The sequence below is a fragment of the Convolutriloba macropyga genome, chromosome 5, assembly GCF_964194025.1.
Source record: "Convolutriloba macropyga chromosome 5, txConMacr16.3, whole genome shotgun sequence".
Classification (NCBI taxonomy): domain Eukaryota; kingdom Metazoa; phylum Xenacoelomorpha; order Acoela; family Convolutidae; genus Convolutriloba; species Convolutriloba macropyga.
Window position 1 is genome coordinate 45,344,897 of NC_134472.1, and position 144,179 is coordinate 45,489,075.

General features: G+C 35.7%; 3 protein-coding genes across 4 annotated transcripts in view; all 3 read left to right on the forward strand.

The window, feature by feature from the left end:
* The first annotated feature begins 20,298 nt into the window (after window positions 1-20,298).
* LOC142339417 (peptidyl-prolyl cis-trans isomerase NIMA-interacting 4-like) lies at window positions 20,299-20,840 on the forward strand. Its single transcript, XM_075389440.1, has one exon. The coding sequence runs from the start codon at window positions 20,436-20,438 to the stop codon at window positions 20,805-20,807; it is 372 nt and encodes a 123-aa protein (XP_075245555.1). The 5' UTR covers window positions 20,299-20,435; the 3' UTR covers window positions 20,808-20,840.
* Window positions 20,826-110,899, forward strand: LOC142339416 (AP-2 complex subunit alpha-2-like). Of its 2 annotated transcripts, XM_075389437.1 has the most exons (20): window positions 20,826-20,959; window positions 21,063-21,374; window positions 25,333-25,498; window positions 25,739-25,899; window positions 26,141-26,242; window positions 26,752-26,922; window positions 29,011-29,171; window positions 31,588-31,822; window positions 42,866-43,057; window positions 44,992-45,219; window positions 45,298-45,399; window positions 58,520-58,720; window positions 59,099-59,421; window positions 62,414-62,499; window positions 62,874-62,894; window positions 85,627-85,730; window positions 86,317-86,429; window positions 93,535-93,730; window positions 94,255-94,389; window positions 110,375-110,899. In XM_075389437.1, the coding sequence occupies exons 1-20, from the start codon at window positions 20,948-20,950 to the stop codon at window positions 110,450-110,452; spliced, it is 3,099 nt and encodes a 1,032-aa protein (XP_075245552.1). In that variant the 5' UTR covers window positions 20,826-20,947; the 3' UTR covers window positions 110,453-110,899. The 2 variants fall into 2 exon arrangements, with proteins under 2 accessions (XP_075245552.1, XP_075245554.1); XM_075389439.1 differs by lacking the exon at window positions 62,874-62,894 and having other exon boundaries at window positions 110,375-110,898.
* A 22,030-nt stretch (window positions 110,900-132,929) lies between these two features.
* The window catches only part of LOC142339418 (sodium- and chloride-dependent glycine transporter 2-like), a 14,737-nt gene continuing 3,487 nt past the window's right edge, over window positions 132,930-144,179 (forward strand). Inside the window, exons 1-5 of the mRNA XM_075389441.1 lie at window positions 132,930-133,353; window positions 134,560-134,727; window positions 134,887-135,330; window positions 136,357-136,536; window positions 136,789-137,048. Coding sequence (XP_075245556.1) covers window positions 133,323-133,353; window positions 134,560-134,727; window positions 134,887-135,330; window positions 136,357-136,536; window positions 136,789-137,048 — 1,083 coding nt within the window. The 5' untranslated portion in view covers window positions 132,930-133,322. The remainder of the gene's footprint in view (window positions 133,354-134,559; window positions 134,728-134,886; window positions 135,331-136,356; window positions 136,537-136,788; window positions 137,049-144,179) is intronic.

Here is a 144,179-nt window from a genome sequence, read left to right on the forward strand (position 1 = left end):
AGATTACGAAGATGATGAGTTGATTGAGGCTGATTTTCGTTCCTTTATATGGCATGTATGTGACCTTCATTTGCGCAGAAAGCTTCGATGACAATTGATTCAGAGGGTTGGAAGCTGATGGGTCAGCTCCACCAGTGCATGCGAAGACAAGTGGACAAATCGTTGCTTTCTCACTATCAATAATATTTTGCTCGTATTTGTTTTTTTTCATAGATTTGTGATAATTGTAAGATTCGCTTCTTTGTTCGGGACAACTGCTAGATAGTTTTTTTCACAACTTTTTGCTACCTTTTATACTTGGGTTGAAATTTTGTAGTTGTTTGTTTTTATATAGTATGTTTGCTTAACCGGGATTATAAAACTCCGTTTGATTTGATGTTTACTCTTGCATCATCATGCAACTTGTCGTTTATCTAAGAGGGAACACTTTTCCCATGCAACGTTTGATGAAGAATTTTAGTCTCCACATCCATCACGATAAACATCATTTAACTGAATTTAAAAAAATCGCGAAGTTCTTGGTTCCGATGTTGGGATCTGCCACACTGAAAGTTTCATTGCATGCACTTAAGGAGGAATCTTTAGTGGGTCCCAAACATAGCGATGGGCAATGAAATCACAAAACTGCCTCTGTTAAATAACAGAAACGAAAGGTTACTTTATTAATTATATGTGGAATAAAAACGGGAGCCACTTCATTTGTCGATGTATCTTATTGCAAGGTGATAGTTCAGACCAATGAGAGCATTATTTGAACAATCTTCCAAATCTTTGTTTTTGAAACTAGCTCTTATATTTTTCTCTAAAATCCTATAGGTCGTACACCAAAGCATATCATTGGAGCTATCAACCGACATGAACTAAACAACAAATGACAAATAAATGAGAAATTGCTATGCGTATTACCACTTTAGCTATGGTTTTGCATATATCGGTCAATTAAGTCAGAAATCTTGGCCATTCACTAACATCAAAACTGTAGTATTCAGGACTTTCATTCGACTTCAAGACGGTATGCCTTGGGTTTTCAAATACGAACAGATGGTCTGACAAAAATTTGCTATCTAAGTAGCTCAAAATTGCTTTCCGTGTTTGTGGCTGTTTCTCGTGTAAGGTAGGAAAAATGCTTTATATAATATTATCAGCTATAGAAAGAACGCCGTCTAGTACCTCTTCAGTAAAGCTGCAAATTGCAATAAAAATTTCCTCTTTGACAATCATATATATATATATATAAATATATGCATGTATATATATATATATATATATATATATATATATATATATATATCAAGTAATTATTGTCATCGCCAGATCGATGTTGGAAACCTTTATAGTGAGAGTAAGGATCAACATTGCGCAGTACCTTGCATTAGACTCAATTAATGCGACAGTCAGGATTTCCTTAAAGGTATCGGTGAATGTGGAGCCTTTGTTATAACTAGGCTGGTTCAAAATTCTTTCCATTGAACAATCTATTAGAGGATGTTCTTCATGAGATCTCTGCTTTTTGTAAGGTTAACATGTAGCTAATGGATTCATAAGAGGCTTTTCTTGAAGTCTAATATTTCTGGCTGGTATCCGCTGCATGGATGAAAATTGTTGTTTCTGAGGAGTTTAGAGTTGCTTTCATTTCGCACCTCACAATTTTACTGATGACAATGCCTAGCGCGTTGTCCTTCACCCTTACTAAGTGGCGTATGAATAACACCTAACTACTCAACCTCTTAGATGATCGGACAGTTTGATCGGCCTTACTGCTCAAATACTCTAATGTAAAATAATGTTAGGGCACTGTGAGTAGTCTGAAAACAAATGATTAATTAGTGCGTAACGAATACAACGTTGCGGCTAAGCAAAAAGTAACTATATTGTTACCAAATGAGAAGGAATTTCTTACACGTCTCTTAAGAACTGATAAAATGGAAAATTGATGAATGGGAACAGAATGTGAACAGTTGGAAATTAAATTTACTAAATAATTTATATAGAGTTGATTCTGATCATTTTTATGATTAATTGTGAAAAAAAAAATTTCTTGTACCAAAAGTTTTTAGACGAAGATGAAACTGAAGCAAGAATAAAACTTGTTAATGTATGTGTTTATAAATTTCGCCAATTTATTCGAAAAGTACTTTGCATCTGTGTCATGATTTCTTTTTGTTTTAGATTTTTGGCGGTTTCTGATCAAAATTATAGCACATCTTAAAGAGTGTATCGCCGTCTTTGTCTGCCTAGGGCGCAGGTACTTCGTCCACGATGTACCGTAGATCAATCTGCTTTACGATTTGAAATGCGGTGTTATCATTCACCTACGAAAAAGAATGACACGACATAAACTGCAAATGATTTGCTGATTGCTATTTTTTCTATTTGCATACTTGTACAAAAATTGAAAAATCTGATACAGAAAACGACTTCGTATGCTGAGGACTGACGGCTATCTCGAGTTGTGTTTTTTCAGGGTTTCCCTCACTGAATTGCCTAAAGAAGATTCGAGATTATATTTTTTAAATAGCGGACAACATTTGAGTTTATCACAATTGTGATTTCTGATTGCAACAGAAACTTTTGTCAACGTTACGAAAAATTAAGATCCAAGATACCGCGACTGTTCAATAATGACTGTAAATTCAAAAGAGGAACCGAACATACAAGTCAAATGATGGGTCAGTTACATAAAATTTAGTTAATAACTTTATCACAACAAAATTGACTTGGAGACCACTTCTGTTGTACTGCAGCTTTTTTGGACTTGAATGTCAATTGAATGTTTAATTTAGTCATTGAATCGGCATAGAGCACTAAGCACTAAGGAACAGATCATCAAGTCAAATTTTAGTATTAAAAAAATTTTGATGACATTATGTATTTTGTGTTTCGTTAAAACGAAGATTGGAAACCATCTGATTCCACGAACTCTTTTTTAAACGTTCAGCAGTTTCTTCAAATCATTTTAGGCCAGGAATTACATGCGTCTTTTATAAGGACGTGCCATTTTAGACCAACCCTTCTTCGTTATTGTCTCCTTGTTTGGTATACAGTAAGTTGATTGGATTACATGAAACATTTTGGAGATTCAATAGGTAAAGTTACTTTCAACCAATGAATCAGTTATGAGGATTTTCATAGTCAGGTTTTGATGAAAAAGATGACAAAGTTGTCTGCAATATGTTTAAGTCGCTCATTTTAATGATCTGATAGCAATGAACTGCAAAAATTTCAAAGACCTCAATTGAGTTTTTGAATAATTTATTTTCCATTCGTATAGAATTAGGAAACCGGAAAGGAAAATTGGCTAACAGCTACAATCTCAACTATGAGTTTTACGACCCGAATCCTATGACACCTAAGCAGACCAACCAGATTTTCAAACGCATCAAGTTTGCTTGGCCCAAATGATTTAAGCGTAACTTAAAGTTGGTTAACTTCTGATGTTCCGTCGGCACTTCTGCCTCATACTCTGGTGATCGTATAAAAAAGATTGTACAGTACTCGTTGCAATCAAGAACACTTTTGCTCAGGTTTATATCCCTCTAAAAGATGTATATTCCGAATTTGTTAGTATCGGAATCAAATGAGATATAATTTTCTATAGCTCTGTGCTGCCTGATAATTGAATGGAAAAAAAACTATTCAAAATTTCGTTTGAAGTCTTTGACATTTTGGCAGATAATTTCATTGCTATCAGATCATTATAATGAGCGACTTAAACCTATTGCAGGCAACCTTGTAATCTTTTTTAACAAAAGCTCTCTATGAAAATCTCATAACTGATTCATTGACTGAAACTAACTTTACGAATTGAGACTCCAAAATGATCTGAAACAAAATGACTAAAAATTGTCTGGCAAAACAAGCAAGAAAGACCAGTTTCAACTGCAGTATATTTTATAACAAGGACCTCAAATGAAATAGAATACGCTTCCAAAAAGCTGGCCTTGGATAAACTTTGAAATTTTAATTCGCGCACTCTTCCATCCTTATTGTAACAGGACCATCAACAAATTGTTACAACAATGGTATAAAACGTTCCGGAGGAACACAGATGAAAAGACATCACAAACAATTGAGCAAAGAAGCAAATAAGCCGCTCATATGGTCATCCAAATTTTTTATCGAATCTTTTAATTAACCGGAAAACTTTGAAAAAAAAAAACAAAAAACTTATGCAAACAGCCTAAAAGAAAGCGTATGCACACAGCCTAAATCCAATCAAATATGATTTGCAACAAGAATTAGCAGATTACGCACAATTGATCTTTGAGTGAAGAACTTTAAATAAATTGCAAAAAAATTTCTGTAGGTACCCCCAGCCCATTTTTTGAAAAACAGATGCATCAAATAGTTTTGCAAACGGTTTTTCGAAACAGGTTTTTCCCAAAATTGCTTTAGAATACTGTGTAGATCTTTAAAATTGCCATGTCTGACGCTCAAGTAATTGGAAAAAAATGCCCAGTAGCACCAATATTTGAAGCTTATGTAACTTGCTACCTTCACGGTAGCCTCCTCTGTTGCTGCTCAAAAAGTCTTTAAACATTTCCTTTTGGTAACGCAAAAATTAAACTATCTCCTTGACAAAATATAAAAAATATCAGACGAGAACCGCCTGGAATCGATTAGGGAATTAAGCAATTTGTATATCGATTCTCTCATTGCAACGCATAATGTGCTATTAAACAAGTTTCAGTCCCTCAAAATTTGAGCAAGTCTCATAGAAATCATGAAATCATATAGAGCTTGCATGCAAAGTGTACAAAACGATGGTGAGAGTTCATACCTGAGAAATATAAACAGTTGTTTTCCTCAAGGTTCAATCCGAGGTCCCCTCTGGTTTCTATTAACCATCGTGGATCTCCCTGATTTATCTTTTGAAATGGACCGCTCTGGATTTGGCGGTGATTTCAACTGGTTGCTACAAATCACTCTTTAAAGGTTAAAGCAACTGAAAACATAGAAGCATGGCTTAAAACAAGAAGAATGCAACCAAGTAGAAAGAATTCACATACAAATAATAAAAAGCAATTCTACTTTTTTATAGTGGAAGGCATTTGCCACAGTGAAACTTTCATTGCATGCGCTTAATGAGGCATCATTAATGGATCCCAAACAAAGCAATTGGCAATGTGGTCACAAATCTGGCTCTGTTAAAAAAACAGAATAGATATTTTATGATATAAATTGCATCAGGAAAAAAAACGCGAACCGCATAATTTCTTGATGTGTCTAAGGAAAACGTGATAGTTCTGATGGAAGCATTATTTGGGTCAATCAGAAAGATCGCTTCCGAATCTGTATTTTGAAAACTATGTTTCAAAAAGTCAATGGCAAGTTCAATTCCTCCATATTGGCCCACACATGGTCTGTTTCAAAACATGTGACATTGCTTCTTTCAATAACTTACTTTAGAAATTCCTATAGCTTGAACATTTATTCTTCAAGAGAGGATTTTAAAAATTTTTTCTTGAAGTTTTTAAGAATTTTAATGTTTATTTATTAAATCACTTTAAGATCAAAACATAATGTAATTTTAGAAAGATTTGAAGACGCAAATTGATAATCAATACACGTTATTTTACGTATGTATGTTTGAAAAAGTTTCAATTTTACAGGTTTTTAACTCCTGACGATGAAAGTTTAATTAAAAGATTTCAAGTACTTTAATAGTTTTATATCAATTTCCAACTATTTTTTATCAAAAAATTTAAAGGCAATCATTCTGAGCTGAAAGTTTTATATTCGTCACTAATAGTTTGATTCTTTTGTATTTACATTTTACTGTATTTTGGACTTGGATATGCTATTTAAAATTATCTTCAAAGAATTGCTAAAACAATAACGTCAGTGGTAGGTGAAAAAAGTGCGTCATAACCGATTTTGTTGCTTCTCTCCGCAACTACAGACTACCATTATCTCCAATTTCATCCCTCTGTGTACATTTGCAAAAAACAATATTGTCTTCATTGAATAACCATTATGATAACTCTCAAATCCGAAAAACCAAAAGAACGCGCCACTAGATATGGACAACATGGAACTAGTTAGAAAAATGATTGAATGAAACCCCGATTTCTTATTTCTACATGATATTTTACACACAGATATTTCTACAGGATATTTTACAAGCTTGTTTTAACAGCTATTTATTCGCCAGGTTTTCATATACCAGATATTCATTAACTAGATATACATTTACTGGATCATTTTGAACAGCAGTATAGGTGAGCCAAGGTCATGCACCCAAGAGCTACATTTCTTGCATCCTATGTACAAAGAATTAAAAACTTTGAATAGCAGAAGCAGCAAAAAAGTTTTGCATATGAAGGACGTACCTTGCTTCGGTCTTAAAAAAATCAAATACACATCAAAACCATACCAATAAAGTAAAAAAGTTATTTGCACAGAAGAACGTAATGGAAAAATATTACATATGTTAAATGTCAACAAAACAGCCGGTTTCGAAACTGGTTTTTCCCAAAACTGCTTTGAATACTCTGTAGGTCATTGGTCATTAATACTGCCATGTCTGACGTTCTTTAACAAAAAATTTTTCCCAAGTATTTGGCAAAAAAAGGAAAGTTTACTTTGGACTCGGACATGCTATTTAAGGTTATCTTCAACGCTTTGCTAAAACAATAACCTCAGTTTAAGGTGAACAAATTGCATTCTAACCGATTTTATATTTCGCCGCAACTACAAGCAATCATTATCTACAATTGCATCTTTTTGTGTCCATTTGCTAAAAACAATATTGTTTTAATTGAACAACAATGATTACAACTCTCAATTCTGACAAACCAAAACAGTGCGCAAGTAGATATGGACAACTTGGAATTAGTTAGTAAAACGATTGAAAGAAACCCAAATCCTCATTAAAATAAACATTTGATACATTGAAAATGATAAGGTTTTCATGAACCAAATTTGTGCGCATACAGCAACATCAAAAGACGTTTTTAAAGTGGCTTCCAAGTCATTCATGTATCAAAGCTTTATGAATAAAAAAAAAGTTGCGCAAGCATTGAAACTAAACGAACCCAAAGTTATTTTTCAATCATGATTGGATCTAAAGTTAAGCGATTGCCAAATTGAACAAATTATTATCGGTGGACAAATGTGCGATATATTACTGAAAGTAACAGTTGTAGATAGCTTACCATTAGAAAAACTATTTTTGCTGAATGGAAATAATAGAAAAGCTTAAATTGTTCACTGGAAGATTTGGAAGAAATGAAGAAGAGAATTAATTGCGAGCATTTGTACTATATTGCGAAAAACTGCTAGTCCCACATCCGAAGAACAAAGTTAACTTAGCAGAAAATTTCTTATACCAAATATTTTACCAGATATTTCTGTCCGATATTTTTAGAAGATTTTTTTACCAGCTATTTTTTAACCAGATTTTTGTATACCATATATTCGTTAACCAGATATTTATTTATCGGACATTTTTGAACAACAGTATGAGTGAGCCAAGGTCATGCAGCCAAGAGCTACAATTCTGGCATCCTATGTATAAATAAGATTTGAAAAGGAATCGTCAATTAAAAATTTTCTCTTGAACGTTTTTGAATTTTGAGTTCATCGTCAGGTCGTCAGGTTATAAATGAAAGAAAATGCTAAAATAAAATGCAAATCACTAAAATCCATTCATTTGAAATCATAACGAAATTTTACATAACTACAGTCTTATTTACAAATTTTTCATTTAATAGATGTTTGTGAGTGTTTCGATTTGATGCAGCAGAAGCATATCGACATGTTTTTTATTTAAAAAGAACCATATATAATTTACCTTAAAGTTAATTTGTTTTGTTCAATTGTAAAATTAAAATATTTGTTTTGCAATGTGTCGTTCTTTCAAATTGAAATTTTTGTCTCCGAAAAAAGCTTTCAGTATCAATTGTCGGGTTCGGTATTCGTCGCGTGTGTTGATGGCTGGTATCAATGTTCTTATATAAAGCGCCTCTATTGTCATTAACAAAAGTTGGTTGCCGCACTGGTCTAATATCTTCCATTGGAAAGCCGTTTTATCGATGTTGCACTCAATTGCATGTGTTACCATCGGTGAGTCCGCCTTGGCATGCTCTGTAACTCTTGTGGTCATACGTCGGCATGTCTGCCCTCCATTTATATCCATTACAAGTGAGTTCATAAACCAAGTGGAGCTTGAAGTCTTTAGCAAATCTAGACTGAAGGCTAAGTAAACAGCTTTCAGGTTTATAAGTGGTGAAAAGTATCTGTTTGTACAGGATGAATTTTGTTCAGTTTCAGTTTTTTTGTGTTGTTCTACGGCTACGCCAGCATAATATCTTTTTTTTGTTCTTGCATTCCTAGCTTGTTAATTGTATCCTTGGCAATTAATTGTTTCTACCCGATGCCTAGGAAATTGATTAAGTTTCTAAATTTTTTCATTTTTTGTCAATGTTTCATGGAAATTTTCCCAATTGCTACTGCCTCGGAACAGGCGGTGTATTGTTCCCTGAATCATGATTTTGTTATTTGATGGGGTGCACAGCTACGACAGTTGAGAATTCTTCCACTATCTGATGGTTTTTGATGCCATGTGCAAGAAAATTGTACCCTCCAGTTATAAGTTATCTGACATGTCCAGAAAAGGCAAACTGTTTTTTGTCATCATTGTTTTTCAATGTAAATTTAAGATTTGGATGGAGGTTATTGACCGCAACTAACAACTCATTGGTGTCACCTCTACCTGTTCTCATAATATCGTCGACAAAATATCCAAAAAGATTTTGTTAGGGACGAATGATTAATGTCAGTCATATCATTTTCACGGCAGAATGAGCACAACCGAATATCCATGCTATCATATTCAGTGTTACTGAATGGCCGACATTTTGCGTGGAACCTTCTATTGCAAGTTGCACTTTCAACAACTTTGGAACGTGCTGTTACACGGTGTTCGCAATTGTGAGAAGTAGTCAATTGTGCGTTGTTTTTTCCTTTAGGTGTCTCTATTTTAAAAAGTGCCTCCAACGATTTCATCCAAAGGTGAGGCAAAATCACTGCCAAGGACGCATCTATTGTCTGCCTGTCTTTCTGACAATACCAATTTTCATTGCATTTGAGATGTACCTTTGTGACGGCTAATTCAAGCAGACTTTTTATTGTTGTATTAGGTTTTTTGTCCCTATAATAAAGCGATCGCAGGGCAAAATTAATGGCTGCCTTCACGAGAACATTGGTGTATAATCTTTTTACATCTATGGAAAGAATTTGTTAATCCTTTTCAAGTTTTATTTGCTCCAGAGTTTTTCGTGCATCATTGGTTTTAGTTTTTATATTTGCTCCTTCATTTTTGTTGGAAAATGGGTGTTAGAAACTTGTTAAGGTTATGATACTAACTTAACGGGACAGAGAAAAGGTCTCAGAGTGGTTTTTTGTGTAAATTAGCTAATCCATGCAACCTTTCACAACTCTTTTCATCACAACTCTTTTCAAGTTATCTGAACTATTCGCAATCTAGAATTTTTTCCAGTTTTTCTGCGTACATGCTCTTTTTCATAACACAAAAATCAACAGCTTCGTCAAAGGGGACAGCAACCAGGGCGTTGTCGAGCTAAGGGTCTTTTTGATGTTTTGGAGTATAATTTTGCTACCGCTTCAATTTCAAGCAATTTTTCTCCTGGTAAATTGTTTTTATGCGGATTCCTTATCAAATTGGTTTTTCAAGAAATGCAACTCTTTGTACTTGTCATTTGTTGAATGCTTTGGACCAAAAATCGAGCAATTCCCGGACTAATCCCGGCAAAAAGATTTTATCTAGAACCACCGTCTTTTTCTTAGATCATCGTAGCGGCTTGTCTTGACTTTCCGAAAGTTTGGTGAGTTTTTCCTACAGTCTATGTACAGAACTAATTACATGGTTGCAGGCTCGGTTGCGCAAAACAAAAATTATGGAAGGCAGCAGATGGTTATCTAAATTTTTAGGGAGATTTTTTCGACTAACAGCTCGCTTTTGATCACATTTATTATGAGTGTCAACTGCTGTGGAAAATTCCGGTGCAATTTTAATGAAAATTATGCACCGTTTGATCCAGAAAACCTGTATTTTGGAAAATGACATTTTAAAATTTCCGGTATTATATGTGTGCTAAGGCAAAATTTTAGAAAATTTTTTCTGCATCTACTACTTTTATACTTACAAACAATGTTTTCATAGTCCATGTATGGTTGCCAACAGTCTTTTTCTGCACACATTTGCTCAACCAACATCTTGGCAGTTTAAGCATAGCTAAATGTTTGTGAAAGATTTCCGGTGAACAAACACCATGAGATGCTATCACTTACTACTGAGCTTTTTGCTTTTGCCTTGCCTCCCGTTGATTTTTGCACAGTTTTCCCCAATTCTTTTGCAGCAGTTTCCGTAGACTAGCTTGATGCTTCAACAATATCTCCAGTGATTTAAGCTCAATTTTGGGGTCCTGATGTACCTGGAAATATCTGCTGATGATGTTGGTGTTCTTCTGTTTCCGTCCTGAAACCAAATGCTTCGTTGATTGGATCACTAAATTTCCCAATTTCAACAGCTGTACTAAAATGTTTACAGCGCCATACCATTGGCAGTAAACTATAGCCTTGATTTTATCACAATGACGTTGTAAAAAGGCAACCAACTCATCTACATTGCAACGCTTGTTGTCGTTTCTTCGTTTGTGAGGGTTGAGGAAGTTGTTCAAAGTGTCGTGCCAAATAACGAAATCACAGTGATCGTTCAAGTGACCATTTTCCCAGGCGTTTTTTATGTTCTTTTAGGCGATTCTGGAGTTTGAGTGGTGCGAAAAACCCGGAATGGCTGTCACGGACGGGAGTAACAGTTTTCGATGTTTGCAGTTTTAGGCTTTAAAGCATGGAAAAGCGGACTTGCCGCCAGAAAATACACCATTCCTCAATCTGTAAATGTTCCATGTTGATCTAGCTAAAATGAAATAGAAAGGACACCTTGCCCGATCCCGGGTTTTGGCACAGTTGAACTGATAGATTCGATCAAGATTTTAAAAAGGGATTGTCAATTAGAAACTTTCTTACGAACGTTTTCGAGCTCTGAGTTCCTCGTCAGGTTATATATGATACAAAATGCTAAAAAACAAAATAAAATGCATTGTACTAACTTATAAACATAGTTACCAACCTGCAAACATCCATATTCTTGTCAGTTCAAACAGTATGTAAACTATATATGCTGAGAAAAAGGAATTGTCATTTCAACATTTGCGAAGTTCGCATCAATTTCATTCACAATCGAAGAAAATGATTAAAAGTATTCAAAATTGATTGACTAAGTCCGATGATATTCTACAAAACGTTTTCAATATATATTCTTCTGAATCTATGCAGGTTCGATGGTCGAGGATCTAACATTAACAATACACCTTTTTCCTTGATTGGTGATTGGTTTCTCAACTCCTCGATCTGCTTAGATTAGAGGGTTGAAGAATGGACAAAAATTGAAGTGTGAACAAAGAGAAATTGATGTTGAGAAGGCCATATTTTGTCCATCGATCTTCCTCTGTACCGGGAGGAGAACCCGTCAGCGTCCAATGCGATACAGAGGTTGGCAGCAGAATCAGCGAAAAAAAAATTTTTTAAACTGCAATTATTTCAATTAAGAAATACCCCTCCCCAAGACTCGGTGAATTTTGGCTGGTCCGGGACCCTCCCAGTACTACGTCTTCATAAAGCATTTCGTATTGTTTAAGTCTACATTAATAATAATAATAATTTGAATTTACAACAACATGTTAAGGGGACTCTCTCTCGTCCCGAACCAAAGTTTAAGAGTTTTCAAGCCAATACAGTTATGGCATCTGCAAGCAATTCTCCAATAACAAAAGTTGTTTTTTTTTCTAATATTTACAGTGAAGTATTGCCAGAATATTCGATGTAACAATGGTTTCAGACTAATAGGTCTTGTAATGTTAATAGATGGAAGAAATGATAATAGTCGACTTGTGCGAGCAAAAAATTCGTTGTGGGGTGACTCAAATCATGGCTTTCTGAAACCCGGAATTTTTTCTCGTCTAGGTACTTCCTTCAGAGATATAAAGGCCTCCCAAAAGAGATCGTATGCTCCATTGCATATCTCAGTCAATGTAAGAACATCCAGTACTTGAAGGTAAAGTGCAATTGAGAGCACCTCCAGAAAGACTAAGCGCTCTTTGTAATTACTGATGGCTGGCAGAATCCGTTTCGTTCTGCAACGCTGGAGCAGTTCTAACTTCCTCATGTCGGCTCTTGAAACGTACAAACAGGGCGATGCGTAGCTGATGACAGCAACAACTGTGCTTTTATACAGGTTGAGCTTCGCACTAACTCTCAGTTTGGTGGAGACGTTCCTCTTAGGCAGATTGAGGGATCCGTATGCCTTGCCAAGCCTTCTGAATATGTGTTCTGACCATGACAAGTTTGATGAAACTATGGGGCCCAAGTCCCGTTGACTATTCACCGCGCCGATTGACTCGTTGCAGAGCTTGTATTCGGGATGCAGCCCCGAGAATGTCACTATCTTGGATTTACTTGGGTAAAACTCCATTTTGTTGGCTAGTGACCCTTTCTCCAGGCTCGCCAGTGATTGCTGAAGAGTTGCCCCGCTTCGCACGAGCTTGCTGTTATCTGCCATGAGAAACACAATCACAAACAAATCCTTGAAAGTTTCGGGAAGATCGTTTATGCACACCAAGAAGAAGAGCGGTCCTAATCTAGAGCTTTGGGGTACACCTCTGATCACTTTCGTTTCGGAAGAGTTGGCTTCGTCAATTCGAACAAATTGTCTCCGATCGCATAAGTAATTTTCGATCATTTTGAGCAATCGAGCACTGACTCCTAGTGCCTGAAGTTTTGCTACTAGAATGGAATGATCCACTCTGTGGACAGCTTTTTTCAGTTCTAAGTAGACAACATGGGTTGCCTTCGAATTGTCCTTGTTCTCCGCAATTTTGTTCAGAGAGACAAAAATCTGGAGTCGGATTATCTGCCTCCTCGAAATCCGAACTGACACTCAGAGATTTCGGGTTCAGTGATTTCGAGTAGTTTGCCGTAAATGGGTTTCTCGAAGACTTTGCTGATACAAGATAACAAAGCAACTGGGTGGTAGTTAGCGTCATAGCGACATTGTCTTTGGCTCCTTCTTTGCGGAGTGGCTTAATGCAAGAGATTTTTCAGCATGAAGAGGATTTGCCCGTCTCTTTTACTTTTCTGAAGCTGAAGGACAGCGACTTGGCTAATCCGTACTTTCAACCTTGCAGGAAACATGGTAAGATAAAAGTTGATGCACAGTTCGTCCGAGTTGAGTGTTGGTAAGTTAACGTCTCCAGCCTGGATTATGGGAGCCATGGGAAGCATAGAAGAAATTGTGCTAAGAAAAGAACGGAAGATGGCGGAGAGCCAGAGGTAATTTGCGTTGCGTGGAGGATTATAGACAGCTCTCTAAGTATTAAGCCTCTTGGTATTAGGCCTGTTTTCTCAGGACTTGTGTCAAAGTCACTCACTAGTGAATGTTGGAATTTCTCAGTTTTGCAGGTGCCTCATGATTTGTAAATTTAGAGAACGTTTTCATTGAACATGTTGGCCTTTTCTACTGCTGTTCTGGCTTTCTGGTCCGCTAATTTCATTACAGGTGGTAGAATGGTTGCCCATTTAACTCGTTTCAGATTTTTGAACGTTTTCTCTGTTGAGCGTAAAGCAAAAAGACCGTCTTTATATTCAGCTAGATTCTGCTCAGACGTGCACTCAACATCGGCTTTCAGCTGTGCAAGTTTGTATTTCTGCTCTTCAGTTATTACGCATTTTCAGCTCAGGTTTCCGTGGTTTTGAGCCTTTTGATGACGTTGGAAGTGCTTGGAGTAATCCAGCGACAAAGTGTTGATCTATGTGCAGTTTTTCTAGGGACAAAGGTTTCCAGTTTGGGTTCTAACCTTTTGTGCCAATGTTGAACCGTCAACGCAGGGTTTGTCCAGCAGTATGGAATGAATGGATTTTCTGTCTGCGCTTTCAGGATACCCTCTTTGGCCATCTTCTTGAAGTTAAAGAGGAATCTAGGCGTCCTTCTGTGTGAGCCATTGGACATCATGGTGTGGATAATGAGCGTTTCCTTATCTGACATTGGGCAGTCGTACAAGATTGGTGACGGATATGTGCTGACTGATACGATAAATGATGGGCTATTTGATAAGCATACATCAAGAATAAGATCGTTTGTCTTGTTTAATTGGGTGAGATTGAAATCTAGAAAGATAAAAGTTGATGCACACTTCGTCCGAGTTGAGTGTTGGTAAGTTAACGTCTCCAGCAAGGATAACGGGAACCATGGGAATTATAGAAGAAAGTGTGCTAAGAAGAGAACCAAAGAGGGCGGAGGGCCAGAGGTAATTTTATTTGCGTGGAGGATTTTAGACACACAGAATAATAAAAGAGTTTTCACAGGTGATGCGAACCGCAGCGAAACAGCAGCCGCTGACGTTCATGTTATGAGAGAATGTCATTTCTTTGAAGTAAATTGAAAAGCGACATCCAATGAGGACTCCTCCATGATCTCTTTCACTTCTAACGAAGTGATAATCAGGTAAGAAAAGTTCCCCATCTTTACAATTACTGTCAACCCAGGTTTCGCATAAACAAAAAATTTCAAATGTGTTCACTGAAATAAAATTTGCAAGGTACTATCTTCTTCGGGTGCTCATGAGACTTCTCACATTGTAGCTAAGAGAGAGAGAGAGAGAGAGAGAGATAGAGTTTTGGCTTCTGTGGGTCTTTCCACATGGGTTTGCACCCTTCATATAACGACTGAGCTGAGCTTCTGCACCGGGTTACAATGTCCACAGCTGCAGTTGAAAGCCCAGGAACATAAGTTGACTTCCGAATAACTTTTGAAGAAGTAGTTCCAGTATATTTTTGTTAAATATTTCTTATCAATTTGATCGAGATCGACGTTCCCTATTTTTCGTATTATATTTAGTAAATAACTGGTTTTTTTCCAGAAGTTTTCATCAGCCTTCCTTGTTCTTGTTTTATTAATTGTTATTAGCTCGTTTTGACGTGTGCTTAACAACCCTTCATTATTGTTTGTTTTAATGGGTATTTTTATATTGTAAGATCCTTTAAGCAGTGAGATGAGCATTAATAGATCATGCAATTCAAAGTAATATGACAATGGCAGCAACTTCAGTGTGGACAGTCTTTGCTTGTAACTAATTTCCCAGTTACTGATTATCCACGACGTTGCTTTTCTTTGAATGCGCTCGATGCCTTTGCTTTCGGTCTTATTCGCGAACCATGCTTGTGAGGCATAACTTATGACTGGTATAACGTAGCCAACATATGCATTAAGTTTTTTTGTTTGCGATGCAAGGTTTGATATGTTTCGTTTTAGGAAATAAAACGCTTTCCAGGCTTTGCTACAACGTTTCTTTATATTCGCTTTCCATGATAACTTAGTAGCCATAATTATACCTAGATCTTTTTGCTCGCTTTTCTTTGAGAGAGTATTTGCTGGATTTGTTGATACAAGCTTGAAATTTTCGTTTTAAGGTTGATATTCGAATCTTTGCTTACCCAAGGAGCTAAGTTTGATCTGTGGGTTGTTGTTTTTGGGACATTTTCGCTAAGAACTTTGTCTAGCCATTTGTACCATTGAATTACTAATCTGCTGTAGCAGTAATGGCAGATTTATTTTCAATGCTCGTTGAGCAACTTTTGCATCGGTTGTGTTTTGTTTTTTCTTTTTGCTCTTGACTCATTTTGTCGTTTCTGTTGATTTACTTTAGTTTCAAAAATATTTCTATTGTTTTAAAAGATTGTTACGATCTTTATTGGGGATTAAATGGGTTTTTCTCTATGTATGAGTTCAGGTCTTTCCAGTCAACTTTGTTAAATGCGTATTTTATGTTTCGTGTCATCCGTTATCGTTTTCTCAATTTGTAGGGTAGTTATAAAAGCGTCGTGGTCAGATTTAAAACTCTTATTGAATTCATTGTTCCTGGTCTTCGTGATGACAATGTTTGGGTTATTGGTTAGTAACACATCTAGCTGGATATCGAAGGAGTTTTTCTTGATTTGATTGGTTTTAAGGAAAACTTTAGAAAAGAATTCACTGAAAAACGCACACTTTTTCTTATCTTCATTAGTTTGTGCATCCTTGTACTTCATTGTTTCCGGGTATCTACTACACATAATAATTTCGTTTGATAGACCAGTACATATTTCCTATCCTGTCTGGGCCGCAAGCTTTGTTTGTTTGAAGTTTTGACAGGATTTCTTTGATCTTACTCTCGTCTATTTCAATTTTATTGTGCTGATGTTCAACAATTCGACATATTTTGTTCTCTAGTCAGACTTCTGGTGTCTCTTCAGAGCTCAGGTCCTTCACTTCGACTCCCTCAAAAAACAGTTTTAAATTGACTCTTGATTCTCCTCGGATTGTTTGCGTACTCCGGCTTCGTCAAAAACTCTCGTCGTTTTGAGGATGCGTCTCTCGAGATCCTGATCTTTTGCATTCAGGCTCGGGGAAAGAAACACTCCAGGCTTCAAAGCTCCTTACGGTTTTGAACTTCGCGAGGATTTTTCGCACATCCCAGATGCGAGGATTTTTCGCACATCCTATCAATAAAATGATATATACAACCATCAGCTGAGGAGATAAAACAAAAGACAGATAGCATTTGAAAACAAACAAATAATGACGAAAGTAGATGAGTCAAACTAACAGCCTCCCTTCTTCAGCCACAGCTCCCATCGAGGCATCCTCAATTTCGCTCCGCCTAATTGTCCTTGACCCACGAATGCAGAGGATAGAACTCCTCGGGAGAGCAAAGCTGATTTTCGTCCTAAGATATGTCTTTAGTTATGCCTTAGAATTGTCCATGTTCGGACTTGGTTACATAAATCGAAACCTACCTTCGCGTTCTTGCGTAGCTCCTTACTCTGCCTCCGTGGTGCGCAATCGATGCGCCAGGCTCACGTTGTCGAAGCTCCCATTGGATCCATAGTAGAAGAGGGGCGGTCGTTTAATAACCCCGTAAATTATTCAAATCTCGATTTAAAATCATTAAGCTCTCCTCTGTGCTTCATTTGATTAATCAATTGTGCAAGCTTTAAGTTATAAGGAGCTAAAATATTCTTGTCTCAGTGTTATTATAGTTTCTCGCCCAATCGACTTTGTCTTTCAGAGATGCCTAAAAAGAAACCAGCGGGCGATGCAGGAAGAAGTACCGATGGTGGAAGCTCAAAGAAAGAAAAATGAGGTGGATCCACTTCCGTGAAAGTTCGTCACATTTTGTGTGAGAAGCATTCCAAATGTATGGAAGCAATGGAGAAGCTGAAAAATGGTGAAAAATTTAATATAGTTGCCCAGCAGTATAGCGAAGACAAAGCAAGAAATGGAGGTGATTTGGGTTGGATGACTCGGGGATCAATGGTTGGCCCATTTCAAGAGGCTGCTTTTGCGCTTTCGACGAGCACACCTGACAATCCAAATTATACTGATCCACCTGTTAAAACACAATTCGGTTATCACATAATAATGGTTGAAGGAAAAAAGTAGTCGATTGATTTTGAGTTTATTTTTCAGATTTGATTTTGTGATGAAAACTGAAGAATTCAGTTCTAGAGTTTTTTATTTATGTATGTCATTATCAGATCTGTAATAGTTCCTTTCGAGGAAGGAATTTGATCCGTCAGAATATGGCGACAAAAGTAAGCGTTTTTTAGACCCAAGTGCAGCCTCAGAAAGCATTTGAATGTTATTCACGGTATTTAATTGGGTGAATAGCCGTTTATAAATTGGCGTTTTATAAATCTAACGAAGTGATAATCAGGTAAGAAAAGTTCCCCATCTTTACAATTACTGTCAACCCAGGTTTCGCATAAACAAAAAATTTCAAATGTGTTCACTGAAATAAAATTTGCAAGGTACTATCTTCTTCGGGTGCTCACGAGACTTCTCACATTGTAGCTAAGAGAGAGAGAGAGAGAGAGATAGAGTTTTGGCTTCTGTGGGTCTTTCCACATGGGTTTGCACCCTTCATATAACGACTGAGCTGAGCTCCTGCACCGGGTTACAATGTCCACAGCTGCAGTTGAAAGCCCAGGAACATAAGTTGACTTCCGAATAACTTTTGAAGAAGTAGTTCCAGTATATTTTTGTTAAATATTTCTTATCAATTTGATCGAGATCGACGTTCCCTATTTTTTGTATTATATTTAGTAAATAACTGGTTTTTTTTCCAGAAGTTTTCATCAGCCTTCCTTGTTCTTGTTTTATTAATTGTTATTAGCTCGTTTTGACGTGTGCTTAACAACCCTTCATTATTGTTTGTTTTAATGGGTATTTTTATATTGTAAGATCCTTTAAGCAGTGAGATGAGCATTAATAGATCATGCAATTCAAAGTAATATGACAATGGCAGCAACTTCAGTGTGGACAGTCTTTGCTTGTAACTAATTTCCCAGTTACTGATTATCCACGACGTTGCTTTTCTTTGAATGCGCTCGATGCCTTTGCTTTCGGTCTTATTCGCGAACCATGCTTGTGAGGCATAACTTATGACTGGTATAACGTAGCCAACATATGCATTAAGTTTTTTTGTTTGCGATGCAAGGTTTGATATGTTTCGTTTTAGGAAATAAAACGCTTTCCAGGCTTTGCTACAACGTTTCTTTATATTCGCTTTCCATGATAACTTAGTAGCCATAATTATACCTAGATCTTTTTGCTCGCTTCTCTTTGAGAGAGTATTTGCTGGATTTGTTGATACAAGCTTGAAATTTTCGTTTTAAGGTTGATATTCGAATCTTTGCTTACCCAAGGAGCTAAGTTTGATCTGTGGGTTGTTGTTTTTGGGACATTTTCGCTAAGAACTTTGTCTAGCCATTTGTACCATTGAATTACTAATCTGCTGTAGCAGTAATGGCAGATTTATTTTCAATGCTCGTTGAGCAACTTTTGCATCGGTTGTGTTTTGTTTTTTCTTTTTGCTCTTGACTCATTTTGTCGTTTCTGTTGATTTACTTTAGTTTCAAAAATATTTCTATTGTTTTAAAAGATTGTTACGATCTTTATTGGGGATTAAATGGGTTTTTCTCTATGTATGAGTTCAGGTCTTTCCAGTCAACTTTGTTAAATGCGTATTTTATGTTTCGTGTCATCCGTTATCGTTTTCTCAATTTGTAGGGTAGTTATAAAAGCGTCGTGGTCAGATTTAAAACTCTTATTGAATTCATTGTTCCTGGTCTTCGTGATGACAATGTTTGGGTTATTGGTTAGTAACACATCTAGCTGGATATCGAAGGAGTTTTTCTTGATTTGATTGGTTTTAAGGAAAACTTTAGAAAAGAATTCACTGAAAAACGCACACTTTTTCTTATCTTCATTAGTTTGTGCATCCTTGTACTTCATTGTTTCCGGGTATCTACTACACATAATAATTTCGTTTGATAGACCAGTACATATTTCCTATCCTGTCTGGGCCGCAAGCTTTGTTTGTTTGAAGTTTTGACAGGATTTCTTTGATCTTACTCTCGTCTATTTCAATTTTATTGTGCTGATGTTCAAGAATTCGACATATTTTGTTCTCTAGTCAGACTTCTGGTGTCTCTTCAGAGCTCAGGTCCTTCACTTCGACTCCCTCAAAAAACAGTTTTAAATTGACTCTTGATTCTCCTCGGATTGTTTGCGTACTCCGGCTTCGTCAAAAACTCTCGTCGTTTTGAGGATGCGTCTCTCGAGATCCTGATCTTTTGCATTCAGGCTCGGGGAAAGAAACACTCCAGGCTTCAAAGCTCCTTACGGTTTTGAACTTCGCGAGGATTTTTCGCACATCCCAGATGCGAGGATTTTTCGCACATCCTATCAATAAAATGATATATACAACCATCAGCTGAGGAGATAAAACAAAAGACAGATAGCATTTGAAAACAAACAAATAATGACGAAAGTAGATGAGTCAAACTAACAGCCTCCCTTCTTCAGCCACAGCTCCCATCGAGGCATCCTCAATTTCGCTCCGCCTAATTGTCCTTGACCCACGAATGCAGAGGATAGAACTCCTCGGGAGAGCAAAGCTGATTTTCGTCCTAAGATATGTCTTTAGTTATGCCTTAGAATTGTCCATGTTCGGACTTGGTTACATAAATCGAAACTTACCTTCGCGTTCTTGCGTAGCTCCTTACCCTGCCTCCGTGGTGCGCAATCAATGCGCCAGGCTCACGTTGTCGAAGCTCCCATTGGATCCATAGTAGAAGAGGGGCGGTCGTTTAATCACCCCGTAAATTATTCAAATCTCGATTTAAAATCATTAAGCTCTCCTCTGTGCTTCATTTGATTAATCAATTGTGCAAGCTTTAAGTTATAATGAGCTAAAATATTCTTGTCTCAGTGTTATTATAGTTTCTCGCCCAATCGACTTTGTCTTTCAGAGATGCCTAAAAAGAAACCAGCGGGCGATGCAGGAAGAAGTACCGATGGTGGAAGCTCAAAGAAAGAAAAGGGAGGTGGATCCACTTCCGTGAAAGTTCGTCACATTTTGTGTGAGAAGCATTCCAAATGTATGGAAGCAATGGAGAAGCTGAAAAATGGTGAAAAATTTAATATAGTTGCCCAGCAGTATAGCGAAGACAAAGCAAGAAATGGAGGTGATTTGGGTTGGATGACTCGGGGATCAATGGTTGGCCCATTTCAAGAGGCTGCTTTTGCGCTTTCGACGAGCACACCTGACAATCCAAATTATACTGATCCACCTGTTAAAACACAATTCGGTTATCACATAATAATGGTTGAAGGAAAAAAGTAGTCGATTGATTTTGAGTTTATTTTTCAGATTTGATTTTGTGATGAAAACTGAAGAATTCAGTTCTAGAGTTTGTTATTTATGTATGTCATTTTCAGATCTGTAATAGTTCCTTTCGAGGAAGGAATTTGATCCGTCAGAATATGGCTACAAAAGTAAGCGTTTTTTAGACCCAAGTGCAGCCTCAGAAAGCATTTGAATGTTATTCACGGTATTTAATTGGGTGAATAGCCGTTTATAAATTGGCGTTTTATTTAGATGAAAGGTGCAAAAGATTTTCTGAATGACTTAGCAATGCCCACAGTAAAAGGAGAAGGAATGCGTGGTTTGGCTGTGTTCATCTCGGACATCAGAAACTGCAAAAGCAAAGAGGCAGAAACCAAGAGGATAAACAAAGAGCTGGCGAACATCAGACAAAAGTTCAAAGGGGATAAAACTCTGGATGGCTATCAGAAGAAGAAATATGTTTGCAAATTGCTCTTCATATTTCTGCTTGGACATGACATTGATTTTGGCCACATGGAAGCGGTCAACCTTCTTAGCTCCAACAAATATTCTGAGAAGCAAATAGTACGTCAAATTAAATCATTAGAAGTAATGTAGAGAGAATCGGTAATGTGCGTTTGCATAAAATTTAAATTATGGTTACAATAAAAATAACAAAAGATTTAGGATAAGATATCCAAGGGTGCGCATAAAACGCAATTATTGAAGATTCAAAAATCATTGTTATGTCAATAGAAATTGAGTTTCTTGGCGTCTTTGCAATTACCATTATTATTATAAAGGATTGAGCGATCTAAAAATCATAAGGGACACTGTCCCGTTTCAGTTCAGTTTACGTCAGGCATTCAAAAGTCTACAATCTTTGAGGGTGCAGTCAAAGGCCATTCGTTTACATGAGTTTGATTCACTGTAACACTGCTCGAAATGTCTCCACATCCATCGGAGAATTTTACTTTTCGCGTCTATGTCGGTTATCTTGATGAAGTTGGGTAATTGTTTCGCTAGTCTCTGAGAACGAAACCAGATGTTATGTTCTGCAACAGTGTTATGTCTGTAGCATTTGTACGTGCGGTTGGTAGCCGATCGAGTAATAGAGCCGGCATCAAGATACTTCAGATTACCAAAGGAGTAATCGTAGTAACCAAATTGTTTTTTTGGGAGAAATAAAAGGTCTAATAACTAAATAATATGGTACAGGGAGGATATTTAACTTTAGCTAAGCAGATTTGTAGTCAACTTGCCCAAGGATCCACCTGCAAGCTCTTCTCTGTATGCGCTCGACAATTCTCATCCCTTCAACGTTAAGGTAGCAACCGACGAGTAATGGGCAGTATCATTCTCTTGTACAAATTTAGTGTAGTTCTATAGTTTAAATGAAATCGTGTACTCCGCTTGAGCATGTTAAGAACATTCGAGGCTGTTTGCTTCAAATGAGGGATCCAACTAAGATTGTTGCTAACGATTACGCCTAGGTCTTTTTCATGTTTCGAATGTTTTAGACTACGACCACCAAAGGTATAACTTTCATTGCTTGTGCTACTGATTGATTACTGCACATTGGTCTTGGTTGAAGCTCATTCTGTTGTCAACGTTCCATTGGTAGATGTCATTCAATTCATCCTGGAAGTTTAATCCACTTTTTCTAAGAAAAATGAATTTAGCGTCATCTGCAAAAAGAGGTTCAGAGAGGCGACAGAGAGTAGGTAAATCAATAATAAAAACATTGCACAGTAACGGAGATGAAATAGTCCCCCGAGGAACACCACTGCTAGCAATAAAGGAAATTAAAAGACAGTTGAGAGACAGAGATTGATTAGAGGTAACATTCAAGTAGCTTTAAAAGGTTTCCCCGAATACCTGTCCGATGCAGTTTTGTCAGAAGTTCATGATCGACACGATCGAAGGCCTTTTCAAAGTCAGTGTGAAATATATCGATTTGTTCTCTGTTGCAAATAGCCTTGTAGATTTTGTCGAGATATACTACAAGATTCACTGCACAAGAGCGACCTCTTCGAAAACCAAATAGGCTGTTGTTCGTTGTGGAGATTCTTTGTAGTGGGGATTTAAATTGTAAAACAAGCTATGTTCAAGGTCCTTTTCAGCAATGTTTAATAAGGAAACCGGTCGGTAATTTTCAACATTGGCCTTATCTTCCTTTTTGGATTGAATTTCTTTGACTAAGAATTATTGAATTTATACAGTCAAATAAAATCCGCCGGGTGCATGGGTCTGATTTCAGAAAAACTTTTTGGAAACGTTCTGAAGATATTTACTTCAACAGAGTAGCACGATTCAATAATTCTTTATCTCAACTAAACAGTCTTTCTAACTATTCACCACACAAACTGATTGATAACTGCACATTTGAAGCTAGTTTGAAGCTCATTCTGTTATCAACGCTCCATTGGTAGATGTCATTCAATTCATCCTGGAAATTTAATCCGCTGTTTCTAAGAAAAATGAATTTAGCGTCATCGGCAAAGAGGTTCAGAGAGTCGAGAAAGAGTAGTTAAATCAATAATAAAAACATTGAACAATTACGGATATAAAATAGTCCCCCGAGGAACACCACTGCTAGCAATAAAGGAAGATGAAAGACAGTTTTCTACTTTGACACATTGAGATCGATTTGAGAGGTAACATTCAAGTAGCTTTAAAAGGTATCCCCGAATACCTGTTCGATGAAGTAGCCCGATTCAATAATTCTTTATCTCAACTAAACAGTCTTTCTAACTATTCATCACACAAACATTCATGTCAGTTTCGAAGAGAAGTGTAAACTTTTTGGAAGGGGATGCGGCGAAAAGATTCAAATATTAAGTAAACCTTCAGGATGGAAAGTTTTCGAGAAATTTTAATTATTGGAACTTGATATTCCGCTAATGTGGGGACTACCAAGCTGGTTGTAACTACGCTTGGTTGAATTTATTTTTATTATTTTTATTCTTATTATTATTATCATCATTATTGTTTTTTATTATTATTTTTATTCGTTGTATGGATTTCTGGAGAACAGTTTGTAAAGACCCACTAATTTGATTTGGTGAGGATCGAAAAGAATGTCATTTTTGAAGTGATCATTTAGTAGTTTGGCCAGATTTCCGACTGCAATAATAGTTACATGGCTTCGCCGCTCAATGTCGACTTTCTCTGTTAGTATTTTTGCGAACAAGACAACAATTGCTTGATACAAGGACATAGGAAGGATGTCTAAACTGAGCAGTTTATCTTTGTATGGGATGACATTGATACTTGACATAGAGATCCAGGACACTGCTTTACATTATATACTTTCGAGAACTGTCAATTCGCATTTCGCGGGCTTCCATAAAGATGAACCGTATCTAAGAATCGGCACAACGTAGCAGACATATGCATTCTTCTTAGTATCGAACGTTGCTTTTTGAGAGGTTTCGCTTTAAAAGGAACAGCTTTCAGGGCTTTTTCGGTTTTCTTCTTGGCTTGCAAAGTCCAGGATAATGTCTCGGTTACAATGAGAAATAGATCTCTCATTACCTTATCTCGAAGCTATAGTTTGGTAATGCAACTTGCGCGGTACCTTTCATGCAGAGCAGTTTACTTCATGTACATCGTACCGAGTGTCTTGAAGGTTCGGTTGATATTTGGGGTTATAATATTTAATGAGTTTTTGTAACAACCTTTTAAATTGAGACGTTTTTTCGCAAATCATTTGCACATTGGGTGTTCTGTGGTCTTCAAGCCTGATCAGTGACAATTATTGGAAGGGTTGGCGAAACGTTAAGGATCGGCTGTGAAAAGAAAACGTTCGATGGGAAAAAGTAAGGCATGCTAGGCATTAGAAATATTTATTTTCTTATTCTATTTCATTTTCTGGTTATTAAATACGCCGCCTTTTTTAAAATAAAAGGATAAAAGGTATTGATGCATGCATCAGAAACCAAATAAGTGGAAATGAAGAGTGTGTAAAACAAACTAAAGAATCCTTTTTCCATCACATAGGGATAGCAGTATGTCAAAAAAATTTATTCAAATTGACGGAAATTATTTAGAACGAGACTGCCCAGTGCGAGACTGTGAGTAGCACAGAATGTTACAATATGGATCTCCAGTTTGTAAATTTTTTTGATCTGACAGGAAAAGGTATGCTGACCAACAGTTTTGTGAGTTCGAATTAGTCGGCAAAATTCGAATTAGTATTTTTTGGAGCAACATTGATTGAGTTTCTCTGATATGAACAGATAACATTTCTACCAATTAGTTAGAGTCAAGATCCAAAATTAATTTGACAAAAGAAAGACAAGATAGCCTAAAGTTCCTAATCCCAAATACACTTGAGGTTGGGACAAGTAGAAAACGACTGGAAATAGCCTTTTGAGTGTTGATATTTGGCATATCATTGAATTGAGTTTTTCTTAAAGTAATTTTAATTCTTTTAAGGAATTGGTAATTTCTCTTTTTTCCAGTAGTGAAAAAGTTGTTTTTTGGCCCGAATTGCTTCGAGATTCGCGTCTGTAGTTTCTAACTACGCCTCCTGTTTCAGGGTTATTTATATATTTCGGTGTTATTGAACAACCAGAATCATGAGCTGAACAGGTTGATTGTACAATCAATCAAGAACGACCTGGGATCTGCTCAGCCAATCCACATCAACCTGGCTCTTCAGTGTATTGCCAACATTGCTGGCAAAGAAATGGCCATGTCACTTGGTAAGAAATATGTCTCTTTCACCAGCTCCTAATGTCAATTTGGTTGACAAACTTTTGGCCTTAGAAGTTTTCCGCCCTACTGAATGTGCTATGATGGAGGGGGGGGGGGGGTGTTTTATCCTTATGAGGCTAACATATAAATGCTGCATAAAAAATCGGCGGTAACGTGATAAGTTCTTTTCGATGACTCAAGGAACACTTGATAACTCTGCGACTACTTATCAACTTCGATGTTTGTAGGCCCCGACATTCCTAAACTCTTGACGTCAGGAGATGTTAGTCCGGATGTGAAGCAGAGTGCATCTTTGTGTCTCCTTAAGTTGCTGAGGACTTGTCCAGAAGCTGTGCCCCATGGCGAATGGGCAACACGCGTCGTCCACCTTTTGAACGATCATCATTTGGTTTGTACCGCTTATTTCAATTCAAGAGTTCAATGGATAAGTTACACTATGTTAAGTGGCAAGTTAGCAAGTAAGTGGCAAGTTGGCCTCAGTTTAGTAATTCTAACTCGAATGCTCTGCCACCAAGTTCAATCTTAATACTCACATGTTTCACCGCCCCTTGAACATGCAGCATTGTGTTAAATGTACTTTTCCGATTTTAGTGTTTTCTGGATTAAAATTGAGTGTTGAATGTTTACAGGGTGTAGTAACTGCGGCCACTAGTCTGATCCATGAACTTGTCAGGAGGAATCCAGAAGATTACAAGTCTTGTGTATCACTTGCAGTATCTCGACTGTGCAGAGTAAGTTTCATTTCTGATTACCAAATGTCCAACAGTATAGTTATGTTAATATATAACAACGTGCTTTCATTGCTCTCAAGCATAGGTTTGTGATACAGATCCTCATTACCTACCGCAATACAACTTAAAACTGATCGGCCTGAAAACAAAGCAGAATTTCAAGATGTGAAGGGCATTGGTAGGTTTGGATGTTATCCTTTAATTCGTCGTCCGATTTTTGTTACGGTCATTTAATTACATGCCAAGACTTTAGAGATTTTTTTGGCGACGTCTGCCGCTCAGCAGCTTTAAATTTTTGTTCATGTTTTTTATTACTATTTTACTCACGCCTTACTGCGTTACTTGTCTCTAGGTAAATTCGTCCCCTCAATTAGGCTTAAGTTAAGCTCACTAAGTCCCAGCTAGCTACTGAGGAAGCCAACCGCTCGCTAGTCGTGGATTGTATTTTATATGGGAGAAGAATTACTGACGAGCTTGAATGATTGTGTGCATTTATACGAACTGTTTAGATTGTGACTGCTAGTTACACGGACTTGCAAGACTACACTTACTACTTTGTGGCTGGGCCGTGGCTCTCTGTGAAGCTGCTAAGACTTCTTCAGCTCTACCCAACACCAGAAGACCCAGCAATTCTACAGAGGCTGACCACGTGTCTCGAGAATATACTTAACAGAACTAACGTAAGGATGGATTGACCGTTTCATATTTTAAAAACAATACGTAAGATGTTCCAAATATAGTGAACTGATAAAGGATATTGCATGGTTTTTGTCCCAGTTCAAATCAGAATTCACTCAATTTGTTACAATGATCTAAACATTTCAAAAGAATAATCAAGTAGTGATTTTATAAAAATCTCATATTTGCGCGTCTTTACAAGTCAGTTAGTGTGATTGCAAGAAACTGGTCAGATATGTGGACATTTTTTTTCCTGACGAATTATCGAAGCTCTGTTTTCGATATATCTGTTTTATTAATAGTCGCACAGCGATAGCTGGGGCTATTATTGGCCTTCTCTTGGTTTTTTTACAATTCAAAGAATTTGAATTGTATTGGGGCGCTGTTTTTTTACGACTCGAGGAGTATTGGAGAAGTCCTTTTTTAATCAATTTTATTGGAGTGAATTTGAAGCGGGAAATGAAACGAGCGAAAAAATTTGAAGTGATTTTGGTGCTGAACAAAAGTGAAGAGTGGAGCGAAAAGAGAGTGGTTTTTGTTCATACCGCTGTCGAGAAATTGATGTGAAAAAATTTTCTCTAAGCGGGCGAAATTTTTTTGTTCACGTGCGGCTTTTAAAAGCAGTTTTTTGCAACTTGATGGTTATGAGGTTTAATTATGATACTGTATTAGTTTTAGGCTTGTTTTGAAATTAATGTTAATTTGGAGGTTTTTGATCGGTTTTGCTGATTTTTAGACGAAATTTAATGATTTTTTGCCTGTTTTTTTTTGTTTTGATGCTTCAAGTGGGATTTGAATAGAAGCTCGTTACTTAAGGATTATTCAGATACCAATTGGTTTTAGTTTTTCTGGTATAAATCTTTATTTTTAGGAAAATTGACAGAAAAATTGAGAAATTTTTAACCTTTTTTCTTATTCTTTTTGCAGTATTTTTTAAAAAATATTAGACAAGTTTCTTAGCCTATTATTACTTGCGCATTGTTTTGCGTGATTTTCATTGATCTAACTGCAAAGAAACTTTATTCGGCTTTTTGTTTCCTTGTACTATTTTAAAAAAGTCATTAAATTTTTTAGTTTTTTTGTTCAATTTGTTTTTGAATGCCGTTTCTATTCTTCCTTAAATTTTTTGTAGCATTTGTGGAGGTTCAGGGTTCACAATAGTTTTTCTAATTGTTTAGTAATCAGTATGGGCAATTTTCCCTTTCGAGTCGTTTCCGGAATTCTTCCGGCTATGTTTTTTTAAGATCTGTTCACACATTTTCATGATTTATGAAGTCAAATTGGAGTGGTGATTTTGGTAGAATTTTAAAGTAGAGTGAGAAAACGGTGTTTGAACAAAATTTCGCTTTCTCGCTTGTGGTTTTTTGTTCACATACGGCAATTTCACTTTGATTTTTACTTTTCTTTCAATTTTTTGGATCGTGTTTTTTTTCTAAATGGTTTTTCCAATCCATCCATAGTCCCTTCTAGGTCTAGTTTTTTGTTTGTTCAATGAAAATTCTTTGAATTGTACGTCAGGACTTGTCCTGCTATGTTTTTTATTTCGTCGTCGCGATTTTTGTTACGACCATATGACGTCACAACCACTTCAAATCTGCTTTTTGTTCATTGATTCATGCAATTTCAACTGAAGTGCTTGCGTGACGTCATTTTTCGCTCTTAGTTGAGCGAGTTTTTTTTGTTCATTTGCGTGATTACATTTTTGGTCACACTTGACTTACCTCACTCTCAAAAATGACTTCCTCACTTTGAAATTGACTTTTGTTTCCTTTAATTCAAAGAGATAAGGTCAAATGGGTGTGTGTCACCATAAATTAAGGTTATCAGAGAGCAGCTAATAGAGGCAGCAAAAACGTATACAGATTTTTAATCAAAATATAACATCAAAATATAACCTTAATGAAAAGACGAATTTTTTTGGTCTGTCTTTTTACTTTTTTTTGAGACTGCAGATCTACGAAGCTATTGCGGCTATTTACTGGTAATCTGCCAGCTATGTTTTTATGATGTACATTTATAAGGTTATATATGGTAATGTCCCGAAGTGTTATCCTTAGGGCTTAAACTTAAGCTTGTGTTCGCTTTTTCAGGAAGCTCCGAAGTCAAAGAAAGTACAGCATAGTAATGCTAAGAACGCAGTTCTGTTTGAGGCCATTAATCTCATCATTCATATGGAGAACGACGAGAGACTTCTGACTAAATCCTGCCAGCAGCTTAGTCTGTTCCTGTCACACAAGGAGACTAACTTGAGGTAATATTGTCTGCTCCATTAGAGCGATTATTGTTCTACTCAAATTTTGAAGGAGTAAATTTAATCGAAAATAAGTTATCAATAATTTCAGACTGGTTGAGATCCGACAAGGAGGCTCGGTAATGTGCGTGTGTGACTGAATTTTTTTGATTAAGAGTTAGGAAACTTCCAAAAATGCACTTACTGTTGGTGTCTTAGTTTTAAAAAATTGTTACAAACTCAAACAACTAGATAAAAAATGCTATGGCGAATTACAGGGCCGATGTGAGCTGCCATTAAAGAGATAATGTAACGAGACAAAAAACAGAATAAACAAAAGCAAAAAAACATTTGCAAAAACTCAATAATTATAAAAAAAACTTTTTAAAGTCAAAATTCCATCAGATAAAAACTGAATAACACAAGTTCGCTTGTCCTAAATATGTTCTCTACAAGAAAGTAGACGAGACCTGTCATTGATGAGACTAAGTTACATATTAAAAAGTTGTTTATAAAAACCATTAGCTGTCAACTGACCTCATTGCATAGGTCCCTTTCAACCTCATTATGAAGTCAATGAGACCTTCTTTTAATCGGTATAAGTCTTAGACTAATGTGGACAAAAACAAAAACTTTACGATAAGAAAGTGTCGAAGCCATCAAAACAGGAAGTTTTGCATCAAAAACTTAGATTTATTTTCAATTATGCCCCTTCTCAATACTTTGTGATGATTTTGCATTGTGATAATTGGCAGGTCTTGAAAAGTGAAGAAAAATCATAAACAAATATCCAAAAATCAAAAAAAATAATGAGAACGCGTAGTATCCAAGTCAAAGCCAATAGTTAAATGTAAAAAAACACTGAACAGATTCATTTTTTCACCCGATTTATTTTTGTCAAGATGGCTCCTGATATAAGTTAGACCGAGCTACGAGTTGACAAGGAATAATAAAGGGGGGCAAAGTTTTTTGAAACTGATTTTTTGAAACTCTTACCGCCATTAGGTAGCAATGCAATGCATTAAATAGGTTCATTGTGCCAATTGAACTTTTGATTAATGAGAATAAGTTATAGGACTGCAAAAACTGAAACAAATGCAGGCAAATTAGCAAAAGTTCCACAAATCAGTGTCGACGCCATAAAATCCATGAGATAACACTGAAAACAAAATTTATGTTCACAGGACGTCATTTGAATGTAAATGTGATATCTCACTTATGGGAGCTTGGTATGAAAATGGACTTGATTGTAATATACATGAAAAAGAAATGAAAAATATCAAAATGATTTTTCAAAAACCGCTCTAGAATACAATTCGAATCCTTTTGATTGTAAAAATCCTTGATGAGACGGAAACTAGCCTTTCTATCGTTCCACGTCTTCTAAGTACACGTTATTATTTGCTCTCAAATGAAGTTCTTAGCAATGATATTAGACCTGGGGTCTTTTTATGCAATTTTAGCTTAACCGATTTTTGGTCTCTCGCATTTGACCTTCTGTCCTCTAAAATGGGATAAGCAGTTAGCACCCAGTATGCGATTCAGATAAACTGTTTTGGAGACCTATACTCATGGTATGAATGGCGGTTCTCAAATAGTTTGACTCCTCCCCCGACACCCGCACCCCCCCCCCTCCCGCATTCCACTTTCCTCCTTTATTAGCACCTCCTCACTTCACCCGTACCCACCAATCCCACCCCTGCACATCGTTCAGGCCGTAATGACGTGGCCCCGTGCAGGCAAAGACCCTTCACCGTTGCCCCCGTGAACCCCATCCCGGTTGCGTTCACTTCACGCCCATTCAATTAAGCTAAAGATAGCTTCAGTAAACCGTAGCTAGCTACTGACAAAGCCAACAGTTCGACGGTCTTTTGAGAGCAATTCGCTCGACGTTAGTTGGTTATGTTTGTTCCAAATCTTACCGTAAAGTTTAATTTGAAACAATTTGATGCACATCAGAATATTAAAAATAACAAAGACTCTAAAAGTAGAAAAATCACGTTAAATATCAAGTTCACAAAAAAATTTAAACCGCGAAAAAAAAACGATATTCAAAAGAGCTTAAATTCAAATTTCTACACTGAAAGGTTTTCTATTGATACCACTCAAAATTCTGTACGATGAATATATCGATCGGTCAAAATTGACTCCAGTTGAGCATAAAGTTTCTCTCCCACAAAGTGGGGTCGGAACAATAATTATGGAAGGGGGCAACCATATCTTAAATTCAAATTCCGTGAATGAAAATGCGTCACAAATTCCCCATAATTTGAAATTATTCAAAAGTTAAACATGTCGCATTGGTCAGAATTACCTTTCGGCTGAAACTTATGAAAGCGTACATATTTTTCGTAAATACTTGAATCATCTCAAAAACCCGTTCTTCCAAAGGCATATGTGAAATTTATGGTCAATGAAAATTATTCTTCTGTAATAGGTACCTGGCCCTGGAGTCAATGTGTCATTTGGCCAGCACGGGCTGCGGAAAGTACATTGAACCGGCTCAGTTGAATCCAGTAATCAACTCACTGAAGAGCGAGCGAGATGTGAGTGTGCGGCAGAGGGCAGTTGATCTACTGTACGCGATGTGTGACTACCAGAACGTGAAGACAATCGTGGCCGAGATGCTTTCCTATTTGGAACTGGCCGACTACTCGATCCGAGAGGAACTGGTTAGTCTAAGTTTGTGAGAGGAAAATATTTTGAAATTGATCAAATATGATTTCAGTAAGAAAGATTACTCGGATTGATAACGACTGTTACTATAGCGACTCAGATTTTATCAGATTATAGCGAATGGATTGAAAGCGACTCCATTTTAACTTCCATTGCAATTGATAAGACTTCTTCAGCAATACATGTTTTTGATATTTTGTAAGCGCCATCAGTTGGTTCCGAAATTCATTACAACGCATAAATGCTCGTAAATGCTTGTCAATGTGCTATTATTTAGGAGCTCGCTTCTTTTTGCAATTAAAAATTTTTGAATTAATGCACTGTCTTGACAAACTTTTTTGTCTCATTTTTCAGTTTTGACTCATTTTACAGTTGGTGAGAAAAGTCCCAGGAGTTTTGCTCACAGTGGGTAATTTGAATTGTTTTCAGTGCTTTCGAGTTCTATCATTTTTTTAATAGCCGCGAAGCGATAGCGGCTATTATTGGGGACATCGTGGTTTTTTTTACAATTCAAAGAATTTTTACAATTCAAAGAATTTGAATTGTATTGGGGCGCTGTCTTTTTTTTAAGATCTGTTCACACATTTTCATGATTCTTGAAGTCAAATTGGAGCAGTGATTTTGGTCACGCCGAAACAGGAAATGGAGCGAAAAAGCGAGTGGTTTTGCGGCGTGAATTTTTTTCGCTCTAAATTTTAAGTAGAGTGAGAAAACGGTGTTTGAACAAAAATTCGCTTTCTCGCTAGTGGTTTTTTGTTCACATGCGGCAATTTCACTCTGATTTTTACTGTTTTTTCGATTTTGTGGATCGGATTTTTTTTCTAAATGATTTTGCCAATCCATTCACAGCTCATTCTAGGCCTAGTTTTTTGTTTGAATTAAATTTTCATTTCTCGCTAGTGGTTTTTTTGTTCACATGCGGCATTTTGACATTGATTTTCTGTTTTTTTCTTATTTTTTATCTGATTTTTCAAAAAATGGTTTTCTCAATCCACTCATAGTCCATTCTAGGTCTAGTTTTTCTGTTTAGTCAATGAAAATTCTTTGAATTGTACGTCAGGACTTGTCCTGCTATGTTTTTTTAATTCGTCGTCTCCATCGATGATTCTTACGACCTTACTTCTTGGAATTGACTTCAGTGACTTCTATTGCTTTGCAGTTAAAATTTTTGTGTCTGACGTCATTTCTGCTTTTAGGTCATTTGCGTGACTTACCTCACTCACAAAAATGACTTCTGAACTCACTTATGGAACTTTAAATTTTATGAACATAAAATAGTGTGCATCTAAGTAGTGCCAAACTTATATGCCCTAGTTCTTGAGTATTAGTCGTGAGCTTTTGATTTCGAATATCAATTTTGAAAAGGCTCTTAGCGCTTTTTCCCTATAGACTGTATATTTAAAAAAATTGACAGACCGAATCTAACCCAAAAAGTGTAGTTGTCTATTAAACGACTGGTGGTTGATCTGTCTATCTTATTTCTTTAGTTGTTTCAATTCATGGAAGGCCTCAAGCGTCTATCGCGGCTATTTTCCGGCAATCTGCCAGCTATGTTCATCAATTTGTATGCATATGGAGATCTAATGCTATGTTTTTAAACGGTCGAGTGTGAGCGAAACACAGGTGGAAACATATTTGACGTTAATCTGGTGAATTAAAGTCAAAAACCTAAAGAGAATTTTTGTGAGGCAAATGTAGGTATAAAGAATATTTTGCTGAGCGGGAATTTAAATTTTTTTCCACTTATAGCCTTTTAATTTTTTTTGAAATTTGAGGTAATTATTGTAAACAGGTGCGTTTTTATCCAAATATTCCACATGACAGGTGTTTTTGCGCTATTGTTCTAGAACATTCATTTCTCATGTGATTTTTCACGCTTGACTCTGCGTGATGTCAATTCTTTCATTATTTGTTGCAATTTCAAAGTTTGTTTCTAACATATTAAAGGCGACTTTTAAGCTTTGAAGGTAAAAAGACGATATAGATTTAAGACTATGATGTGAGAATGTCATCCTGGAGGTTGGGGGTCGGAACCCCTCTGGGGTCGGAATTTTTGCAACCATACAAAACTTCTAAGCAACACCCCCTCTTAATTAAATTGCCCCGCCTGTCGCTCAATAGTAATTCGTCCGATGTTATTCGGTTTACACAACAATGGAGAGGGAGTTTGTTATTCATTCGCATGAATAGCTTCGTAGGATCTCGTGATTTAACTCACTCTCAACTGGATTTTTCTCTCTCGAATTGGTTTAATTTATAGGATGATTCAATGTTCAATAGTGTATTCTCGTTGAGGGATCTTGGAAGTCAACTCTACAGTACATGAACCGATTACAGACATCGCAACATCTTTTTAGTAAAACCGTATCTAGTAGCTGACGTCAGCCTCTCAGCAGGAATTATTTAAGAGCTCTCATTTTTTAAAATTCGCTTTATCTTTTTGTTACATTAATCGAGATTTTCGAGTGTGACTCTTGACTGACCTCAAGCACTGTTCTACTGAATGAAACTTTGAATTCATTTGACACCTGTACGCAAAATTAAAACAGACGGAACCAAACAATAAAGACCTGGCACTATGACTTAATGTTCTAAGAAGTAGGACGTTAAATTATTAAAGTTCCTTATCGTATAATGCTGATTGATATTAGTATTATGAATAGCCTCCGCAGCTTCTCAGCCGGCTCTTATAGCGCTCCTATATTTTACAATTCAACGAATTTAAATTGAATTGGGCAGCTTTTTTTATAGCTGCGAAGCTGTAAGCTGAGCGTAGCTATATTGCGGTGCTCTTGGTTTTTTTACAATTCAAAGAATTTGAATTGTATTGGGGCGCTGTCTTTTTTTTTTTTTTTTAGGATCTGTTCACACATTTTCATGATTTTTGAAGTCAAATTGGAGTGGTGATTTTGGTCACGCCGAAACAGGAAATGGAGCGAAAAAGCGAGTGGTTTTGCGGCGTGAATTTTTTTTTGCTCTTATTTTAAAGTAGAGTGAGAAAACGGTGTTTGAACAAAAATTCGGTTTCTCGGTAGTGGTTTTTTGTTCACATGCGGCAATTTCACTCTGATTTTTACTGTTTTTTTCAATTTTTTGGATCGGATTTTTTTAAATAGTTTTCCCTATCCATTCACAGCTCATTCTGGACCTAGTTTTTTGTTAGAATCAAAATTACATATCTCACTAGTGGTTTTTTGTTCTCCATAGCAGCATTTTGACATTGATTTTCTGTTTTTTTTGTTTTTTTCATCTGATTTATTTAGAAATGGTTTTCCCAATTCACTCATTGTCCGTTCTAGGTCTAGTTGTTTGTTAAGTCAATGAAAATTCTTTGAATTGTGCGTCAGGACTTGTCCTGCTATGTTTTTTGTTTCGTCGTCTGACGCTCTTTTTTCGTTTTACATTTGTTCACACAGCAAAGCTGAAAAAGTCAAATTTTCTGAATGACTTCTTCCTCTCAGTAACGACATTTGCGCGCGTGACGTCATTTCTCACTCGCTTTAGCGAAAGTTTTTAGGTTATTTGCGTGATTAGATTTTGATCATACGTGACTTACCTCACTCAATAAAATGACTTTTGCACTTTAAAACTTAGGTTTAATTTGAATTTGTTTAAGGTCAAAGGAACTCATATGTACAGTAAAGGTCCCTAATAAGAGGCTTCTGCGGGATGATTTTTTGACAAGTTTTATTAATTTATCGCTGAATGTTTTTTTGTTTTTTTAGCTTAGTTTTTTGAGCTGCGTCGATTTTTTATCAATTTAGATCTGTATCTGTTTCTATCTCTATTATATGGCACGCAGGTCTATTCTTTCGCAGCTATTCCGGCAATCTGCCGGCTATGTTAAAGATATGTTCACACATTTTCATGATTCTTGAAGTTTCCTTAATGCGTTCGAAGTTCATTCTAGTTATTTTGTTTGAACCAAATTTCCCTTTCTCGCTAGTGGTTTTTTGTTCACATGCGGCATTGTAACCTTGATTTTCTGTTTTTTTTTATTTCTTTGATGTGATTTTTTGAAAATGGTTTTCCCAATTCAATCATAGTCCGTTCTAATTTTTTGTTTATTCAATGAAAATTCTTTGAATTGTACGTCAGGACTTGTCCCTCTATGTTGTTTTACTTCGTCGTACTAAATGTTTTCGCTTTACCTCAGTTCCCAACTGGCTCATCATCTTGACTTTCTAGGCTAGTTAATAGCCGCCCTCATCTTCTCAGCCGGCTATTATAGCGCTCCTATTTTTTTACTTCGTCGAATAAAAAAATGTTTCGCTTTACCTCATTTTGCGCCTTTTCAACATCTTGCGTGAAAACTTTTTGACTTCTCTAGGCTAGTTTCTCTCTTCTCTCATTCTGCTAAAAGTGATTTTGAACATCAGTTGCTCAGCAAAGCAATTCAAAATGAACAGAGTTAGTACAAAAATGGATGTCAGAAATAGAAACGGGATAAACCCATAAAGCCCAATTTTAGATGCCCGCTATTTGAACGTCGTTCCTTTAAGTCTTATTTACCATCTCTAATGCTTATTGTTATTGATAGGAGCCCCTGTAGCCTCTCTCTAAGAAACAGAAGTATGTTCAACTACGAAATGCCATCAAAATAAATCGGACTTAAAAAAATGTTTTTGTACAAAAATTTTTTTTTTTTCAATATCTTCTGTTATTTCAATCCCAATCATGCTCATTGGAATCAACGGCGGCTATTTTTCGGCAATCTGCCGGGTATGTTTTCACTCTTATCTCATTCTGATAAAAGTGTTTTTAGACAGCAGTTGCTCAGCAAATCAATTCAAATTGAATAGAGTCAGTAGATGCACGTTACTCGAACTTTGTTTTTAGTTACCATCTCGAATGCTTATTGGTATTGATACTAGCCCTGTGTCGTCTCCGTACGAAACAGAAGTATGTTCAGCTCCAAAATGTCATCAAAATAGTTTGCACTTTAAAATTGTTTGTACAAAAATCATTTTTTCCATTAGTTTCTTTTCTTTCAATCCCAATCTTGGTTATGGGAATCAATGGTGGATTTTTTGGCAATCTGCTGCTATGTTGTTTCTTGTACTCTAGTTTAGATGCTGAGTTCACCATATTTAATGAATCTAATGAAACTGCGGACCAGATTGGAACTTTTTTGACACTTCGAAAAAATCTTGATTTTTGTCTAACTGCTTCAATCCCCAAATCGGTCAGTTGGGTCAACGGCGGCTATTTGCTGGCAATCTGTCGGCTATGTTTATGTTATAAGTTTATACTTATCATTTTTTTCTTTGATGATTTTGAGGCTTTCGGTGTACGAAGCCATGGTAGCTTTTTTCTGGAAATCTGCTATTCAGAGTGCCAGAAGTTTTTAGCGCCACTTTTTAACTCTATTCAACAATAGCAGAGTACCAAAATACTTTTTTATCTATACCTTGAATGAACCAAGATTTTTCCACGAAAGCATTTTTGACCTCCCTAAACATTTAGTCTTTAAGAGGCAATTGTCTTGTCATTTTGCCATTTAATTAATTTTTAATTGCTCTTGAACGAAGTTAATAGCAATTATTGTAAACGTGTTTTTTATGCAAATTTTTCGCTTGACAATTTTGCGCTTTTCTTCTAGAACATTCTTTGACTTTTCAAGTGACTTTTTTCACGCTTTCGTTCTTCATTTTTGTGTGATCTCGATTGCTCCGAATTTAAGCTTGTTGCTAATATAAAATTGGTTGCAGCATAGCGGAGGCAAGTGATTCGTAGCGCAGTGGTTAGTGCGGGTGGTTGTGGATCAGTGGTTCGAATCCCGGCGGGGGAAAGGTTTTTGTTTTTTTGCACCCATGAAGAAAAAATTGATCTAGGCTACAGCCCCTGAATTAAATTGCCTCGCCTGTCGTTCAAGAGGAATTCTTCCGACCTTTGTCGGTTTATATTTCCTATCTTTAATGCCTTTTTAGGTTTCTACAACAAGTTGTTAGGGTTTTAGCGATCTATTGTTTTGATTGCTATTTATTTCAAAGTGCTTTGTTGAAGCAAATAGATTGAATTAAGTTATATTGGTATCTATTTTTAATCTATTTTTTAGGTTTCCTGCATTATTTTTCTGTAAATTGGGCTTTTTAGAATAGTTGGTTTGTGTTGCTTTTCCGGATTGTCGTTATTGCTTAATGCGTTGTCTGTCGTATTTTCAGTAACTGATTGAATAAGAGAGGTGTCACAAGAGTTATCGATAGTTTTTTTGGACGTAGCAACTTGTTATTTTTTGAAAATGACTTTTCACATATTTTCTGTTGTATCAAGCAATCTAATTAATTGCTCTCGAACGAAGTTTGAGGCAATTAATCTAAGCCTGTTGATTTTTTTTTGCCAAATTTCCGCTTGACTGATTTGACTTTTCGAGTGACTTCGAGTAACCCCTCCCCCATGCACACACATACACATTATATTAGGTTGCAATAGATTAGAGTTCCCACTAGTTGTCCAAGAGCAATTCTTCCGACAGTAGTCTGTCATGTTATTTTTTATCTCGTTTTGCTTTTTATGCAAGTCACTATCTTCCATAGAGTTCAGATTTACCTCACTGTTGCAATTGTTGATTTTAAATTTATGCATAGTAAATGATGTCAAAAGCACTGATAACGCACTCTCATTGATTCCTAATCCATTTGGTTATCAAATTTTTTTAGAGCGAATGGTAGACGGTTTTAGTTTTAAGTCTGATAGCCTTTTTTCATTTGCTAAATTATGTATTACTGTTTTTAATTATGTTTTCTTTGTTTTATTATGTTATATTTGGACGTAGCAACTTGTATTTTTTTTGAAAATGACATGTAACATTTTGTTTTTTCTTTCTAGTGTTTTGATCACTCTAATTAATTGCTCTTGAACGAAGTTTGAAGCAATTATTGTAAACGTGTCAGTCTTTTTCACGCAAGTTTTTTGCTTGACGGGTTTGACGCCTTTGACTTTTGTTGTTTTGTGTGATCTAAATTTCTCTCATTTGCACTTGTAAGTAGCTGAAATCAAGTGGCGGCATTTCGCTACTAAAATTCAATAGAAAAGTGCGCCAAAATTTGTGTAATTTTTTTCACTTTGAGTTTTATTAGTGGTTAATAGCCGCCTTCAGCCTCTCAACGGCAATTAATTAGTCGCTCTCCTTTTTCATCAATTTTACTTAAGTCACGATTTTCACGCTTGAGTTTTGACTTACTTCACTCACTGTTTCAACTGAATGGATTTTAAATTCTTTCACGTATTGAATTCGTTAATATAGAGAATACGGTCAAAGTCAAAAGAGCAAAAATAAAAAGAAACGGGATAAACATATAAAGCCTCGTCCTTGCGTCTTAATGCATTAGGTTATCAAAGTTCATTAAAACGATTGGTAGCTGGCATTAGAATTATGCCTTATAGCCTTTAGTTTAGAAGCTGAATCGAGTGTAATTTTGGAATCTAACAGAATATGCAGACTTTACACGCCAAATAATACTGTGACACTTTGATAAATTCAGTCAATCTTTTTTTTTCAGTTTCAATCCCAATGTGCGTCAAGCGGGTCAACGGCGGCTTTTTTCGGCATTTAGCCGGCCATGCTTGTAATCGTATACAATATTCTCTAATGACGTCATTTGAAGCCTCCTTAGCGATTTTAGCCCCCCTCCCCGACTGAAGCAGGCTGGAATAGATTAGAGCTCCCACTAGTGTTGTTCGAGAGCAATTTTTCCGACATTAGTCGGTTCTTTTTAATTGCTCAAACGAAGTTTGTAGCAGTTATATTAGTCCTGTGGGTCTTTTTTATGCGATTTTTTGCTTGACCGATTTTTTGCCTGACGCTTTTGACTTTTCCTTTCTAGCTACTGACGAACAACATCTCGCTAAACACACGCAAATTTATACTTTTTTGCAATTTTTTTCCAGCTTTTTTGAAAATTTTTGACATTTTATTTTTTAAGCCCTAGTTGTCAAGGAACCTCCTCTAGATTTTAGCAATAGGTTACTGCATAGTCTCTAGTGGGAATGGAATGGTTTCAACATTTTAACATCAAGAATTTTTTTCACAAAACGTGCAATTTCAAGTTTTTTGGCCTTTATTTTTCATTATTCAGTTCTTTCCAGACCCAGGGGCCAGAAAGCATCTTAAGGGGTTTGATAATAAGTTGCTGAAAATTTTTTAGTGGCCATGGAATTGTTTTTCAACTTTTTAATGTCTCAAATTTTGATAAAACTTGCTTTAGAAAATTTTGTCGTTTTTTTTGTTTTAGCCTCAAGAGCCAATGAACCTCCTCTAGTGTTTAAAAATAGGTTATGGTGTAATTTCTAGATGTAATGGAATGTCTTGCAAGATTATAACATCACGAATTTCAGCATACTTTTTGCCATTTTAAGAAAAAAAATTTATATTTGTAGTTATTGTTCAGGTTTTTGAGCCTCAAGGGTCAGAAAACCTCCGTAAGGGTTTGATAATAAAATACTGGAATATTTCTGTTGGTCATGGATTAATTTTCAACTTATTAATATCACAAGATTTAGCAATTTTTTTAAATAAAACTTGCAATTTTTAGAACAAGTTTTTGGAAAGTTTTCATTTTTTTTGGTATCTCTAGCCTCAAGTGGCGCAGAATTTCTTCCAGGGTTTGATAATATATTACTGCATAGAGGTAATAGAATGTTTTTCAAGATTTTGATATCACGAGTTTAAGCAATTTTTTAAAAAAACTTTCAATTTTTTTTGATGTTTTTGAATTTTTTCCCGCACCAGGGGCCCTGGGACTTCCTCCAAGGTTTGATAAGCTGATGCATAGTTTTTAGAGTTCATGGGATTGTGATCAATTTTTCTTATGACTCCAGTTTTAGTAATTTTTGGATAACATTTAAAGTTTTCATCATTTTCGAAGTGTATGGATCTTTGAGCCAGTGAAATTCATTCAGGCTTGAAACAGGGATACTAGATAGTCCCTTGAGACAATGAAGTTTTTATGCAGATCTTAATTTAGCAAGATTATACCAAGCTTTAGCGAGTTTTAGCAAGCTTTTGTGGAAATGTTCAATTGTTTTTAAAATTTTTGTATATTGTCCTTTTCAGAGTTTAACGATCATTACTGGCCAACGAAAATTTTTAGGTTTTGGAGATGTTTTCCGTTAAATAACTTTCGAGAGAAACAATGGTTTTGAACTTTTTTTACTGAGAAGTTGAAAACTTTTTTCAATTTTGCCGTTTTCAGATTTTTTCGAAGATTTATTTACTAACAAGGCTAGAAAATTTAAGTCGCAGAGTCCAATCCCATAGTGGAAAATATTGCTATCTCTCCTTCTCTGTGTCGGTTAAGGTTTCTTTACTTGTCTTCCTTACTTTCCTTACTTGTTAAATAACTTTCGAGAGAAACAATGGTTTTGAACTTTTTTTACTGAGATGTTGAAAACTTTTTTCAATTTTGCCGTTTTCAGATTTTTTCGAAGATTTATTTACTAACAAGGCTAGAAAATTTAAGTCGCAGAGTCCAATCCCATAGTGGAAAATATTGCTATCTCTCCTTCTCTGTGTCGGTTAGGGTTTCTTTACTTGTCTTCCTCGTTCACGTTTTATCTCTCTCTCTCTCTCTCACTCACTCTAGCTCTCTCACTTAAGATATTAATTTCTTGAATTTGAGCAAGATTTTGTTAAAATTTGCAATTGGTTCAAATGTTTTTCTTTATTTTTTGTCTTTTTCTGAGTTTAACGACCATTACTGGCCAATGAAACTTTCCAAGTCTCGGAGATGGGATACTTGACAGCACTTTCGAGACAACAATTGGTTTGAAACTTTTTTACGGTAAATTTGAAAACTTTTCTTCATTTTTCCTTTTTCAGTTTCTATTCTTTTACTAAATGGGCTAGAAAACTAGAAGTTGCAGAGTCGAATCCCTTCATGGAAAATGTTCCTCTATCTCTTTCTCTTTCTGTCGGTTGGGGTTTCTTTCCTTCTCTTTCTCTTTCACGTTTTCTCTCTCTCACTCTATCTCTTTTTTTGTATGCTACACCTCAGCTGGTGTTGTGTGGCGTAATATCATTATCTCTGATCCTCATTAACAATGGGTTATAGTAAAATTGTTTTTTTATCACACATGACTGAATAGGCACTTAGGAAATCATTGTTAATTGCTCTCAAAAGCAATTTGTAGCAAATATAATAATCTTGTTTCTCTTTTATACAATTTTTCGCTTGGCCGATTTATTGTCTGACCCATTTGAGTTTTGTCTTCAGAAACTGGATATAGAGGTAGCGCCCAGTTTGAATTAAGTTTTCTTAGAGCCGTTCAGCCCACTAGTCTTCAAGTATGCGATTAACAGAAACTGTTTTGGAGACTTATACTTATGGCGTGAAGGGCGGCTCTTGGAAATTGATCCCATACACCACCCACCCACCGCCCCCACATTAGTCCCCCAAATCCCATTTTGCTCGCCAGCTGCAGTGCACCCTCGCTGCGCTCACCTTACGCCCCTTCAATTAATCTACAGCTAGCCTCACTGAACCGTGGCTAGCTACAGACTAAGCCAACAGCTCGCTGGTCGTTTGAGAGCAATTCGCCCGACGTTAGTCGGTTAGGTTTTATTTTTCAATCATGTGCGGATGGTACCGCAATCTCAGCTGAGATTATTTGTCTTCAAGGTGCTAGTGCAAATCATATTTTGATTTTTGCGCTGTTTTTTGAACACACTAATGAAGCATCCATTGAGATCTTGGCTGTAGTCCGTCGAATTTTAATGCGATTCCCGAATGTTCCGGCTACATTTTATACGATAAGGTTTCAGATAGATTAACTTTTTATTGTAAGTTAGACTGAGATTGCCATTGGTTGAACATTTTAGGCCGCGATATATATATCACGGCCACTGAGGCATGTGGACTCCTGCTCTAATTTATTTGACCGTACAAATAGGGATGAGTTTTAAGCAATTAAATACTTCAATTTAATGTACTAATTTTTATTAAGTTTTCGGTCAACTGAATTTTTGATCGGCCCTTGCCGTTGGTGCAAATTCTTAACATGAAAAGAAGAATTGTACTATTTACCAAGTTTTTTTACAGGTTTTGAAAGTGGCTATATTGAGTGAGAAATGGGCTAAAGACTACACGTGGTACGTGGACACTATCTTGCGCCTGATTAGAGTGGCTGGCGATTATGTCTCCGAGGAAGTGTGGCACAGAGTCATCCAGATTGTCACCAATGTCGAGTCTGTCCGAAACTATGCCGCAAAAACTGTTTTCGAGGCTTTGCAGGTTTGTCAGCAAAACACAGACGTTGCTTGCACTACCGTTATGTCTCTTTAGTGTTCAATTCACTAAAATATTTACTGCTCATTATGTCAATACATAAATATTTGATGTGTTTTTTTCCTGGTGATCTCTACGAATGCTGCTCTAGGAGTTGGGGAATACTAACTTAATATTTAAATGCGTTGAGTGGATGACTTTTCGACTTTGAAAATTTTTTTTCGACTTTGAAAATTTTATTGGTACTAATATAATATATATAACAATATTTTGAATAAAGGAACTGGTATGTCTTTAAGGAACTGTGGTCTTTTTTATGCAATTTTTCGCTTGACAGATTTTTCGTCTGACTCATTTGTCTTTTCGACCTCAAAAACGGAAGAAACAGGTAGAGCACAGAGGGCATTAAGTTTTCTTAGATCCTTTCGATTCACTTGTCTTCTAGTATGCGATTCTCAGAAAGGTTGTATTTTCTGAAGCTGAATATCTGTAGAGGATTCAAAATTCGAACAATGATAACACGCTTTTTTTTTTACCGCACCGCCTGTTTTCTAAAGTATTGATTAGGTTGTTATCAATGATAATCAATAGTACCCCTGGATACTGGAAATGGCTAGTCAGTAGTGAATTAATCATAACAGGAAGTAGCTTTTTGGTAGGCAGTGACTCATTGTATAACCATTTAATACTTTGGGTCATTTTGAAGAGCAGATTTGCGACTTTGATTAATAGCTTAGCTCTTTATCTACTCTTACTCCCCGATAGTTCAATTCAGTTTTCTGTTCAATTTTTTTGTGTTCGAAATCGTAGTGATTGCAGTTGATACGTTATGCCGACACGGTTTTATCTGCATTCAGTTTGTGCATTACAAAAAATAATTGTCCACTTATCTTTTTAGAGTATTCAAGTGACCATCTATAGTTATCAAGGTTGCGATGGGATGTTAAAAGAACAAAATCATCAGCATAGTGGATGCTTTCGAACCTTTTTTTTATCGGCACTGAACAAAAGTGGATCCTGATGAACAATTTGTGTACCTCAATCCATACGAAATCAGTTACTATTTGCATTCTAACGCTTTATAAACTTGACAAAATTGACTTAGTTGGGTTATCTTCCTCGCCTTTTTTTCAGGGGATTCACATTGGCTATTTTCAATTCCTTGAAAAATTTGTCCTTATGGTATGCATTAAATAGTTCTATGACTGGTCTTACTAAAACTAGTAGCATCACGGGAATTATGTATAAATTTTCCAGCCCACGATGTTTTTGTTTTTCCGAAAATAATGGATTCACATTGAGTTAAGAGTGGGTCACGTTTGAATATTTCTTCACGTGTTGGCGAGATAAACGTTTTAGCTAAAGAATAAAGAGTTTTATTGTTATGCACAAAAATCTTTTGTAAGGGAGATCTTTCATATTGAAATTTCAATGTCAAATATTTCTGATTTTAAATGTTCAAATATTTTGACTTTGCTGCGGCAAAGAGAATTGCTGACCGAAAAAAGTTTTTGGTTTTGGCTGCAGTTGGGCCGGTTTTCACCCCTCCTCTCTCGACCCCCACCCTCCCACTCCCGCTTCAACCCTACCCTCATCCTTATGCTAACCTCCTAAAGTTGAGGCTATCTACTACAAAACCTAACCACCACTCGCCCGTCGTTTGAGAGCAATTCGGCCAATATTAGTCGGTTGTTTTTCTCTTAACTAAATCGTCTTCAAAGGTAATAGTCGAATTGGTGCTTTGACTACTGAGGCACAGTTTGTCCTGAGGAAAATTGAATATGTCATTGCTCGAAAGACGAGGCAGTAGATGGTTTTCTGCGTCTGCAGAAGTATTTACACCTGTGCGATAGTTATGTTGCGAAACGATAGTGTAGGATTTCTGCATGGTGGTGTAGCAAAGCGGTAGTTCTCATACAAATTTGTTACTTTGATTACAGGCTAACGCGTGCCACGAGAATATGGTAAAGGTGGGCGGATACATCCTGGGAGAATTCGGACACCTGATTGCGAATGACTCTAGCTCCTTCCCCTTGACCCAGTTCCAACTCCTACATTCCAAATACCCCCTCTGCTCCGTCTCGACTCGCATCATGCTTTTGAATACATACGTCAAATTCGCCAATGTGTTCGCAGAGTACGCTGGAGTTAAAAGCGCTATTGAAGATGTAAGTAGTGTAAATGAGCAGTTTTGTCCAGCTCTGAGTATGAAAGTACCTCAAGTTACTTCAAACATTTCTGTTCAGGTGCTGCTGAATGATTCCAACATTAAAAGCAGTGACGTGGAATTACAACAGAGAGCATCTGAATATCACAAACTTATTACGATGAACAACACAGACGTACTGGTAGGAATACCCATTTCGCTGTAATTTTTCCATTTTTAATAGCCGCCCTCATTTTAGCCGGCTATTATACCGGCCCTGTTTTTACGACTCGAAGAGAAGAGGAGTATTTGTGGAGCGTCTTTTTACGACTCTAAGAGGGAAAGTGACTTTTATATAGCTGCGAAGCTGAAAGCTGAGCAGAGTTATATTTATATTGCCATAATTTTTTGCAGTGTATTGAGAGCACGATGTAAAAGTCAATGCCGCACGTGAACACTAAGCGTTTAGGTGAAACGGCTGAACGAACTGAAGAGCAGAGAGAAGAGTGAATTTCTGTTCATGTCGCGTTTTTGAGAGAGTGAGAGAGAGGAAAATTGGAGTAAAAAATTGATCAACTGCTAAGTTGATCAGGTGTGGCTTTTTTGAAGCAGTTTTTCTGTTTTTACTTCAACAAATAACTGTAGGTTGAAGAATTTTTTCGGCCATCTCAATAATATTTTAGAGGTTTATATGTAATCTTGATCTATTTTTGTTATTTCGCCGTTTTAGACGCTTTTTGACGGTTTTTGTACTCCTTCATTTTTTAGTGACTGGTGTAATTTTTGTGGTTGAAATGTTTTAGTTGAAGAAAATTGAATCAAAAGGCTGAATCAAAAAATGTTGCTTAATTTTTGTTTGTTGTTTCTTGCATAATTCTTATTTTTCCTGCATTTCAGAATATATTTGTTATGTTCAATTGTTATGTTAAATGAAATCATGTCAAGTTTTGATAGCACATATATTCATTAATTAAATTGATCAACTCAAAACTTTTTTTGTTGTTCCTAATTCTTTCTCAAGTATTAATTGTTTTCCAGAGCATTTGGATATCGTGTGGTGGCTCAATTAATCAATAGTAGCTGTTTCATATGTTGAGAACAGTTTCCGAGATTTCACAATTTTAACGGAATATTTTTCAAAAAATATATAACTGTTTAATTGCTGTCAAACGAAGTTTGTAGCAATTATATTAGTCCTGTCGGTCTTTATTTTTATGCGATTTTTCGCTTGACTGATTTTTCCTCTGACGCTTTTGACTTTTCGTCCTCAAAAACGGGATAAACAGGTAGAGCCCGGAGCATAGTAAGTGCTCTTAGAGCCTTTCAGACCTGTTTCAGCTCAAACCGTTTTGGAGACTTATACTTATGTTGTGAAGGGCGGTTCTTAGAGGTTGACGACACCCCCCACTGTTGACCCCCCTATTGCCCCCACCCCCACCGCGCTGTTGCCCACCCCCTCCCCATCAGACCCCCGGTGTACACACCCTTCTCCCTTGGCTACTGACGAACAACCGATCGCTGAAAACACGCAATTTTATACTAATTTTCACAAATTTTTTCAAGTTTTTTTGAAAATTTTTGTCATTTTTTGTTGTTTTTCAGCCCCAGGTGTCAGGAAACCTCTTCTAGGGTTTTATATTAGGTTACTACATAGTTTCTAGTGGTAGTGGAATGGTTTCAACATTTTAACATCACGAGTTGTAGCCTTTTTTTTTAACAAAACGCGCAAATTTTTCCAGTTTTTGACATTTAATTTTTATTATCCACTTCTTTCCGGACGCAGGGTCCAGAAAACGTCCGGAAGTCTTTGATATTAAATTACTGAAACAATTTTTTTGTCATGGAATAGCTTTCAATTTTTTAATATGACAAATTTTATCATTTTTTTTATAAAACTTACATTTTTTTTCAAGTTTTTGTTGGTTTTTAGGTTTCTCAAGACTCGAGAAACCTCCTCTAGGGTTCAATAGTAGGTACTATATAAATTCTAAATGTAATTTATTGTTTATTGAGATTAAACACCACGAAATTTTGCATTTTTTTTTTACAAAACTTGCAACTTTTAAATGTTTAGCATATATTGTCAGTTTATTATCGCTATAATAAGTATAGTTTAGTATATTTGTCAGTATTGTCATTTATTCAGGTTTTTCAGGCTGACAGAAAATCTCCGTTAGGGTTTGATAATGAGTTACTGAAAAAATGTTTATTGGCCATGGATTAGTTACAACTTTTATCACAAATTTTAGCCGTTTTTTTGCAATTTCTAATTTTTCTCAAGTTTTTTGAATGTTTTTGTCATTTTCTTGGTTTCTTCAACCTCAACAGCCACATAGACTCCTCATAAGTTTGAGCCGACATTACTTCATAGCTTTCAGATCTAATGCAAGGTTTTTCTAGATTTTAAGATTAGCAAGTTTTAAAATTATTTGCAATTTCAATTTTTTTTGAATCTTTGACTTTTTTAATCATTTTTTCCGGCACCAGGGTCCTAGGGACCTCCTCCAAGGCTTCATGAAAAGCTGTCGCATGGTTTCTAGATTCCTGGAATTCTTATCAATATTGCAATGACTCCAGCTTTAGCACTTTTTTGATAAAATTTAATTTTAAATTTTCGAAAAGTTATTATCATTTTCCAAGTTTATGGATGTTTTTGAGCCAGTAAAACTAATTAAAGCTTGACATTGTGATACTGGATATCCTCTTGAGACAATGAAATTGTTTTGAAGATTTTAATGTCTGGAATTTTTGCAAGATCTTGTTAAAATTTGCCATTGTTTTCAAAATTTTTGAGTGTTTTTGTCCTTTTCTGAATTTAAGTATCATTACTGGCCAACGAAGTTTTTCGAGTCTTGCAGATTTGCAGATGGGTTGACATAACTCAGGAGAGAAAAAATAGTTTTGAACATTTTCACTGCGAAATCTGGAGGCCTTTCTTTTAAATTTTGCAATATTTTGCAAATATCAGTTTTCTATTTCATTTGTTTAACAAAGCTAGAAAACTAAAAGTTGAAGAGTCGAATCAAGCTAGCGCTAGCTTCAAAAAACCGTGGCTAGCTACTGACGAAGCCAACCGCTGCCGGTCGTTTGAGAGCAATTGGCCCGACGTTAGTTTTTTTTAATAGCCGCCGTCAGCATCTCAACACGGCTATTCTTTAGGCGCTCTCGCTCTTTGTAATACGCTTTACCTTTTGATCAGGTTTTCGTTTTACATCAGTCACGATATTCACGTTTGACTTCTGACTTACTTCACTCACTGTTTCAACTGAATGGATTTCAATTTCTTTCAAGCATTCAATTTCGCAATGTAGTGAATATTGTCTAAGACAAAAGATCAAAATCAAAAGAGACGGGATAAACCGATATCCCCGGTCATTAAGTCATTGAGAATTAGGTTATCAATTTTAGTTTTTAGTTTAGGAGCTGAATTAAGTGTAGTTTTAGAATCTAAATGAAACTACACACCAAATTAGAACACTTTTTGACAGAAAAACAGAAAAAAATTGCTCAACTTATTTTTGTTCTTCTTTTTCGGTTTCAATCCCGATGTGCATCAAGCGCGTCAATCGGTGGTTATTTTCCGGCAATCTGCTGGCAATTTTTTGAATTTTGATCTTTCCTTAGTTTTTTTGCCGTTCGAGATTTATCGTTATATTTCCCTATCATTTCTTTGACACAACTAAATCATATCTCACAATCTATTTTTTACAATGTTTAAAACAAAAAAATTTTCCAAAAAATACTTTTTCAACAATGGTTTCAAGAAAAGATTTTCATTCATTTGCTTTTCCCCTGATATTTTGTTTCTAGCTAGCGTGCAAGTTAAGTTTTACTTTGAGTTACTTCTGGAGTCTTCCGGCTATGTTTTTAAGATCTGTTCACACATTTTCATGATTTTTGAATTCAACTTGAAGTAAATATTTTTGTCACGCCGAAACAGGAACTGGAGTGATAGAGCATGTGATTTTGCGGCTAGAATTTTTTGCTGTAATTTTTAATTAATGCGAGGAATTGGTAATTGAACAAAAAATCGCTTTCTCTCTAGCCCTTTTTTGTTCAAATGCGAGATTTAGACATTTTTATTATTTGAAATTTTTTTTCTGAATTTTGTCTAAATGGCTATCGCCATCCATTCTGGGTCAATTTTTTATGGTTAAGTCAATGAAAAATTTGAATTGCGTCGTACTTGTCCTGCTATGTTTTTTATTTCGTTGTCTGACGCGCTGTTTTCGGTTTACATTTGTTCACACCGCAAGTTGAAAAATTTGATGGTTTCCTCCTCTAACGGAATTTACGCGTGTGACGTCATCTCTCAATCACTCGAGCAAAAAAGCTTCTATGCGGTTCGAGTTATTAAATTTTGATCTTACGTGACTTACGTCACTCAATAAAGATTTTCATTTTCAATTTAAAGTTTAATTTAAACTATCTTAAGGTCAAAGGAACTCATTTTTGCAATAATGATCCCTAACAAAAAAAAGGCTGAGGAATGAACTTAACAAGCTTTACTAACTTATGGCTGTTTTTTTACATAGCTCTTTGATCGGCGCTTATAATTTGCTGAAAACTTATTGCTGTCTGTTTTTAATTGCTCTTGAACGAAGTTCATATCAATTATTGTAAACATGTGTCTTTTCTATGCAAATTTTTTGCGTGACAATTTTGCGCTTTTCTTCTAGAACATTTTTTGACTTCTCAAGTGACTTTTTACGCTTTCGTTCTTCATTTTTGAGTGATCTCGGCGTTGCTCCGAAGTAAAGCGTGTTGCTAATATAAAAACGTTTGCAGATTAGCAGTGGTAAGTGATTTGTAGCGCAGTGGTTGGTGCGTTTGGCTGTGGAGCGGGAGGTCAGTGGCTCGAATCCCGGCGGGGGAAGGCTTTTGCACCCATAAAGAAAAATTGATCTAGGCTACAGACCCTGAATTAAATTGCCTTGCCTGTCGTTCAAGAGCAATTCTTCCTTCATTTGTCGGTTTAGGTTTAATAGCCGCACAGTGATAGCTGGGGTTATTATTGGCCTTCTCTTGGTTTTTTATTTCGTTGTCGCGATTGAAGGTTCCTGACAGTTAAATTAAGTGATACGCTCGTTTGAATGTTTTTTTATGGCTGCGAAGCTGTAAGCTGAGCGAAGCTTTTTTGCGGTGCTCTTGGTTTTGTTTCGTCGTCTGATGCTCTTTTTTCGTTTTACATTTGTTCACACAGCAAAGCTGAAAAAGTCAAATTTTCTGAATGACTTCTTGCTCTCACTAACGGCGTTTGTGCGTGTGACGTCATTTCTCATTCTCTCTAGCAAATGTTTTAAGACCATTTGCGTTATTATATTTTAATCATGTTAGTCGATTATGTTTTTGCATTGCAATATCATTGAACGGGATGAACTGGTAAAACTCGAGCGGAGCTATTGTCTTTTTTTAAGATCTGTTTACACATTTTCAAGATTTTTGAAGTCAAATTGGAGTAGTGATCTTGGTCACGCCGAAACAGGAAGTGGACCGAAAAAGCGAGTGGTTTTGCGGCGTGAATTTTTTTTGTTCTAATTTTAAAGTAGAGTGAGAAAAGAGTGCTTGAACAAATATTCGCTTTCTCGGTAGTGGTTTTTTGTTCACATGCGGCAATTTCACGTTGATTTTTTAGTGTTTTTTCGATTTTTCGGATCGGAACTTTTTCTAATTGGTTTTCCCAATCCATTCATAGTTCGTTCTCGACCTAGTTTCTTGTTTGAACCGAGTTTCCATTTCTCTCTAAATGTTTTTTGTTCACATGCGGCATTTTTGCATTGATTTTTGCATCGTTTTTTAAATTTTTTTAATCTGATTTTTTTAGAAATGGTTTTCCAAATTCCGTTCTAAGTCTATTTTTTTGTTCAGTCAATAAAAGTTTTCACGTCAAGACTTGTCCTGCTATGTTTTTTTTGTTTCGTCTTCTGACGCTCTTTTTCGTTTTACATTTGTTCACAAAGCAAATTTGAAAAAGTCAAATTTTCTGAATGACTTCTTCTCACTAAGAGCGTTTGCGCGCGTGACGTCATTTCTCACTCTCTTTAGCAAAATCTTTTTGCGTGATTAGATTTTGATCACAAGTGACTTACCTCACTCAATAAAATGACTTTTGCACTTGAAATTTTAAGTTTAGTTTGAATTGGTTTAAGGTCAAAGGAACTCATATGTGCAATAAGGGTCACTAATGAAGAGTTCTGCGCAATGAATTTTAACAGGCTTTATTAATTTATCGTTTAATTTTTTTACAAAGCTTTTCTAAATGGACTTACCTCACTCAATAAAATGACTTTTGCACTTTAAAACTGATGTTTAATTTTATTTTGTTTAAGTTCAAAAGAACTCATGTGCAGTAAAGGTCCCTATTAAGAGGCTTCTGGGGATTGATATTTAAAAAGCTTTATTAATTTATCGCTGAGTGTTTTTTACCTAGTTTTTTGTGCGGCTTCGATTTCTTTTCAATTTAGATTTATCGGTTTCTATCTCTTATATGGCACGCAGGTCTATTCTTTCGCAGATATTCCGGCAATCTGCCGGCTATGTTTTACTTATTTTGCTGATTTGAAGTGGTTTTCAAGCATCGGTATGAAAGAGATAGAAAAATATGTAAACAAAATTTTACGCTAAGCGAGAGATAATTTTAATCACGTGCGACTTTTTCCACAGCGGTTGTTTAGTTTTGACACAAAATTTTTCCGTCGAAGGTTTTCTTCTCTGTTAGCTCAGCTAATTATAGTGCGTTGGGGTTCATTTTTGAGCTTTTGAAGCAAATTAGACTTTCAGATGCAATTTTTGAGTTATTTTGCATTTTTGCTCTGTTGGACCCTCTTTACCAGTCTCTGTACACATTTTCATTTTCTATTGCGTCTCTGGAGTTTTTGGCTTAACTTAGTTATCTAAATGATTAAGGTGGTCTTTCTATTCGACAGATTTTGAGTCCTGTTTATTAACAGAAATGGGATAATTTTACTTAATTTTGGCCAATTTTCTTTTTTAATAGCCGCGAAGCGATAGCTGAGGCTATTACTGGCCATCTCTTAGTTTTCTTTATTTATTTCGTCGTCGAAATTTTTGTTACGACCATATGACGTCACAACCACTTCAAATCTGCTTTCTGTTTATTCGTTCGTGTAATTTCAGCTGAATTGCGTGCGTGACGTTATTTTTCACTCTTAGTGGAGCTCGTTTTTGTGTTCATTCGCCTGATTTAATTTTCGGTCAATCGTGACTTACCTCACTGTTAAAAATGAATTCCTCACTCTGAAATTGACTTTTCTTTGCTTTAATTCAAAGAGATAAGGTCAAATGAGTGCTTGTCACTCTAATTGACGGTTATTTAAGAGCAGAAAATAGAAACCGCAATAAGTTATACAGATTCTTAATCAAAGTGTAACGTCTCAGCCCTTGATGAAAAGAATAAGTTTCTTTTCTGGTCTATCTTTTTTACCTTCTTTTTGAGACTACAGATCTATAAAGCTATTGCGGGTATTTTCGGGCATTTTGCCAGCTTTGTTCTTAGTGTTTTGCCTATTTCAGGCCTCGTAATGGCTCTTTGTTTTCACTGTTTTTGTAGAGCTATTACATTAGTACCTCGGTATATTGCTACTAAGGTTGTCACTTCAAGCTTATACATGGACATTTTCACTGAAATAATTTGTATAAACGAAAAATCTGATGAGATTATAAGTTTATACAAATTATTTCAGTGAAAATGTCCATATATAAGCTTGATGTGTCAACTTAGTAGCAATATACCTAGGTACCAATGTAATAGCTCTACAAAAAACAGTGAAAACAAAGCCATTACGAGGCCTGAAACGATTGGCGTTTTTTTTCACTGGCATTAGATTGTTCACTGATCCAGCAGTAAATTTATTTAAAGGTTTTCCCAGAATAATTGTTAATAGCCGCCGTCAGCCTCTCAATGGCTATTATTTAGAGCTGGCATTTTGCTTTTTAAGAAATTTTTTTTTACTTTTCCTTTGTCTCTGTTGTTTTTGATCAGATTGTAATTCTAAGTTTTAACTCTAAATTTCCGGCCAATAGATTTATCTGAGTTATCTAAGCTAGTAATGGTGCGTTTCTGATCATTTTTGAAGTCTTGAAGCAATTTTTAGACATTTAGATGCAATTTGAGCTTTTACAATTTTGCCCTGTTGGACGCTCTTTATCAGTTTTTGTAAACTTATTCATTTTCTATGGCATCAGTGGAGTTTTTTTGTTTGAACTTAGTTGTTTAAGTGGCTTCGGTGGTCTTTCTTTTCGAGCGATTTTGAGTTGTGTTTAGTTGCTCTTGAACGAAGTTCATAGCAATTATTGTAAACGTGTGTCTTTTTTATGCAAAATTTTTGCGTGACAATTTCGCTTGACTTTTCGAGTGACTTTTACGCCCTTGCCTTTTTGCGTTTCACGTGACCTAAAATTCTCTCTCAATCAAAATTTCAAGCAGTTGAACTCAATTGGCGGTAATTTAATACTAAAATCAAATGAAAAGTGCGCCGAAACTGGTGCCATTTTTTACTTTAAATCTTAATAGTGGTATATGTTAACCTCTAATGTGGTTATTTGAAGCCCACTATTGAACTTCTTAGTCCCATTTAGGCTCTCCCCCGACTGAAGCTGGCTGCAGTTGATTAGAGCTCCCACTAGTCGTTCGGGTTCAATTCTTGCGAGGTTTAGTCGGTTATGTTTATTAAAGGAAATTGGATATTTTTAATCAATTTCGGCCCATTTTCAAGTCTTTTGATTATTTTCTGAATTTAAGTCTTTCGCAATAGCTTTTTGTTCAGTATTTAATTTAGAACTTTTGAATAAGTTCTATGGTATATTGCAAATAAAGTTGACACCTCAAGGCTATACATGGCCATTTCTACTGAAATAAATTATATAAACTTGTCCTGGTTATTTGACCCGGTTTCATGTTTAATTGCTCTCAAACGAAGTTTGTAGCAATTATATTAGTCCTGTGGGTCTTTTTAGGCAATTTTTCGCTTGACCGATTTTTCGTTTGACGCTTTTGACTTTTCGTCCTCAAAAACGGGATAAACAGGTAGCGCCCAGCGGGCATTAAGTGCTCTGAGAGCCTTTCAGCTCTGTTTTAGCTCAAACTATTTTGGATACTTATACTTATACTTATGGTGTGAAGGGCGGTTCTTAGAGGTTGAGGACACCCCCACTGTTGACCCCCCTCCTATTGCCCCACCCACCCCACCCCCACCGCGCTAATGCCCCCCACCCCAGTGATGCCCCCCAATGAACCCCCAGTGACTCCCAACCCCCCCCCCCCCCCCCACCTCCCGTGGCTAGCTACTGACGAACAACCGCTTGCTAAAAACGCAAATTTTTACTGTTTTGCAATTTTCAAGCTTTTTGAAAATTTATGACTTTTGATTTTTATCAGCCTTAGGCGTCAAAGAACCTCCTCTAGGGTTCGATAATAGGTTACTGCATTGTTTCGTAATTGAATGGTTTCAACATTTTAATATCACGAATTTCAGCAATTTTTTTTTTACAAAACGTGCAATTTTTCATTTTTTTTCATAATTTTCCTTATTGAGGTCTTTCCAGAACCAGGGACCAGGAAACATCCTAAGGGGTTCGATAATAAGTTACTGATAAATTTTTAATGGCATTTGAATAGTTTTTCATTTTTTTAATGTTAGAAATTTTAGCAATTTTTTAGCTTTTTTTTGTTTTTAGCAAGTTTTTTAGAAGTTTTTTTTATAGTTTTTTAGAATTTGTCTGCCTCAAGAGCCGAGGAACCTCCTCTATTGTTTAAAAATAGATTACTGAATAATTGCTAGATTAAATGGAATTTCTTGCAAGATTTTAACGTCACGAATTTGGCAAATGTTTGATATTTTTGCCATTTTTTTTCAATTTTTTTTGACATTTATAATCATTACTCAGATTTTTTGAGCTTCAAGGTTCACAAAACCTCCCTTAGGGTTTGATAATAAGTTACTGGAAAATCTTTGTTGGTCATGGATTAATTTTCAACTTTTTAATATCACAAGTTTTGGCAATTTTTTTAAACATAAAGCTTGCAATTTTTGTCTTTTTTAGGTTTCTCTGGCCTCAAGAGACGACACTGAATTTCCTCTAGGGTTTGATAATATTTTATTGCATAGTTTATAGATGTAATGGAATGCTATTCAAGATTTTAATATCAGTAATTAATAATTTTTTTTTATTTTAATATATTAATCATGTTTGTCCTTCATGCAATTTTTCGCTTGGCCGATTTTTTGTCTGACCCATTTGACTTTTGTCTTCAGAAACGGGATAAAGAGGTAGTGCCCTGAGGTCACTAAACCGTGGCTAGCTGTTGATGAAGCCAACCGCTCGCCGGTCGTTTATGAGCAATTCGCCCGACGTTAGTCGGTTATGTTTGTCTTTTGATTTTTTATAAGCAATTTTCTTACAGACTAGCATTAGTTTGTTCACTGAGCGAGCAGCATATTTCTCGGAAGAATTGTTGAGAGCTGGCTTATCATCTTTTGTAGCGAATTTATCTTTACTTTTCCTCGGTGTTCTCTGTATGTTCTGTTTCTGTTGTTTTTAAAGTCAGATTGTAGTCATATAATGAATGATGGTTATCTGGTCTGCAAACTGTTTCGGCACTGGTAGTTTCGAAGTCGCAAGAATTTTTATTAGATATTTTTCCAGACATCCTTTTATGTTAACTTTCATCTTTTACTGTTTAAAAATGATTAGTGAATAATTAATAGGCTCATTTCATTTACTGACTGATTGGTTGGGGCCTCATTGATTGTTTACCATGAGTTGGCTCCGGAGTCTTCTGGATACGTGTTGGATCAATAATTTGTGTTTAGGTCAAACGCCTGAACAGAATGAAGAGCAGTGAAAATAATTTTTTGTTCATCTGTGTTTTTGAGAGAGCAAAAAAATTAGGGGTAAAAAATTTTCGCTAAGCGAGTGAAAGAGCGAAATATTTTTTAGCACGTGCTGCTTAGTCGAAGCAATGTTTTTCATTTTTGCTTTACTGTTTTGGCTAAAGTTGTTTTTAACAATGTTAAAATCTAATTGTAAGTTTGGGAGTTTTATACGAGCTTTTTGGTCGGTTTTTGATCTTTTTCAATTTTTAGTGTTTGGTGTAATTTAATTGGTTGCCATTCAATTATATGTTGGTTTTCGTGGACTTTGTATTGGTTTTTCTCTAATGTTTCTTTTAGTTGCAGAAAACATGCTAAAGTTCAACAATTTGTCACTTAATTTTTCTGTTTGTCGAGTTTTTCGCCTAATTTTGCTTTTTTCGTCCTTTTAGAATCTTTTCTCATGTCCAATTGTTCAGTTAAGGTTGCTAACAGAGTTTTTGTTACCAAGAGAAAACACCAGAGGTTTGATAGCTCATATGTATACAAAATAAATTAACCAATTTACAGTTTTTAGTGTTTTTTACTTAGCTCATATTTTAATTGTTTTCCAGCGCATTGGATGTCGTGTGGGTCTCAATGAATAAGCAGGAACTGTTGTGTTGGGATCTTAAATTTTGTTGGGAACATGTTGAATTTTTACAATTTTAGAGAATTTTAAAAATTTAACATGTTTCGTTAAGTGTGTTGAGGTCAATTCTTGAATGTTATCCACAATTTTTTTGAGATTAATAGCATGTGAAAAATTGACAGGTTTCTTAGATTTTGTTCTGAAATTTCTTGCTTTCTGCTCGGTTATTCTTTATTGAGATATATTGTTGGTTGTTTTGTTAGTCACTTTTTGAACACTATTAAATCCTACCAGACTACTTATTATAATCAATGCTTTTGCAGTGGCAACTTATGAAGAGTTAAAGCTGGTATAAATATATTTTTATAATTTGCCTTCTCCCTGAAAATTTGTTTCCTCTATTTTTTTTCAGATTGAATGGTATAACTAAACTATAGTTTTGCCAGCATGTGGTTGGTGACGGTAAAATTTAATTTTGACTTCGAGTCGATTCCAAAAAGTTCTGGCTATGTTTCTTTTTTACTTTGTCAATAAAAATTTGTTTTGCTTTACCAAAACTCAATTTGTTCAGCTTTGTGCGTGAAACCTATTTGAATTCTCTAGAATGGTTTGGTTCTTGGCCCATTCTGCTCAAAGCGCCTTCATACGGCAGCTGCTCAGCAAAACAATCTAAAATGAGCGTATGTGAAGTGGGAAATGAAATCAGGACTAGAAACGGGTAAGACCCCTGAAGCCCATTTTTAGATGCCCGCTGCTTAAACTTCTTAGATACCATCTCTAATGCTTATTGGTGTTGATACTTGCCCATGTATCCTCCCATTAAGAAACAAGGGTATGTTTGACTACGGAATAATATCAAAACACTTCGCACTCGAAAAATATTTGGGAAAGAAACCGAATCTATTGTTTCAACCCCCCCACCCGCGGGCTTAGTTGTGATATATCTTTTATGACCCACAAGCGCATGTGATATTTTTTACATGGTAACTTGCTATACAACAACGCATAAATTGTTACGGTGGCATAAAAAACACTTAGGTGAAACAGAATAGATCCCAGAAATCAATTTCCATCTTCTGTTCTTGCTATCTCTGTTGGGGGCATTGGAACCAATGGTGGCTATTTTCCACCAATCTGGCGGGCATATTTCGAATGCTGCTTTTTTTAAGACATTTATCTGAGGGTTTTCTGTTTTAAGTTTTCTTAAATTCTTTTCCGCCAGTTATTTTCACTGCAGAATCTCTGAGGGAACCATTTCTTCCATTTCTACCGCGCTCCTTATTTAAAAATCAGAGAATTTGAGCTGCATTTCGACACGCTTTCTTTTTTTTACAACTGCACGAGGAGTTACAGTGATTAATTGCTCTGGAACGAAGTTTGAAGCAATTATTGTAAACGTTTTCGCTTGACCGATTCTTCTAGTCTTTCGATTTCACTTCTTGGGTGACTTTTTCACCTTTGACTTTTTTGGCAAATGCAGCGTGAGTTTCGAGCAAATTTTTGCGCGGTGCAACTTGGCTGCCGTTTTTTATTGTTTTTCTTCGAGTGTTATCTTTTTTTTGCAAATGTTTACTAAATCAATTGGTAGGTATCCCTCACATACTTTTACTTGACAAATTGAGTCCTCCGTCTTGTTTATGTGATTTTATGTACCGCCAAATTTTTGACCAATTTTGTCTGTGACTTTCAGATGACTTAATTTCGACTTCTTGATTTCTGCGTGTTGAGTTGCTCTAATCTAAGAGTTTAAAGCAGCTTAATTTAATTTGCGGCATTTTACTGCTGAAATTATAATGGAAAGCATCTTTTATGTGCGTTGTATGGGAAAGCATAGTTTATGTTTATAAAATCATATTTAGCTGACTGTTCTGGATGAAATGCCGGCATTCCCAGAGAAGGAGTCAAGCTTGCTGGCCAAGCTGAAGAAGTACAAGGCAGCTAATGCCATTGGGACACAAAATAGCGAGGAAGAGCAGGAGGGGGCGGCAGCTGCTGCTACAGGAACAGGAGGAAGTGCTGCTAAGTCTGTTCCAGCCGCCAAAATCAAACCTACAAATGAAGCAAGTTCCCATATAACCCACTATAGTCAATATTATACTCTTAGTGTGGTATAGAATAATGATCATTGCTATTGAATGATCCCACACCTATTGGATACGCTAAAACAAGCTTTTTTTGTTCGGTACATTAATGGTTGATCGATATCGCTATGATAGCAGAGGATAAGAAATTTGCCGTTTCTTTTACCACAATTGAAAACCTGCAACTTGTAACCTGCAATATATATTAAAGAAACCCAACTTAAACTCAATTTAATGTTGGGTCAAACAGCGCGCATCGCCTCAATTTCAAATCTGGCTCGCTGCTGACAAACATAGGTTTAAGATACGGAAGTCTTCTCTGCATGAATTTGATTTGTTAAGCAGTCTTTATTTCAGACTAATGGAGAAACAGCACCGCCCACAAATGTCTCTGGCCGATCCTCACCAGTAGCACCCACATCTATTCCCCCATCGGCTTCCGAAGACCTGCTCGGGTTGGGTGACTCATCTTTAGAATTCTCAGCGTCCAGCACCAATCCTTACTCTCAACCCTCAAGTGCAGTTCCTGACACTGTAAGTGCGGCGCCAACTTCGAATGTTGACTCGTTGCTAGACATTTTTGGACCCACGCCGGGTGCTACCAATGGCTCAATGACAAATGGATCCTTGACATCCCTTCCCGGAGGTATCCATCCAAATGCTGAGGAAGCGTTCAAAAGGTGAGCATACGTTCCTGGGTTTTTAGTGCATTCGGCTTTTGAGAAGAGGAGTTTTCACGTAATGTTTCAGCAGCTTTTGACATTTTAAAAACCGTTTAGTTGAATTTTGTGTGCATTTTGTGGCAGTTACTTCTCATTTGATGTCAAAGTGGTGAGTCGCAGGTATGCTCTGGCAGTCTCAATGCTTCAAGTTATGAGCTCAATATCTTCAAGGAAAAAATTTCGTGACGTTTTTTTTTAGTTTTTTTTTATCGATGCTATGGGAAGTGTAAGAGCTGCTCTGGCATTTTAATGTAATCTTTAATTGCTCTCGAACAAAGCTTGTAGCAATTATATTAGTCCTGCTGGTCTTTTTTAACGCAATTTTTTGTACTACCGACTTCTCAGCTGGTTGATTGATAGCCGCGTCCTCAATTCTAGGCGGCTATTATAGCGCTCCTAATCTTTTTTTACAATTCAATGAATTTGAATTGTATTGGGGCGCTGTCTTTTTTTTTAAAGATCTGTTCACACATTTCCATGATTTTTGAAGTCAAATTGGAGTAGTGATCTTGGTCACGCCGAAACAGGAAGTGGAGCGAAAAATCGAGTGGATTTGCGGCGTGAAATTTTTTCGCTCTAAATTTAAAGTAGAGTGACAATACGGTGTTTGAACAAAAATTCGCTTTATCGGTAGTGGTTTTTTGTTCACATGCGGCAATTTCAGTTTGATTTTTACTGTTTTGTCGATTTTTTGGATCGGATTTTTTTCTAAATGGTTTTTCCAATCCATTCATAGACCATTCTAGGTCTAGTTTTCTGTTTAGTCAATGAAAATTCTTTATAGAATTGTACGCCAGAACTTGTCCTGCTATGTTTTTTTACTTCGTCTAACAGATTTTTGTTTCGTCTTACCGTGACTTCTTGGAATTGACTTTTTCAATGACTTACCTCACTCAAAAAATGACTTCTGAGCTCACTTATGAAACTTTAAATTTTATGAACATTTACTTATTAAAGGTCAATAGTGTGCATCTAAGTAGTGCCAAACATATGCCCTAATTCTTGAATATTAGAGTCTTGAGTTTTTGATTTCGAATATTAATTTTGGGATCTTTTCCGTTTGTGCCCCCCCCCCCCCCCAAATATTGCACGTGCATCTGTGGGGTGCAAATAATATGCGCCCACTAAGCTGAGGGGGCACAAACGGAAAAGATCCTAATTTCGAAAAGCCCTCTTAGGGTTTTCTACTTATAGAGCTTATGTGTCTCATAAAAATGAAAGTCCGAAGCTAACCCAAAAAGTCTAGTGGTCTATTAAAGGACTGGTGGTCGATCTGTCTATTTTATTTCTATAGTTGTTTCAATTCATGTAACGCCACAAGCGTCTATCGCGGCTATTTTCCGGCAATCTGCCGGCTATGTTCATCTGACCGGCTATGTTGTCCTCAAAAACGGGATAAACAGGTAAAGCCCGGAGGGCATTCTGTTGCTGAGCAGTTCTCTTGGAGCCTTAATAGTTCTTAAGCGAGTCGCCGAAACTTGAAGAGACATAAATTGATGGTGTGCAGTTCAGAAGTTTACCCCCCCCCCCCCACACACACACACACCCACCCACATTTTCCTGATTTTGGAAGCCAAATTGAATTATTGATTTTGGTCACGCCGAAACAAGAAAAAACGCTGAACAAAGAAAAAAAGAGTGGCTTGGCGGCGTGAAATTTTTTTACTCTAATTTTAAAGTAGAGTGAGAAAAAGGTGTTTGAACAAAAATTTGCTTTCTCGCTCGTTGTTTTTTTTATAGTTGCGAAGCTTCAAGCTAAGCGGAGCTATATTGCGGTGCTCTTGGTTTTTTTGTTTCGTCGTCTGACGCTCTTTTTTCGTTTTACATTTGTTCAAACCTCAAAGCTGAAAAGTCAATTTTTCTGAATGACTTCTTCCTCTCACTAACTGCTTTTTCACCCGTGACGTCATTTCTCACTCTTCAGCAAAATCTTTTTGCGTGATTAGATTTTGATCACAAGTGACTTACCTCACTCAATAAAATGACTTTTGCACTTGAAATTTTAAGTTTAGTTTGAATTGGTTTAAGGTCAAAGGAACTCATATGTGCAATAAGGGTCACTAATGAAGAGTTCTGCGCAATGAATTTTAACAGGCTTTATTAATTTATCGTTTAATTTTTTTACAAAGCTTTTCTAAATGGTTTTCCTGGTCCATTCATAGTTCATTCTAGGCCTAGTTTTTTTGTTTTAACCAAATTTCGTTTCTCGCTAGCTGTTCTCATGCGGCCTTTTGACATTGATTTTGTTTATTTTTTATTTGATTTTTTAGAAATGGTTTTCCCTATTCAATCATAGTCCGTTCTAGGTCTGGTGTTTTCTTTATTTCTAGGTCTGGTGTCAATGAAAGTTGAATTGTACGTCAGGACGACTTGTCCTTTATGTTTTTTTTAATTCGCTTTACCTTTTGATCACGTTTTTCGTTCTACATAAGGCACGCTCGTTTGACTTCTGACATACCTCACTCGCTGTTTCAACTGAATGGATTCTAAATTCTTTCACCTATTGTACGCAATGTAGTGAATACGGTCAATGTCAAAAGATTAAAATCTAAGTAGAAAGAAACGGGATAAACCGATAAAGAGCGCCCATTAACTCAGTGCATTAGGTTATCAAAGTTTAGAGGGATTGATAGCTAATATTAGTATTAAGCTTAATACCTTTCAGTTTAGAAGCTGAAGTAAGTATAGGTATAGAATCTAACTGAAACTGCACACTGAATTAGAACAATTTTTGAAACTTAGGAAAAAAATTTGTCAATTTCTATCTTTCTTTTTTTCTTTTTCTGTTTTAATCCCGATGTTCGTCTAGCGCGTCAACGGCGGCTATTTTCCGGCAATCTGCCGGCTATGTTGCTGTTATTTTTTAAAAATACTTTCACTGAGAGCTTAAGAGAATGAATACCTTGCTAATGTAAAAAAAAAGTAGAAGAGTGTGCTTGTGTTGTTTAAGATTTGTGGTGGCAGATTCTGGACTCCTTCACGAGGATGAGCAGATCCAAATTAGCGCACAGCTGGAACCTAGACAACAATCAGCAGGTAAATATTTTCTGCCTTTTTGCTCGTGTCTTAATATCTTGAATTTAAATTGGGGTATGTATCCATTTTCGCCCTCCAACTTAGTGGGTGGTTATCATTTTACCCCTAACAGCTATATTTACTGTTTGAACTCATCGAAGTGCCACGTAACAGATTGTTCGTACGTGTGCATTGTGTAATCTACTGTAAAAATTAACGGAAAAGGTTCTAAATGTACATTCATTTCGACTGTAGATAAAAATTACCATACTGCCCCACGTGATTTTTTCTGACCTTTATCTTCAACTACTCTTTGCCCGCAGTGATCTTCATTTCTGCTCCATATTGCTAGTGTACTCGGTTGCAATTCCAATTATCAGTGGTAGTTTTTTCAGGCCTTAAGCCTCTTTTCCAAAGTGAGTATTCATCTTAATATCTACATGCATCATCTAATCTCATCTAATGTGCTTGTGTTGTTGCAACGTTTATCTCTCTGCTTCTTCTCTCACACTTAACGTGTTATTGCAGGTACTGTTGGATCAGAATTTTGATTGTTATTACTTACTTATTAGCCACCGTGAGCCTCTCAAAAGTTATTGTTTAGGCTCTCTCCTTTTTCCACTATTCAAAGAATTTGGATTGTATTGGTGCTCTATTGTTTTTACGACTCGAAGAGGAGTAATGGTGACGTATTTCTTTTAACGGTGACTTCTCTTTTCACATGATGCAAAGGCAAATGCCGCTCATAGAAACAAGTGTTTAGGACAATCTGCTCAACAAAGTGTAAGCAGAGAGAAGCTTTATGGTTTTTGTACATACAATGCTCTGACAGAGAGCGGGAAAAGTCGTGAGATAAAACGTGTGGCCTTTTCGAAGGAGTTTTTTTCTTTAAATAAACACTATTTTTGTGCCAAATGGTTTTTCACAATAGTAATTGTACGTTTTAAACCTATTTTCTATATTTTTAGCCAGGAAAATTGTTAAAATTAGGTCCGATTTCGGACTGTTGTAGTTTTTTTGATACCTTGAATACCTTGCTAATGCAAAAAAGGAAGTGTGCTTGTGTTGTTTAAGATTTGTGGTGTCAGAGTCCTTCATACGTTTTAAACCAATACGTTTTAAACCTATTTTCTGCATTTTCAGACAGGAAAATTGTTTAAATAAGGTCCGATTTCGGACTGATGTAGTTTTTTGATGTTTTGTCTAATTTCTTTCTAATTTTTGTGCTTTTCGGAGAATTTTTCCACGTGACTTTTTATAGGCCCATTATATGAGATGGGTGTCTAAATGGAGAGACTTCAATGTTTAATAGGCCAATATTTGCAGAAATGAAAAGAAATTTGTTCAATTTTTTAATAGCCGCCGTCAGCCTCTTAACGGCTTTTATTTAGGCGCTCTCCTTTTTTAATTCGCTTCACCTATTGAGCACGTTTTTCGTTTTACATAAGTCACGATTTTCACGTTTGATTTCTGATTTACTTCACTCACTGTTTCAACTGAACGGATTTTAAATTTTTCACATATTGTATTACGCAATCTAGTCGATCCGGTCAAAGTCAAAAGAGCAAAATCAAAAGAGACGGGATAAACCGATAGAGTGCGGTCGGTCATTAATCATTGAGAATTAGGTTATCAGAGTTCTTTAGAGTGTTTGCTAGCTGACATTGGTATTAAGCTTATTAGCTTTCAGATTAGAAGCTGAATTAAGTATATTATTAGATTTTAACTGAAAATGCACGCCAAATTAGCAAACTTTTTGACACTGAAAAAAAAAACAGAAAAGAATTTTTTCAATTTATCTTTTCTTTTTCTGTTTCAATCCCTACGTGCATCAAGCGCTTCAACGGCGGCTTTTTTGGCAATTTTCCTGGTACGTTTAATTCTTTAGCTAATCATTTTTTGGCTTTCTGGGTTTTTATTCTTATTCACTGTGTCTTGGGCCGCATCTTGTGTTTTCAAAATAATTGAGAACTTTGTCCCACATTAGATGACACTGTAGAAAACTTTGTCAAAAAAGATAATCAGATATCTAATTTTTGTTAATATTGTATACCTTGCCTTTTTTTCAGATTTGTTGTTGTAGAATCCCAGAGAGGGGGGCTACCTCTTTGGCGCTGGTCTGTCCCTGAAGTAGCATCTTCTCTGTGATCTCTTTAAACTGTGTTTAATAGCTGTGTCCTCAATTCCAGGCGGCTATTATACCGCTCCTAATTTTTTTTGCATCAATCGAAGAAGTTTTTTGTGTGCCGTCAGTAAATTTTATTTAATATTTATTTTTATGGAATAGTTTTTCAGTCAAGAATCTCTCGTAATTATTTTTAATATTTTTTTTCATTTATGTGCTTGCAAATTATTCTACTGTTTCGATTCTGCTTACTGTTTTTAAATTATTTTTCGTGTAAATGATGATGGCTATTTGATTTCTTAAGCCTCGAATGCTAAATTATTAAACGCATTTGTTTTTCTACTTCAATTTGTTTTTCAGTTGGCTTCTTAATTTTTAAGTGTTTATAAAGATCAGAAAGTAGTCTATGTTTTCACAATGTGTTCATATTTTCCTCATTCTAGCTGATATCCTTCTATCATCCACTTAAGACTAATTGGTGTACTTTTTCGATCTGCTTTTTATCAGCTGCTTAATGATTTTGCTTTTTCTTATTAATAGCCGCCCTCATCTTCTCAGCCGGCTATTATTGCGCTCCTATTTTTTTTACTTTGTCGAATTTTTTTTGCTTTACCATTTTGCAGCTTTTTCGACATTTTGCGTGAAATCATTTTGACTTCTGTAGGCTAGTTTCGCTCTTTTCTCATTCTGCTAAAAGTGAATTTGAACATCAGTTGCTCAGCAAAGCAATTCAAAATGAACAGAGTCAGTATAAAAAATTGAAGTCAGAAATAGAAACGGGATAAACCCATAAAGCCCAATTTTAGATGCCCTCTATTTGAACATCGTTCCTATAAGTCTTAGTTACCATCTCTTATGCTTATTGGTGTTGATAGTAGCCCCTGTAGCCTCTCTAAGAAACAGAAGTGTGTTCAACTACGAAATGCCATCAAAATAAATCGGACTTAAAAAATTTGTACAAAAATTTTTTTTTCAATATCTTCTATTCGTTCGATCCCAATCATGCTTATTGGAATCAACGGCGGCTATTTTCCGGCAATCTGCCGGGTATGTTTGTTTAATAGCCGCCCTGATCTTCTCAGCCGGCTATTATTGCGCTCCTATTTTTTTTACTTTGTCGAATTTTTTTTGCTTTACCATTTTGCAGCTTTTTCGACATTTTGCGTGAAATCATTTTGACTTCTGTAGGCTAGTTTCGCTCTTTTCTCATTCTGCTAAAAGTGAATTTGAACATCAGTTGCTCAGCAAAGCAATTCAAAATGAACAGAGTCAGTATAAAAAATTGAAGTCAGAAATAGAAACTGGATAAACCCATAAAGCCCAATTTTAGATGCCCTCTATTTGAACATCGTTCCTATAAGTCTTAGTTACCATCTCTTATGCTTATTGGTGTTGATAGTAGCCCCTGTAGCCTCTCTAAGAAACAGAAGTGTGTTCAACTACGAAATGCCATCAAAATAAATCGGACTTAAAAAATTTGTACAAAAATCTTTTTTTCAATATCTTCTATTCGTTCGATCCCAATCATGCTTATTGGAATCAACGGCGGCTATTTTCCGGCAATCTGCCGGGTATGTTTGTTTAATAGCCGCCCTGATCTTCTCAGCCGGCTATTATAGCGCTTCTATTTTTTTTTACTTCGTCGAACTTTTTTTTGGCTTTACCCATTTTGCCGCTTTTACGAAATTTTTTGTGAAATCTTTTTGACTTCTCTAGCCTAGTTTCAGTCTTCTGCCATTCTGCTCAAAGTCCTTTTAAACAGCAGCTGCTCAGCAAAGCAATTCGAAATGAAGAGAGTCAGTATTAAAAAAATCAAAGTCTGAAATAGAAACGGGATAAACCCATAAAGCCCATTTTTAGATGCCCGGTACTTGAACTTTGTTCTCATAGGTTTTAGTTACTATTTATAATGCTTATTGCTTATTGGTATTGATACTAGACCCTGTAGCCTCGCACTGAGAGACAGGAATATGTTCAATTACGAAATGACTTCAAAATAGATTGCACTTAAAATGTTTTTTATACAAAAATCAATTTTTGTTGATATTTTATTTTAATCCCAATAGAGTTATGGGAATAAACGGTGGCTATTTTCCGGCAATCTGCCAGGTATGTTTTTTTTTGGTTTGCCATTGATTTGACTGATTATTGTTTTATGCGCATATTGTTAGCTCTTCGGTTTTGGACTCTAAACGATTTATCGCCTTTCAATTTTGTTTCCTCTGTATTTTGTTGATTTAGTTTTTGCAATGGTTTGAACTCGTTTAGTCTGTGATATCTGCAAGAAGAGATACGTATATCTGATTAATAGCCGCCGTCAGCCTCTCAACGGATATTATTTAGGCGCTCTTCTTCAATTCGCTTTACCCTTTTGATCACGTTTTTCGTTTTGCATAAGTCAACGGTTTTTACGTTTGACTTCTGACTTGCTTCACTAACTGCTTGAATTGAATATATTTTTTCCACGTATTCAATTACGTAATGTAAGAGTGAATAGGTCAATAACAAAATTTCAAAATCAGAACGGGATAAACCAAATTATCCCGGTCGTTAAGTCATAGTGCATTAGGTTATCAAAGTTCCGAATATGCTAAATTTGCGCACAAAAAAAATTTGACACAGAATTTTTTTTACTCTGTATTTGCATTGACTCCAGAACGGAAGTCCTGCTTTTCAGTATTCTTTTTCAAAAATTCAGTAGAGTGTATAAGTAGAGTGTAGAGTGCTTATACAAAATTCAATTGTTTTTGATATTTTCTTTTCTTTCAATCCCAATAGAGTTATGGGAATCAACGGCGGCTATTTTCCGGCAATCTGCCGGGTATGTTTTAAAATTCTCTCTCAATCACAATTTCAAGCAGCTGAACTCAATTGGTGGCAATTTAATACTAAAAGTTTAATGAAAAGTGCGCCAAAATTGGTGCCATTTTTTAAATCTTTATAGTGGTATATGTTAACCTCTAATGTGGTTATTTGAAGCCCACTATTGAACTTCTTAGTCCCATTTAGGCTCCCCCTCCCCCTCTCCCCCCCCCCCCCCCCCGACTGCAGCAGGCTGCAAGTGATTTAGAGCTCCCACTAATCGTTCGAGAGCAATTCTTCCGACGTTTAGTCGGTTATGTTTCAATATTGCCCGTTTTTGTTGTTTGTTGTAATGTTATCTTTTAGGCTTAATGACCAGTCTCATTCGTTTTTAATTGATGTTAGTATTTTTAAACCTTTTTAAACCGTTTTTCATTAAACCTTTTTAATGTTATTATTTTGCATGAAAAGGGTTTTTAATTGCTCTCCGACAAAGTGTGTAGCAATAATTTTAGTCCTGTTTTGACGACTCGAAGAGGCGTATTGGTATTCTACAGGTTTTTTTTAGCTGAAGCAAGTTTGTTCATGACTTGAACGTTGACTTATCTATTAGAACAAGGGACTTTAACAGTAGCTAGGTTACTAATACATAGTGATCTTACCATTACAGACACTCCTCCCTATCCAAATTACAGAACCCGTCACCCACCTACACACCCCACCAATCTACCTCACCTACCTACCACCGTATCTATCTACCCTCCCCCATTCACACCTACCTACCCCCCACCGAGTAACCCCCACCAAACCACACCACAAACTAAATACTGTGTTTGCTTTTTTCAAAACACTAGTTCTATTGTATTTCATTTTTTTTTCATTCTATCGCTCTCGCTCGCTTGACTGAGATTTTTTCGCTTGGACGATTTTTTGTCTTGCCCATTTATTTTTTCGTCCTCAAAATCGCAATAACCAGCAACGCTTGGAAGGCATTACCTTATAGCCTTACACCTAACCAACCAGTAATTCCAGTAATTCGATTCGCCGAAACTGTTTTGAGGAGATAATTTAATGGTGCGAAGGGTGGTTGTTAATCTCGAAGTTTGACCCCATTGTTACCCCCACCCACTCAACCCCCTCCCCCCAGTGCACCCTCCTCCAACTGAAGGTTTGAACCCCGTCTCGTCCAGCCCTCTCAACCCTACCCCCGCCCCAATCGCTTAACCCCACTCTGCTAACCAACTGCCCCAATGCTAGCAGCTCTGTGCTCCAGTCGGGTACTATCAAAGCCAACCGCCCGCCGGTCCTTTGAGAGCAATTTGCCGACTTTAGTTGGTTATGTTTGTAAAATTGGCATTGTTTTTCATATAAAATTTAATTTACCCGCATTAATTTGTTTGTCTATTGACAGTTCACATTGAGTCTTTATTAAAGTTCAATTGTTGCTTATTCAATTTTAAGTCAACCTGTCCCTTTATGTAGTCAATAATGAACATTTCCTTTAAGCGTTAAATGTTGTGATGTGCTTAATGGTTTCATTCTTTTAATGACTTTTACGGTAGCAAAAATTGGTAAAACATTACTTTTTATACTCTGCTCTGGTTGTTAATACTGTGTTTATTTGGCCATGTGCTCTGTTGACAATCGGAAGCTAATTTTTGTAGTTTGGCTGATTGTGACAATTGGAAGCTAATTTTTGTAGTTTGGCTGATTGTCAGGTTTTAATATTTTTCATTTCTTTGGATTGTCATTCAGGACTTGTACTGCTATGTTCACTTTAATTAGCTTTTAATTGCTCTTGAACGAAGTGAAGCAACTATTGTAAAAGTGTTTTTTATGCGAAATTTTTGCTTGACCTTGTTTGACTTTTTGAGTGATTTTTGTGCCCTTGACTTTATCGTTTTGCGTGTTGTAAACTGCTCTCTCATTAAAAGTGTCAGCAGCTGAACTAAGGGGCGACAGTTTATTCCTAAAAGTCAAATGAAAAGAGCCAAAATTTGTGGATTTGTTTCGCTTTAGGTCCCCTCTTTTGCCCCATGCCGGTTTTAACCCCCACCTCCTATCGTTTTTAGCCCCACCCCCACCACACACACACTCAATCAGGCTGCAATAGATCAGAGCTGCCACTAGTTGTTCCAGAGCAATTCTTCCGACGTTAGTCGGTTATGTTATTTTTTGTTCTCGTTTTGCTTTTTATGCAAGTCACTGTCTTCGTGTTTGACTTTCGATTTACCTCGCTCACTGTCGCAATTGTTGATTTTAAAGTTAAGCATAGTAAATGCCAAAAGCACCGAGAACGCACTCTCATCGATTCCTAGTCCATTTGGTTATCAAAGTTCTTTAGAGCGAATGCTAGAAAGTTTAAGTTTTAAGTCTAATAGCCTTTGTTTCGATTGATAAATTCTGTTTTGTTGTGTAATCTGAATGAAATTGCACACCAAATTAAAAGTTCCTGTTTGAAAAAAAGGCTTTCAATTTTCTGCATCAATCTCATTTAGCGTCCAAGGGGTCAAAGGCGTCTTTTTCCGGGCAATTTGATGGCTATGCTATGATTTTTGACCCCTCAACTATCTGATCCCTTTAGATTTGCAAAGCAAATCAGTATTTTTGCCTTGTGAAAAGTGCTGTCGATTTGTATCGTTTTCTTTGTTTAATAGCCATTGTCAGCCTCTCAAAGACTGTTATTTAGGCGCTCTCTGTGTTTTACAATGGAAAGAATTTGGATTGTGTTGATGCTCTGTTGATGCTAATGATTTCGACACATTTTTTCTCATGGCTTTGAGCTTTCAAAAAGGGATAAAGGTATAGCGAAGCGGGTAATAAGTTTGACTAGAAGCCCTTTGTTGCCTTTAGTATGGTTTCAAGTGCTTAGAATAATGAAGCTGCTTAGAACTTAATTTCAAGTTGATAATCTAAATTTTTATTTTTAATCTATGGCTATCAATGTTTTACGATTTTTCGTCTTTTTCAGTATTTTGTTTGATGTGTATTAAGCTGACATTTGTCAATGTTGATAATGGTCTTTTGCAAGCTTCAATTTTATTTTTGTTTTTCGGTCTTTATGTTTTGGTAAGTCAAACTTTAACACCCAAAGTTTTTGATATTTTTTGAATTTTCTGTCGTTTTTTTTTGTGTTTCTGATATTTAGAGTGTAATTTTCTATGGCTTTAATATAGCTTAGCGGATGATCTCTAGACACATGGAAAAAGTTCGATCAAAACGGTTAATGAAATCAGAAGTCAGCTGTCAGCTCCATAGAAACTTACATACACCTTTGAATTTTTTCTTCCTGAAGACAACTTATTAGTTTTTTGCACTAATCAGAAGACATTCATTATCTTAATTAGAATCGAGTATTCGGCACTCTTATCTGGGACTTCTTTTAGTATTCTTCATCTGGTGAGACTAATCCAATATTTTCCAAATTAACAATTGTTTCACTCTCAGGTCTTTTTTAGGTCAAAGTTTTGATTTGTTTTTTTCTCACCGTTTTTTTTCCAGAATGAGTCACTAGTGTAATATAACCAAGCCCAATGTATCCAGCGACAAAATGGAAGCGGCTGTTCTAACGAAATGGAACAAAGATAAACTCATTCAAGAAATTCTAAAACTAAGAGAGAACAAAAGATCATCACTCGATACTAGTAACTTGCGACAGGATGAAATAACAGAACTAAAAAAAGACTTAGAAAAAAACAAGCAAGCAAATAGAGAACTCCAAACAGCTCTAGACAACAGCAAATCCCTATATGACCAAGCAATGTCAGAAATTGTTTTTTTGAGAGGACAAAATGAGAAAATGTTGACAAAAATTATTGATGGCAACAAAGACAAAGAAACTAAACAATTTTATGCCAACAACAGACAGCTTTTCCGAAGTTTGTACCACGATTTACTAAACATCTTGTCATATCAGACAGCACGTATAAATCTGTTAAACAGGGTGATATAAGTAATGAAACTGCAATACACTCATACCCTTCGGCAACACTAATTGATGCTAATAACATTATTGATTCTTATTCGGCTGGAACAAAACCTGAAAGCCTTGTTTTTCATTTGGGACACAATGCAATTGACCAAGGTACTGATGGAAAAAGGGCAGCTGAGCAAATGGGTGACTTAGTCAGTAAGTGTTTAACTAAATTCAAGCCCCATAAGGTTGCTATATGCCAAATTCCACAAGTTAAAATTGGACTATACGGACGGGACTCGGACAACAAAGAAATTGATGCTTATAACCAAGAAATCAACAGCATTGCTGACCAAATTAGAGGCGAATTCCAGTGGTCAAATGTATACGTCCTCAATTATGGTCTTGAGGCAAACGATATCAGACAAGATGGTGTACACCCAAACATATATGGAATTCAAAAAATAGTTACAACTTTGCTGAAACATATGAAAAACATTGGCTACAACTGTTCATCAAACGATATATCATTGAGACAAATGCGTCCTAAACAGCAAAATGGAAATTTTTTGGCATTCAAAAGGGGATGGAATAACTTCAATAGTCCAAATGAGTTCTGATACATTTGGGTGACTTAATTCTTAGTTCTTTAATAGAAACGTTGAATGTTTCTTATGAAAAAAATCTGTTTTGTTTGTGATTTTAATAATAGGCTTTGTTTGTAAAGGGGGGAAGTAGCCTTTTTCAAAAGTCACTCAAATCATACTAAAAAACCAAAATTATTTTTTGTCAGATTTATTATAATAATTTGTTTTCACTAGGGTTCGGTTTCATCAATATTACGTATTTATTATCCGTCATATCAATTATTCTGCAAAAAAGTGGTGATATTGAAACAAACCTTGGCCCAGCTCGAATAGAAAAATTGAAAACATTAGACCAGTACTACAAAGAAAAGAACAGAACAGACGATAATCTCAAGTTCTGGTACATGAATTGTAGAAGCCTAAATAATAAATACGAAAAGTTATCAAATTTTTTGACAACTCTCGATCAGTTGTCTTTCCTAGCTGTTACCGAAACATGGATTAATGAGAACAATACTATTCCAGATTCTTTTTTGTGCAGTAATCATCAATTTATTCACCAGCCGAGATCATCATCGACTGAACTGGAAAGAGGGGGAGGTGTAGGCATATGGATACCCAAGAAGTTTTCAATCAAAATAAGAAATGACTTAAACACCATCAACCGGAGTTTTTTTTGAATCACTATGGATAGAAGTAATTGAGCCTCTGAAAGAAAAACTGCTCATAAATGTGGCGTATTGTTCAAACGTAAACCTTTCAAAATTCTTCCTTGATGAAATGACATCAGAAATTTCAAATGTTTACTCTAGCGCTGACAATCTAATCCTGTTTGGAGATTACAACATAAATATACTTAAAGAAACTGGGAAACAATTACTAAACAACTTCATTGCAGATAATGGGCTTCAGTATGTAAACACAAAAAAAAGCAACATGGACAAATGGAGAAAAATTTTCTTTAATCGACCACTGCTTTATTTCTAAAAATCAAATCTTTGAAACAGATATAATAGAGTCAGTACTTGAAAATGATCATTTCACTATTGTATATCAATCATCACTGAAATTAGAATGGAAGCAGCAAAATACAAAATATTTAATGCGAGATAAAAAGAGATACATAAGAAGTAAGTTTAACCGTGATCTCGATTTGCCAGACTGGTCACTAATGTACAAAATCATTGGAGCAAATGACATTTTTCATAAATTTATTGAAATTTTCCAAAATGTATTAAATAGTCACGCACCTTTGAAGAATATAGAAGTGAAAACAAAAAAGGAGAACAAAAAATGGCTATCAAAAGAACTGCGTAGTCTCATTAATGAAAAGCATCGTGTATTCAATGAATGGAAAAAAGATTCTAATCAAGAGCTCTTTAACAGTTACAAAGTACTTAGAAACAATGTTAATAGAAAAATGCGTAAAGCATCTAACGATTATACCAAACAGTTTTTCGAGAATCTCCCAACTTCAAAAGAACAATGGAAATTTATCAAGAACAAAATTAACTCAAAGAAACAGACAGAAAAAATTGCATAGCTGAAAGAGGGCCATAACGTAATACCAGATGAAAAAAGCATTGCTAACTGTTTGAATAATTGTTTTGCCCGTCGAAATAATTGCTCCTAAGTTGCCTTCTTTTAACTTTAAGAGAAATGAATTCAAATTCAGGCCGGTAACCAGAAGAGAACTATACAAAGTTATTGACAAACTACCAACACAAAAATCAGCCGGACCAGGGTATTTACCATCTTGGGCATTGAAAGATTGTAAGTTGTCCATTGGAACCCATTTACAGTTTGCTATTAATGAGTGTATAAACGCTAACACATTCCCTGAAATTTTAAAAGAAGCCTATGTCACTCCCATCCTTAAAAAAGGAGACAGGCATAACCCTGAAAACTATCGACCAATATCGGTCACTCCAAGGTTAGCAAAAATTTTTGAAAGACTTCTCTTGGAGCAAATGTCGGAACATTTAGATATGAATAAAATAATTAACAAAAATCAATTTGGTTTCTAAAAACAAAAGTCGTGTCTTAATACAATAATTGCACTGACAGAGAAAATAAATCATTATGTTGAAGAAAAAGATATAGTCTTAACAATCTTTTTGGATTTAGCGAAAGCTTTTAACTCAATATCCTTGGACATTTTTAAAAAATTGAAAAATATGGTTCTGGAGAAAACGCAAGAGTCTTATTGAATTCGTTTCTAATTAACAGGAAACAGTGTGTTAGAAACGGATTAGTTGAATCCGACTGGACAATTATAAATCATGGTGTTCCACAAGGTACTGTACTAGGACCACTAGTATTCATACTTTATGTAAATGACTTCGGTGAGGAAATAGGGAAAAGTTCGAATGTTTTACAATTTGCAGATGACACAGCAATTTTGTCATGAAAAAAATGAACAGTGTTTTGAAGCAAAGGCTAAAAAAATATTGATGGAAACTGAACAATATATGAAACAAAACAAGTTAACTCTAAATGAAGGGAAAACAGAAATAATGGTTTTCAAAAATGAGAAGTTACCAACTGTCAATTGCGTTGAATTTAATTATGATTCATTGAAACCAACAGATGAAGTCATATACTTAGGTGTTATTCTTGACAAAGAGTTGACATACCAAAACAACTTAATAATGTGATCAGTAAATGGCTTTAGCTATCAGATCAATTTATTTGGTACGCAATCAAATACCTTTAAAGGCTCGAATAAATCTCTTTAGATCACTTGTTTTATCGCATTTAGAATTTAGTGCAATATTTTTTTCAAAGTTTGCCATCCTACTCAATTGACAGAATAAACAAAAAAATTAGATGGGGCATAAAAGTTTGCTTTTTTTCGAACAAAATATGACAGTGCTCATAAACTACTTCTTGAAAATAAAATACTTCCAGCAGAACTTCAAATAGCAAAAAACTTCATTAAATAGACTTTTCGATATTGTCCAACAAACAAACATACAAGAACAAAAAAAATTCAGAGTAATCGGAGACGTTGAAATTAAAGTTAATAATCGTACATATGATTTTTCTATCACAACAAAATGTAAATCAAAATGGAGTCAAAATTCAATTATAAGAAACTTTGTTCGGAAATGGAATAAACTTCCAAGAGCTCTAAGAAAGGAAAAATCAAAGAAAAAATTTAAAAATGAATTAAAGGAAGAGATGCAAAAAAGACACAAACGAGTTCCAATGGACAAAAAAATTGAAGGCTTTAAAAGTTTATTTTTATAAAATAATTCACGAGAACTAGAAACTGAACCTTAGTTTTTTATTATTATTATTATGTTTAGTTATTCAAGGGAAAGATGTAGTATGTTTGATTTATAATATTACAACATGTAACTTTAACCTTGGGGTTATTCGAATTTACATGTTTGAGATTTAAAAAAAAATTTATCACAAAACGACTTTTCAGTGAATGCCCAAATGTTTAAGTTGGAAAATTGTCATTTTTTTGAAGTTTCTCTATATTTATGGTCTAATAAACTTTTTCAAAGCTTGTGCGAGGATAAATGGTTTTTTCAATGGCATATATTTGGCTTTCAGAATTTTTAGCTGCAGAGTTTTAAGCAATAATTTTGTTTTTCTAGAAAATCTTGTCTGTTTGGCTGGCGTTCTTCATTTTTCCAAATGCTTTGGATTGTAATTCAAGACCTGTCTTGCTATCTTCTTTAATTCCTTTCACACATGTCACTGATCTGACTTCGATCTCATTCACAACTGAATGGATTTTAGCATTTAATCAGCAAATACGGTCAAGGTCAAAAAGTGAAATAAAACATCGGATAAAACAATAAAGCGAGGGCACTAAGATTTGGCGCATTAATGTATCATAGTTCCTTAGAGTATTCTGCCCCCACCCACCAACGTTCCCCAGTCTACCCTCCACCTACCGATATGGACACTCCTCTCTTCCAGCCATCCCAACCTTCCCCCTCCCTCACTACTGAGCACCTTAAAATGATAGCATCGCTGAGCCCCAGATGGCTACTATCGCCGGTCGTTAGAGAGCAATTCACCCGATGTTAGTCGGCTGTGTTTAATAGTCGCCGTCAGCCTCTCAAACGGCTATTATTTAGGCGCTCTCCTTTTTACAATTCAAAGAATATCAATTGTATTGGGGAGCTGTCTTTTTACGACTCGAAGAGGAGTAAAAAGACAGATTTTATATGAGTGAATTTTGAAGCGAGAATTGAAACACGTGAAAAAATTTGGAGTGATTTTGTTGCTGAACAAAATGAAGAGTGGAGCAAAAAGAGAGTGGTTTTTTGTTCATATCGCTTTTTTCTAGAGAGCGAGAAATTGAGGTGTGAAAAAAAATTCTGTAAGCGAGCGAAATTTTTTGTTCACGTGCGGCATTTTAAAGCAGTTTTTTTCTCATTTTTTTGGTTAAGAGGTTTGGTTATGATTTTGTTATAGCCGCGTCAGCAATTCCAGGCGGCTATTATTGCGCCCCTAATTTTTTACCGTCTAACAGATTTTTGTTTCGTCTTACCCTGACTTCTTGGAATTGACTTTTTTAGTGACCTAATTCTTGAGTATTAGTCTTGAGTTTTTGATTTCGAAAATCAATTTTGAAAAAGTGCTTTTTCGTTATAGACGTATGTGTATCATAAAATTGACAGTAGGTATCTAACCCAAAATATCTAGTGGTCTACTAAAGGACTTTTGGGCAATCTGCCTATCTTGTTTCTTCAGTTAATTCAATTCATGGAAGGCCACAAGCGTCTATCGTGGCTATTTTTCGGCAATCTGCCGGCTATGTCTTTAATTTTAGGCTGGTTTTGGTAGTGGTTTGAAATTCATGTGAATTTTATGCTTATTCGGAGGTTTTTTGTATTTTGCTGATTTTCGGGCTAATTTTTCCGTTTTTTGACAACTGTTTTTACAGTTTTGTGGATATGAATCATTTCTTTGTTGAGAAATGACAAAAAATGGCGACGATTGGAACTATTTTTCTTAATTTTTTTGCAGTTTTTTTGTTCTTTTTCTGTTTTTTAGAAGTTTCTTGGCCTATTATTTTGCGAGCCTCTGGATACCCTATTGGCTGAAAGGATTTTTTTGGATTTATATGCTTTTGTACTAAAATTTAATCAGATTTCAGATTTTTTTTTATCATATTCTAACAGATTTGATTTTTTTTTTACTTTTTTGTTTTATGGTTTTATGGATATTAATAATTTAGTGGAGGCACGTTTTATCTGATGAGTAGGCGGATGGCGTTTAAATGGATTTCCACTACGAGTCGTTTCTGGAACTCTTATTCCAATCCATTCATAGTTTATTCCATGTCTAGTTTTTTTGTTAAGTCAAATTTGTTTAGTTTCCGGCTATGTTAGGAACGTTTTTGTACTCTCCCAATACTTCAGAACTAGCATACTTTTATTGACAGCTAACTTGCGCTTTGCTCACCATGGCGCTGCTGCTATGACCAAGACCTGTCCTCACCGTTTGCAGAACCAATCCTCACCGCTATCCTCAGATGCTTATGTATTGTAATACTAAAAGTTGAATAGTCTTTAACATTCTTTTTATTATTAAGAAATAAATCACGAACTGACTCTTTGTATTATATAAAGGTAACTACATTAGGGTCTATCTCTCAATCTTTTTTGTCAACTTATGGGCTGTTTTTTCTGAATAGTTGTATCATTTCAAAGCAAATCAATCTTTCAATTCTGATGGATGTTTGCTAAGCTCTCACGAAAATTGATCATAGATAATAATTTTAAGCGTTTTCAAGTTTGTTAATAGCCGTGGTCAGCGACTCAGTCTATTTTAGCGCTCTCCTTTTTTACGACTCGAAGAGGTGTATTGGTGGAGCGTCTTTTTTGACCGGTAACTTTGTTGGAGTGTATTCCAAAGAGGAAGTGAGATGCGTGAAAACAAAATGTATAGATCAAATTGCTGAAGAGCAGAGAGAAGAGAGCGTAGTTTTCTGTTCATTTCGCTTTTTTTAGAGAGAGATAGAGGGGGGGGGGGGAGAGCGAGAAAATGGGTGACATTATCAAAGCAGTTGATTTCTTCAGTTAAAGGTTTCTAGATTAGTATCTAGATTAATATTATTGGTCTAGATTAGTAATCGTGCGGTTGGAAGCATTTTGATCATAATAAAATTTTGCCATATTGGACGCTTTTTGCAGTTTTTGTGGTCTTGTTTAGATTTTTATAGCATGTGAGGAGTTCTGTGGCTCAAATTAGATGTTTTGGCTGCCATTTGATTTAATTGATATTAATTTTGAGTTTTTTAAAATATTTCAGTAATATTAAGCAAATTTTGGTCGATTTCCTGAACTTTTTTGTATATTTCTGATTTCATGCTTCTATAATTTTTCGTGTTCATTCTTAGTAATCCTTAATTAAGAACTATTTTATAGTTTTTACCCCTAAAATGTGACATTGAAGGCTCAACCTCACAAATGGCAATGTTTACTATTGAAACAAATAGTAAACTTTTACGGTTATTTTTTAGTTTTTTTTGGGTATATGCTTGAGCAAATTATTTAGTGCAATCTTTTTCTCAAATTAATGGTTTCTCAATTTAAGGACAAATAACCGAGTGGCAAGGTCTTTTGCCAATATTTGTTTTGGGGCAATTTGTGAAGAATTTTTTTGGTCGGATGCTTTATCAGATTTTGTTTTCAGATATTTTTCCATTGTTATTTCCGGATTGTTTCAATGATTGGTGTAATCTAGTTAGTGGGAGGTTCATTATATCATTAGGGATGTCAATTTTCTACTTCGAGTGGTTGGTTTCAGGGTTGCTTCCGCGCATGGTTTTGCAACTCAAGTAATTTGCAGGCACATTGGAGTAATGGTTTTGGTCACAACAAAACAACTAGTGGAGTGAAAGGATTGATTTTGCGACGTGGAATTCTTCGAGCTATTTTGAGTGAGAAAACAGTATTTCTCGATTGTCTTTTGTCCACTTGCGGCTATTTGAATTTTGCTTTTACTTTCATTTTTTGTCAAGTTTTCTGTCGTTTTTCTATGTTTCTGAATCAATTCTCGTTCGTTTCTCGGTCTAGTATTTTGTTTAGTCAATGAATTTTGTTTGAATAGTATGTCTACCCTTACCATTCTTAGAAGGACTTACCCTTCTTAGTTTTTTTATTTGGTCGTTCGTTACGGCGACTTTATGTCACGACCATTTGATGTCACACTCACTTCAAATCTGCTCTTTGTTTCATTCAATCATGCTTTTTCGACTGATTTGTGTGCGTGGTGTCTTTTTAAATTTCTGCTATATTTTTTCAATTCGTTTTTGCCTTTTATTTTTTCTGTCATACATAAGTCGTCACCACTTTGACGTTTAACTTTTGACTTAGTTAACTCTGTCAACTGAATAGCTTTTAGAATTGATTCAGAGAATTCTCGCGAATATGTCAAGGTCAATACACGAAATTAAGTGAAACTGTAAACCAATGACGCCCAGGCGCTAAGAGCTAATGTTTACATACACTGCACTATGCTATCAATGTTCCTTCGAGTGTATTGCTAATCAGTATTACTATTATGCTTATATTCCTCCAATTTAGAGCCTAAATTCGCCTTTTTTAATCGAATCTAATGAAAATTCTCTAATTATTTCAATCCCAACGGAGGTCAACGGCGACTGTTCTCAGGCATTTTGCCGGCTATGTTATTATTGTCCTTGATTGGCTGCAATTCATTTTGAAGTGAGAATATCAATATTGTAATTTGTGTGGTACATAGGTGTACGGCGATTAAATTACAGACGAGACTTGTGTGACGTCTAATTAACTTGCAGCATTGTGTTGTTCGTTGCTGCAGTTTAATCCAATCACTTTGCCAATCTCCTTTCTATATTCGTACTACTTTCAAATTGCATACTTTAACCCTCTTTGTCATTGTGCTATAGAACTGAATCTAAGTTGAAACTGCGTTGTATTTCTCATTTGTTCAACTACATGTTGCAAAATGAAAACGCATGGAATAACAATTGGTATACGATCTGGATAGATCCAAGACTCTAGGAAGTCTGAATTGAAATCGTGAATAAGTTTGATTGAAGGTGCGATCTCGTTCGAATGTTTATTGTAGCTCATCATTTGACTGAGTCATTATATGTAAAATACGTGCATCAGCGAGAAGTAAACAATTGAAGTTCGCCATAATAAGCATTATTGTTCAGACCTCGTATTGATGGAGGAAACTCTATGCAAGCCAGACTTTTTCCTGCCATTTTTCAATTCAAACCCGAAATATTCTTCGGAATAAGACACCAGTGGTAGCAGTTGAAAGTCCCTACAGAATGGAATATTACTGCAAATATTTTACTGCAAAGATACTACTGAATTTTGTTTTAGTTTGGAAGATATGAGATTTTTTAAGAACTGTTTAATATCCGCCCGCATCTTCTCAGCAGGCTATTATTGTGCTCCTATTTTACAATTCAAATAATTTGAAATGTATTGGGGCGCTGTCTTTTTAACGACTGGAAGAGGAGTATTGGTGGAGCGTCTTTTACGACTCGAAGAGGAGTATTGGAGAAGTGTCTATTTTAATCAATTTTTTGGAGTGAATTTTGAAGCTGGAAATGAAACGCGTGATCAAATTTGGAATGGTATGCGTGCTGAACCAACGTGAAGAGTAGAGCGAAAAAAGAGAAGGTTTTTGTTCATACCGCTTTTGCATTCATACCGATGTTTCTAAGAGAACGAGAAATTGAGGCGTGAAAAAACTGTCTGTAAGTGAGCAAAATTTTTTGTTCTCGTGTGGTTTTAAAGCAGTTTTTTGCTATTTTGGTTAGGAGGTTTTATTATTTTATTGTATTAATTTGAAGCATGTTTTGATAGTGTTTCGAAGGTTTCTAGTTATTAATTTCAGTTTTTTGCCAATTTGGCGGTTTTTCATCTATTTTGCTGAATTTAGACGAATTTTTGGCAGTCTTTTTGATTATTGTTTAATTGCTCTCAAAGTTTGTAGCAATTATGTTAGTCCGCTTGGTCTTTTCTAATGCGAATTTTTGCCAATTTTTTGTCGGACCCATTTGACTTTTCGTCCTCAAAAACGGGATAAAAATGTAGCGCTTAGCGGGTATTAAGTTCTCTTAGAGCCTTTCAGCTCACTAGTCTCCAAGTATGCGATTCACAGAAACTGTACTTATACTTATACTTATGGTGTGAAGGGCGGTTATTAGAGGTTGACCCCCCACAACCCCCCATCAGCCCCCCCCCCCCTCGCTTCAAACCCCCCCCCCCCCCCAATCCGCACCCTGCACATGTTCAGGTCGTATGGACCCCGTGCAGGCAAAGACCCCTCCTCCACCACCCCACACTGTTGCCCTCATCTGCCCCCTCAGTGCACCCCCCCCCCCCCCCACCGCTGCGCTCACCTCACTCCGCTTATTCGTACACTATCTCTCTCTCTCTCTCTTTCTCTCTCTCTCTCTCTCTTTCCTTAACACTTTTATTGATGAAGCACTTAGCTGCTTTTATGTGGCGTGATGTGATATCATCTATTACCCTCACCTCACGCCCCTTCAGTTAAGCTAAAGCTAGCCTCACTAAACCGTGGCTAGCTCCTGACGAAGCCAACCGCTCGCCGGTTGTTTGAGAGAAATTCGCCCTGCGTTATTCGGTTATGTTTCGTTTTACTGCTCAAAGTGAGATTTGATTAGATGCTTTATAGATAACAAGCGTTTAATGTTTTGTTTCGAAAAATGGCAAAAAAGTCAAGAATTTTTAATCTATTTCTGAATTTCCATGACTCAACTATGACTTTCTTTCTGTTTTGTGTACATTTAGATACTCTCTTTGCTCGAAGGAACTTTTTTGGCTTTATGTGCCCCTGTACTGTTCAAAAAATTAAATACATTTCTAGATTTTTTTAGTGCAGTTTGTTTTTGAATGCTTTTTGTGATCTTTTTCATTTTTTTTAGCATTCAGGGATGTCTATTGTTCAGATTAGTCGTTCTAATTATTTTGACTGTCTTCTGATTGAATTGATTTTGTTTTTGAGTTGTTTTGTGTAAAATTGAGTAAGTTAAATAGATTTTGGCCGATTTTGGCGTAGTTTTTGGTTATTTTGCTTCTGATATTATGCTATTCGCTACGTTTTCTAGTTTAATCTTAGTCTAAAGCTTTTTTTAGAGGCGTTGTTCCTAATATGTGCCACTGGAAGCTATATAGGACTTTTTTCGATGGAATGAATAATCCGATTTTTGGAATTTTTTGATTTCGTTTTTTGTTTTTTTTTGTTGTTCCATATAAATTTGCAAAGTCGTGGTTGGGTGAATAGGAGCAGTAACAAAAATTTGAGCAGTATTAAAAATTATTAGCTACATTTTTGGATATTTTGTTGCTAACTTTTGGAAATTTTGAAGAGAATATTCCTTTTGATTTTGTCTTTAATTTCTTTTCCATTAAATCCGCTTTCTCTCGCTGTTATTTTGTCAATGGGCAATTGTTCAATAAATGACAGCTCACCGTTTTTCATGGTCTTTCGCTAAAAGTTCTTGGTATCGCAACTAAGAAAATTTTTATCAGATGCTTCATCAGCTTTTCTGGTGCTTTATCAGCTACTTTTCGATTGTTCTTACCTGTTACTGTTTCAAAATGAGTAATGTTATTGTGTAGGAAGTTCATTTTGTCAGTTATGATTGTCAGATTTCCTTCGAGTCGTTTCCAAAGTTTTTTTGGGCTTTGTGTTTTTGATCGATAAATTTTGGAGTCTATTGAAAACACGATGTAAAAGTCGAATACTAAATGACGCTCTTGAAAACTAAGTGTTTAGGTCAAACGGCTGAACTAATTCAAGAGAAGAGAGGAGAGAGTAAGTAACTTGTTGTTCATGCTGTGTTTTGGAGAGAGAGCGAGAAAAGTAGGTGTGGAAAAAAGGTATGGTCGAAATTTTTTGATCACGGGCGGAGTTTTCGAAGTTTTTGTTCATTTTTTTTACGTTTCTGTTTCGGGCACGTTGATTTTCCTAATCTTTTTTAGCAGATTAATTTCTTTGGGAGCGTTTTTGACCATTTTAATAATATATTAAAGTTTTATGCCATGTTGAGCTTTTTTTCTCTGTTTTGGACGCTGTTTTGTGCTTTTTTCTCTTACAAGCTAAATTTGAAATTTTTTGCTTAATTTTTGTTTTTTGAAGAAGTTCTTTTTGCCTATTTCCTCTTTTTTCATGTTAATTGTAGCGTTTTTGGTAGGGTCGTTGTTACTAAGTGAAACGATTAATAGTTTCGCAGCAAAATTTTTTATAGAAATATTTTAGTCAATTCTGCAATTTCACTTTCTCCTGTTAACGTGCTTTCCAGTGCGTTGGGGTGTCTTGTGGGTGCTGAACTCAGCGAATAATCAGAATATAGTTTGCGTTGGGAACATGTTGAGATTTTGCAATTTTTAGAGAACCTTTTTTAAAAAATTAATAGGTAGGTTTTTCTTATTTTTTCGACTTATCTAGGCTAGTCTTTTCGTTCTTCACTTATTCTGCGCAAAATATTTTAAAACTGCAGTTCGAAACAGAATCAGTCGGCAGTTCAAAACAGAATCAGTATCAAAAAGCGAACCACAAATAGACACGGAATAAACCCTTAAAGCCTATTTGTAGCTGCTTGCTTCTTGAACTTAAAAGTCTTAGTTACCATCTGTAATGCTTATTGGTTTTTTACTAGCCTTTGTATCCTCTCAACAAGAAGCACAAGTATGTCTAACAGTGGAATGAAATTAAATTAATTCGCAATTAAAATGGTTTTTTACATCAATCAGTTCTTTTCCATTTCTATTGTTGTCAATCCTAATCGGGGTTATGGGAATTAATGCCGTCTATTTTTTTTGGCAATCTGTCTTGTATGTTTAATAGCCGCCCTCATCTTCTCAGCCGGCTATTATAGCGCTCCTATTTTTTTTTACTTCGTCGAATAAAAAAATGTTTCGCTTTACCTCATTTTGCCGCCTTTTCAACATTTTGCGTGAAATCTTTTTGACTTCTCTAGGCTAGTTTCTCTCTCTTCTCATTCTGCTAAAAGTGATTTTGAACAACAGTTGCTCAGCAAAGCAATTCAAAATGAACACAGTTAGTACAAAAATGGATGTCAGAAATAGAAACGGGATAAACCCATAAAGCCCAATTTTAGATGCCCGCTATTTGAACGTCGTTCCTATAAGTCTTATTTACCATCTCTAATGCTTATTGTTATTGATTGTAGCCCCTGTAGCCTCTCTCTAAGAAACAGAAGTATGTTCAACTGCGAAATGCCATCAAATTAAATCGGACTTAGAAAAATGTTTTTGTACAAAAATCTTTTTTTTCAATATCTTCTGTTATTTCAATCCCAATCATGCTTATTGGAATCAACGGCGGCTATTTTCGGGCAAGCTGCCGGGTATTTAATAGCCGCCCTCATCTTCTCAGCCGGCTATTATAGCGCTCCTATTTTTTTTTTACTTCGTCGAATAAAAAAATGTTTCGCTTTACCTCATTTTGCCGCCTTTTCAACATTTTGCGTGAAATCTTTTTGACTTCTCTAGGCTAGTTTCTCTCTTTTCTCATTCTGCTAAAAGTGATTTTGAACAACAGTTGCTCAGCAAAGCAATTCAAAATGAACAGAGTTGGTACAAAAATGGATGTCAGAAATAGAAACGGGATAAACCCATAAAGCCCAAATTTAGATGCCCGCTATTTGAACGTCGTTCCTATAAGTCTTATTTACCATCTCTAATGCTTATTGTTATTGATTGTAGCCCCTGTAGCCTCTCTCTAAGAAACAGAAGTATGTTCAACTGCGAAATGCCATCAAAATAAATCGGACTTAGAAAAATGTTTTTGTACAAAAATCTTTTTTTTTCAATATCTTCTGTTATTTCAATCCCAATCATGCTTATTGGAATCAACGGCGGCTATTTTCCGGCAATCTGCCGGGTATGTTTTTATTTGGGCTCTTAGATAAATGTCAAGATTAATAATTTTTGAGAACCAAGTTTTGTTTGTTTTGCATAATGATTGCCCTAAAGATTTGATTTATCTGTTATCTGGTGAGTTTTTTTTTCACGTTTGAATTTTTGCGTTTTGCGTGATCTAAGTTGCTCTCTCATTCAAAAGTAACAGTCGATAAACTGAAGCGAAGCATATGTTACGATGAAGTTCCGCCTGTCGTTCGTCCGACCTTAATTAGTTTGTTTCGTCTTCGGTCGTACAATTTAGTAAGACGGAATGATTATCAATTTGACGGAACTTTTTTGAAATCTATAATGAAATCTATTTATTTTGAAATCTATACTGTCTAATCACTTAATTTTTATTTTGAAATCTATACTGTCGAATCACTTAATTTGAAATCTATACTGTCTAATCACTTAATTTTGAAATCTATACTGTCTAATAGATTATTTTGAAATCTATATTTTGAAATCTATACTGTCTAATCACTTAATTTTTTGAAATCTATACTGTCTAATCACTTAATTTTTTTCTAACTTCTGTTTTCTTTCAGTCAGATATGGCGGATTCAAAAAATTTGAACTTTTTTGTTCAAAAGGCCCATATCTAAGAAAAGTCGCAAGTTTGAACGGAAATTCTAACATTTTTTTGGTTCTAACCAATTTTTATATTTTTCATTTGCTGCTTTCATTTTTTCGATTTTACGTCGGCGTTTCCAAAGGAATTTCTTGGTTGATAAACGAAAAAGCCGTTATTAAATTAAACGTCTTATTTCTTATTATTTGGTGTTTCAGCACAAGTCACCCTCCTGTTTGGCAACTGTGGGCCACACCCTCTGAACGATTTCACTGTGTCAGTTCAACTACCTGATGGACTATCCGAATTTCTCTCTTACAATGTTAGTGAATCCAGAATGTTAGTTTCTCCATAATAGGATAATGGCAAAGATCTAATGGCAGAGGATAATGGTGTCAAAGAACACCGGGTAGGATAGCAATTGGCGTTAAGTTCACAGGAGGAATGATAAAGGAAAGAAAATGGTGAAAAGAATAAACACCTTAGCCTATTGCTTGAAACTGCAATATGATGCGCGTTTGTCTGAGCTTCTGTTGTAATTAGCTGTTAATGTAGACTTAATTGTGGAGCAGTGTTATGAAGCAATGTACCTGACTTACATCTAGAGGCTACTTAGGACATCCCCGTAGTACCTGATGCATTAAAAGCTTGAAATGTACCTGGTTAACTGCTAGATGTTGTTCTCCTGGTGAAAGCACCAAGTTTAAAATACTGAAAAAAAACACGACTCCCCGCTCCAAGGTTATCAACAGCCCGTGTTTTGGGACACGTTTGTAATTGCTCTCAAACAGATTGCTACAGTCAGTGTAGGTTCTTGCTGCTTTTTATTTCTAGCGCAGGTTATGTTGGTATTGAATTTGAGTGTCTCTTCGGGTTGGTGCACCTTTGTCCTATTTGCGTTGTTTTAGATGGTTCCTATAACACCTTCTTCCCTGGCGCCTGGAGCACAGGCAAAGCAAATGGTGGAATTACTCTGCAAGGCAGATTACAGTGGCAGACCAATTCTCAACGTTTGCTTCACGTATGTTGTGACCCTTAATTGTATATCGATTGAGCTTTAGAGAACATTACATTCCAATTAAATTGACGCTTTTAAATGCTAAGATGTCTTGGCTATCTCTCATTCATGCGAATTAAAATGTTTCCTACATGTGTTGAGGAATGAAGACAGTATTGTTTTACGCCAGCGTTTGTACGACAACAATTATTGGCTTTGGAACCAATGTTAATGCGCCAGTGTTAATTGCTCTTGAACGAAGTTTGAAGAGATTATTGAAGCGGTGTGTCTTTTATGTAAAATTTTTGCTTAACCGTTTTCGACTTTCAAATATCACTGACTGGGTGACAACTGTTGCCCATATGTTAGATTTTGGAGGAAGCTTGTACTCATTTTATTTGAGCCCTGACTTTCTGCCTAATTGGTTTTTCTGGTGTACATTATTTTAAGTTGGGGCGCTTTGGAATCTTTTGAGGTTCTGAAACAGATAATAGGTTTAAATATATCTTTCAGAGCTGTTTTTTTGTCAGATTATTTTAGAAACTGTTACATTCTTTGAGATTTAAGTTTGTATGTTCCCTTAATGTTTTATGTGGACATTTTGAGTACAAGTGGACTTTCTTCCTTGAAATTTAACCATGATCGAACGTTTTTTTGTGTGTTCAATAGCCGCCGAGGGCCTCTCAACGGTTATTATTTAGGTGCCCCCATTTTTTGCGATCCAAAATTTTTTGGATGTATTGGTGCGGTGTTTTTCTATAAGATCTCCTCAATACTTTTTTCGCCTTTTCACGTTTGATAGAAGTCAAATTAAAGTGGTGATCTTATTCACGCTGTAGTAGTAAAGAGAGCAAAAAACGTGTGGCTTTGACCCGTTACATATTTTAAACTACCTTTAAAGTGGAGTGAGAAATAGGTATTTGAACAAATTTCTATTTTTGAAAGCGAATCTTTTTACACGTGCGTCACTTCGAGCTCTTGTCAGTATTTCTATCATTCCGAAGTAAATTTTGTTGCTAATATAAAATCGGTTGCAGCAAAGCATCAAGAAGGGCCTGATAGGTGAATGACCAGTGCTTCTGGTTAGGGATCGGGAGGTCAATGGTTCGAATCCCGGCGTGGTTGAGTATTTTCCACCCGCCAGTCGTTCCAGAGCAATTCTTCCGACATTAGTCGGTTGATGTTCATTGACTGCGATACTGTTTGTTATCGAAATTTTTGAGTCGTTTTGTGAAGCTGGCTTTCTTTTTTTTGTTACATTTTTTTTTCTTTTTCAGCCATTAGAGCTGCTAAAATCTTTTTTAATTGCTCTCAAATGAAGTTTTTAGCGATTACATAAGTCCTATCGGTCTTTTTATGCAATTTTTCGCTTGACGGTTTTGACTTTTCGACCTCAAAAACGGGATAAACAGGTAGCGCCCAGCGGGCATTAACTGCTCCTAGAGCCTTTCAGCTCTGTTTCACTGTTTCAACTCACTGTTTTGGAGACTTATACTTATGTTGTGAAGAGCGGTTTTTAGAAGTTGAAGACCCCTCTACTGTTGACGCCCTGCACTGTTCCCCCCCCCCCCGCCACGTTTTTTTCAGCATTTTTTTTTACAATATTTGCCATTTTTTTCAATTTTTGACATTTATAGTCATTGTTTAGGTTTTTTGACCCTCAAGAGTCAGAATACCTTTTTTAGGATTTGATAATAATTTACTCGAACGTTTTTGTTGGTCACGGATTAATTTTCCACTTTTTATCGCAAAGTGTCAGCAATTTTTTAAAATAAAACTTACAATTTTTTAAATATTTTTTTGATTTTTTCATTTTTTAGGTTTCTCTAGCCTTAAGAGACACAGAAGTTCCTCTTGGGTTTGATAATATGTTACTGCATAGTTTATAGATGTAATAGAACGTTCTTCCGGATTTTAATATCACGAATTTAAGCAGTTTTAAAAAAAATGTATTTGCAATTTTTTCATGTTTTTGAATTTTTTCCGGTACAAGTGGCCCTGGGACCTCCACTAAGTTTTGATAATAGGCTGCTGCATAGTGTCTGGTGTTAATAGAATTATGATCAATAATATTTTACTCTAGTTTTAGTAATTTTTGCATAAAATATAATTTTTTCAAATTTTCGGAAATTTTTTGTGTGGACCTTTGAGCCAGTGAAACTTTTTAGGGCTTGAAATAGGGATACTGGATAGTCTCTTGAGACAATGAAATGGTTATGCAGATGTTAAAATTACGATTTTTAGCAAGCTTTTCTGAAAATGTGCAGTTTTTAAAATTTTTGTATATTGTTGTCCTTTTCAGAGTTTAACGATCATTACTGACCAACGAAAATTTTTGTCTTGCAGATGTGTTCCATTACAGAACTTTCGAGACAAAAAATGGTGTTGAACTTTTTTACTGCGCAGTTGAAAACTTTTGTTTTTAATTTTGCCTTTTTCAGATTTTCGGAATTTTTTTTTAACAAGGCTAGAAAACTAAAGTTGCAGAGTCCAATCACATCATGGAAAATGTTTCTATCTCGTTCTCTCTGTCGGTTGGTGTTTCTTTCTTTCTCCTCCTTGTTCACGTTTTATCTCTCTTTCACTCACTCTCTCTGTCTGTCAGTCTGTCTCTGTCTGTCTGTCTGTCTGTCTGTGTCTGTCTATCTGTCTGACTGTCTGTCTGTCTGTCTGTCTGTCTGTCTGTCTGTCTGTCTGTCTGTCTGTCTGTCTGTCTGTCTGTCTGTCTGTCTCTCTGTCTGTCTGTCTGTCTCTCTCTCTCTCTCTGTATGTGTGTGTCTCTTTGCTGATGCCGCACTTCATCATTATCAGTGAGTTATAATAAAAATGTTTTTTTTTATCATATATGACTCAACAGGCTTTTTTTAAGGAAATCATTGATAATTGCTCTCAAGCTATTTGTAGCAAATATTTTAATCCTGTTTCTCTTATGCAATTTTTTGCTGGGCCGATTTTTTGTCTGACTCATTTGACTTTCGTCTTCAGAAACTGGATATAGAGGCAGCGCCCAGTTTGAATTAAGTTCTCTTAGAGCCGTTCACCCCACTACTCTTCAAGTATGCGATTAACAGAAACTGTTTTGGAGACCTTTACTTATGGTGTGAAGGGCGGTTCTTAGAAATCGACCCCACACCCCGCCTACCCAAAGCCCCCACATCAGTCACCACATTCCACGTTTGCTCCCTCGCTGCGCTGAACTTACGCCCCTTCAATTAATCTATAGCTAACCTCACTAAACTGTGGCTAGCTACTGACGAAGCCAACCGCTCGCCGGTTGTTTGAGAGCAGCTCGCCTGACGTTAGTCGGTTAGGTTTTATTTTTCAATCATGTGCGGATGGTACCGCAATCTCAGCTGAGATTATTTGTCTTCAAGGTGCTAGTGCAAATCATATTTTGATTTTTGCGCTGTTTTTTGAACACACTAATGAAGCATCCATTGAGATCTTGGCTGTAGTCCGTCGAATTTTAATGCGATTCCCGAATGTTCCGGCTACATTTTATACGATAAGGTTTCAGATAGATTAACTTTTTATTGTAAGTTAGACTGAGATTGCCATCTAATTCTGATTTTTTTATCAAATGCTGTATTTAGAATGTTAACAGTTGAGTTTCTCTTACATTGACCCCATTGATGTTGAAAAAGTCTGATTTCTGCAATTTCGTTAGTTTTTGCCTCATTTTTGCTTCGCCTGTCATTGATTTCCACAAGGATGTTGTATTGTGTACTCATTGTAAGGATGCGTTGAGTCAATTTCTGCAGAGTTTTGTTTGTGTGATTCTTAAGTCACCTGGTTTGAGAATTTTGTAATATTTTGACTTTTTATTTGTTCGATTTTGCTCACATAGGTTCGTGGTTTTGTTGACTGTCTTATTAATTGCTCTCAAACGAAGTTTGTAGCAATTATATTAGTCCTGTTGGTCTTTTTTTATGCGATTTTTCGCTTGACCGATTTTTCGTCTGACGCTTTTGACTTTTCGTCCTCAAAAACGGGATAAACAGGTAGCGCCCAGCGGGCATTAAGTGCTCTTAGAGCCTTTCAGCTCTGTTTCACAGCTCAAAATTTTGGAGACTCTCAAACGACCGCTCACCGGTCGTTTGAGAGCAATTCGCCCGACGTTAGTCGGTTATGTTTTTGATGATGCTCTAAAATTGTTAATCGTCAGGTCATAAGTTTACTCAAATCTTTGAATTGTAAATCAAAACTTGTCCCGCTATGTTTTTTATTTCGTTTTACCTTTTGAGCAAAGTTTTCGTTTGACATGTCACGACTTTCAGGTCTGACTCCTGACTTACCTCACCGGCTGTTGGGATTTCAAAGAATGGGTTTTAATTTCTTTGCGGCTTTTTTCGGGCAATTTGCCGGCTAATGTTGTGTTGGAAGTGATCGATAACAAAATGTCAAAATTGCTCCCTGTTGCAGTTCGGATGAGGATTAAAATGACAATTATGTTGATTTTTTTTCTTTCTCGGGAACTTCGGGGTCGTGTACTAAGATAAATAGTTTTAAGCGCTATCGAACGAAATATGAAGCAGTTATGTTATCTTGTTTATGTGATTAAAATGCTTTTTTTAATTTGCTTGAGTTTTGATTAATTTGTATCCTGCTCTCATTTGAAATTTCGAGTATTCAAACGAAGTTTGCAATTGCTTTCACACAGGCTCACATTAAATTGTCTTGTTCAGTCTTAGGCATCTGAACTCCTATGGCTGTATTTTTTACTACAAGTTAATTAGAGTCGGTGCCGAAACTGGTATCATTCTCAAGCTCTGCATCTTAATAGTTGTTTATAATACTTAGTCCCACCTTCTTAGGGCTTCCTGCATCCCTCCCTTCCCCCGGACTGAAGCAGGCTGCAATACATTAGAGCTCCCAATAGTCGTTCGAGAACATTTCTTCCGACATTAATCGAGATATGATCTCCTGAATTCAAATAGTGAAACGAAATGTGTTTCATTTTTTATCTTTGATGCGTAAGGGGTCAAAAATAAGCTGCAATGATAGCATCTGAAGCTGTTTAGTTTATTAATTGCCCCTACAAGCCGAGTTCCCGCTTTTCAGCGGCTGATATATGCTTCAATTGTATCAAGCCCCTACCAGTCGTGAGAGAGCAATTCGTCAATGTAGTGTTTTGTTTATTCATTTTCATTGAAAGACTTTGTTTGGGACACTTGAGTACTTGTCTCCTACTAGCCGACTCCCGACCTTTCAGCGACTGATACAGGCTTCAATAGTATCAAGCCCCTACCCTCCTACATGAATGCTTGTTAATGACCGCCGTTAGCCTCTCAAAAGCTATGATTTAGGCGCTCTCTTTTCGGAATTCATGAACTTTGAATTGTATTGGGCTCTGTCTGTGCACGACTCAAAGAGGAGTATTGGAGAATTGTCTTTTTAATCAATTTCATTGGAGTGAATTTTGAAATTTGGTTTGTTTTTATGGCTTTTAGATAAATCGATTCAATGTCAAGATAAATAATTTTTGGGAAATTGGGCCGATGTAGAACTGATCTTGAATGAATTTTCAAGCATGTATCATTGTCGTTCCTTTGTTTTTGCAAAATTATTGCCTTAATTTGAGCTCGCTGGTGACTCTTTTCACGCTTGAATTCTTGTATTTTGCGCGATCTAAATTGCTCTCTCGTTCAAAGTAACATCTGATAAACTGAAGTGATGCATATGCTACAATGAAATTCCGCCTGTCGCTCGTCCGATCTTACTTGGTTTATTTTTTTGTCTTCTCTCGTACAATTTACACTTTATAGTGATTTTGCAAGAAAGAATGAGTATCAGATTGACGGAACTATTTATCAATGATGGGTTATTTTTGAAATATATACTGTCTAATCAATTAATTTTTATCTAACTTCAATTTTTTTGCGATCAAATGTGACGAATTCAAATTTGTACGGCAGTTTTTGGTTCTAACCCATGTAATGTTTTCCATTCGCTGCTGTCTATATTTGGACGCTATAAAGTATGCATGTGTCCCTAACAAATATCTCCACAAAAAATGGTCACACAAAAGTTGTCAAATGCCCTCAAAATTGGTCGGACTTTTTCTTAATATTTGTTATTTGCAGAATTTTTTTTTACGAATTTGAAACATTTTTCCGAATTTTCCTACGCCGCATTTGAAACATTTGAAACATTTTTCACAAATTTTCCTACGCCCCATAGCTTTTATCTATATTAGGATAAAGCAATGGATTTTTTAAACCATGTTCTCCACTCTTTCCTCCGTGTTTTTTTTGCCGAATTCATTCGCCCGAATGCTACCGAGGGAAAAAATAGTTGGCAAAAATGGTACATTTTACATGTGTTTCGTGCACTGATTTTCAATGCAGTGTTATGTTTATGCATTTTCATTGAAAGACATTTTCAGGGACACTTGAGTACTGTATAACGTCAAGTGGAATTTATTGTTATTTTGGTGTTTGCCTAATATCCACAAAACTTTAGGTCAAAATTTTCGCTTAATCGAGTTTTCGCTGCATATCCTGTGCGACAGAATTGCTGTTTTAAATTGGTTAAAAGAAGCTCTGAGGTTAATTTTGGACCAGGGAAGTTTCATTTGAAGCAATTATTGTTGTTTTGTGACCCTTCTTTGTGAAAATTTTTTTGCTGGGCAAATTCGTTGTTTTGGGTGATTTATTTCGTCCAGTTTTTTAGTTTTGCTTGATCTAAGTTTTACTCAAATGGTGTGGCCGTTTTCTACTTTAAGACAAATAAAAATAAGTGCACTGACACCTTTATAATACTATAGATTGGAGCACCCGCGAATCGTCCGGGCTGCTCTCGAAATGAAGTGTACGGTTCATCGAATCTGTTTGCGGCACAAAACTGATGTTTTAAGAGCCGTTTTGGGAGATTTGATTATTCCTACATCATTTTTTATAATACATCATCTTCCTCCGCTTTGTCGTGTCATTGTACCCCCAAGGAGTCGTTTGAGAGCAACAAACTTGGCCAACATTAGTCAATTATGTTGTACTAGCTGTAAAAACAACTCAAGGTTAGGCTTTTCGTTTTAAGACTGGGTTGTTTTAAAATGAAAAGCCTAACCTATTTCGTGGCTATCTTTTGATTATTTTCTGGCCTTAATCATCTTATATTGACTTTTTTGTAGAAATGGAGGAACAGGTTTGCCTACGAATTTGTCCGTGTACCTGCCTGTTCCAGTCAGCAAATTTTTCCAGCCAGTAGTGTTCAATTCTGGCGACTTCTTCACCAAGTGGAAGTTCCTCAGTCAGCCATCGCAGGAGTGCCAGAAGATCTTTGCTGCCAAGAACCCACCCATTAATTCAGTCACTGACCAGACAAAAGTCAGTAGTATCTCCATAGCATAGAAAATTGTTTTCTTAATTCTTTAACTCTTACGCGCATATGATGAGAACGTGAAGATGTAGATTAGTTGGATCTTCAGTGTTAATCCTACCTGTATTGATCTTCATAATGGAAGTAAAAACATTAATCTCATCATTATGTGATATGGAAATTAGAGCGCTCAATTTAAAATTTCATCATCTGTGAATAGCGAATTTTGATTCGAGTAAACTTAAAAACCTTGGCCTGTATATGCTATAGTGTGAGATACGTTGTACTTCCAACAGATAGGAGCAGGTATCTTCGCTGATACACATTATGTCCGACCCCCGCATTAGTGCGAGGCTTTATCATTAAGTTCGAGGCATTATATCATTAACAACGGTTGGAACGCTAGTTTTACAATGCCTTTTAATAAATAAAAATGCATCAAAACTTGAAAACAATTGATCCAGAACAACAGAAAATTCAAAAGTTTAATCTAACCTAATTGAGGATGTTATCCAGTTTTTGCCTTGTTTAGTTGCAAGGATTTGGGATGGGTCTGTTGCCTAGCATTGATCCAAATCCTGCCAATTATGTGTGCGCAGGAGTGCTATACACCTCAACCGCAAACATTGGGGTATTACTCCGTCTAGAGCCCAATCTTCAGTCACAGGTTTGTATTCAAGTGCATCACTTGGTTTCCAATGTCACGGTCTTCGCTAATTTGCGAGAATCTATCAAACGAGCAGCCAAAGTTTTTTCAAATCTGAAGCTGCTATGACCCCATAATAATAATAATGTATATATTTCTCAGAAGTCTAATGTCCGGTAAACCGCTTGTCTGAAGAACTTACTAATTAATAAAATCCCCCATTGCTCTCCACACATTACACCTCTAGCACCACACGATATCTATTAAGCGCCCCGCCCTCAACAATACTACTTTTTAATTGCTCTCGAATGAAATTCGAAGCAATTATTGTAATGTGTGTCTTTTTTATGCAAAGTTTTCGCTTGACCGTTTTTGCGCTTTAGTCTGGAGCCTTCTTTGACTTCTTGAGTGATTTTTTCGAGCCTACGTTCTAAAAAAAAGAACACTGAATTCAATCCATTATTGCTGTGCAAAAACAAATAAGTAGATTGCGCAAAACAAAATGGCAGTGCAAAGTATCAATAATAATAGCAATGTCATTACTGAAAAAAAGTTTTATTTATTCGAATTGGAACACAAGAAAAGTTAGTTTTTAAACCTTACATGTTTCCAAGAAAAACAATCCGATAACTGCATGCAAGGGTCTCCTTTAAATTCCTCAAAAAGATGATTAAATATTTGTTTTTTGAATTTTTTTTTATTTTCGTTTTTTCTTCAGAGAAAAGGTCCTGTATTTTCGAATTCCAGTCCTGTAAAGCTTTTCTAACGAATGAATTTTCTAGTTTTGAGCTCTTGAATTTATAGCCCCAGTACTCGAGTCCAGTTCTTTCGTTTTTGTTTATTTTCCAAGTTTTAAGTTCACGGCCCCTGCTTTTATCAAATGCTGGTAGTTGGTTGGTTTTAATCTTCCAGATGTAATTAATTCGCTTTAATTTCAAAAAATAATGCATAGGTAGAATTTTATGCTTTAGTTTTAGATCTCTAGATGAATCAAACTTTTTCCTAAAGAAGCTAGCTTTAACTGCCCAGTTAAGTTGTCTGTCCAGTGTTAGAACAAGATTTTGGTTGATAGACTGAATGATAGTTGCTGAATAATGTATGTGACTCAACACTAATGCGTTGAGAATGAGTTTTTTCATATTGTCTGGAATTGTTCTTCTTATTGTATAAATAGTCTTAATACCGGCAGCCATTTTTTTAGTATGTGTTTTGTTTCTTGTTGGAAAGCTAAAAATCTATCAATGTGGACGCCTAAAAATTTGATCGCCTCTTTTTCATCAATGACTAAATTGTCAACAACCATTTGTGTATTGGCAGTTCGTTTTGTTTTGCTAAAGACTATGAACTCTGTTTTAGAGGCATTGAAACTTAACTCATTTGATTGGAAAAAGGTAATTAACTTTTGTGTTTCCATTTTAAATTTTTTTTGCCATCTTCGATTGAGTCGTTGGATGTGAGAACGATTGTGTCATCTGCATATTGAATAAGCTCTGTTTCGTTGTCAAGGTATTTATCCTTGTCATTTATGTATAAATTGAACAGCAGTGGACCAAGGACCGTTCCTTGAGGAACTCCTCTTGTGAGCCAACTGGATCCGATAATGTTTTGTATTTTCACTTGCTGCTCGCGATGAGACAGAAAATTTTTGATTAATATCGTAGACGATGTATTAAAAGCTAACATATCTAATTTTTCATCAAGAATTTTGTGGTTTATAGAGTCAAAAGCCTTGGATAAATCCAGTAGGGCAGCAGATACATATTTATTTTTATCAGCTTCTGCTCGTATAAACTCAGTACAGTACGTGATTGCATCTGTGGTTGAAAATCTTTTTCTAAATCCATATTGCGTTTTGGTGATCAGCTTTTCACATCATAAGTAATCTACAATTTGGTCTCTGAGAAGAGTTTCAAGAATTTTTGATATACTTGGTGTGAGTGAAATTGGTCTATAGTTGTCTGGATCCTCTGTGTCTCCTTTTTTGAAAAGTGGTATTACAATGGCTTTCTTTAAAGATTTTGGAAAACTTAGTTCTTTGATGGATTGATTTATTATGAATGACAGATTGTCATGAATAACAATTTGTCATGAATATATTAAATCAATCGGGGTTGTTTTGTTTTTGCATAGCAGTTAAAAATTCATAAAACACCAAAATGGTCACTTTTTAGGTTAGTATCACAAGCGAAAACTTTTTCGAATAAGCTGGGTTCACATATGAGATAATTATTTAAGGTTTGAGTTTTTGAGTCGTTGGAGATTCTTGTTGGTTCTCTGTTATTCTGAACCTGTAGTCCATAAGGTGTAGTTACTGTACACAGTCTTTCTCGTTCTCCCTTTTTTAAAAAATCAAATTTGAAATCGCCTGTGACAATTATCTGCTTATTTTCAGTTGTAGCATAGTCAAGGTTTAAAGCTAATTCATTTAAACACAAGCTAGATTGTTTTTTATTCGGGCGGTAAGAAATATTTAGTAATACTTGTTTTTTATTTCCGATGGTGAGATTTATCCAGATCGATTCAAACTGTGGGCTAAATTTGTTTAGGTCATGCCTTATTTTTGGCGACAGATATTTTGGAACTAGTGTCATAACTCTCTCCCCCCCCGTTTCTTATTGTCAGACATCGATGCTAACCTGTCGTTGCGCAAGCATACATAATCGTCTAAGAGAGGATTGCGAGATTTTTCTCCTCAAGTTTCGTTAACGAGGTCTCCGTGAAGCAAAAAATACAGTTGGTATATTTTGTTACATCTGTTTCAAGTGAAAAGTTTTTTTTAGAGATGCTCTGGTAATTCAAGCAAAGAAGTTTCAGTTTTTTTGCGCCTTTTGAAGTGTATTTTGGGTCTGAGTTTGAGACAAAACTGGCCCTGGATTTGTTTCAATGTCGCCAGATCTAAGGAGATTGATTAATATGAAAAGAAAAGAAGTAAAATTCAGAGTAATTAAAAATGTTGCAGTTGCATACAGTCTTTTTATGACACAATTTGTTTGAATTCTCTTTCTCTATTGACGCGGGAAAGCTTGAGGTCAATAGAAGAAAGAGGACAAAAAACTTTTTTTTGGCTAGATACAGCATAAGTATGATCACAAGAAATTGTTATAACTACGCTTCCGTAAATACTGTTTTCAATTCCGTAGTGTCATCAATAGTTGTAGTAGTGATCAAAGTTGCTTCTTGAGTGATCAAAGTTGCTCTCATTCCGAAATAAAGTGTGTTGCTATTGCGAGCGAAAGAAAAGCAAAGCAGGAGTGCTATAATTGTATAGCACTCCTGCCAATTATGTGTGCGCAGGAGTGCTATACACCTCAACCGCAAACAGTGGGGTATTACTCCGTCTAGAGCCCAATCTTCAGTCACAGGTTTGTATTCAAGTGCATCACTTGGTTTCCAATGTCACGGTCTTCGCTAATTTGCGAGAATCTATCAAACGAGCAGCCAAAGTTTTTTTCAAATCTGAAGCTGCTATGACCCCATAATAATAATAATAATGTATAGATTTCTGAGAAGTCTAATGTCCGGTAAACCGCTTGTCTGAAGAACTTACTAATTAATAAAATCCCCCATTGCTCTCCACACATTACACCTCTAGCACCACACGATATCTATTAAGCGCCCCGCCCTCAACAATACTACTTTTTAATTGCTCTCGAATGAAATTCGAAGCAATTATTGTAATGTGTGTCTTTTTTATGCAAAGTTTTTGCTTGACCGTTTTTGCGCTTTAGTCTGGAGCCTTCTTTGACTTCTTGAGTGATTTTTTCGAGCCTACGTTCTAAAAAAAAGAACACTGAATTCAATCCATTATTGCTGTGCAAAAACAAATAAGTAGATTGCGCAAAACAAAATGGCAGTGCAAAGTATCAATAATAATAGCAATGTCATTACTGAAAGTTATTTATTCGAATTGGAACCCAAGGAAAGTTAGTTTATAAACCTTACATGTTTCCAAGAAAAACAATCCGATAACTGCATGCAAGGGTCTCCTTTAAATTCCTCAAAAAGATGATTAAATTTTCGTTTTTTTGAATTTTTTTTTATTTTCGTTTTTTCTTAAGAGAAAAGGTCCTGTATTTTCGAATTCCAGTCCTGTAAAGCTTTTCTAACGAATGAATTTTCTAGTTTTGAGCTCTTGAATTTATAGCCCCAGTACTCGAGTCCAGTTCTTTCATTTTTGTTAACTTTCCAGGTTTTAAGTTCACGGCCCCTGCTTTTTGTCAAATGCTGGTAGTTGGTTGGTTTTAATCTTCCAGATATAATTAATTCGCTTTAATTTCAAAAAATAATGCATAGGTAGAATTTTTTGCTTTAGTTTCAGATCTCTAGATGAATCAAACTTTTTCCTAAAGAAGCTAGCTTTAACTGCCCAGTTAAGTTGTCTGTCCAGTGTTAGAACAAGATTTTGGTTGATAGACTGAATGATAGTTGCTGAATAATGTATGTGACTCAACACTAATGCGTTGAGAATGAGTTTTTTCATATTGTCTGGAATTTTTCTTCTTATTGTATAAATAGTCTTAATACCGGCAGCCTTTTTTTAGTATGTGTTTTGTTTCTTGTTGGAAAGCTAAAAATCTATCAATGTGGACGCCTAAAAATTTGATCGCCTCTTTCATCAATGACTACATTGTCAACAACCATTTGTGTATTGGCAGTTCCTTTTGTTTTGCTAAAGACTGAACTCTGTTTTGGAGGCATTGAAACTTAACTCATTTGATTGGAAAAAGATAATTAACTTTTGTGTTTCCATTTTAAATTTTTTTACCATCTTCGATTGAGTCGTTGGATGTGAGAACGATTGTCATCTGCATATTGAATAAGCTCTGTTTCGTTGTCAAGGTATTTATCCTTGTCATTTATGTATAAATTGAACAGCAGTGGACCAAGGACCGTTCCTTGAGGAACTCCTCTTGTGAGCCAACTGGATCCGATAATGTTTTGTATTTTCACTTGCTGCTCGCGATGAGACAGAAAATTTTTGATTAATATCGTAGACGATGTATTAAAAGCTAACATATCTAATTTTTCATCAAGAGTTTTGTGGTTTATAGAGTCAAAAGCCTTGGATAAATCCAGTAGGGCAGCAGATACATATTTACTTTTATTAGCTTCTGATCGTATAAACTCAGTACAGTACGTGATTGCATCTGTGGTTGAAAATCTTTTTCTAAATCCATATTGCGTTTTGGTGATCAGCTTTTCACATCATAAGTAATCTACAATTTGGTCTCTGAGAAGAGTTTCAATAATTTTTGATATACATGGTGTGAGTGAAATTGGTCTATCTGTCTGGATCCTCTGTGTCTCCTTTTTTTGAAAAGTGGTATTACAATGGCTTTCTTTAAAGATTTTGGAAAACTTAGTTCTTTGATGGATTGATTTATTATGAATGACAGATGTGGAACAATTTGTCATGAATATATTGAATCAATCGGGGTTGTTTTGTTTTTGCATAGCAGTTAAAAATTCATAAAACACCAAAATGGTCTATTTTTAGGTTAGTATCACAAGCGAAAACTTTTTCGAATAAGCTGGGTTCACATATGAGATAATCAATTAATGTTTGAGTTTTTGAGTCGTTGGAGATTCTTGTTGGTTCTCTGTTATTCTGAACCTGTAGTCCATAAGGTGTAGTTACTGTACACAGTCTTTCTCGTTCTCCCTCTTTTAAAAAATCAATTTTGAAATCGCCTGTCACAATTATCTGCTTATTTTCAGTGGTAGCATAGTCAAGGTTTAAAGCTAATTCATTTAAAAACAAGCTAGATTGTTTTTTATTCGGGCGGTAAGAAATATTTAGTAATACTTGTTTTTTATTTCCGATGGTGAGATTTATCCAGATCGATTCAAACTGTGGGCTAAATTTGTTTAGGTCATGCCTTATTTTTGGCGACAGATATTTTGGAACTAGTGTCATAACTCCCCCCCCCCGTTTCTTATTGTCAGACATCGATGCTAACCTGTCGTTGCGCAAGCATACATAATCGTCTAAGAGAGGATTGCAGAAATTTTCCTCCTCAAATTTCGTTAACGAGGTCTCCGTGAAGCAAAAAATACAGTTGGTATATGTTATCATCTGTTTCAAGTGAAAAGTTTTTTTAGAGATGCTCTGGTAATTCAAGCAAAGAAGTTTCAGTTTTTTTGCGCCTTTTGAAGTGTATTTTGGGTCTGAGTTTGAGACAAAACTGGCCCTGGATTTGTTTCAATATCGCCAGATCTAAGGAGATTGATTAATATGAAAAGAAGTAAAATTCAGAGTAATTAAAAAAGTTGCAGTTAGTTTTACTGTTAAAGTAAACTTAAAAGAGAGGCCCTTGCATACAGTCTTTTTATGACACAATTTGTTTGAATTCTCTTTCTCTATTGACGCGGGAAAGCTTGAGGTCAATAGAAGAAAGAGGACAAAAAACTTTTTTTTGGCTAGGTACAGCATAAGTATGATCACAAGAAATTGTTATAACTACGCTTCCGTAAACACTGTTTTCAATTCCGTAGTGTCATCAATAGTTGTAGTAGTGATCAAAGTTGCTTCTTGAGTGATCAAAGTTGCTCTCATTCCGAAATAAAGTGTGTTGCTATTGCGAGCGAAAGAAAAGCAAAGCAATTGTAGCTGAGTGTTTAAGGTGGCTGAGTGACATTCTGGAAGTCCGGGGTTCGAAACTTTGTCGGTTCGTGTTTTTACACCTATAAAACCTTTAGCTACGCCTTTAGCTAACTTTAAAGCTACGCGCCCTAAAAAATAGCGCGACTGTAGTTCGAGAGCAATTCATTCGACTTAGTTTGTTTTTTACTCCTTTCTTTCCCCTCTAGTTAAGCTGGTCTCTCTGAGCCCCAGCTAGCTACTAACAAAGCCAACTGCTCGCTAGACTTAGAGCAATTCGCCTGACGTTAGTGGTTTGTTTAATTGCTCTCAAACGAGTTTGTAGCAATTATATTTGTCCCGTGGTCTTTTTGTGCAATTTTTCGCTTGACCAATTTTTATCTGCAGCTTTTAACTTTTCCTTTTCAAAAACGGTAAAAACAGGTAAAGCTCGGAATCTTAGAACTTCACACCTTACTAGTCTCTAAGTATGAGATTCATCGAAACTGTTTTGTGGAGACATAAATTCATGCTGTGAAGTCGACTCTCCTCTCGGCTCCCCCCTCCCAATACGCGCGCCCTAATGCTAGCTGCTACAAAAGTCAACCGCTTGCTGGTCGTTTGTAGGCGTTTCGTTGAAATACCTTTTTAAATGAGCCTGCAGTCATAGGGGTTCACAGATTATCACATTTCAGTAGTTATCAAATATGGTATGTCATGACCTTTATAGCTTGTGGATGTTTTTTGATTAGTTGGTGTGTATTGTTTACAATCCTTAGGCATATGTGTTATATTTAGACAGCTATTTGCTATATAATCCGTGTTTCGTAGCGAGGCACGCTTACGTACCGTGTGTCGAAGAGGGAAGACATCCGTTTGTTTTGTTCATCAGCCCAGCTAACTGCTTACAAAGCTAACCTCTTGGCAGCCGTTTGAGAGAAATTCAACTCATTGGGCTCAACTCATGTCCCATCAATTAAACTAAAGCTAGCCTCACTAAACCGTGGCTAGCTACTGACGAAGACAACCTGCTTGTCGGTCGTTCGAGAGCAATTTGTCCGACGTTAGTCGGTTATGTTTTTTAAAGATATGTTCACGCATTCATGAATTTTGGAGTCAAATTGAAGCGATGATTTTGGTCACACCGAAACTGGAAGTGGAGCGAAAAATCTAGTGGTTTTGTGATGTGAAATTTTTCCATTCCAATTTTAAAGTAGACTAAGAAAACGGTGTATGGACAGAAATTCGTTTTCCCGCTAGTTGTTTTTTGTTCACATGCGGCATTTTCGCTTCGATTTTTTTTTCTGTTTTTTTTCGATTTTTTGCATAGAATTTTTTACGAAATGGTTTTTCCAATCCTGTCATAGTCAATTCTAGGTGTAGTTTTTGTTTAGTCAATAAAATTGTCCTGCTGTTTTTACAATTCAAAGAATTTGAGCTGTATTGGGGCGCTGTCTTTTTTTAAGATCTGTTCACACATTTTCATGATTTTTGAAGTCGAATTGGAGTAGTGATTTTGGTAACGGCGAAACAGGAAGTGGCAGGAAGTGGATAAAGCGAAAAAACGAGTGGTTTTGTGGCGTGAATTTTTTTGCTCTAAATTTAAAGTAGAGTGAGGAAACGGTGTTTGAACAAAAATTCGCTTTCTTGCTAGTGGTTTGTTGTTCACCTGCGGCAATTTCACTCTGATGTTTACACTTTTTCGATTGTTTGGATCGGATTCCATTCTAAGTGGTTTTTTCTGATCCATTCATCGTTCCTTCTAGGCCTAGGTTTTTTTTTGTTTGAAACAAATTTCAATTTATTGCTTGAGGTTTTTTGTTCACTTGCGGCATTTTGACATTGATTTTCTATTTTTTTAAAATTTTTTTTGATCCGATTTTTTAGAATTGGTTTTTTCAATTCACTCATAGTCCGTTCTAGATCTAATTTTTTGTTTAGTTTATGAAAATTCTTTGAATTGTACGTCAAGACTTGTCTTGCTATGTTTTTTTAATTCGCTTTACCTTTTGATCACGTTTTTCATTTTATATAGGCCACGATTTTCACGCTTGGCTTCTGACTTACCTCCCTAGCTGTTTCAACTAAAAGGATTTTTAATTCTTTCACGCATTGAATTACGCAATGTGGTGAATAATGTCAAAGTCAGAAGAGCAAATTCAAAAGAAATTCAAATTCATAAACCGATAAAGCCCGGTCATTAATTCATTGAGCAGTAGGTTATCAAAGTTCATTAGAGTATTTGTTACCTGACATTTGTTTTAAGCTTGTCAGCTTTCCGTTTAGAAACTAAATTATGCACAGTTTGAGTCTAACTGAAACTGCACGCCAAATTTGAACTTTTTTGGCACTGAAGAAAAACAGAAAATTTGGTCAATTTGTGGCTCTTCATTTTTCTTTTTCTGTTTCGATCCCGATGTGCATCAAGCGCATCAACGGTGGCTATTTTCCGACATTCTGCTGGCTATGTTTTTAATTGCTCTCGTCCGAAGTCAGAAGTCATTTTTGTAAGTGTGTTAGTCTGTTTACGACTCGATGAAGAGTATTGAGATTCTACATGTTTTTTTAGCTGACACAAGTTCGTTCATGACTTGAACTTATGACTTCTGTTTTTGAACCTTGACTTCTGTTTTAGAACAATGACTTCTGTTTTCGAACGTTGGACTTTGACAGTAGCTTAATTACTAATTCTTGGTAATAAGGAAGGGCTCGTAGTACTCAAGGTCAAAAGGGCGTTTTGAGCAGCTTTCTTCCCATAACAGTCCCTCTTCAGTATTCAAACTAGACTTCCCCAAATTACCCCCATCCAACAACTTCCCCCACATACCGCATCCACCACTTGCCCCCGCCACCTACCGCCCCCTCTTTTTAAAAACTTTGTCTATAGTTTCATCAGGCTATTAATTTCGTCGTTATTTCTTTTCTTTTCTGTATTCTACTGGCTATGTTTTTATGCAAAATTTTCGCCTGACCGATTTGACTTTTTGATTGACTTTTACACTTAACTTTTCCGTTTTGCGTGATTGAAGTTTGCGCTCATTTAAATTTGTCAGCCGAATTTGGTGTCATTGTTTTCTTTTTAAACACGCTTGACCCACCTCTTCGCACTCCTCGCCCCTATGCTCAAACCATATCACTTCAATAGAACTGAAGTTACACTGCCTCAGCTGCAGCTACTGACGAAGCAAAGCGCTCGCCAGTCGTTTGACAGCCATTCGCTCGACGTTCGTCGGTTTTGTTTTGGTTGAATACTTGATATCTTGCTACTTAGGCTTCGTTATAACAAGCGTTATAGGCTTCTGAGTATTGCAAAATAAATTACGCTCTATTTCATGAGTTTTGTTAGTAGCTCTTCTTAATTGTCCCTTGAGACGTTCTTTTCAACGTTCTTGTTAATTTAGTTGTTTTCGAATCTTATGGTATCACTATTGACGGATATAATTGTTTTTTTTTCAACATGATAAACGATGGAATCTTTTTGAATCTAATGTTATTGTGAATTTGCAGATATCAGTTGATTTTTGTTGCCCGCTATTCGTTGTTTGTTTTTTTTAGATGATTCCATGGTTGTACCTATAAATGTTTTTTTTTTTACAATTCAAAGAATTTGAATTTCATTGGGGCGCTGTGGTTTTTTTCCAGTACGCAATAGTTTTATGGCTTAAAGTTTAAAAATGCTAGTTACGTTTTTTAATTAAATTTAAAACATAATAACGTTAACTTAAATTACATTAAATTGCTCCTCATATTTCTGAGTTTGGTGCAATTTGGATGTCTCAAATTTTCCTATCTGTTCTTTTATGTTCGCTATTAAAGGTTGCTCTTCTGAGAAGGCTGACAGTCAGATCATTAGTTTCTTTAATTCTGTTGATTTCAGAACTTGTCCTAAAATTCTTAAAATATTTTTTAACTTATATCTTTTAAATATTATAATTCCTTATAAATACATTTGATACTTAAGTCGCCACTTCCACGTTCGACTTTTGATTTACCTCACTCACTGTTTCAACTGAATGGAATTGAGAATTATTTCATCTTGTTCACTCAAAAACATTCAATCGCAAAAAGTGAAATCAAAGAAAATGTGATAAACTGAAGCCCGGGCACTACGACGCAGAGGTCAAAAACTTAGTACATTTTGTCGTCAAATTTTCTTCGATTGTACCGATAGCTTAATTTATAGCCGCCTTCAGCCTCTCAGAGTGATTACTTCGCTCACTGTTTCAACTGAATGGAGTTTAAATTCTTTCACTCATTGAATTACACAATTCAGTGAATACGTCAATATCAAAAGGCAACATGAAAAGAAACGGGATAAAAGGATAAAGCCCGGTCATTAAGTCATATTGCATTAGGTTATCAATGTTATTAGAGTGACTGCTGGCTGACATTAGTAATAAGCTGAATGCCTGTCAGTATATAAGCTGAGCTAAGTATAGTTTTAGAATTTAACTGAAACTGCAAGCCAAATTCGAACACTTTTTGATTTTTAGTAACAAATTTGATCAATTTCTATCTCTTGTTTTTCTTTTTAATAGCCGCCCAAAGTGGGCATTAGTAGTCATTCAAGTGCATATAGTGGTGCAGCTTTGATAAAGTGTATGAAGGTAGATTACTGCTTAGTTCCTAGTGATAATGGAATGGTTTTCAACATTTTGCCATCATGAAATTTAGCATTTTTTGACAAAACTTGCGATTTTTTTTCATATTTCTGGAAATTTGTTGTCATTATTCAAGTTGTTTGAGTTCCAGGGGCCATCAAACCTCATCAGGGGTTGAATGATAAGTTACTGAAAAATTTTAAGTCACAAAATTCGCATTTTTTCAGGGTTTTGAAAATGTTTGTCATTTTTTTCAGTTTTCCGGCTTCAGGGACCAGGCAATCTCCTTCGAGGTTTGTTAATAGGGCACTGCATAGATTCCAGTAACAATGGAATGGTTTTTAGTGTCTCGCTAATTTTAATCATTTTTTTGATAGTCTTCAATTTTTTTAAGGTTTCCTAAAGCTTTTTTCAGTTTTTGATATTCGTCCATTCTCAAGTCCGAGAGAACATATTCCACGTTCTGATGAATTTACTGCATGGTTTTTAGTTTCAATTGATTTGTTTTCAAAAATTCAGAGTTTCGAATTTTAGAATATTTTTGACAAAATTTTCAATTTTTTCAAGTTTTTTCAAAACATTTGTATTTTATTTATTTTTTCTTGCCTCAGTAGCCAGGCAATCTCATCCAGAGTTGGATAGTATGTTATTTAGCGCTCCTGTTTTTACAATTCAAAGAATTTGAATTGTGTTGGTGCGCTGTGTTTTTTTTTAAGATGTGTTCACACATTTTTCAGCGACTTTGATCTTTCAAAACGGGATAAACAGGTAAAGCCCAGCGGGCATTAAGTTTCATTTGAGGCCCAAAGTGGGCATTAGTAATCCTTCAAGTGCTTATATTGGTGCAGCTGCTGGGATGTCCTTAATTTAAGGTTAAAAGGTCTATTTTAGGAGTTTTTCGGCTCAAAATTGTGCAATTTTTCATATTTGTGATTTTTTTGAAATTTTTGTTTGATTAGTCTTAGGTTGAAGTTTTTAAAAATTGATGAAGGCCTTTTGCGAGACAAAATTGCTTGTTATAACCCTTTTATGAGTTATATGTTTTGGTACTACAAATACAAACACGCAAAATTATACTAATTTTTGCAACTTTTTTCCGGTTTTTTGAAAATGTGTCATTTTTTGAGTTTTTTAGCCCCAGGTGTCACGAAACCTCCTCTACGGTTTGATAGAGGGTTTGATGATAGATTCTAGCAGCAATGGAACGGTTATCAAATTTTTGACATCGTGAATTTTAGCATTTTTTGACAAAAGTTGAAATTTTTCTTGTTTTTGACAAATTTATTGTCATCATTCAAGTTGTTTGAGTCCCAGGGGCAAGAAAAACTCATTAGGGGTTGGATAATAAGTTACTGAAAAACTTTTAGTTGCCATGGAATAGGTTTCAACTTTTGAATATCACAAATTTTAGCAATTTTTTTTGTACAAATTCGCATTTTTTCAAGTTTTTGAAAGTTTTCATCATTTTTTCAGTTTTTCCAGTTTCAGAGACCAGGCAATCTCCTAAGAGGTTTGCTAATAGGGCACTGCATAGTTTCTAGTAATAATGGAATGCTTTTTAACTTAATGTCTCGAATTTTAGCACTTTTTGATAAGACCTGCAATTTTTTTCATGTTTCCATTTTTGTCAGTTTATGATATTCGTCCATTCTCAAGTGCAAGAAAACTTATTCCACGTTCCGATAAAAAGTTACTGCATGGTTTTTAGTTTCAATGGATTTGTTTTGAATAATTTAACGATTCGACTTTTAGATGCTTTTTGATAGAATTTGCAATTTTTTCAAGTTTTTTTAAAACATTTGTATTTTATTGATTTTTTCTTGCCTTAGTAGCCAGGTAACCCAATCCAGAGTTTTACATTATGTTATTAAAAAGTTGCTAGGGGCAATTGAATGGCCTTCAACATTTTAATGGAACGGATTTCTATTTTTAGAAGTTTGGAATTTTTTCTGAAAGTTATTGCCTATCGATCCATGAGCCATTGAGTTTTTTAAAGCTTGGAATTGGTTTACTGGGTAGCCTCTAGAGACACAGAAATGATTCTGAAGATATTTATATGACAATTTTCAGCAACATTTCCTTATAATTTGCAATTGATTTCTTCTTAAAATATTTGGTCATTTTCGAGTTAATCAAACTTCAAGGGCCAATGAATTTTTTTCAGGTCTTGCAGATATAATACTGGACCGATTTCAGAAACAAAAATTGGTTTTGAACATATTTTTAAAATGGGTATATTTAAAGGGATCAAATTTTGCCTTAGGGTTAAAATCTTGAGAGTTTAAGCAATGAGTATGTTTTTTTTTAGTTTGGTTGATTATTTTAGTTTCTCAATTTTATGATCATTTTGTTTGTTTTGGCTGGCATTCTCCAGTTGATCTCTTGGTCAGGTAGAGTACTTCTAATTTTTTCAATTAATTCTTTGAAATGTATTTCAGGACTTGTCCTGCTATGTTTTTTTACTTCGTCGAACAAAAAAATGTTTCGCTTTACCTCATTTTGCCGCTTTTTCAACATTTTGCGTGGAATCTTTTTGACTTCTCTAAGCTTTTTCTCTTCTCTCATTCTGCTAAAAGTGATTTTGAACATCAGTTGCTCAGCAAAGCAATTCAAAGTGAACAGAGTCAGTATAAAAATTGAAGTCAGGAATAGAAACGGGATAAACCCATAAAGCCCAATTTTAGATGCCAGCTATTTGAACGTCGTTCCTATAAGTATTAGTTACCTCTCTAATGCTTATTGGTATTGATAGTAGCCCCTTTAGCCTCTCTCTAAGAAACAGAAGAATGTTCAACTACGAAATGCCATCAAAATAAATCGGACTTAAAAAAAGTTTTTGTACAAAAATCTTTTTTTTTTCAAATCTTTTCTTTCAATCCCAATCATGCTTATTGGAATCAACGGCGGCTATTTTCCGGCAATCTACCGGGTATTTTTCGATCTTGATGTGCGTCAACTGCGGCAATTTGACAGCTATTTTTATGTATTAGGTTTTGAGTTCTTCAATTTAGAGGCTGTATGGTGAAATTAATAGTTTTGAACTTTTATACTGACTGGTTACTAAATGAAGATCTTTGATTATTTGACCTGTCATTTTTCATATAATTAGTACTTCCGTGTATTTTTCAGATTTTTTTAAGTTTAATTGAGTTTATGTGTGTCTACTGAAAAAAAATTTTAGGATGTCTTATTTTTTGGATATCACGAGGTCTAGAGTTTTTCGTGAGGCTTTGAATGCTTTCCATTATATGTTTCGTCTGTTTTCTCTCTGTATGCCTGGTGGGTTATGTGTTTGTTTTAAATTGTGATCAATTGTTGTTACGCACTAACTTTTCAAGAGATCATTTTCTCGGTGTTTTAAGAGTTAATATTCAGAGTAATTAACTAGAATTATCGCCATGTTAACCGGACTTATTATGGTTGGTTCATTGTTCAATTGTAGCGGATTTAAATTCATTACGTTTAGCTAGTAATGGGCTTTGCAGTTCGAATGCGTGATGTAGCCACTAGTTGACTTTTGTTTTAATAGCTTTTCACTGCTAAGATTGAGCTTCCTTAAATCATTATAAATGAGATATTTCGCCCGTTTTAATAAAATATCTCAAGAACAAATACGAATTCTCGCAAGATTTTATAAGTTTCAAGGCTAGTTTTCAACTTAATATCAGGCTAGTTCTCTTGTGTTCTGTTCGTTGTTAATTCCGCAATTTTTTAACCTCTAGTTGTATTGGTTCTTGGTAAATGTTTATTGATCTTCAAGTTGGGCAATTTTCGGCTTTTGTACGTTTCTTGATGTTGGTTGGGTACATATACACTTCTATATTAGCAACTACTTTATCAGCGTATTTAAATCACCAAATACGTAACTTCTCTTACTGTATTTATCAATTTTACAAATTCATCTTCATAGAACAAATGATAAATATTGAGGCTTTCTGTGGTCGTTTTCATTAAACATAAACAGATTACGGGTTACAGTCCTAAATGGAAAGTACGGCCGAAATATGGCCCCGAGAACTATTCAAGTATGAACCAAATGAAAGCAATTATTTAAGGATTTTTAGTATTTTAAGGAAATCATCACGTAACTAGGGACTGAATAGGGGCGTGACATTTGTTTTTTTTTTAACCTTTTTTCGAGGTGAATAGCTCATTGAAACAAATGTAGGATTCAATTGGCTGCGATCAAGGTAACCTTTTACTTCGGGAGTGAGTAATTTTTGGAGTGTTCCGGCTACTTTTTTCACTTCGTCAAACAAAAATTGGTTTCACTTAATTGATTTCGCTGATTTTTTGACACTTTGCTTTGTTTTACTTCATAGGCCAGTTTCTTTTTCTCATTGTGCTCAAGACGCTTTTAATATGCAGTTGTTCAGCAGAGCCATGAAAAATTCATATGTTTGTATTGAAAAAATAACCTAAAATAGAAACGGGATAAACCCATAAAGCCCAGTTTTAGATGCCTGGTATTTGAACTTTATTCTTATTAGTTTTTGTTACCAGTTCTAATGCTTATTGCGAATGATACTAATCCCTGTTTCCTCTTTTTTTGTGAAGCAGGAGTGAGCTAAACTACGCAGTTCAATCGAAAGAGCACAAACTTTTGTCATTTTTTGTTTAACATTTTTTCTGTTCTTGTTGCAATCCCAATCGGAGTCTTGAGAATCAATGGTGGCTATTTTCTGACAATTTACCAGGTAATTGTTGGTAGCGTGTAGCTGAGTATTTTTGAGCTTGCCGTTGAAAAGAAGAATTCTGTGACTATTTAATGCCGAATCCCAATTGTGGTTATGTCCAGCGATGTAACTAGCTTCAATTTTTTTAGATGTACAGGTTAACAGTTAGATCAGTGAAGCCCACAGCCGCACAAGCAGTCTGCGAACTTCTGGAACCTCATTTCTAAAATAAGTGAGGCCATTTCAATTTCTCGATGCGCAACTTTTCAAACTCAAATCTCCAAATGTTGACTTGGCCATAGTTTTCGTGGGTGTCTTCAAATCGCCTCTGAATGATTTCCTAACAGCAGGAAGCACAGGAATGATTTATACTTGTTTTGCGATAATGGACAATTGACCAGAGGTTTAAACGCGTTTTGCTTAACCTGTATGCAATGTAGAGTATTGCTGGCTGATGAATGGCACGGAGATCCTGTTTTAGGATTAGAGCTATTGCAGTCAGCATATTTCAATCATACCGTGTAGTGCTTTCTCATCTCAGTTCAATCATAAACCCAACATCTGACAAGGTTCCACTTACATCAACACCTCGCAATCAAAAGTCTACTTTCCTTATTGCTTTAAGAGACCTCCCTGTTTATTTCGGTTTATTTTTCTATCGGCCAGATATTTGCAGAATATTACGCGCGAGCTTGTAATCAAATATCGGATTATAATATGGCTGATATAGACCCACTGTTTTTGTTCTGTGAGTCCAGAATTAGAGCATTTGGCAGTGATTTTTAGATTGAATGCAGTTCACACTTGAAGAATTTTAACACCCAATTCCCCTCAATTAAGCTGAAATTGTTGTCTTTTCGAAAAATTGTTACGATTGAGTGAAATTCGTATCATTTGTCTTCATAAATATGGCTTTTTTGTGTTTATGAAACACATTTGAGATTTAAATACTCTCTGAAATCAACATTCAATGCGTGTTTTGTTCTCAGCTTTCCTTTTGTAGCAACACTGAAGGCTGAGAAAAAAGGAAGGTATGCTTTTTGAAGCTAATTGAGGGCGTTTGATGGAATAATGGGAAAAGCGAGGAATTAAAGTTGGGAAACGAGAAGTTTTTTTGAACGCAGCATGCAGACTGCTTACTTTGCATGTACAAGAGCGGCATATTTTGACGATTTCTCTGCCAGTAACTTAAAATAAATGACGAAACTGACGGAATGTGTTTGACAGTTTTCTTTTTTAACTATTTGAATGTGTCATGAACCCATAAAATAATGTAATAATGTTAGTGTATCAAGAGCATATGAAGAGTCTTATTAAAAAGGATAGGAAACTCATTAAGCCAAAAAACAAAAATGGTTCCTGTTACGAAGACTATGCCGGTAAAATCCTGGGGAAAATTTACGATAAGGCTAGTTCCCTAAAAGTCTTACCGAGCTTATTAAATTCAACACTCGCACCAGATATTTTTTCCGAACGCTCAAAATAAATTTTTTGTTGCGGAACGATGAATCCATTTTTGAAAGGAAGGTACATTGAGCACTATATCAGTGTGTAGGTGTTGTTTCTGTGGCGATAGATCGATTATCGTTATTTTATAGCTGCCTGAATGTATAGTAGCCTCCCAATGCACAGATATCAATGATATTCCTCCTCAATTTCTCTTTCCCTCGATGGAAAGGGCGTCTTGCTTACAATCAGATAAGACGTTGATACGTTAAAAATCAATTCTCAATATCGAAAAGGGGTAAATTAATGATTGTCACTTCAGAAGAGTTATATACTGATTGTTTGCAAAACGAACCGAAGAACCTTATATTGAATCATTATAGTAAAAAATAATCTAGTTGAATAAATTATGGAATCTTTTCTTGATGATTAGACGATCCTTAATAGTGAAATTGATAATTCAGTGATTGCAATTTGATCAAAATGTACCACTCACCAAATCAAAATGAGCGCAATATTTATACACTCTTGTTGTACTACAAATGTAGTTTGTCGTTACAAGTACTTTCTATAAAGTGTTTATCTATTCTTTGTAGCTTTTGAGAGATGATGATTAATTACTATTACGAAATATTTATTTTTTCTGGATAATTGTGCAAATTTGTTGTTGCTCCTCCGTGTTGCTCACAACCAGATAAGGGACGAGAGTTAAGATGTATTTATGACAGTCGCGCGACTACTTTTCTGTGAATGATACATACATAGCCCTTGTGTGAAATAAGGTTTGCGAAATAATGTGAATGACTTCCTGATTAAAGTAAATAAAAGAATAAATGTGTACCATGAGACGTAATTTTGCATCCTATAGATTGTACTGTATAAATCAAATTGTTCTTCTCCATTTGAATATTTGTTTAGACTAAATAAATTATGAATTGAAATTTTCTACTCTTCCAATTTTGTGTTCAGCGACTTTCAAACCCATTATTTTGTGAACAATCCCAGAAACTTCACAAAAAGAGGTTGATCATAATGCAATCTATTTCGAAATATTTATCGAAGAGAGATTATTGCCATCATTTGAAAACACTTACAAGGTAGTATATACAAGCAGAGCTGTTTGTATCTGGGGAGAATTTTGGTTTTCTGACCGTACTCCTTGAAATATATGAAAGTTGGAATCTGGAAAATGAATAATAGCCGCCCTCATCTGGTTAGCTGGCCAAGGAATTGTATTAGGTAGCTGTCTTTTCTTAAGATCTGCTCCCATATTTTTGTGATTTTTGAAGTCAAATTGCAGTAGTGATTTTGAACAGGCCGAAACAGCAAGTACAGCGAAAAAGCGAGTAGTTTTGCACCGTGAAATTTTTTCTCTCTAAATTTTAAGTAGAGTGAGAAAACGGCGTTTGAACAAAAATTCGCTATCTCCATTGTGATTTCTCGTCAAGTGCAGCTGTTTTACTTCGGTTTTTTTCTGTTGTTTTTTGAGTTTTTAATAGCCGCGAAGCGATAGCGGCTATTTTTGGGGACATTGTGTTTTTTACAATCCAAAGAATTTTTTGGATTGTATTGGTGTTCTGTTTAATAGCCGCCCTCATCTTCTCAGCCGGCTATTATTGCGCTCCTATTTTTACTTCGTCGAACTTTTTTTCGCTTTACCCATTTTGCCGCTTTTTCGACATTTTGCGTGAAATCTTTTTGACTTCTCGAGGCTAGTTTTACTCCTCTGTCATTCTGCTCAAAGTCCTTTTAAACAGGAGTTGCTCAGCAAAGCAATTCAAAATGAAGAGAGTCAGTATATAAAATTCAAAGACAGAAATAGACGCGGGATAAACCCATAAAGCCCATTTTTAGATGCCCGGTACTTGAACTTTGTTCTCATAAGTTTTAGTTATTATCTATAATGCTTATTGGCTTTGATACTAGACCCTGTAGCCTCTCACTGAGAGACCGGAGTATGATGAATTACGAAATGACATCAAAATAAATCGCACTCTTTCGTTAATACAAAATTCAATTTAGTTATTTACCTTTCTTTCAATCCCAATAGAGTTATGGGAATCAACGGCGGCTATTTTCCGGCAATCTGCCGGGTATGTTTTTAATAGCTGCCGTCAGCCTCTCAAACGGCTGTTATTTAGGCGCTCTCCTTTTTTGCAACTCAAAAAATTTGAATTCTTTTGGGGCGCTTTCTTTTTTTAAGATGTTTTCATGATTTTTGAAGTCAAATTGGTGTAGTGATTTTGGTCCCGAGGAAACAAAAGTCGAGCGAAAAAGCGAGTGGTTTTGCGGCGTGAAATTTTTCCGCTCTAAATTTAAAGTAGAGTGAGAAAACGGAGTTTGGAAAAAAATCGCTTTGTGCACATTGATTTTTTGTGCAATTGCACTTTGATTTTTGCTGTTTTTCGAGTTTTTGGACCGGATTTATTTCGAAATGATTTTCCAGATCCATTCATAGTTCATTCTATGTCTAATTTTTTGTTCAGTCAATGAAAACTCTTTGAATTGTACGTCAAGAGTTGTCCTGCTGTGTGGTTTTAATTTGCTTTACCTTTTGATCACGTTTTTCGTTTTACATAAGGCTTGATTTTCTCGTTTGACTTCTGACTTACCTCAATCACTGTTTCAACTAATTTGATTCTAAATTCTTTCACGCATTTAGTTACGGTGGATGTCAGAAGATTAAAATCAAAGTACAAAGAAACTGAAACTGCACACACAATTTTTGAAACTTCTCAATCTTGAAACTTTTCTTCAATCTGGATGTGCGTCTAATGCGTCGACGGCGGCTATTTTCCGGCAATCTGCCGGCTATGTTCTTCTTAATTTTTTGAATAATTTCACAGAGCTTAAGAGAAAGAATACCTTGTTAATGTAAAAAAAGTAGAAGTGTGCTTGTGTTGTTTAAGATTTGTGGTGTCAGATTCTGGACTCCTTCACGAGGATGAGCAATTGTATTACGCAATCGAGTGGGTTAGGTCAAAGCCAAAAGAGCCAACTCAAAAGAATCATTAAAGTTGTTCTAGCTGATATTAGTATTAAGCTTAATACCCTTCAGTTTAGATGCTAAGGTAAGTATGGTTTCAGAGTCTAACTGAAACTGCACACTGAACTAGATTAATTTTTGAAACTTAGGAAAACTTTTAACTTCTATTTTGTCTTTTCTTTTTCTGTTTCAACCCCTATTTGCGTCTAGCGCGTCAACGGCGGCTAATTTTCGACAATCTGCCGGCTATGTTTTACGATGTTTTCAAACATGTTTCAATGAGTTTGATCTTTCAAAACGGGATAAACACGTAGAGCCCACTGGGTATTAAGTTTCATTAGAGGCCTTAAGTGGGCTTCAGAAGTGGGCTGGGATGACCTTTTAATTGACCTTTTAAGCTTAAAAGGTCATTTTTAGGAATTTTGAGCTCAAAATGGTGCAATTTTCCATGTTTGTGGATTTTTAGAGTACTTTGTTTGATCAGTCTTAGGTTGAAGAATTTAAGAGTTGATGAAGGTCTTTACAAAACTACTTGTTATGACCACCTCATGAGCCTACATGTTTTGGTACTACAAACTGAAACACGCAAAATTATAACTGGTTTTTGTAATTTTGTACAATTTTTTTGAAAGTTGTCCTTTTTTGAATTTTTCAACATCAGGGCTCAGGGGATCTCTTTTAAGATTTGATAATAGGCACTGCATAGTTTTGGTAACAATGGAATGATTTTGCATGGTTGTTGGTGTTTATAGAATTGTTTCTAACAATTTAACATTTCGATTTTTAGAATTTTTTGACAAATTTTCAATTTTTCCACATTTTTGAAAATGTTTTATCTTTTATTCAGTTCTTGTTGCCTCAGTAGCCAGGTAATCTCCTCCATGGTTTGATAGCATGTTATTACATAGTTGCTAGGGGGAATGGATTGCTTTTCAACAATTTAATAGAACAAAATTCTATAATAAATTTTGAATTTTTCTAAAATTTTTTTTACTAGTTTATTGATTTTTGTGCCAATGAATGTTTTAAGGCTTGGAATTGGGTTAATTGATAGCCTCTAGCTTTTCAGCAACCTTCATTAGAATTTGCAATTGATTTCAATTTTTTTTGAGGTTTTCATTTTCTGATTTAATCTTTATGGGCCAATGAATTTTTTCAGGTCTTGCAAATTTAATTTTGGACCAATTTTCAGAGATAAAAGTTGGTTTTGAACATATTTTTGAAATAGGTATATCTAAGGTTAGCAAATTTTGCCTTGGCAAAATTATTGACAATTTTAGCATTGAGTATATTTTCTTAGTTTGTTTGATTGTTTTAGTTTCATTTTTTTGGGATTATTTTTGTGTTTTGGCTGGCATTGTTCAAATGATCTACGGGTCAGGTAAATTACTTCTAAGTTCTTCATTCAATCTTTTGGATTTTTCTTCGGGACATTTCCTACTTTGTTTTTTGTTTCGTCGTCTCCATCGATGATTCTTACGATCTGACTTCTTGTAATTGACTTTTTCATTGATTTCAGTGACTTCTACAGCTTTACAGTTAAAATTTGTGTGCGTGACGTCATTTCTGCTTGTAGGTGAATTGCGTGTGACTCACCTCACTCAAATAGTTCTGAACCAACTTATGGAACTTTAAATTTCATGAACATTTACTTGTTAAAGATCAGTAGTGCGCATCTAATTATTGCCAAACTTATATGCCCTAATTCTTGCGTATCAGTCTTAAGTTTTTGATTTTGAATATCAATTTTGAAAAAGCTCTTTTAGGGCTTTTTTCTTATAGACTGTGTGTCACAAAATTGATAGTCCGAATCTAATTCAAAAGTTATAGTGTTCTATTAAAGGACTGGTGGTCGGATCTGTAACTTTTTTTTCTAGTTGTTTCAATTCTTGAAAGCCCCCGAGCGTCTGTCGCGGATTTTTTCCGACAATCTGCCGGCTATGTTTTTGGTCTGGTTTTTTTTCTAGTTTTTTAGTAGCCGCGAAGCGATAGTGACTTTTTTGGGGAAGTTTTTTTTACAATTCAAAGAATTTGAATTGTATGGGGCGCTGTCATTCTTTTAAGTGCTGTTCACATATTTTCATGATTTTTGAAATCAAATTGGAGTAGTGATTTTGGTAACGCGAAGCAGGAAGTGGAGCGAAAAAGCGAGTGGTTTTGCGGCGTAAAATTTTTTCGCTCTAAATTTAAAGTAGATTGAGAAAACGGTGTTGGAACAAAAATTCGCTTTCTCGCGAATGGTTTTTTGTTCATATGCGGAAATTTCACTCTGATTTTACTGCTTTTTCGATGTTTTGGATCAGGTTGTTTTCCAAAGAGTTTTTCTCAATCCATTCATAGTACATTCTAGGCCCAGTTTATTGTTTGAAGCAAATTTTCATTTCTCGCTAGTGGTTTTTTGTTCAAATGCGGCCGTTTGACATTTTCTGTTTTTGTTTATTTTTTTGATCTGATTTTTTTGGAAATCGTTTTCCCAATCCATTCATAATCTGCTCTAGGTCTAAATTGTGTTTAGTCAATGAAAATTCTTTGAATTGTACGTCAGGACTTGTCCTGCTATGTTTTTTAATTCGCCTCCAACGATGATTCTTACAACCTGACTTCTTAGAATTGACTTTTTCGAAGACGTTAGTGACTTCTACTACTTTGCAGTTAAGTTTTTTGTGCGTGACATCATTACTGATTTTAGTTCAATAGCGTGATTTTCCTCACTCGAAAAAAATGACTTTGAACTCACTTATGGAGCTTTAATTTTTGTGAGCATTTACTAGTTAAAGATCATGCATCTAAGTAGTGCCAAACTTATATGCCCTAATTATTCAGTATTAGTCTTCTGTTTTTGATTTTGAATATCAATTTTGAAAAAGCTCTTTTAGGGCTTTTTTCTTATAGACTGTGTGTCACAAAATTGATAGTCCGAATCTAATTCAAAAGTTATAGTGTTCTATTAAAGGACTGGTGGTCGGATCTGTAACTTTTTTTTCTAGTTGTTTCAATTCTTGAAAGCCCCCGAGCGTCTGTCGCGGATTTTTTCCGACAATCTGCCGGCTATGTTTTTGGTCTGGTTTTTTTTCTAATTTTTTAGTAGCCGCGAAGCGATAGTGACTTTTTTGGGGAAGTTTTTTTTTACAATTCAAAGAATTTGAATTGTATGGGGCGCTGTCATTCTTTTAAGTGCTGTTCACATATTTTCATGATTTTTGAAATCAAATTGGAGTAGTGATTTTGGTAACGCGAAGCAGGAAGTGGAGCGAAAAAGCGAGTGGTTTTGCGGCGTAAATTTTTTTCGCTCTAAATTTAAAGTAGATTGAGAAAACGGTGTTGGAACAAAAATTCGCTTTCTCGCGAATGGTTTTTGGTTCATATTCGGAAATTTCACTCTGATTTTACTGCTTTTTCGATGTTTTGGATCAGGTTGTTTTCTAAAGAGTTTTTCCCAATCCATTCATAGTACATTCTAGGCCCAGTTTATTGTTTGAAGCAAATTTTCATTTCTCGCTAGTGGTTTTTTGTTCAAATGCGGCCGTTTGACATTTTCTGTTTTTGTTTATATTTTTGATCTGATTTTTTTAGAAATCGTTTTCCCAATCCATTCATAATCTGCTCTAGGTCTAAATTGTGTTTAGTCAATGAAAATTCTTTGAATTGTACGTCAGGACTTGTCCTGCTATGTTTTTTAATTCGCCTCCAACGATGATTCTTACAACCTGACTTCTTAGAATTGACTTTTTCGAAGACGTTAGTGACTTCTACTACTTTGCAGTTAAGTTTTTTGTGCGTGACATCATTTCTGATTTTAGTTCAATAGCGTGATTTTCCTCACTCGAAAAAAATGACTTTGAACTCACTTATGGAGCTTTAATTTTTGTGAGCATTTACTAGTTAAAGATCATGCATCTAAGTAGTGCCAAACTTATATGCCCTAATTATTCAGTATTAGTCTTCTGTTTTTGATTTCGAATATCAATTTTGAAAAAGCTCTTTTAGGGTTTTTTCCTTATAGACCGTATGTGTCATAAAATTGACAGTCCGAATCAAACCCAAAATTTTAGTGGTCTATTAAAGGGCTGGTGGCTGATCTGTCTATCTTATTTCTTTAGTTGGTTCAATTCATGGAAAGCCACAAGCATCTATCGCGGCTGTTTTTCGGTAACATGCCGGCTATGTTTACTAACCAATTCCTGGTCAATTTTAGACCTAGTTATTGTTTATTGCTAGGCAACAATTTGCTTAGCTCTACCTCATTTCGCTGCCGTCCTCACATATTGCGTTAAATCCTGTTGAATTGTTTCGTTCAATGAAGCCTGTTTCATTCTTTGATCTGTCAAAATACTCTGTCAAAATACTGACGTTGGGAAAAGTACCGACATTTCGAGTCATTGCCGTTCTTCAGGCTATGTTTTTGATCTGCTAAAAAATTGTGCTTTTTGAAGTCAAATTGGAAGTAATTTTGTTAACTTCGAAACAGTAAGTGGAGAGAGGGGTTCGACAGCGTGATTTTTTTTCACTCTAAATTTCACTCACAGTGAGAAAACGATGACTGCTGTATCGAGAATAATTCTTAGAATTGTAACTGAGCACTTTTTCTGCTGTTTTGGTTTTGGTTTTGCCATTTTGACTTAGAAGCGAGGGTTATAGAATTGACAAGAAGAACAAGTCTTTACCGCATGACGAAAGTGTTTGGCTCATGCGACCCGTTGTCTAATGGAATTTGTGACTTTATTGTAGGTCAATTTAAGCTGTTAACGCGCAATTGGCTCTTTTTTCAGTTTGCTTAGTTTTTAAATGGAAATTGTGATGTGATCGAGTGGTTAGAACTGTGTAACAGGAAGCAATTGATTATATAGTTCTTTCGGTGCATTGGATATGCTTTTAACAAACTTTCACCAAAATTTTTGGTTGTGGAATCTTAATTTTTTGTTCAATTTTACTTATTGTCAATAATTTTCTTTTTTGAGCTGTTGTTCTGCAATTGACATAGACAGCAGTAGATTCGATTTAATTTTGACCGTAGCGTTTTTTTTTCGATTTTTCTTTCGTTCATCACCTAAGTAGTTTGTGATCTCAAATACTCTTCATCAAATTATCGTTTTTGTTAACTGCTATCAGACAATGTTTGTGGCAATTTTAGACCTCTGGTCTTTTTTATGCGATTTTTGCTTGATCATATTTTTGTCTGACACATTTGGTTTGGTCCTTGATAACTGGATTAACAGGAAGCGCAGGGAGAGCATTAAGTGGCCCAACATCTCTTAGAGCCTTACACCTTAATAGTCTATGTATGCGATTCATGGAAACTTGCGCCTAACTACGAGTTTCAATTAATAATTTTAAACCAATCAATATTTTTCTTTTTCTTTGATCCCAATCGCTGTTCTAGAGATCGATGGCGGATGTTTCCGGCAATCTTTTAGGGTTTTTTTCCTTATAGACCGTATGTGTCATAAAATTGACAGTCCGAATCAAACCCAAAATTTTAGTGGTCTATTAAAGGGCTGGTGGCCGATCTGTCTATCTTACTTCTTTAGTTGGTTCAATTCATGGAAAGCCACAAGCATCTATCGCGGCTGTTTTTCGGTAACACGCCGGCTATGTTTACTAACCAATTCCTGGTCAGTTTTAGACCTAGTTATTGTTTATTGCTAGGCAACAATTTGCTTAGCTCTACCTCATTTCGCTGCCGTCCTCACATATTGCGTTAAATCCTGTTGAATTGTTTCGTTCAATGAAGCCTGTTTCATTCTTTGATCTTTCTAATAAAAATACTGACGTTGGGAAAAGTACCGTCATATCGAGTCATTGCCGTTCTTCAGGCTATGTTTTTGATCTGTTAAAAAAATTGTGGTTTTTGAAGTCAAATTGGAAGTAATTTTGATAACTTCGAAACAGTAAGTGGAGAGAGGGGTTCGACAGCGTGATTTTTTTTCACTCTAAATTTCGCTCACAGTGAGAAAACGATGACTGCTGTATCGAGAATAATTCTTAGAATTGTAACTGAGCACTTTTTCTGCTGTTTTGGTTTTGCCGTTTTCACTTAGAAGCGAGGGTTATAGAATTGACAAGAAGAACAAGTCTTTACCGCATGACGAAAGTGTTTGGCTCATGCGACCCGTTATCTAATGGAATTTGTGACTTTATTGTAGGTCAATTTAAGCTGTTAACGCGCAATTGGCTCTTTTTTCAGTTTGCTTAGTTTTTTAAATGGAAATTGTGATGTGATCGAGTGGTTAGAACTGTGTAACAGGAAGCAATTGATTATATAGTTCTTTCGGTGCATTGGATATGCTTTTAACAAACTTTCACCAAAATTTTTGGTTGTGGAATCTTAATTTTTTGTTCAATTTTACTTATTGTCAATAATTTTCTTTTTTTGAGCTGTTGTTCTGCAATTGACATAGACAGCAGTAGATTCGATTTAATTTTGACAGTAGCGTTTTTTTTCGATTTTTCTTTCGTTCATCACCTAAGTAGTTTGTGATCTCAAATACTCTTCATCAAATTATCGTTTTTGTTAACTGCTATCAGACAATGTTTGTGGCAATTTTAGACCTCTGGTCTTTTTTATGCGATTTTTGCTTGATCATATTTTTGTCTGACACATTTGGTTTGGTCCTTGATAACTGGATTAACAGGAAGCGCAGGGAGAGAATTAAGTGGCCCAACATCTCTTTGAGCCTTACACCTTATTAGTCTATGTATGCGATTCATGGAAACTTGCGCCTAACTACGAGTTTCAATTAATAATTTTTAAACCAATCAATATTTTTCTTTTTCTTTGATCCCAATCGCTGTTCTAGAGATCGATGGCGGATATTTCCGGCAATCTTTTAGGGTTTTTTTCCTTATAGACCGTATGTGTCATAAAATTGACAGTCCGAATCAAACCCAAAATTTTAGTGGTCTATTAAAGGGCTGGTGGCCGATCTGTCTATCTTATTTCTTTAGTTGGTTCAATTCATGGAAAGCCACAAGCATCTATCGCGGCTGTTTTTCGGTAACATGCCGGCTATGTTTACTAACCAATTCCTGGTCAATTTAAGACCTAGTTATTGTTTATTGCTAGGCAACAATTTGCTTAGCTCTACCTCATTTCGCTGCCGTCCTCACATATTGCGTTAAATCCTGTTGAATTGTTTCGTTCAATGAAGCCTGTTTCATTCTTTGATCTGTCAAAATACTCTGTCAAAATACTGACGTTGGGAAAAGTACCGACATTTCGGGTCATTGCCGTTCTTCAGGCTATTTTTTTGATCTGTTAAAAAATTGTGCTTTTTGAAGTCAAATTGGAAGTAATTTTGATAACTTCGAAACAGTAAGTGGAGAGAGGGGTTCGACAGCGTGATTTTTTTTCACTCTAAATTTCACTCACAGTGAGAAAACGATGACTGCTGTATCGAGAATAATTCTTAGAATTGTAACTGAGCACTTTTTCTGCTGTTTTGGTTTTGGTTTTGCCATTTTCGCTTAGAAGCGAGGGTTATAGAATTGACAAGAAGAACAAGTCTTTACCGCACGACGAAAGTGTTTGGCTCATGCGCCCCGTTGTCTAATGGAATTTGTGACTTTATTGTAGGTCAATTTAAGCTGTTAACGCGCAATTGGCTCTTTTTTCAGTTTGCTTAGTTTTTTAAATGGAAATTGTGATGTGATCGAGTGGTTAGAACTGTGTAACAGGAAGCAATTGATTATATAGTTCTTTCGGTGCATTGGATATGCTTTTAAGAAACTTTCACCAAAATTTTTGGTTGTGGAATCTTAATTTTTTGTTCAATTTTACTTATTGTCAATAATTTTCTTTTTTTTGAGCTGTTGTTCTGCAATTGACATAGACAGCAGTAGATTCGATTTAATTTTGACCGTAGCGTTTTTTTTTCGATTTTTCTTTCGTTCATCACCTAAGTAGTTTGTGATCTCAAATACTCTTCATCAAATTATCGTTTTTGTTAACTGCTATCAGACAATGTTTGTGGCAATTTTAGTCCCCTGGTCTTTGTTATGCGATTTTTGCTTGATCATATTTTTGTCTGACACATTTATTGGTCCTTGATAACTGGATTAACAAGAAGCGCAGGGAGAGCATTAAGTGGCCCAACATCTCTTAGAGCCTTACACCTTAATAGTCTATGTATGCGATTCATGGAAACTTGCGCCTAACTACGAGTTTCAATTAATAATTTGAAACCAATCAATATTTTTCTTTTTCTTTGATCCCAATCGCTGTTCTAGAGATCGATGGCGGATATTTCCGGCAATCTGCGTTGTTTGTGCATAACAGCTGTTCGATTTTCAATTCGGAAAATTCAAATCTATACTCTAATCAAAAAGCGGACAATATTGCAACCTTTTTGGGATCTGTAAACGCAATGAATGAGTGAACTATTTGCAGCAATCTGAAGTGATATTTTCAAAGACTTGGAATTGGTTTGGGACTCTGTTTGGAGCTTTTTCAATATCTGGAGGCCCAAACTGGGCTTTAGAAGTCTGCCAAGTGCTTAGAGTGGTGCAACTGCTGGGATGATCTTTTAATTCAATGTTAGAAGGTCATTTTTAGGAGTTTTTGAGCTCAAAATGGTACAATTTTCCATGTTTGTGGATTTTTAGAGTACTTTGTTCGATCAGTCTTAGGATTAATTTTTTAAGAGTTGATGAAGGTCTTTACAAAATTACTTGTTATGACCATCTCATGAGCCTATGTGTTTTGATACTACAAACTCAAACGCACAAAATGATACTGGTTTTTGTAATTTTTTTTTCAATTTTTCCAAAAGTTTGTCATTTTTTGAGTTGTTCATCCTCAAGATTCACGGAATCTCCTTTAAGATTTGATGGTAGGGCACTGCATAGTTCCTAGTAACAATGGAGTGATTTTCAACATTTTAAAGTCTCGAATATTCGCATTTGTTTTTATAAAACCTGCAATTTCAAGTTTTCCTGATATTTGTGTCAATTTTTGTCAAATATCACGGGCCAGAAAACCTATTCCACGGTCTGGTAACAATAAAAAGTTTTTGCATGGTTGTTAGTGTTAATGGATTTGTTTCCAACAATTTAACTTGTCGGATTTTAGAAATTTTGAATATCAATTTTGAAAAAGCTCTTTTAGGGCTTTTTTCTTATAGACTGTGTATCACAAAATTGATAGTCCGAATCTAATTCAAAAGTTATAGTGTTCTATTAAAGGACTGGTGGTCGGATCTGTAACTTTTTTTTCTAGTTGTTTCAATTCTTGAAAGCCCCCGAGCGTCTGTCGCGGATTTTTTCCGACAATCTGCCGGCTATGTTTTTGGTCTGGTTTTTTTTCTAGTTTTTTAGTAGCTGCGAAGCGATAGTGACTTTTTTGGGGAAGTTTTTTTTTACAATTCAAAGAATTTGAATTGTATGGGGCGCTGTCATTCTTTTAAGTGCTGTTCACATATTTTCATGATTTTTGAAATCAAATTGGAGTAGTGATTTTGGTAACGCGAAGCAGGAAGTGGAGCGAAAAAGCGAGTGGTTTTGCGGCGTAAAATTTTTTCGCTCTAAATTTAAAGTAGATTGAGAAAACGGTGTTGGAACAAAAATTCGCTTTCTCGCGAATGGTTTTTTGTTCATATGCGGAAATTTCACTCTGATTTTACTGCTTTTTCGATGTTTTGGATCAGGTTGTTTTCTAAAGAGATTTTCCCAATCCATTCATAGTTCATTCTAGGCCCAGTTTATTGTTTGAAGCAAATTTTCATTTCTCGCTAGTGGTTTTTTGTTCAAATGCGGCCGTTTGACATTTTCTGTTTTTGTTTATTTTTTTTTGATCTGATTTTTTTAGAAATCGTTTTCCCAATCCATTCATAATCTGCTCTAGGTCTAAATTGTGTTTAGTCAATGAAAATTCTTTGAATTTTACGTCAGGACTTGTCCTGCTATGTTTTTTAATTCGCCTCCAACGATGATTCTTACAACCTGACTTCTTAGAATTGACTTTTTCGAAGACGTTAGTGACTTCTACTACTTTGCAGTTAAATTTTTTGTGCGTGACATCATTTCTGATTTTAGTTCAGTAGCGTGATTTTCCTCACTCGAAAAAAATGACTTCTGAACTCACTTATGAAGCTTTAATTTTTATGAGCATTTACTAGTTAAAGATCATGCATCTAAGTAGTGCCAAACTTATATACCCTAATTATTCAGTATTAGTCTTCTGTTTTTGAGTTCGAATATCAATTTTGAAAGTCTTTTTTAGGGTTTTTTCCTTATAGACCGTATGTGTCATAAAATTGACAGTCCGAATCAAACCCAAAATTTTATTGGTCTATTAAAGGGCTGGTGGCCGATCTGTCTATCTTATTTCTTAAGTTGGTTCAATTCATGGAAAGCCACAAGCATCTGTCGTGGCTGTTTTTCGGAACATGCCGGATATGTTTACTAACAAATTCCTGGTCAATTTCAGACCTAGTTATTGTTTATTGCTAGGCAACAATTTGCTTAGCTCTACCTCATTTCGCTGCCGTCCTCACATATTGCGTTAAATCCTGCTGAATTGTTTCGTTCAATGAAGCCTGTTTCATTCTTTGATCTTTCTAATCAAAATACTGACGTTGGGAAAAGTACCGACATATCGAGTCATTGCCGTTCTTCAGGCTATGTTTTTGATCTGTTAAAAAAATTGTGGTTTTTGAAGTCAAATTGCAAGTAATTTTGATAACTTCGAAACAGTAAGTGGAGAGAGGGGTTCGACAGCGTGATTTTTTTTCACTCTAAATTTCGCTCACAGTGAGAAAACGATGACTGCTGTATCGAGAATAATTCTTAGAATTGTAACAGCACTTTTTCTGCTGTTTTGGTTTTGCCATTTTCACTTAGAAGCGAGGGTTATAAAATTGACAAGAAGAACAAGATTTTACCGCATGACGAAAGTGTTTGGCTCATGCGCCCCGTTGTCTAAAGGAATTTGTGACTTTCTTGTAGGTCAATTTAAGCTGTTAACGCGCAATTGGCTCTTTTTTCAGTTTGCTTAGTTTTTTAAATGGAAATTGTGATGTGATCGAGTGGTTAGAACTGTGTAACAGGAAGCAATTGATTATATAGTTCTTTCGGTGCATTGGATATGCTTTTAACAAACTTTCACCAAAATTTTTGTTTGTGGAATCCTAATTTTTTGTTGAATTTTACTTATTGTCAATAATTTTCTTTTTTTGAGCTGTTGTTCTCCAATTGACATAGACAGCCGTAGATTCGATTTAATTTTGACCGTAGCGTTTTTTTTCGATTTTTCTTGCGTTCATCACCTAAGTAGTTTGTGATCTCAAATACTCTTCATCAAATTATCGTTTTTTTAACTGCTAGCAGACAATGTTTGTGGCAATTTTAGTCCTGTGGTCTTTTTTATGCGATTTCTGCTTGATCATATTTTTGTCTGACACATTTGGTTTGGTCCTTGATAACTGGATTAACAGGAAGCGCTGGGAAAGCATTAAGTGGCCCAACATCTCTTAGAGCCTTACACCTTAATAGTCTCTATGTATGCGATTCATGGAAACTTGCGCCTAACTACGAGTTTCAATTAATAATTTTAAACCAATCAATATTTTTCTTTTTCTTTGATCCCAATCGCTGTTCTAGAGATCGATGGCGGATATTTCCGGCAATCTGCGTTGTTTGTGCATAACAGCTGTTCGATTTTCAATTCGGAAAATTCAAATCTATACTCTAATCAAAAAGCGGACAATATTGCAACCTTTTTGGGATCTGTAAACGCAATGAATGACTGAACTATTTGCAGCAATCTGAAGTGATATTTTCAAAGACTTGGAATTGGTTTGGGACTCTGTTTGGAGCTTTTTCAATATCTGGAGGCCCAAACTGGGCTTTAGAAGTCTGCCAAGTGCTTAGAGTGGTGCAACTGCTGGGATGATCTTTTAATTCAATGTTAGAAGGTCATTTTTAGGAGTTTTTGAGCTCAAAATGGTACAATTTTCCATGTTTGTGGATTTTTAGAGTACTTTGTTCGATCAGTCTTAGGATTAATTTTTTAAGAGTTGATGAAGGTCTTTACAAAATTACTTGTTATGACCATCTCATGAGCCTATGTGTTTTGATACTACAAACTCAAACGCACAAAATGATACTGGTTTTTGTAATTTTTTTTTCAATTTTTCCAAAAGTTTGTCATTTTTTGAGTTGTTCATCCTCAAGATTCACGGAATCTCCTTTAAGATTTGATGGTAGGGCACTGCATAGTTCCTAGTAACAATGGAGTGATTTTCAACATTTTAAAGTCTCGAATATTCGCATTTGTTTTTATAAAACCTGCAATTTCAAGTTTTCCTGATATTTGTGTCAATTTTTGTCAAATATCACGGGCCAGAAAATCTATTCCACGGTCTGGTAACAATAAAAAGTTTTTGCATGGTTGTTAGTGTTAATGGATTTGTTTCCAGCAATTTAACTTTTCGAATTTTAGAAATTTTTTGATAGAATTTGCAATTTTTCTCATTTTTCTCAGTTTTTATCTTTGTTTTTCTTGCCTCAGTAGCCAGGTAACCTCCTCAATTTTTTGATAGCATGTCCCATAGTTGCTAGGGGCAATGGATTGCTTTTCAACAATTTTCTAGAACAAAATTCTATTTTGTGATAATTTTTGAATTTTTCTAAAATTTGTTGTATTTAACCTAGCTTATTGATCTTTGTGCCAATGAATATTTTAGGGCTTCGAATTGAGTTACTGGATAGCTTTGCAATTGATTTCAATTTTTTTTTCATTTTCTGATTTAATCTATCTTCATGGGCCAATGAATTTTTTTCAGGTCTTGCAAATATTATTTTGGACCAATTTTTAGAGATAAAAATTGGTTTTTAACATATTTTTGAAATAGGTTTATTTAAAGGGATCAAATCCTTCCTTTGGGCAAAAGCATCAAGAGTTTTAACAATGAGTATTTTTTATAGTTTGTTTGATTGTTTTAGTTTTAACTGTTTGAGATGATTTTGCTTGTTTTGGCTGTCATTGTTCAAATGATCTGCGGGTCAGGTAAAGTACTTCTAAGTTTTTCGTTGAATTTTTTGAAATTTTCTACGGGACTTGTCCTGCTATGTTTTCGGTTTCGTCTTCTCCATCGATGATTCTTACAATCTGACTTCTTGTAATTGACTTCTGCTTTACAGTTGAAGTTTGTGTGCGTGTGACGTCAATTCTGCTGTTTGGTGAATTGCGTGACTCACCTCACTCAAATAGTTCTGAACTAACTTATAGAACTTTAAATTTTATGAACATTTACTGGTTAAAGATCAGTTGTGCGCGTCTAAGTAGTGCCAAGCTTATATGCCCTAATTCTTGAGTGTTAAATTTTTGATTTCGAATATCAATTTTGAAAAAGCTCTCTTAGGGCTTTTTCTTATAAACTGTATGTGTCACAAAATTGACAGTCCGATTCTCATTCAAAAATTCTAGTGTTCTATTAAGGGACTGGTGGTCGATCTGTGTCTTTTTTCTTCAGTTGTTACAATTCTTGAAAGGCCGCAATCTGCCGGCTATGTTTTGGTCTGGTTTTTTCTTTGTAATTTTTTTAGTAGCCGCAAAGCGATAGTGGCTTTTTTGGGGAAGTTGTTGTTTTTTTAACAATTCAAAGAATTTGAATTGTATGGGGAGCTGTCATTCTTTTAAGTGCTGTTCACATATTTTCATGATATTTGAAATCAAATTGGAGTAGTGATTTTGGTAACGCGAAGCAGGAAGTGGAGCGAAAAAGCGAGTGGTTTTGCGGCGTAAATTTTTTTCGCTCTAAATTTAAAGTACATTGAGAAAACGGTGTTGGAACAAAAATTCGCTTTCTCGCGAATGGTTTTTTGTTCATATGCGGAAATTTCACTCTGATTTTACTGCTTTTTCGATGTTTTGGATCAGATTGTTTTCTAAAGAGTTTTTCCCAATCCATTCATAGTTCATTCTAGGCCCAGTTTTTTGTTTGAAGCAAATTTTCATTTCTCGCTAATGGTTTTTTGTTCAAATGCGGCCGTTTGACATTTTCTGTTTTTTTGTTTAATTTTTTTGATCTGATTTTTTTAGAATTCGTTTTCCCAATCCATTCATAATCTGCTCTAGGTCTAAATTGTGTTTAGTCAATGAAATTTCTGCGAATTGTACGTCAGGACTTGTCCTGCTATGTTTTTTTAATTCGGCTCCATCGATGATTCTTACAACCTGATTTCTTAGAATTGACTTTTTCGAAGACGTTATTGACTTCTACTACTTTGCAGTTAAATTTTTTGTGCGTGACATCATTTCTGATTTTAGTTCAATAGCGTGATTTTCCTCACTCGAAAAAAATGACTTCTGAACTCAATTATGGAGCTTTAATTTTTGTGAGCATTTACTAGTTAAAGATCATGCATCTAAGTAGTGCCAAACTTATATGCCCTAATTATTCAGTATTAGTCTTCTGTTTTTGATTTCGAATATCAATTTTGAAAAAGCTCTTTTAGGGTTTTTTCCTTATAGACCGTATGTGTCATAAAATTGACAGTCCGAATCAAACCCAAAATTTTAGTGGTCTATTAAAGGGCTGGTGGCTGATCTGTCTATCTTATTTCTTTAGTTGGTTCAATTCATGGAAAGCCACAAGCATCTATCGCGGCTGTTTTTCGGTAACATGCCGGCTATGTTTACTAACCAATTCCTGGTCAATTTTAGACCTAGTTATTGTTTATTGCTAGGCAACAATTTGCTTAGCTCTACCTCATTTCGCCGCCTTCATCACATATTGCGTTAAATCCTGTTGAATTGTTTCGTTCAATGAAGCCTGTTTCATTCCTTGATCTGTCAAAATACTGACGTTGGGAAAAGTACCGACATTTCGAGTCATTGCCGTTCTTCAGGCTATGTTTTTGATCTGTTAAAAAATTGTGCTTTTTGAAGTCAAACTGGAAGTAATTTTGATAACGTCGAAACAGTAAGTAGAGAGAGTGGTTCGACAGCGTGATTTTTTTCACTCTAAATTTCACTCAGTGAGAAAACGATGACTGCTGTATCGAGAATAATTCTTAGAATTGTAACTGAGCACTTGTTCTGCTGTTTTGGTTTTGGTTTTGCCATTTTCACTTAGAAGCGAGGGTTATAAAATTGACAAGAGGAACAAGTCTTTACCGCTAGACGAAAATGTTTTGCTCATGCGCCCCGTTGTCTAAAGGCGCAATCGGCCCTTTTTTTTTCAGTTTGCTTAGGTTTTTTAAATGGAAATTGTGATGTGATCGAGTGGTTAGAACTGTGTAACAGGAAGCAATTGATTATATAGTTCTTTCGGTGCATAGGATATGCTTTTAAAAAACGTTCACCAAATTTTTTGGTTGTTTAATCTTAATTTTTTAAATCAATTTTACTTATTGTCAATAATTTTCTTTTTTTGAGCTGTTGTTCTGCAATTGACATAGACAGCAGTAGATTCGATTTAATTTTGACCGTAGCGTTTTTTTCGATTTTTCTTTCGTTCATCACCTAAGTTGTTTGTGATCTCAAATACTCTTCATCAAATTATCGTTTTTTTTAACTGCTAGCAGACAATGTTTGTGGCAATTTTAGTCATGTGGTCTTTTTTATGCGATTTTTGCTTGATCATATTTTTGTCTGACACATTTGGTTTGGTCCTCGATAACTGGATTAACAGGTAGCGCAGGGAGAGCGTTAAGTAGCCCAACATCTCTCTTAGAGCCTTACACCTTAATAGTCTCTATGTATGCGATTCATGGAAACTTGCGCCTAACTACGAGTTTCAATTAATAATTTTAAACCAATCAATATTTTTCTTTTTCTTTGATCCCAATCGCTGTTCCAGGTATCGATGGAGGATATTTCCGACAATCTGCGTTGTTTGTGCATAACAGCTGTTCGATTTTCAATTCGGAAAATTCAAAGCTATACTCTAATCAAAAAGCGGACAATATTGCAACCTTTTTGGGATCTTTAAACGCAATGAATGAGTGAACTATTTGCAGCAATCTGCAGTAATGTTTTCAAATACTTGGAAATGGTTTGGCACTCTGTCTTGGAGCATTTTTACTATTTAGAGGGAGGAGTCATAGTGATTTATGTCTAAGGATCTCTGACTTCCCTGATCACGAGATGTAAAGTCAAGAGCAGGTCTTGAAACAAATGTTATGCTGAATAAAATTGAAGAGCCGAGAAAAGAGGGAAGTAGTTTTTTTTAATTCTCTCGAAAAATGTTTGAAACAATTTTTGTAGACATTTGTCTTTTTTATGCAAAATTTTTGTTGGACCGTTTTCTTCCAGAACTTTTTTTCGCTTTTACTTCTTGACTGACTTTTTCGCGATTGACATTTTTTTTTGTTTTGAGTGGTTTCAATTGTCAGAAATTAACTGTGTTACAAAAATAAACGCGAAAGATTTGGAAAGACGCGCGCATAGCTCGGGAAGTCTAGTGGTTACTACTGTCCACAACTCTCATGCGGGAGCTCTCGGGTTCAAACCCCTCCCTAGCCAGAAGCTTTTGCATCGCCAAGGGTTCTCTAGCCGATGCCCCTTTCTGAATTGATTGCCTGGCCAGTCGTTCGTTGGTCTATGTTATAATACTGGTGTTCACGACATAAAAAAGTGATAGTAAAAACATTGTTGCTGATAGCAGCCTTGCAATTTTCCCATAAACGTTAATTCTACTATGCATTAATAAGTATGTTTATGGCCATTTTTAAGCGTTCATTATATTTTAAGATGCAATAGAGTTAAATTTTTGTCTTTTGAACTATTGGACGCTCTTTTGATCTTCATATTTTTCTTGATGTTTCATTGTAAAGTTTATGGGAGAGTTTTGAGTGGTAGTTAGTCTTTACCATTGCGATGGTTTGATTTGACTGGCGTCAAATTGCAGTTATAATTGCTCTGAAACCAAGTATGTAGCAATGCTATTTGTCCTTTGGTCTTTTTAATGCAATTTTCCGCTTGACCGATGTTTTTTCTGACCCTTTTGACTTACCGTTCTCAAAAACCAGATAAGCAGGCAGCCCACGGAGGGCCTTGAGATCTCTTAGCGCTTAACGGCTCACTAGTCTTTATGTATGTAATTCATGAACCTGTTTATGAGACATAAATTAATTGTGTGAAGGTTAGTTCTTAAGAGTTTGACCACTCTACCTCACTTAACACCCCCACCTCCAGTGTAAAAATTGAGTTGAATAGTTTTCAGAAATGATTAATTGCTCAAACGAAGTTGATAGCATTTGGATTCATCATGTGGTCTTTCGATGAAATTTTAACTTTTCGACGCTTTAATTTTTCGTCCTCAAGAACGGGATTCACAGTTAAAGTCCTGAGGGCATCAATTCGCTGCGTACCTCTTACAGCTCTGGTGGCCTCTAAGTTCACCATTCATCCAAGCTGAAGGGATCAGATAACATCATACAGTAAAGGGGAGTTTTTGGCAGTTTGGACGTACCTCTTTACATTGATTCTGGGTTCTTTAGTTTGTTTCTTATGAACTATTTTTATATTGACTTCTGAAATTAATTAGACGTAATATTTTTCATTGGTGTTAAAAGTCTGCCAAAACTCAAAATTGATACTGTGAATAGTTTTGAGGCTGGAAAATTTTCATGCATCTTCTAATTTAGACTTGGAAAAAAAGACTTGGCTGTCCTTTTGTCTGGGAAAAGTTACTTCAACAATTGATATCATAAAGAGATGCACATTAATTAGTTCTGAGTCATTTCTCTGTCAAAGTAACTGTCAATTACAAGGCTAAAATAAATTGATTCCATAGTCATTTCGGTTCCATCTGTGAATGGTATCCCTTAATGCTTACTACGCGTCAACTCGGAGCAGCGTCTGCTCAAAGTTGAATTTTTTGCAATTCAACCGATTTTTTTAATCAATCTGTCTTTTGATTGCGATCCATGTGTCTGATTAAAATATCCTCAACAACTGATGAAGAGATATACATATCAATTAAATATGAGAATTTTCCCGTCAAAGTAAGTTGTGTTGATTAAAGCTTCAGTTCAATTAATTTTAGGCAGCCATTATTCGTTTTTACCTGTAAATGGCATCTAGTACTGAGGGTGCTTAAAAATTCAATTCGGCGCTTCTGTTCATTGATGCATGTTTTGGTGTTCACTGTTTTTTAAAAGTTGCTTCAATCAATTGTTCATTATTTTCACAGTGCGTGATACTAATAATACAATAGTAGCATTGTGTTTGCGTAACACAGCAGACTTTCTATTGAACAAAATTGAAACTTTTCAGCCTTGCTCTTAAATTTGTTTAATAACTGCTGGTTTGAGTCAACTAAAACCACTGTTCACCGGTTAACTCTTATTCACAGCTCTGCTTATGTTTACTTGTCATTTTGTAGGTTGTCATTGTTGTTCTTCTTTTCTAGATATTTATGATCGAGTGGACAAAGCTAAATAGAAGTTCATAGCCTGTTTATTGAAGCCAAGATCTCATGATGTAAAGTCACAGTCCAGCCAGTGTAAATTGTCAATGCCAACATGTGTTTTGTAGTCCGATGAATAGCGAATAGTGCAGCTTATTGACCTTAATTATTCGAGTGCAATCTTAATCATCATCATTAGCAGCATATCTCAATCTAGATCACAACTTGTAGACGACGTTATAGTCATATTCGCTACCCGGAAGTCGCTACAAATCCTTGACTTATCCATCCAGTCACAATTATCAGCAGGATATGAAGGAAGACGCTTCTGAGAAGGATAAATGTGAGTGATGTTATCTCCGCTACTCATTCATATCAACGAAGCCATATCTGAGGCTTTTTTATTTTGTCAATTGCGATAAGGTATTAGTTGATCTTTTGGTGGGTTTTTTCGACTCATAGAGAAGTATTCGTTTTCCGATTTTGTTATGATTTGAAAATTTGTTATACACCTTAGTTATGAAGTAGAAGAACGCAGTATCAATGGGAGCGTTTTAAGACGGGAAAAGTGAGAGCGAAAAACAGAAGGGAACACGTCTCATCCGAAGTTCGTCGGTTGTTCTATTGAAATACTCTCTTGCTAGTGGATTTTATCAAACGGTCATGGAAGGTCTCAGAGTATAAATGGCTGAAATTTTGACTGGAAGCAATGATTGCTGTTAGCAATGTTTTATTATTGATAACTTCCTTAATCCCAACTGTGAAAATCAATCCAAATTGGACTCGTTTGGCTTAATATGCTTTCTGATGATACACTCCTATTTTTCTGCATGATATATTGATCGGTCAACGTTGGCTGATCAGAAACCTTTCATGGAGCTTCGAATGCTTCCTCAAGTTTTGTTCGATTTCGAGTGACCATTTACATGTTTTACAGCCACTTTGAATTAAACGGATCTGATTCTGATTTCCAATTTGAAATTTTCTTGCTGACTGATGTTTTTTTTTCTTTACTTATCTCTCTGTGAGCCTCTTTTTTGCAGAGAGAATTATTGCAATTAGGGATATGTAAGATTGCGAATTTGTGTTAGCAGTCTTGAGTGTTTAACCGAAAAGTTACTGAACTTCTGTAGAATTAATCTAATTGTCAACTAAAACATCTGATGGCACAGTTGAGTTTTCAGTCTGTTTGCATTTTTGGTAGTCATCATGGCAGCAGGTCAGTATAGTTTTTCTGCTGGTTTGTGGTGTTATTGAATTCTGGATTTTGACAATTATAGTAGACAGCGTGTTGAAGGTTTTGTGTAATCCGCTATTCGGGTGATTTTTATGTAATCCGCTAGAACATGTTTGATCCCGTGCATAATTCAGCTTAGCTCTGTTATTGGATCGCTTCCAGTAACCCATCGGGTCGTACAAAAATATATCAACAGTTTGCACATTCGAAATATTTCTGACAGTTGAATCATTTTTTTAAACTTAAGAAGTTTGCTCTTTGTTGCATCCATTGCTGAGTTGTTTCCATAACGATGTTGCAATTACGTTGTAGATCCCGGCCTTGTGAACACAAATAAGACCGAAATGGACATGAATGGAGATGCAGGTGCAGCAATGGCAGAAGAGGCCCTGGACACCATCAGCCACTCAAAGGAGAGAGGTGTTTGGGGCACTAAGGCAGAGTTCATTCTCTCTTGTGTCGGATTTGCGGTGGGCTTAGGCAAGTAAAAAAAAGAGCAACGGTTTTTATTTCATGGGATCATGGCATTATACCTTCTGCGTCATACTCAATAGCCAGGGCTATGAAAAAGGAATGATTCTAGGCGATCCTGTTAATTTAGAACATCATTTAAGCATAAAGATTTATTTTGGATTCCAGGTAATGTAATCAGATTCCCATACGTGTGCTACGAATCTGGCGGAGGAGCATTTTTGATACCGTTTTGTGTGTTCCTCGTTATTGCTGGAGTTCCAATGTTCTTCCTGGAGCTAGCAATTGGCCAATTCTCCAGTTCTGGACCTATCACGGTGTGGAAATGTGTGCCACTGATGGGAGGTCTGGGCTACTGCGTGTGTTGCATTTGCTTCTTACTCACCTTCTATTACTCTGTTATGGTAGCATGGTGCATTTACTACCTCTACCACAGTTTTTCATCGGAACTGCCGTGGTCATTATGTTACGATGACCCGAGGTGTATCGGAGTGCCATGCAATAATTCTCAAGTAAAGAGTGGAGATGGAATCGAAGTGGTTGATTGTAAGAAACAACAAATGTCTCCAGCTTCACTATTTTACTTCAAAAATCTCCTCGGTGTTACAGCATGTTAGTACTGCAGCCCTTTGCTTGTTTTGACTCCTGAAGATGCAGTATTTATACGGTGACCATTTTGTGCTTTCAATTGTGATTGGTCGAAATATTTCTTCGTAATCTAAATATCCGTCAAGGATGACTTATGTTTGCACTTTTTTTGCTCTTGATTTTCTTAGAATGCTAGGATACTTATGTCCTAATGGTGGATTTAATCGGGCCTCTATTGCCCCAAAATTGATCTTTTGGATTTATTTTTTTTGCAGCTGATGGTTTTCTTGCTTAAACACTATTTGTTTCCGCACAGCTGCAGTGAATTTTTAAAACTAATTCCCTTGTTTGCTGGTATATGTGTCGCTCTGTCCCCTACTGTAATTATTAATGGATTATGTATCGTTCAAAATTTGAAGTTTACGATGTGCCCAGAGTTGAAAATGGTAACATAATTGTACAGAATTCCAGAGATCTGCCGGCACAAGTTTGTTTTGTTTTTACAATTTCACGTTTTTAAGACATCTTTCGTTGAATCTTCTGACTTTTATAGGCTAATTTTGTTCTTCGCTCATTCAGCTTAGTTCGTAATATCCCTAGGGTAATTCTTAGGTTTTTTTCCTTTGAATTAAATATTCGGTTTCTTCTCATACTTGTTTCAATTCGAATTGAGGAGAAGCAATTGAAATCAATCTGCTAGCTTTTTCCGAGGTTGACTTTGCTTTTCACATTTTTTCGTTGTGGTGTTTTGTCATTTTGAAACTATGATTTCAACATAGTTGAAAACAATCTTAGCGTCTAAGAACTTCGAAAGGGTATGAATGTGAAATGTTTTCACAGACAATTGAATTCACGTTAATCAACCAATAATGAGATTCCATTCTTAACCTGATTTGTTTGAACGTGTGTTTGGAGCGGTGGAGGTTATCTAATAGTTGTGGTGAGTTGTTACCTGTAAATTGTCAGCTATCCTGGCTAGAATTTATGTTTGATTGACTATTCGTGATAGCTATTTTTCGTAACTGGCATGAGCTCTGATTTTTTTTTCAGCCATAGATGAAATAGGTGACTTCCAATGGCACATTGCGGTGTGTCTGTTCATAACGTGGCTCTTGATCTTCCTTGCCCTTATCAAAGGCATCCACAGTCTGGGAAAAGTGGCCTACTTCACTTCAGTAATGCCCTATTTTCTCCTGACAGCCCTGCTTGTCTTCGCACTCACATTAGAAGGTATCAGATATCAAATTAATTAAATTTGAAATAAGTGTACTGTTTTGGTCAAAAATGAGTTTGTTTTTGTTATTTTGATGTAAGAAATCTCTTGCATCGCCCCAAGAAGTTAAAAAGAGGTTTGCAGTGTGCAGCAAAAACTAATGAAACCAACTTATGCTAAACGCTACGCTATCTAGTTGTTTTTGAGACCCGTGCTCGTCGAACTACTTTTCAAAGTTCAGAATGTCGTCTCAATCGAGATGTTTTCAGGCAGTTTAAATGGAATCAGATTCTACGTGGAACCGGATTTCAACCGATTGAGTGATCCGTTAGTGTGGAAAAGCGCAGCATCCCAGATATTCTTTTCATTTGGAATTGGGTGGGGCTGTCTCATTGCATTCTCCAGCTACAGTAAATTCGACAATAACTGTCTCAGGGACGCAGTGCTTGTCAGTATTCTGGATTGTGCCACCAGCATATTTGCCGGATTTGTCATCTTCGCTATCATGGGTTTCATGGCACACCAACAGGTCAGTGGCAGATGTGATAGTTTTCTTTCTGTGATAGTTTTCTTTCAACATTCAAAAGAAGGCGACTGATTGCTCTCAATGTAGATCCCCTGTATACAGGATTTATCAATTCTCATGCATAAGAGAAATTAGCTCTAATGGTACTCTGATTGTTTTGCCGTCCTCTAGGAGGAGTATTCAAGATGGCTTCGTTTCTCAGTAAAGTTCTTGATCTGTGACTTTTTTGACATATTCCTGACATTTTTGGGAGTGAAGCTGCCAGGTACTGTTTAAATTCGTCCATTTTTAATAGCCGCCGTCAGCCTCTTAACGGCTAATATTTAGGCGCTCTCCTTTTTCCAATTCAGGGAATTTGAATTGTATTGGGGCACTGTCTTTTTTTACAATTCAAAGAATTTGAATTGTATTGGGGCGCTGTCTTTTTTTTGTTAAGATCTGTTCACACATTTTCATGATTTTTGAAGTCAAATTGGAGTGGTGATTTTGGTCACGCCGAAACAGGAAATGGAGCGAAAAAGCAAGTGGTTTTGCGGTGTGAATTTTTTTTGCTCTAATTTTAAAGTAGAGTGAGAAAACGGTGTTTGAACAAAAATTCGGTTTCTCGGTAGTGGTTTTTTGTTCACATGCGGCAATTTCTCTCTGATTTTTACTGTTTTTTCGATGTTTTTGGATCGGATTTTTTTGTAAATAGTTTTCCCAATAGATTCATAGTCCGTTCTAGGTCTAGTTTTCTGTTTAGTCAATGAAAATTCTTTGAATTGTACGTCAGCACTTGTCCTGCTATGTTTTAAGATCTGTTCGCACATTTTCATGATTTTTCAAGTCAAATTGGAGTGGTGATTTTGGTCACGCCGAAACAGGAAATGGAGCGAAAAAGCGAGTCGTTTTGCGGCGGGCATTTTTTTTCGCTCTAATTTTAAAGTGGAGTGAGAAAACGGTGCTTGAACAAAAATTCGGTTTCTCGGTAGTGGTTTTTTGTTCACAAGCGGCAATTTCACTCTGATTTTTAATGTTTTTTCGATTTTTTGGATCGGATTTTTTCTAAATAGTTTTCCCATTCACAGCTCATTCTGGAACTAGTTTTTTGTTAGAATCAAATTTACACCGGCTCTTTAGAGATTATTCTGCCGATTTAGAGATTAGATTGTCCAACTCTTCGTGTCGTTTCTGGTTATTTTACCGGCTGTTTTATTCTATTGTTTGCGTGACCAATTTTTCCTCTGACCCATTTGACTTTTCGTTCTCAAAAACGGGATAAGCAGGTAACGCTTGGAGGGCATCAAGATCTCTTAGAGCTTTACGCCTAACCAGTGTCTAAGAATGCGATTCACCAAAACTATTTCGAGGAGATAACCCAATAATCCCCCACCACACCCAGACAGCCTCCCCCACTCATCCTCAACAGACACCTCGAGTCCTCCCTCCTCTACCTGGCGGGTGGTTTTCACCCCCTCCCATCTCGTCCAGCCCACCAAGCCCAACCCTCATCCCCTATAGCTTGACCCCCCCACCCCTATGTAAGTATCTCTGAGCCGCAGCTAGGTACTACCGAAGTCAACTGCTCGCCGGTCGTTTGAGCCAACCACTCTCACCGGCTTTTATTTAGGCGCTCTCCTTTTATTACAATTCAAAGAATTTGAATTGTATTGGGGCGCTGTCTTTTTTAAAAGATCTGTTCACACATTTTCATGATTTTCGAAGTCAAATTGGAGTAGTGATTTTGATGACGCCGAAACAGGAAGTGGAGAAAAAAAGCGAGTAGTTTTGCGGCGTATTTTTTTTAATTCTAATTTTAAAGTACAGTGAGAAAACGCTGTTTGAACAAAAATTCGCTTTCTCGTTGATTTTTTGTTCACATGCGGTAATTTCACTTCGATTTTTACCGTTTTTTCGTTTTTTTTCGGATTTTTTTCTTAATGGTTTTTCCAATCTATTCATTGTTCATGCTAGGCCTAGTTTTTTGAACCAAATTAGGATTTCTCGCTAGTGGTTTTTTGTTCACATGCGGCATTTTAGCTTTCTGTTTTTCTGTTTTTACGACTCGAAGAGGAGTGTTTGTCAAGTCCTTTTTTAATCACTTTAGTTGGAGTGAATTTTGAAGCAGGAAATGAAACATGTGAAAAATTTTAGAGTGGTTTGGATGCTGAACCGAATTGAAGAGTGTAGCTAAAAGAGTGGTTTGTTCATTCCGCTGTTTTGGCGAGAGCGAGAAATTGAGGTGTGAAAAAAAATTTATGTAAGCAAGCATAATTTTGTGTTTGCATGCGGCTTAATAAAACAGTTTTTTTTATTTTTTGGTTTCGAAGTTTGATTATGATATTGTAATATTTTTAGGGTTGTTTTGAGAGTGTTTTGTAGGTTTCTGGTCAATAATATGGATTTTACACCAATTAGCAGGCTTTTCAGCTATTTTGCTGAATTTTATGTGAATTTTAGCAATTTTTATACTGCTTTGTATGGGCTTTGAATAGATGAAAATTAGCTATGGAGTTTTTAGATACCAAGTGATTACAGTTTTTTGTGGTATTAAAAGATTTTGTTCGTTACGAAAACTAACAAAATGACAATAAGCTGAAAAATTTTTAATTGTTCTTAATGTTTTTGCTGTTTTTTGTTTTTCTAATCTTAGAAAAGTTTCTTAGCGTATTCTACTTGCTTCTTGTTTTGGAAGCTTTTCAATACTCTATTTGCTCCAATTAACGTTTTTTGGCTCTACTCTCGTGAAATCAAAAAATGCATAATTTTCTTTAGATTTTGTTTCAATTTGCTTTCAAATACCTTTTGTATTTGTCAGATTTTTATAGAATTTGGGGACTCCTATAGTCCAAATTAATTGTTATTGCTGCATGTTAATGGTTTTGATTTTATTTTTGAGTTGTTTTGGTAAAGATAATTGAATAATTTTTATGCAGATTTAAGCAAAATTTCGTGATTTTTTTGCTTTTTAATCTTCTGATTGTGTGCTTTTTGCTATTTTTTGTTGTTGTACCTTTTAATAAGAACTTTTTTGGAGGTTTTGTTGGAATTTATATTGTAAGTTTTCCAATGACAGATATTACAAATTTGTAAATTTTTTCTGTTCTCGTTCTTCGTTTTTACTTTTATAAATCGACAATGTTTTGGATTAGTGGACGCATGACCAGAATTAGCATTAAAAGTTTTTAAAGTATTGATTTGGGTTCAGCGTAATGGCAGTTGATCAATATTTTGTGGCTAAATTTTACTGAATACTTTTGTGTTTCATTTCCTTTCTTTTACCTCCAGTTTCTCTACTTGAAAAATTTGTGTTGTTTTTCTCAATTTGCAGTGATTCAACGAATTAAAACTAAACGTATCGCTTGGTTTTCGCCAAAAGTTGGTTTTTAAACTTGCAACTGAATGTGAAATTTTTATCACCTGCTTTACCGTCTTATCTGGTCAGATACTTCATTGTTCTTTTTCATCTCCTTGTTTTAAAGTGATTAGTTTTATTCAGTTGGATAATCATTATGTTAGTTATTGTGGTCTTTTAGTAGGATTAGTTTTATGTTTTAGTTTTGGGCTTTAGTTTTTTCCTTCGAGTCGTTTCCGTAATTCTTCCAGCTGTTTTTTTTTTTAATTTTTTGATGTTTTTTTTTGGAAATAGTTTTCACAATTCACTCTTAGTTCGTTCTAGGTCTAGTTTTTTGTTTGGTTAATAAAAATTTTCGAATTATACGTCAGGACTTGTTCTGCTATGTTTTTTATTCGTTTTATATTTTTGATCTCGTTTTTCGTTTTACATAAGTCACGATTTTCACTCTTGACTTCTGATTTACTTCACTCACTGTTTCAATTGAATGGATTTTAAATTTTTCACATATTGTATTACGCAATCTAGTGGATTCGGTCAAAGTCAAAAGAGCAAAATCAAAAGCAACGGGATAAACCGATAAAGCCTGGTCATAAAGTCACAGTGCATTAGGTTATCAAAGTTCATTGGAGCTATTCCTAGCTGACATCAGTATTAAGCTTAATAGGTTTCAGTTTAAAAGCTGAATTAAGTATTCTTTTTTAGTATCTAACTGAAACTGCCCAGAGAATCACAACGCCTTTAGAAACTTGGGAAGAAATTCTGTCACTTTCTATTTTTTTTTTCGTTTTTTTTCAACCCCCATGTGATTCTAGCGCGTCAACGGCGGCTCTTTCCCGGCAATCTGCCGGCTATGTTACTTTTTAATGTTCATTGTGACAACATTGTAAGCTGAGCGTAGCTATATTGCAGCACTGTTTCTGTCGAGTTTTGAAGTTATCTGGCCATTTGTTCTATTTGTATTTAGTGTTCTATTAATGAGCGCTCCCGGCGTTGAGTGTTCTGACCATGTCTTAGTTTTTCCAATTGCTCTCGAACAAATTTAGAGCAATTATTGTTAACGCGTTTGTCTTTTTGTTGAGCAAAATTTTCCCTAAACCGTTTTCTTCAAGAATTTTTTTATTTCATTTCTGGAGCAACTTTTTCACAATTGACTTTTGATTGAGTGATTAATAGCCGGCGTCAGCCTCACAACGGCTAGTATGTGAATTTCATGCATTCAGAAGTTGAGTCTGTTGATAAAAGCGATTGTGAACGATGGGCGTACATAGCCAGTTCAGCGTAGTGCTTAAATTTCGCGACTCTCATCTGAGACGTCGCGGGGTCAAATCCCACAGAAGTTTTTGCAGCATAAAAATTTCTCTAGCATTTCCCCCTCGCCAGTCGTTAGAGAGCAGTTCATCTGACGTTAGTCGGTTTACGTTTTTAAGATCTGTTTACACTTGTTGACGGTTTTTGAAGTCAACGAGAAATGTGAGTGGTGATTTTACTAACGCTGAAGTTATAAAGAAAGCGAAAAGCCGGGTCATTTAAGACGTGATGTGAACGAGTGCTATGTAATGAAGACTGTTAATAGTAAATGGAACATGACGTCCAAATTGAACAGAGCAAAATATTGAGAAAATAACTTTTTAATATGTTGCATCAGGAACTCCATCAGCTAAATTATGTATCTATTGCTGTATGTATTCTACAGCATGCACGAGTACGTTCCAGGTATTCGGGCAATCTGTGGGCTATGGTTATAATTGGCCTGTTGTCGCCAAACGTTTTGTCCTTAGAAATTTGCGCACAGTCGATCTGATTAAATCGGCAGGGACATTTTTGTAATTTTTTGATAGATTGTGTTCGTTAAATTGTGATCAGTTTCCAGTCTGAATCACATTGTTTTGATCTATTTTGCTGCACCTGTCAGCTCTGCAGTCCAGAGTTGATGAGAACTAAAGTTTTGCATTCTCTACGTTTGATATAATAGAAACATAAAGTAAATTTTATTTGCTTTATTTGTGTGTTTTGTTATCTTAGATGACACCAGAAGGCTGTCATTAGAGTCATTTTTTTTTAAAATGAACAATTTCCTTAATATCTGGTGGTGGTTATAGATCTAATGTTTCTGTAATTATTTGACGAATCATTTAAAGGAGATTATGGAATTTTTCGAAAATATAGAATTGTTAGCATTTTTCACCAGGTCGTTACCTGATTATAGCTGTAGGCTGATCGGAGCTGTGTTGATGTACCCTTGGATTTTTTGTCGTTTGACGTTCCTCTTCGTTTTGCACTTCACGCCCCAAACCGCAGAAGAGTGGTTTTGTTCATAAGGAAAAACCGGCTTTCGTAGTCCTGCAAGTGCTTAGAGTGGTGCAGCTGCTGGGAATATCTTTATTCAGGGTTAAAAGGCAATTTTCACCATCAAGGGAGTTTTCGAGTCCAAAATGGAACAATTTTTCAAGTTTTTTGTTTGATTGGTTTTGAATTGACGTCTGTTAAAGCCGATAAAGGTCTTTTGCAAGATATAATTACTTTTTCTTGCCATTTTATAAGCTATATATTTTGGTACTGTAAAGATAAACATGCAAAATGCAATTTTTCAGGTTGTTTGTGTTTTTGCAGCCTTAGGGGTCAAGGAACCTCCTCTGGGTTTGACAATAGGTTAGTGCATAACTTTAGCGGCAATCTAATGATTTTCAAGATTTTAATATTGCGCAGTTTTTTTGAAAAGTATTTTTTTGGAAATTTTGTTTTCCTTATTGTTTCTATCCCCAGTTGCAAGGGAACCTCCTCCAGGGTTTGATAATATATTACTGCATAGTTTTTTTGGGCAATGGAATGGTTTTCAAGACTTTAATATCACAAATTTAAGCAATCTTTTGATACAAATTGAGAATTTTTTCAGGTTTTTTAAATTCTTTTTTTTTAGGTTCTCTAGCTTCAGGAGCCTTGCAAACTCCTCTGAAGTTATATAGTATGTTACTGCCTACTTATAGCGTCTATGCATTAGTTTTAAACATTTTAATTAGACAAATTTTTCCAATGTTTTCATAAATTTTTTATTTGTTTTGAAAACTTATGTCCTTTTTTGAGTTAATGGAGAGGTTTTCAGCATTTTAATATCACGAATTTTTCAAGTTTTTATGAAAATTTTTGTCATGTTCCTAGTTTATCGATATTTAGTTTCGAATTAAAGTTTTTAATCCTTGATTTTTGGCTACTGGATAACCTCTGGAGAGAATGAAATGGTTCTGATGAAATTGATATCACAAATTTTGGCAAAATTTCATTAAAATTTTGCAAATGTTTTCATATTGTTTTCAATTCAAAATTAAGTTTTCGTCATTTTCAGAGTTTATCGATCTTAACGAGCCAATGAAACTTGGGTTCTAGATGGTTACTGGGCAGATTCCAGGGACGAAAAGGTGGTTTTAAAGATTTAATTATTGCGAATTTAAGAACATTTTTTTAAAGTGTTTCTTTCTCTATTTTTTCTATCTTTTTGGCCATTAAACCTCTTTCAAGGATTGTGCGTGATTTAATGGATATATTATAATGAATGAAATTTGGCCTTCAGGGTAAGAGCCTCAAAAGTTTAGCAATGATTATATTTTTGTTTAGTTTGTTTTTTTTTTCATTTTAGTTTCACAACTATCAAGACTGTTTCTTTTTGGCTGGTAATGTTCAATTGATCTGCGGTCCAGTAGTTCTAAGTTTTTCAATCAGTTCTTTGGAATGTATTTCAAGACTTGTCCTGCTGTTTTTTTAGTTCGCTTTACCTTAGTTCACTCACTCACTGTATCAACCGA

Excerpts from the sequence above, each read along its gene's own strand:
- LOC142339417 (XM_075389440.1), top strand. The coding sequence starts at position 20,436 with ATGCCTAAAAAGAAACCAGCGGGCGATGCAGGAAGAAGTACCGATGGT.
- LOC142339416 (XM_075389437.1), top strand. Across the intron at positions 21,375-25,332 it reads AATATTCTGAGAAGCAAATA|GGTTATTTATATATTTCGGT; the intron begins GTACGTCAAATT and ends CTCCTGTTTCAG. Across the intron at positions 93,731-94,254 it reads CAGTCACTGACCAGACAAAA|TTGCAAGGATTTGGGATGGG; the intron begins GTCAGTAGTATC and ends TGCCTTGTTTAG.